Below are 144,179 nucleotides of genomic sequence, written 5' to 3'. Positions count from 1 at the left end.
CTCAAAGAACCAAACTTTGGTCTCATTGGATGTCTTTATTTTTCTTCTCTTTTCTATTTAACTTATCTATATCTTATTCTTTGCTTTCTTCCATTTTACCTTTTGTATTTTACTGATTTTATTTTATTTTTTGAGGCAGAGTTTGTCCATGCTGGCCTCAAACTCATGATCATCCTGACTCGGCCTCATGCCTTCCAAATGCTAATAATATGGGCATGAGCCATAGGTTGTGTGCCACCACACCCCATGATTCATGCTTAATTTTTTTTAATTTTTAAATAATGTTATTTAATTTTTAAATATATAGGAAATTTGCTGATAGATTATAATGACTTCTAATTTAATTTATGATTAAAAACAATTCTAGAACTTAAGTCTTAAAAATTTTGAGACTTCTTTTCTGAATCAAAAAGGTCATGGATGAGGCAACTTAGAGGCCAGAAATTTACTTTCCTACAATTCAGATAGCCTGAAGTCTGAGATCAGTGCATCATTAGGCTTGCTTCTTCTAAGGCTTGTAGATGCAAGTCTTCCTCTTTGTCTTCACAAGGTCATCCACTGTGCATGCCTATGTCCTGCTTGCCACTTATTAGTACTATGCTTATGGCAATATTGTTACTTTTGAAAGACCTTCATCTCCAATATAGTCACATTCCAAAGCAAGGGAGTCTTGCATATGAACCTGTTGGTGGAGAGGAATGACAAATTTCCCATAGCACAGTGAGTCAACTCATTAAATTTTGGTATACATTTGAGAAGAATATGTCATCATAGTTTGTTTTGGTTGCTGTAATAAACACCTTGATCAAAGCAACTTGGACAAGAAAGGATTTATTTCAGCTGATACCTCACAGTTTACAATTCACAACTTGTGAAACTCAGGCATAAACTCAAAGCAAGAACCTGGAAGCCCTAACTGAGGCAGAAATGTGAAGGAATATTATTTACTATCTAGTTCCCCATGGTTTTCTCAGCCTGTTTTTTCATACAGTTCAGGAACACCTACCCAGGCATGGCACCACCTCCAGTGAACTGGGCCCTCTTGCATCAATGTTAGCCAAGAAAATGCCCTATAGACAGGTTAATTTTATGGAGAAACCTTACCAGTTGATATTCTTCCCAGATAACTCTAGCTTGTGTCAAGAAATAAACAGCCAGAACATACATACTCACACACACACACACACACACACACACACACACACACATACACACACACACACTTGTCAAATCAAACATTCTTTAGATGTTCATTAATTAGCAAATATTATTCAAGTGTCCTTTATTCTTAAGCATTTCCTTTCTAGTTGTTTTTCTCAATTCTTGCAAGAAAGTAACTAAAATATCTTATGCAACCCTGACTTTGTCAGTTATGTTTTAGTTTTGTGAATATTGAACCTCAGATACTTATGTATTAATCTGTAACAATGATATACCTTTTTGGTGGGATGTTCACAATTTTACAATTTTGAAATGACCATTAATGTTTCTGGTCATATTTGTCCTGAGACTTACTGTTTCCTGCTTCCTTTTATTACTGTTAGCATGGCATTTATCTATTTTCTTTTAATCTATTTGTAGTGTATGAGAGTGAGTGAGTGTGAGTACTCACATGAGTGTTTGAGCATGTGATGGCTAATCTCGGTTGTTAACTTGATGAAAACATTTTAAATCAACTAAAACCAAAGCAGCTGGCAACCTTGTGAGGGATTTTTCTAGACTGGGTCATTTAAAGTGAGAATATCCACCCTAAATGTGGACCACACCCACTGACGGCAGCACACATAAAAGGACATGGAAAAAGGAAGCTTTACCCTTTTTTCTGCTTGCCCTTGCTCTCACTAGAAAGTTGCTCTATTCTGCTGCTCAGGCATTCCTTCACTGGTATTAAAATACACTTCTCTAGGATTCCAATGTAGACTTAAGACAGGCTGTTCCTTAGACATTCTCCGGGACTCCAGCACTAGATTGGGGCTGCTGAGACCTCTAGTTTCATAGACTGAACAACTGTTGGATTCTTGGCCTTTCTGTCCACAGACAGCCACTGTTGGGTTACCCAGCCTGTAACCTACTCTAAACATCCATATTACTTTTCACTGTACCTATTCTGTTCCTTTAGTGAATCCTGATTAATACAGATTGTGGTACCAGGAGTATTTCTACAGAAACAGAATGCTATGGGTGAAAGGTCTAAGTATCTGAAACACAATTTGAAATTTGGCAATACCAACAGATTGAAGATTGCCCTAATAACCTGGAACACTGAAAGTCCATGGTTAAAAAATACCTGAAGGGTTTACTGTAAGGAACAAGGAACTAACTGCAAAACAAAAAGTATAACTCCATAGTAAAACAAAATCAACTGGCTCTGGATCAGCATTACAGTCTAACAGTTTCTAAGTATGCCCTGGAAGACAGTCTTCTCCCCAGCAGCCATAGTAATCAAGTTCCAGAAAATGAAATCTAGGCCCTCATTATAAGACTGGCCACAGCCTCTCCCCTGGGCTCCATATTCTAGCCTATAACCTCAGCAGAAGATTTCTACTTTATAAGAGGGTAGGCTAGATCTAGAGACCCCCAGGTAAGACAGTGTTCATCGCCCATTATCACTTCTTAAAGCACACCCAACAGCTCCAGACTGCATACCCCCTCCCCTGTGCTCCATATTTCTACAACTTTGGCAGAAGACTTCTACCTTACTCAAGGCCAGGATGATTCAAGGTACCCAATATAAGACACTACCAACTGCCAGCTAACATTCCCTAAAGATGGTCCAACAGCCCCCAACTTCTCTCCTCCCAGGAGATCCATATCCCAGTCCACACCTTCAGAAAAAAAACAAACAAACAAAACAACAAAAAAAAATTCCACTTACATGAAACCATGCCATACTAGGAATCCCAGAGACCAAGCAGGTACCCAGAACCCCCAGAGACCACTTGGAATCACAGAGGCAAAGTTGGCATCCAAAACCCCAGAGGTCTTAAAGGCCACAAACACCCCAGCTGAAACACCCTACAAGACATAAAGACTCGCTAGTCACCAGAACCCCTGCCTACTTAGGCCAGAAGACCAGAGAGGAAAGAGAAATCAAGAAACAAAACACACATCCAACAAAGACAGACTCATAAATAAAGACCTAGACCTTTAGTCATCCCAAATCCAGGTGCCTACAGGTCAGTCTAAGAACAGAATCAACAACAGAAAGGGCAATATGGCATGACCAGAGTCCAACTATCTTAAGACAGCAGCACCTGAACATTCCAGTACAGCAGAAGCATAAGAAAAATGGTCTTTAAAACAACTTTATGAAAAAGATAGAGATCCTTAAAGAGGAATTCTTTAAGTCCCTTAAAGAAATTGACGGAACGGCAATAAAAAAATCTTGGAGGAAGTCAATAAACCCCTTAAAGAAAGCCAAGAAAAAAAAACAAATGAACAAGTGAAGGAAACTGTTTAGGACCTGAAAATGGAAATAGAAGCAATAAGGAAAACATAAAAAAGGACTTCTGGAAATGGAAAATCTGGGTAAGTGAACAGGAACTACAGAGGCAAGCATCAGCAACAGAATACAAGAAATGGACAAGAGAATCTCAGGCATTGAAGGTACCATAGAAGAAAGTGATTCACCTGTCAAAGAAAATGTTAAATGTAAAAAATTCCTAACACAAAACATCAAGGAAATCAGGGACACTATGGGGGAACAGGAAGTTGAGGGGGTGGGGGTAGAATAGGGGGAAGAGGGAATCATAGGATCGAAGACAGATCAGGCACCAGAGTGACCTCGAGTGATCTAAACATCAATTGGCAAGCTAAGCAATAGTGGAGGGACCACCTCGAATGCCCATTCCTGATAATGAACTTGATGTCTATAACCATCCGGGAGCCTTCATCCTGTGACTGATGGAAGCAGAGGCAAACACACAACTAATCACTGAACTGAACCCAAGGAACCCAGTGACAGAGAGGAGTGATGAGCAAATTGGCAAAGAATGGGCTGGCAAAACCAGCAGAGACAGCTGATCTGAACAGGGGAGTGCTCTTGGACCCCAGACCAACAGTGGGGAGGCCAGCATGGGACTGATCTGGACCCCCCAAATGTGAGTGTCAGCGAGAATGCCTGGGCAACCTATGGGGCCCTGAGCTGTGGATCAGTGTCTATCCCTGGTATACAAACTGTCTTCATGTGCCTATAGCACAAAGAGAGATGCTCTCTCAGCCTGGACTCTTAGGGGAGTGCCTTGACCCTACCAAGAGTAAAATGACAGACTCTAGATAACCCCTATGTGGATGGATTTGGCAATAGGGTGGGAGGGAGGGGGGGAAGGGGAGTGCGGGAAGAGGGGAGGGAGAGGGAACTGGGATTGACATGTAAAACAAGCTATTTAAAATTAAAATAAAAAATGAAAAAAAAATCTAAAAAAAAAAAAAAAGACCAAACACAAGAAGAATAGGAATAGAAGAAGGAGAAGAGTCTCACCAGCTCAAAGATCCAGGAAATATATTCAACAAAATCATGAAGAAAACTTTCCTAACAGAAAAGGACATAGTAGCTCTAAAGGTACAAGACCAGAAAAAAGTTCCCATGCCACATAGTAATCAAAATATTGAACATACAGAACAAAGAATATTAAAGGGCAAAAAGGAAAAATGCCAAGTAACATACAAAGGTAGACCTATCAAAATTACACCTGACTTCTCAATGGGGACTTTGAAAGCCAGAAAGGGCCTGGGCAGATGTCTTTCAGACTCTAATAGACCATGGATGCAGCCCAGACTACTAAATCTAGCAAAACTTTCAATCACTATAAATGGAGAAAACAAGGTATTTCAAAACAATGTCAAATTTAAAAGTATCTATTCACAGATAGAAGGAAAACTCCAACCTGTGGTTAACTACACCCACTAAAACACAGGTACAATAATCACACTGCAGCAAAACAAAAGAAGGTAAACACATACACACTACCAACAGCAACATAATAACAGGAATTAATATTCATTGGTCATTAATATCTCTCAATATTAATGGACTCAATTCCCAGTTTAAAAAAAAACACAGGCTAACAGAATGGATATGAAAACAGGATCCATCCTTCTGATGAATAAAAGAAACACACCTCAATACCAAAAGTGATGTTACGTCAGAGTAAAGTGTTGGGAAAAGATTTTCCAAGCAAATGGTGTTAAGAGAAGCTTTCCTTAAGAGGAGCCTTCCCGCCCGCCTGGTTCCAGATCCGCATCAGTCCCAAATAAACACACAGGAGGCTATATTCATTATGAAGCTGTTGGCCTTGCTTGTCTCTTACTGGCTAGCTCTGCTTTAAGTAATTACCCCATAATTGTTAATCTAAGTATGTCTCTTACCGGAGAATAGTTCTGGGCTCCTACCCCCATGGCGGTTACATGTTGACTCTCTTGTGTTTTTCCTTCCCAGAGTCCTCCTGGACTCCTAGTCCCTCCTATCTAGATTCTCTATTGGCCAGACAGTACTTTATTGGCATAAGACTTCCCCAACATCTCCTCTTTTCTGTTTAAACAAAAAGAAAGGTCTTAACTTTAACATAGTCAAATTGTATATAACAGAACAGTTATCAAGTAAGAACACAGTTACAACATTTTGTCTATTAACATTTAGCAAGATCTAAAGAAAATATCATCCATCCCATCCTTGTGAGTCCAAAGTCCTATATGTAGCTTATCTTTTATCATAACTAAGGAAAACTATAATTATAACTATCTGTCTTCAACTCCATCAAAGACCACAGAAGGATAATATATAAACACTAGGATTGACAGAGGTATCTTACTGCCTGGACAGTCACCCAAAGTTCCTCTGTAACGTTGGGGCATCCATCTTCAGCCCATAGGCCACAATGTGTCTGGAACACTTCTCAGCAAAGCAGGAAATTTCAAACTGTCTATCTGCGTTGGCAGTCTGTCAGTCATTTTTCTTTGTCCTGTAGAAAGTCTCGTAGACTCTTTCATGAAGCAGGAACCCTGTAAGACTGAGTTCAGCAGTCACTTTCCTGTGGGTCCTGCTTGTCCAGTTTATACAACAACAGTCAAGCAGTACAGGCAAGAGCAGTTCTTGCCCAAATGGCTAATCTTGCCATGTTGAAAGCAAACTCCATAACAAGTTTCTTCGACGCCCATCTTCCTCTCAGACGTAATTAGTGCTGCCAGGAGCAGACATTTCTCATTGTCAAGAAAAACCCTAAACCATTTTTAAATGCCAATTTCTGAAGGTCTTTGAAAGGTTTGAAGACTGCCTATCTATCTCAAATATATTTCTGTATATCTAGAAAACCTAACTTACCTAATTATAAATTCTATTATAAGTAAAGTCTGTATTCAATTATGCATTATGTTTTAAAAGATCAGTATAAGCACAATACTTAATCAAGAGGAGAAATATACATGTCACAAAATTGACCTTGACTTTGTATCAATAAATGAAAAACAATACCCATACCATAATTCCCTTTTTTTACCATTAAAAAAGACTGGCTGTGATCACTAGCCAATTATAAATAACCCCATTTAAATGAGAACAAAGATTTATAAACAAGATGGGAATTAGGACGTCGCTCATTTCAAACTGCTTCCTGCTGGAAGGGGGCGCTGTTCATACCATGGGGATCATGACAAAACTCAGAAACCTGTATAAGTCCGTATTTTCGGGGTCTATAAAGCTCCATCATCTTAGCTGTCTCAATTGTTGGAACATCTGGTCCACTGCTTTTGGGGGTCTTGGTTCGTCAAACCACAGAAGCCTGGAAAAAATCTTTAGCTTTTTATGTTCTGTGGAAACATAAATTAAAACTCCTTTTTCGAGTAACATATCCTTATACTTAAATTTTGAAGTCAAGGCATTTTCAAAAGATATAAGTTGAATTAATCCAGCAGCATTTATAATCAAGTGTACTTTAGCATTTGTTCCTTCCTTAGCAATGAAAAAACTGAAAAACACAATAGCGTACAGTATCCAGACTCTTTGTGTATTTTTCATCTTTACGTGGCTTATTTATTTATCTATTATTACTTTATTTATTTTACTTGTATTTATTTTTCTCTGAGACAGGGTTTTTCTTTGGAAATCTGTCTGCCTCTGCCTCTGCCTCTGGAGTAAATCCTACCGGGTGCGCCACCACAACACCGGCTTTTGTATTTATTTACCACTTTGTCGTTTCATTTTCTCTCTCAATCTCACGTATATTTTTAAACACACTGTAACCTTTAGAGATTTTCTTCATCCAAGTCTGACTTTACTGTAAATCTTTATTTTTTTTGGCCACGTGTCTTAACTGTAAAACCGCGGCTGTTTTAAACTGCCGTTTCAAGATGGCGGGCGTAAGCGTGATTTCAGCTTACCGCCTCAGTCCATGTTGACATCCAGCAAAAGCTGTCACTTCCAGTTGTACGTACACACCTTTTAATCGTTAGCAGAGTCTCTTAAAACAACCTTGGTGGGTTTTTTTTTGGTTTTTTTTTTTGTTTTTTTTTATGCCGAGTCAGGAAGACTCCAGTAAGCGAGCCACGTGAATCTCGGCTTGTCGCTAGCAAAACAGAGCACACCTGAGAAAAATGCTGCTACCAAAAATCTGTGCTTCTCTCCGTTCTTTTGTTTCTAAAAATTCCTTTAAAGCTTTTGTCATTCTGCGTGGAAATTCATGATCCCACTCCTGATCACCATTTTGTTAAGAGAAGCTTTCCTTAAGAGGAGCCTTCCCGCCCGCCTGGTTCCAGATCCGCATCAGTCCCAAATAAACACACAGGAGGCTATATTCATTATGAAGCTGTTGGCCTTGCTTGTCTCTTACTGGCTAGCTCTGCTTTAAGTAATTACCCCATAATTGTTAATCTAAGTATGTCTCTTACCGGAGAATAGTTCTGGGCTCCTACCCCCATGGCGGTTACATGTTGACTCTCTTGTGTTTTTCCTTCCCAGAGTCCTCCTGGACTCCTAGTCCCTCCTATCTAGATTCCCTATTGGCCAGACAGTACTTTATTGGCATAAGACTTCCCCAACAAATGGAACTAATAAGCAAGCTGGCATAGCTATTCTAATATCTAACAAATTAGACTTCCAACAAAAATTAATCAAAGGAGATGGAGAAGGACATTTCATACTCATTAAAGAAAAGATTCACCAAGAGGACATTGCGATTCTTAACATCTACACCCCAAATACATTGTCATCAACATTTGTAAAAGAAACATTGCTAAAGCTTAAATCACACATCATACCTCACACATTAATTGTGGGAGACTTCAATAAGCCACTCTCACCAATGGACAGACCATACAGACAAAAAAGATAATATAAAACAGAGAAATAATGTAGCTAACAGATGTTATGACTCAAATGGACTTGCTCAGCTAGGTTCATAGAAGCTTTATTCATAATAGCCAGAAACTGGTAACAACCTAGATGTCCATCAAGTGAAGAATGAATAAAGAAAATGTTGTACATTTACATAATGGACTATTATTCAGTTGTTAAAAAAACAATGACATTAGGAAATTTCCTGGCAAATTGTGGAACTAGAAAAGATCATCCTGAGTGTGGTAACCCAGACCCAAAGAGGCAAACATGGTACATACTCACTTTTAAGTGGATATTAGCTGTAAAGTAAAGGATAACCATACTACAATCCACAGACCCAAAGAGGCTAAGTAACAAGGAGGACTCAGGGGGAGACACATGGATCTCACCATGAAGGTAAAATAGAATAGACATCACAAGTGGACTAGGGGAGGGGTCTGGATGGGGGAAAGGGGATAGGAATCAGATGGGGGAAGATGGAGAAAGACAGTACTGGGAGAGACAGCTGGAATCAGGGGGCATTTCTGGAATGAACAAGAAACCTAGTGCAGTGGAAACTCTCAGGAGCCTATGAGAGTGACCCTAGCTAAAATTCCTAGCAATGGGGAATATGGAACCAGCCATCTCCTGTAACCAGGCAAGACTTCAGTGGAGATTAGGACTCAGCTACATAACCTTTAACCTACAGTTTGCCCTGCCTACAAGATGTACTGGGATAAAGGCAGCGCAAAAATTATGGGAGTAACCAACCAGTGATTGGGCCAGTTTGAGACTATACCATGAAGGGGAGCCCACCCCTGAAACTGCCTGGAGGGCTAGGACCCAGAGGCTGGGTAGCCCAGAGACCTAGGATAGAACCAAACACAACTAGAAAGACAAAAAGCCAATGAAATGATTCCTAATGATATTCTGCTATGCTCATAGATTTATACCTAGCCTAATTATCATCAGAGAGTCTTCATCCAGCAACTGATGAAAACAGATGCAGAGACCCACAGCCAAATATTACTTGAAGCTGGGAGAAACCTGTGGAAGAAGGGGAGAAAGCCTTGTAGGAGCCAGAGAGGTCAAGGACACCGCAAGAAAACCCACAAAATCAACTGGGCTAGTGGGGGCTCACAAAGATTGAACTGCCAACCAGCGAACTTGCATGGGATTGACCTAGGCCCTCTGTAATATGTTATAGTTGTGTAGGTTGGTCTTCTTGTGGGATTCGTAACAGTGGGAGCAGGGCCTATCTCTGATTCTGTTGCCTGTGTTGGGACCCTTTCTTCCTACTGAGTTGCCTCATCCAAGTTTAATAGGAGAGGAGGTGCCTAGTCTCATGCCTTGCTGGCTGACATATACGGGAGACCTATGTTTTCTAAAGAGAAAGAAGCATGAGGGGATGGGGAGATATCAGAGGTTAGGGTGAGAACTGAGAGGACAGGAGAGGGAGGGGGAAACTGTGATTGGCTGGAAAAAAGAAATTAACTGTTTTAATTTATAAAAAAAGATTGGCTGTGAAAATTCAACTCCCAGCCTCAGAAAGTGTATGGCATCAAAGAGCATGGATTGGTAAGGACTAAGATCCTCAAACTTCAGATGGAGTTGTGTGGTGGGACCTTAGCAGAAGACTTTGAACCCCCCAGTTCTGAATGGCTTATCTCATCTGAGGACCCTTCCCACCCTTAACAGATCATGCATCCTCAATCCCACCTCCTACAATACCCCTCTTCCCACGATTACCCTCCCCCAGAAATTACTTTCTTTGTCTACTGAACCGGCAGAGACTTTCTCTGGGGAGATGTCAGGCATCACAATCTAATGTCCCTTGGTGCCCACCAGCAGTTGCTTCTAGACCCTTAACAAGATACAAGATTATGCAGGCTCCTAGAGATGAGACAGAAAGTGTAGTCCATTATGAGGTGTGCTATACCACTAAAGAGCTCAGTGAATTCAAGCAGAAGTTGGAGGAATATGTGTGAGAATGGATTTTAAGCATGTGAGATAATGAAAGAAACATAAAACTGGATAAGGTTGAGTATCAATATGGGCCCACTGAGTGGAGATCCTAAATTTCATCTGGAAGCTCATGCAGTAAAAGGGAGGTAACAAAAGTTGGATTGCTTGATTGAAGCATTTCTAAGGAATTGGAAATGCCTGATGTCTCTTGGCTTTGTGTTGATGAGGGAATTTTAAGAGTCAGGAAATTGCAATGCTAGGGATATTGTTCTGTGTAAAACCTAATCTTCCTGTGCTGTTTTTAATAAGAATGGTGCCCATGGGCTCATATATTTGAATATTTAGTCACCAAAGAGTGGTACTACTTGAATATGGTTATGACTTTGTTGGAGGAAGTAGGTCAGTGGGGGTGGACTTCAAGGTTTCAAAAGCCCATGCCAGACCCAGTCTCTCTCTTTCTCTCTCTCTCTCTGTCTCTCTCTCTCTGTCTCTCTCTCTCTCTCTCTCTCTCTCTCTATATATATATATATATATATATATATCTGTGTGTGTGTGTCTGTCTCTCTCTGTCTCTCTCTCTGTCTGTCTCTCTCTGTCTGTCTCTCTCTCTCTCTCCCTCCCTCCCACCCTCTGTCCTTCCCTCTCTCTCTGCCTGGGGATCTGGTTATAATTCTCAGCTACTACTCATGAACCATGAGTGCCACCATGACGCCCCCGCCCCCTGAAACTGTAAGCAAACTCCCAATTAAATGGTTTCTCTTATATGAATTGCCTCGGTCATTGTGTCGCTTCATGGAAATAGAAAGAATGGTGATGAAGAAACCTCCACAACAGGAAGGCTCAGGAAATATGACCTTCCTAATGCTATAAGACAGAAAATGGGGAGAAGGGAACCAGCACATTTGAAGAATATTGTAGTCACTGTTTTCCTCATGCCAGACCTTAAAAGTCATAGATACTGCTGCCTAATCAAATAAATTAAACACAATGGGTTTAACTGGACCCCATAGTATCAGAGTCCAGGTGGTAGCATTAAATCACCAAAGGCAAAGTGAACATAGTTATGCCAATGAGAAGCACAAAAAAAGCAATATCATTAATAGTTTGACCCATACTAGGCAAGCACAGGTAATGTGTTTTTATGATGGCATGACTTAAATGGACCTTTGGTACTGACTGATGAATCATGGTGTTTCCAGGAATGACATACTTAAGAAATTGTGTTGGCTGTTCTTGGTTATCAACCTGAATACTTCTGAACTTAACTAAAACCTAAATTCTGGGTACACTCATGAAGGATTTTTCTTGATTGGATCATTTGAAATAGAAAGATCCGATGGGTGGTGGTGGCTCAAGCATTTAATCCCAGCACTTGGGAGGCAGAGGCAGGCAGATCTCTATGAGTTTGAGACCAGCCTGGTCTACAAGAGCTAGTTCCAGGACAGCCTCCAAAAGCCACAGAGAAACCCTGTCTCAAAAAACAAAAAGAAAGGAAGAAAGAAAGAATGAAATAGAAAGATCAATCCTAAATCTGGATCTTTTGAAGCAGAAAACTCCATCTTAAATCTGGGTCACACCTTCTGGTGGTAGTCTAAATAAAAAACAGGGAAGGAGGAAGTGTTTCTTTTTCCTTCTTTCCCTCATTCTCACTGGCAAATTCATTCCTTCACTGTCATTAGAGCCCACTTCTTCAGGATTCCAGTGTATACTGAAGACCAGCTGATCCACCCAGCTTCATGGATTTTCATTGAGAGATACCCATTATTGGAATAGTCAAACCATAATCTCTGAGCTGCTCTAATAAATCCCATGTTTGTATCAATAGATTGACTGATTCTACCAGTCAGTTCTGTTTCTCTAGAGAATCCTAATTAATACATATTTTGGTACCAGAAGTGTTTCTACGGCTGTTTAAGGATGTAATTTTTAAGTATCTGGAACAGAATTTTCAACTTGCTAACACCTATAGTTTTCTCCCCTAGAAACTTGGAGATCACTAAAATCCCATGGTGCAAACTATTTAACAGACATACCAAGACAAATACATTTGAATATCCTGATTCACCTATTCTGAGAAGCAAGGAATATGGTGAATCTATGTATAAAACTTTTGAAAAATTATGAGAAATTGTTGAAAATTGTGAGATTATGGTTAGTTTCTCCTAGCATCTTGGAATAAATTTGCAAAGGAAAATAATGAGCTTCGTGATAAAGTTAACCAATTTCTAGCATCTCAGGAATGGTAACAAAGGACAATGATGAACTTAGTGATAAAATTGACCAACTCCAGATGTGCAGAAAAAGAAGTCTAAAGCTTTCTAAGAGTGTGCTGAAAGGAAACCTTCTTTCCAGCAGCCACAGAGCAGCCTCATCTGCACGATTAGTTGCCTGAGAGAAAGAAGACCAGGACCTGTTTCGCCAATGGCTTTGCATGTTATACAAGTACCACCCAAAAGTCAACAGCTGCAGCCTTACAACTTCTTTCTGGGACAACACCGAGATATACTGAAGTAAAATAGGTGAAAAGGCCAATTATTGGATACCGATGTATTGGTTTATTTGGTGTTTTATTTACAGCACTGAATTTACTGCCTATTTACTAAACATGACATTACTTGTTATCTGACTCAGAATGACCTGGAAACATAGTTGGAACAATGAGCCACAGTCCTTAACAATCTCCTGACTGTCATGTAGGCTCCTGTGAGATCTTGCTTGCCTGCTCCACCTTGTGGATTTAACGTATAAAATGAGAATTTAACATTCAAGCCTTTAGGAACTGTCCTGTCTTCAGCACACTGAGGACATCTCTCTTCTACTCTCACTGTTATTGCAGTGCTTACTCCAGAAAGATTCCCACAACGTTTCTGGAGAACCCAGATAGATCTACCTCACTAAGATCCCAGTTGGTCCAGAGAGACTGATACTCCCAGGCCTCTGCCCACCAAAGGTCAATAGCACTGGGAAGCACATGTTCCTGTCAGGGTTTCAAGGCCCTGCTTCGAGGGGACAAGGGGATTGTGAGCCCCAGAACCAGAGTGTTGGAGTGGAAGAGCTGGAGGACAGACTAGGTAAGAGCCATCTTGGGTTTGATCACCCTGAAGGAGGTTGCATCCAAAGCCTCAATGAGTCTTTGGCACTGGTCTACAGAGAAATAGACAAGCTACTTAATTATAATAGGATTGCATAAATTCTGACTTTGTGGTGAATGAGCATGCACATACTTTTAATGATCCCACAGCTCTCTGACTGTGGATTCCACTGAGGTCATTTCACCTGAGCAGGCACTCACCTCTCATAGTAAGAAATGATCAAGAATAGTGATATGTGTATGGCCCTCAGGTAAGACTTCTTAACTTGCCACAAGGTAGCAAGCCAAACAGACACCTGCTTGAAGAAGCTGGTCTTTGCCTCACCCTATGCACTACATGGGACAAGGCACATATAAACTCCCCCAGACCCTAGTTAGGGAACTTTTCTCACAAAAGGCTCTTCATAGACCCAATGTGAGACCCACACAGTCCTGCAAAGACTGTTAAGCTTGAAGAAACAAAAAAATCCAGTGACCGAGAGGGAGGACTGATGACCAAAGGGGTTAAGACTGGGCTGGTTTAACCCCCAGAAACAGCTGATGTGACAAGGGTTAGCTCTTGAATCCCAGACTGATGCCTGGGAATCCAGCATGGGACTGATCAAGACCCCCTGAATGTGGGTGTCAGTGAGGAGGCCTGGGTAATCTATTGAGCCTTGAGTAGTAGATCAGTATTTATCCCGTGTATACAAATGGACTTTGGACTCCCATCCAACAATGAGAGATGCACTCCCACCCTGGACTCTTAGGGGAGGGTCTAGGCCCTGCCCTGGATGAAATGACAGACTATGGGCACCCCCATGGAGGGCCTCACCCTCCCTAGGGAAATGAGGGGATATTGGGGGGGGAGGGAACAGGAGGAGGGGAGGGAAAGGGAGAGGGACCTGGAATAATTGACATGTGAAGCAACCTTGTTTCTAATTTAAATTTAAAAATAAAAAATAAAATATATTTAAAATATCCCCATTAGCAAGCCAACTCCAGTCCACTGCATTCTAGGGTAAGCCAATTCCAGTGTGTCAACTATAGCAAATGCCAGGCGGTCTCCTCATCCAAGATGATGTTAGCTACGTTATCTGGCCACATACTCATCTGAAGACAAGGGAGAGCCCCTCTATTATTGCAGAGGAATTATAAAGGAGAATTACCTCCTCATGACCAAACTTAAAGGATGAGCTACTCCCCAATTCAGATATAGAGCCTTTTACTGATGGGGGGTAAAGAATAAAACAGGGAATGGCCCCTCACATCAAGAGACTCAAAGTAACAATGCAGGGAGAAAGGGGAATGCTTACCTCACTGTGGTGGTTTGAATAAGAATGGCCCCCAGAGGCTAACATATTTTAATGCTTAATCATCAAGGAGTGTCACTACTTAGGATTAGGAAGTGTGGCCTTATTGGGATAGATGTGGCCTTGTTGAAGAAATTATGTGACTGGAATGGGCTTTGGTATTTCAGAAGCCCAAGACAATCCCAGTAGTTCCTCCTTCCTGCTGCCTGCTGACCCAGATGTAGCACTCTCAGCTCCTCCAATACCATGTCTGCCTGCAGGCCACCATTCTCCCCATCATGACGATAATGGACTAAACCCCTGAAACAGTAAGCAAGCCCCAATTCAGTGTTTTCCTTTGTAAGCACTGTGTGGTCATGGTGTCTCTTCACAGCAATAGAACATTCAATAAGACACTCAGGGGGCAAAAAACTTAAAACAAAGACCAAATCCTCCAGCTCCTGGAAGCTGTCTGGGGTCCCATCTGTGGCATCACTGCCAGATAAACACAAAGAACCAACGTAGAGTAAGATGGGGAAATTGAGAGACCAGGCAAACAGGCTGCTCTCCATAAGACAGCCATTAGCCCCAGAAGGTATGTTTACCTACCCAGTGTCCCCAGATATCCCTCATATATGTCAGGAAAAAAGTGATAAAGGGTTACTAAATATTCAGAGAGGCTGACTGATTACCTCAGATTTAAAAAATTGTTATAAAGATATTTGGTGCTCCTGAGGTTGACAACAGTGACCCAACAGGCTAGCAATGTACTTGGAACAGTCTCAAGCAGGGACACAAGGCCCCACTCTGACACAGAAACAGAGGCTACCATCTAACATCTTGAAGTGAACTTCACTGGCATTCATCCCAGCAGAGGGCTTCTATGCTTGCTGGGTATGATGTCTACCTTCTCAGGCTAGGTAGAAGCTTTCCTACCTGCACAGAGAATTGACTTGAAACTGTGCACATGGTCCTACCTTCAGTCTTCACACCAGGTTGAGAGAATGGATGAATGGATAGGACTTTTAAAATGACACTGGCCAAACATTGCCAAGAAACAGGCCTCCCTTGGCCAGAAATACTGCCATGTGTACTGTTTAGGGTGCATTGCACACCCTGTAAATGTGGTTACTCTCCTTTTGAGATCATGTTTGGTCACCCACCTCCAATGCTCCCAAAGGATTCAAAGGACCTCTGGGAGTGTGGACACACCCACCTCCAGTGGTTCCTGAAAGATTTAGCTGACACCACACAAAAATTACTCACCCTTCAGCTCTTAAAGTTGTAGGTGTTAAACCATGGATACACCACACCCATACCAAGGCAGCTATGAACCTGAGAGGACAGCACAGCTCCTGATCTCATGGATTTTCATCTGAGATGGTTTCCCATTCACCCTCTCTGACCCTGTCACATAAATTAGTCTGGAGAACAACTTTGTCCCAGAGAAATTCCAATTCCTGAACACCCATCAATATAACTAACTAACCCTGGAAGGGTCCTTCTTTATTCCTTCAGGTAGTGTTTCTAAGAAAGCAGGCCAGCCATGGATCAGGGAAGAAACTCTCCACAGTGTATTATAGTAAAGACACTGAATATACAGATCAAAGAAGGGTACTAAAAACTGCAAGAGAAAGAGGCAAAGGCACATGTAAAAGCAAGGCAATCAGGAAAACATTTGATCATTTAAAAGCCAGAAGATCTTAGAAAGGCATCTTTCTTTTTTTTTTTTTTTGAGACAGGGTTTCTCTGTAGCTTTGGAGCCTGTCCTGTAACTCACTTTGTAGACCAGGCTGGCCTCGAACTCACAGAGATCCGCCTGCCTCTGACTCCCGAGTGCTGGGATTAAAGGCGTGCGCCACCAATGCCCAGCGAAAGGCATCTTTCTAATGCTGAAATACCACAACATCCAGACAGTGTATTATAATCAACTAAACTATCTGTCATAATCGAAGGAGAAAAAAGTCTTTCAGTGATAAAAAACAAACTAAACTTGTTTATGGTCACCAAATTAGCTTCACAGAGTACACTGGAAAGAATACTTAAAATTGGAGAGAATTATAAACACAACAAAGAGGCCCTAGGGAAAAGTAAATAATGTTAGGACAGCTAGTCCAGGGAAGGAGAAGATAACATCACAAAAGAAAAATTATAATGTGAATCAATATGTATCTTTTCATAATTCTGTATATTGTTTGGATTACTTTTCAATAAAAAAATAACACAGACTAGCAGGTTAGAGAATAGGATCACTTATTTTTCCTGCCTCCAGAAAACTTATCACCAAAGATAGATACCATCTTAGTGTAAATAATAAATGGAAAAAAGTATTCCAAGCAAATAGATGTAGAAAAAAGAGGATATTTCAATTCTAGGAGCTGGAGAGATGGCTGTCTTTGAGAACACTTGTTGTTCTTCCAAAATATCTATGAGTGATTAAGCACATACAAGTGTCTCGGAATTATTCATAGCTCCAGTTCCAGGATATGTGACATCTTTTGTCTTCTACAGATACCAGGCACAGACATACATGCAAAAATGCAGATACACATAAAATAAATAGAAATGCATAAATAATTAAATAAATAAATAATTTTAAATTAAGAAAACATTACAATTAGAGAAATATACATACCAAATACAAAACAAATGCATACCAAAAACATATAATCGCCAACTTAAGAGAATAAACTCTACTAGATGTAAAGCTACAGATTAAGATCAAACAACAGTGAGTGATTTTAATACCCTACTTTCACTGATAGACAGGCAATCTTTAAAAAAAGCAAAGATTAATGGGGTAAATGACACAATGGAGTAAATCAGGCTAACAGGCATCTACAGCACATTTAATTCAGGCTCTAAAGAACACTTGCTTTTCAGAGTCCCACATGTTCCCCTAACAGATCATGTTGGGACCAGAGCACATCTCAACAAATACAAGAAAATTTAAATAAATTATTACACCCTCTCGGGCCATGTTTTTCTCATGTGTTTGCTATGTGTGTATAGGACAGCTATTGATTTTCATACGTCAATTTTGTATCTGCTACTTTGCTGAAAATGTTTATCAGCTGGAGAAGTTTTCTGGTGGAGTGTTTCAGCTTTTTTTATGAAGTCATATCCTCTTCAAATAAAGATACTTATTCCTTCCCTATATATATGATCTTTCAATTGCTTTATTTCTCTAGTGAAGACTTCAAGTACTATATTGAGTATATATGGAGGGAGTAGACATCCTTGTCTTGTTTCAGATTTTGAGAGATATGTCTCAGGTTCTTCTCCATGATGTTTGGCATGGGCATGTCTATATTGCCTTTATTCTGTTGATATATGGAGATATGTCCTGTGCATACATGGATTCTTCAGGACTTTTATCATGTATTTGATTTTGTCAAAGGCCTTTTCTGAATCTGATAACCTGATCATCTTAAAATTCGTATGAAGGCACAAAAAAGTGTGGCATAGCCAAAACAATTCTTGCCAGGATTCGGGGGGGGGGCAGGCACTACTGGAGGAATCCCCAAAGCTGATTTCAAGTTACACTATAGAACCATAGTAGGAAAACCAGCATGGTACCAGCACAAACGCAGACACATGTATCAATGCAATAGAACTGAGGACCCATATATAAGCTCACCTACCTATATCCACCTAATTTTGTACAAAAATGCCAAAAACATACATTGATAAAAGGCAGCATATTTTGGGAAAACTGAATGTATAGATGCCTAAGAATGACACTTGATTTTTCATTCTTGTTTTGTACACATATCAGTTCCAAATAGATTAAAGATCTCAATGTTAGGGCTGAAACTTCTAAAGGAAAAAGTGGGAGTACATTTCAGGATATAGACTCAGGCAAGGACTTTCTGAATAGTACAGTGGTCCTCCAGGAAATAAGACCAACAATAAATAAATGGGACTCGATGAAATTAAAAAGCTTTTCTTTTGTACTTCAAAGTAAATAGCTAATCAACTGAAGAGATAGCCTACAGAATGGGAAAAATACCAGCTTTATATCTGGCAAATAATTAGTGTCTGCAAGTGTGGTGGTTTGAATGATAATGTCCCTGCATAGAGTGTATGTTTGGATGCTTGCACCTCAGTTAATAGTGCGGTTTAGGAATGTTTAAGAAATATGGCCTTGTTGGAGGAGGTATGTTACTCTGGGGAGGAGTTGAAGTTTCAAAACCCACTAGAAGCCTAATCTCTCTCTCTCTCTCCCTCCCTCCCTCTCTCTCTCTCTCTCTCTCTCTCTCTCTCTCTCTCTCTCTCTCTCTCTCTCTCTCTCTCCCCCTCTCTCTGTGTGTATGTGTGTGTGTGTCTGTGTGTCTGTGTGTGTGTGCGTGTGTCTGTGTGCGTGCATGCATGCGTGTATGTTACTAGCATATCAGGATTTAAAGCTCTCAGATACCACTCTAATGCCACACCTATCTGCTTCCTGCCATACTGATCATAGAGTAACTCTATAAAATTGTAAGCAAATCCCCAAACAAATGCTTTCTTTTATAGGAGTTGCCTTGGTAATTGTGTGGCTTCACAGAAGTAACTACAGTAAGATCATTCAAAGAAGTAAAACACTAAACGCCAAGAAAATAAATGAGCCAATTAAAATTTAACTTGTGGAACTGATCAGAGAGTTCATAACAGAAACATGAATGACCAAAGAGTATTTTTTAAAGTGTCCACCATTCTTAGCCTTGAGATTTCATTGTCCTTAGTCATTAACAGCTGAGATGTTAAACCACAAAAGATGGCACACCACACTCTGTGGTCCAACCTGGTGAATCTTCTTGATCTTAACCCACCTGTATCTTTCTGAAGCCTCAGATCTAGCCCAGGTCCTACATTTACTGTCTGGTGAGCCCTGCCTGGTCTGTCTACAACCTCCAACATTCTGCATGTTAGCCCCATCACTCTGAGTTCATTTGACTTGGTTCTACTTGTGTCACACCCAAACTCCAAGCCCAGCCCATCAATCACATCCTGTGCTCTGGCCCACCCTGTTATGCCAACATCAGATAAAGAACCAACAAAATAAGCCCACATGCTTGGGATCATTGCAGAAATACAAATAATATGAAAGACCAAGACAAAATGGAAAAACCTAGTAAGGGGCCATGGGTACTTGATTTCAAGGGAAGAGAAATAGAACATGAGAGGTATAAAGAGAGATGGGAGAATAATGGAACTGGAAACATTAAATGGAATAGTGTATGAATTGGCAGGTGTCTTAGTTACTTTTCTATTGTCATAACAAAACACTATTACCAAGGCAACTTCTAAAAGAAAGTGTTTAGTTTAGGGATTATAGTTTCAGGGGATTAGGGACCATGATGGAAGAGCACAGGCATGGTGACGGGAACATCTGAGAGCTTATATCTTGATCCACAAGTTACAAGGCAGAGACAGAAAGAAACTAGGAATGATACTAGACTTCTGAAACTTCAAAACCCACTCCAAGTGACACACCTCCTCCAACAAGGCCATACCTACTAATCCTTCCCAAACAGTCCCAGCAATTGGGGATCAAGAGTTAAACATATGAGCCTATGAGGACCATTCTCACTAAAAATACCATGGCAGAGTATAGAGTATGAAGAAGGATAACTAACATGAAAGACCTTGGAAAATTACCATACAAAACCCTACTACTGTAAAAGCTTCCTAAGATATATATACATATACAAATAGGGTTTAAATGGAGTTACCCTATAATGGAGGGTGGAGCAATGCCCTCTTAAAAACACTGCAGTATATCAAATAAAAAGCCCAGTAACAGGTATGGATTACCTTTTTCCAAATCGTTTGTCAGCGGATTCCATATACACCCCAAAAAACACATTGCAGGCTATTGCCATTGCTTTTGGTTGCTCCCTAGAACTTGATGTTGTCATTGCTAAAGACACCACATAGTTGAATAAAGCAACAAAGGGTGAGAAGAAATTACACTGGTACCCAAAACCTAGAAACTTCACTCCTAACAGCTAGATTTCAGTGTTAGAAGATTCTGTGAACTCTACTGGGTGAAAAAAGTCATCGATGGTCTTACCCACTGTGAACTGCCTGCCATAATAAGAGCTTCCCTGGAAAGTTATGCACACCAGTGTGGTAGTGGAACAAATATTATGGGAGTAACCAGCCACCTTTCAGTTGAATTTCAAGCCAACTATACAAGATAGAAGTCATGCCTGGAACAATTAACTTAACTAAAAGTCTTTTGTCAGCTAGATCATAGACTGTAGGGAATAACCTAGTATTATCATTTCACTAAATTGATATAGTAATAAACTGCCCCATGGGCTTTCTTCCTTATACCCAGAGATCAATGCATCTCCCTACCCATGAGAGAAACTTATTTTTGTGGTATATGGTGATTATTACCTAGGTCCATAACAAGTCAAAGTGTAGTAAAGAAAAAACTGTGGAGTGTTCAGCTCTAAATGGGACATCTATGTTGCACGTACACACACATCCAAGGTTCAGGGGTCATCATGGAAGAGGGTAAAAAGGTTGAAAGAATCAGGGAGACGAGACACCTGCAGTGAATCAGTACTTACCAGAACTGACAGCACCATTGCCCACATGAACTCACAGAGACTATAATTACATACACATGGCCTGCATAAGATCAATCATGTCGAATTTTCAGCATGAATGGGGGAGTGTTAACTGATTTCCATCACATCCCAGAGGAATTTGGCAGTATATAAAGGTATTTTTCCTTGTCATAATTTGTAAGCAGATGGAAAATGGGAAGACGTGTTATGGGGGACTAATGGAGAGGGGAGAACACTGCTGCTAAACATTCTATATTGCCCAGCCCAGATACAGCAATGATTTATCTGGCTCCCGTGCAATGAAACCCACAGTCAAGGAGTTCCTTTCTGGACATTCCAGCAGTGTGCTGTGCTCTGGGTGACTCAATAACCTCAGTCTCTATTCTCAGGGCAGAACACAGAGCCTGTTGTGCACCTTTGGTGACCGTGGCCAAGTCCACATTGCTGCCTCCCTCTCCTGAGTACAACCTGTAGCCAGGCATGGATGCCAGCCATCTGCCATGGAAGTCAGGGGCAGGGTCTCAAGCATCCTGTCCTCACCCGTAACACCTGCTCCAGAACACCAGTCTTCACGCCCTCCATAAGAGCAGGAAAGCCATACAACACCTTGAAGTGCTCCTCCATGATGCTGGTGACTCTGAAACACCAAGAAGAAAGTCAGAGATGCACTGGGCAACAGATGGACTTTTCTCTCCTCTTCTACCCTCACCTTTCCTACACCTAACCTTCTTTGTTTCCCTTAGTGCTTAATGATTAGAAGCTACTAGTTTCACATCTAGCATCCAACTGGAAAAGCCCCACAAGATGGAGATGTGGGTACAAGGATGAGGCCTCATAGTAGCAACAGAGGAATGTCTTGGCCCAGACAAGAAGGCCCCTGGGAGATTCCCTACATTCATCACTGGGGTTCCCAGTAGGAGCCCTTAGTTGTAACCAGAACCCAGCACTAACAAGAAGGTGTCATGCAGAACTCAGCTTCCTGATAGGGTCAGTTATTAATGACAGAGGATCCTGAAAGGGAGGGAAAGTGAGCTGAGAGGACAGGGGCAATGAGGAAAGGCATAAGAGAAGCAAGAAGAAAGTCACTCCAATAGTGTTCTTCCTCTTTTCCATAGCATCTGCTTCTTTACCACCTCCACAGATTTCCATGGAGACACCAGGAGAAGCAGCCTCGGGGAGCCAAGTAATGGATTTGGACACCTATAACGAGATTGGATGGTCCCTCTACCAGTAACAGTGTGTAGCATACAGTGCCTGCTCACAGAATACAGTCTCCTTATCTCTAACTTCTGTCATGAAGGCACTACATCAGTGAGATGGCATTTCCTAAAGTTTGATCTGAGAATAAAGGGCTCCCAGAGTCAGATACTGTCCTAAAGAAAAATCAAAAGTGTTCAGACACAAAGCCCAGAGACCCCTGAACCGGAACCAATTAGAAAGCCTCCTCCATGAGGACTCGTGGCACCAGAAACAACCAACAGTCTACCCAGTTCAGATGCCTATGAACCCCAACATCCAGCATGGCACAATGACTTAAGGGTGCAACAGTGGTATGAATGCCTTAGCAGAGAGAACAAGGATGGGTGTATGGGAGGGTTTGGAAGGAAGAAGGGGAAGGGGGAATGATTAGATTATAATCTCATAAAATGAAAGAAATAATCTTAAGGAAGGAAACTCTGAAGTGCTTTCTGCACCCAGGTTGGGTAGGAGCTGAGGTAACCCAGAAGCTGAAAGACAAGTTCCAGAACTCTGCGGGATGAACTGCACCTCAACATAAATGAAGACATGGACTTCCAGAGACATGCAATGCTTGCTAGCAGCTTTCTTGGACCCTGGTAAGACACCCATGTTGTAATTAAAGAAAATTGGCACACCAGAGGAAGATGCCATGCAACAAGGTTTAAGCAGAGGTTTTTTGGGGGTGGGATCACAAAAAGGGGAAAGGGAAGGGGGAGACCAGCCTCTGGAGACAGGAGCAGCAGAAGAGAGAAAAGAGGGGGAGAGAGGAGAGAAAGAAAGAGAGGAGGATGGGAGGTGGGCAGTGCGCTTTTAAAGGGAATACAGTGAATATTCACAGGTGATGCTCTTAGTGGCTGCAGCTGAGAGCGCATCCTGCCAGAACCGCAAGAGCAGGCCAGCATCTACATGAATACTAACAACCCATACTACTTAGCTGGCCACAGAAAACTGTGATCATCTGTTGTAGCCTGAAGTTACTCAGGTTTGGAAACTTGTTATATCTGTAATTAACCAATCCATATGTGGGAAATGGGTGAGGGAAGAGGGCCAAGGAAGCTGGCTCAGGGATATTCACCACTTGTATGAAATGCCATGTGAGATGTTTTATAGGTTGCTTGTCGTACAATGGAGTCTACTGACACCGGGAGCATCAGTGAGGATGGAGAATGAGTTTTCCCAAAGGTCTGCAAGGGACCTTGTCCTCTGTCATCACATTCTGTGATTCAGAAAGACTTCATCTCCCAGACAATACTGAGCTGCCAAAGACTACACAGCCACCCCCTACCAGTCAGGACGGAAGTTCATCTCTGTGACTTTCACCCCAGGGAGAGAAGGGTGGAGGGCAATACAGAAATGCAGACCTGAGGAGTCTCAGCTGCTTAGAAGGCTGAACCCTAGAAGCAGGGATGCCAAGGAGCTGCAGTGCTGTCCTGCTCTCTTACAGAATCCCTGCAAGGGAGAGCTAGGAGGACTGCCCAGGGCCCAGCAGAGGGGCTTAAAGGCACTTAGTTCAACTATTCACAAAACCTGAGCATAGAGAGAAGACAGACCCTCTGAACTCTCCCAAGACCGGCGTCCACCTCCCTGAAGTGGTCTATCTGCGCCACCTGTGACAGGAGACTGCAAAAGGAGCTGCCTCAGGCAGTAAGGGAGGCCAGTGGGTTCCACTACTCCTCCACTTACAGTACCTCAGTGAATGTACGGATAAATGGGACACCACAGGGCACCAAGCTAGTCTAGGGAGGTGCACATTTTATATCCCAACATAGTGTACACACATAAAAAAGGTCTACAAAATTAAAATGAAAACTTATGGAGCAGTATCTCCTCTTAGGCTCAGTGATGTCCTTGTTGATCTCATCCTGCTCTAGCCTGCTCACAATGTGTCCTGTTCTACTACAGAATAGAGATGGAGACATGCTACAGGAGGTGGGGATAGGGAGGTCACAACATGGCCTCAGTCTCCCCCATGGGCCCATGCTTTTGGTACAGAGACAATACTCTGGTCACCTAGTCTCCCTGTGGCTCCTGGAAGATCTAGAATTCTTGGAATCTGTAAATATTGAAGAGCACCCTGCTGCCAAGGTGCCGGAAGACAGGGAGAGAAGTGCAGCTCATGGGCACCTATGCAGAAGCAGTTACTGGTCATCAGCCTGGGCATCCTAAGTTGGTCAAGACCTGGCTGCCCCGACCCCTGCACAATGCGCCCTCCCTCGCCCCACTCCTGTGAGTTCCTGGACTGCACTTGCTGTCCTGTCACCTGCATGTTTATTCCTCTCCGGGCTTCACTACCGTGAGTTCTACGGCCCTGAGTCTTGGGCACGAAGGAGTCAGCGTCACTGAAGGCACACAGTCTCAGATCTGTCCAGTCACTGGAATGCGTGCAGGTGATCAGAGGGGCGACTGCCATCCAGTGCTGGGGGTTATGGTATATTCCTTTACACTGTGTGAAGATGTGTCTCTGTGATTGGTTTAATAAAGAGTCAAGCGGCCATTAGCTAGGCAGGTGGGACTTCTGTGGGCAGAGAGGACTAAGAAAGGAAGAAAGGTGGAGTCGCCAGCCAGACGGGGAGGAAGCAGCATGGGCAGAACAGAGCAAAGATAACTGAGCCACGTTAAAAAAATATTGTTTTTAATTTAAGTATTAAGAACTAGTTAGAAACAAGCCTAATTTAAGGCAAAGATTTCATAATTAATAATAAGTCCATGTCATTATTTGTGTGCTGGGGACCCAAAGAAAAATCCATCTATAACTGGGCATCAGCAGACTTGGATTTGATTCTCTCTCCCACTCACTGTGTGATCATGGAGAAGTCATTTGCTTTCTCTGAGCATCCATTTTCTTTAAAAAAAATTAAAAACTCCCTAAAATCTAAATTATTCCTATTTTACAATGTCACTAAATTCAGAAAATGAGGTTCCTGTTCATTGTAGGAATTCCCTAAATCATATTTGTGGTGATTGTTGCTAGTAACAACTACAGTAAAACTGAAGCAAGGCTCTTTGGGTGAGCTCTGGGCATCCCACTATACTAGCAATACTTTTTTTTCGGTTTTTAGAGACAGGGTTTCTCTGTATTGTTTTGGAGCCTGTCCTGGAACTCCCTCAGTAGATCAGGCTTGGTCTCGAACTCACAGAGATCCACCTGCCTCTGCCTCCTGAGTGCTGGGATTAAAGGCGTGCACCACCAACACCCGGCAGCAATATTTATTTTTGAGTGGGATTTATTTGCTATGCCACATCCTTATAAACACTCAGGATGATAATCGGGTTATAAGAATCACAAATAGTTTTAAGATAAAGGAAGCGCGCACACGCGTGCGTGCACACACACACACACACTACATGGGGGGAGCTTGACAGATGTTTACTTTGATAACAGCAAACTTGTAAATGATAGATACATTCTTGTAAAATATGGAGGATGGCTGATCCTAGCAGCCAATGCCTGGCAGAGAAGATGTTGTCTGAGTCTTGGGGACATTTCTAGGCTGTGTGGCAGCATAAGCAGACTGTTGGCTGGAGGCGGGATGAGAGGAGAGAGAAAAGTTCACCAGACCTTCAGGAATGGTTTCTATAGACCACGGTCATAAACCCTGTAAATCCTGCATGGCTTAGGGAATCCAGTTTCGATAGCTTCATAATTCCAAATTGCCATTCTGATTAAACAAACTGAGTCAAATTTGCCAAATAAACCTATTATTAGACTTAAAGTACCTTTAGCAAACATTTTTTGAGATTTTTACAAAGATTTTATTTAAATTAGAAACTATCTTACTTTACATGTCAATCCCAGTTCCCTCTCTCTCCATCCTCTCATGTACCCTACCAAACCTCCCCCACCCAGTCTCAGAAAGACAACCATGAGCCTGCATCCAGTAGCTGATGGAAGCAGAAGCAGAGCTAAGCTAAGCACTGAGCCGACCTCCTAGAATCCAGTTGTAGCAAACATTTTTGATACAGTGTATTTTGAAGATAAAGTGGTGGCTTTTCTCTGTTTGTCCACTGGGTGGCACAACGTCACAACTGTAGATCTTGCTGGTTCTGTTACACCTCTTTCTTTTGGCAAAGATTAAATGAACGAACTGTTTTCTTTTAAATCCAGTATTTTTCTCTCTCTCTCTCTTTCTTTCTATTATTAAAATTAAACACAATTTCTAAAGCTCAGCTTCAGAACATAGACTAAGATTCACCATTTTACCTGGTGTCACTAACATTTGTCCAAAGCAATACTTAAGCCCTTCCTGTCTTCCAGAGGTCAGATGATCAGATGCTACAGCGAGCTTGGCACCAGCCTAAGAGTTTCACCACGTTTATCCTCACAGGGCTGTGCACTACTAACTCCATTTTGTAAAATAAATGATTAGAGACTTGAAGCACAGAGAGGCTAACATGCTTGTCTAAATAGATGAAATTGGACTTCAGTTAAGCCTTTAATTATGTTCTGAGAAAAAAGGAGGTAGCAGAAGGGGTGGGGGACAAGCCATGGGACTGGACAGATGGCTCAGCAGTTAAGAGCAGAGGACCCGTATTCAGTTCTCATCATTCACATGGTGGTTCAAAACTGCCAGTTCCAGGGATCGATGCACTATTCTGGCATCCTCGGGCACTGCATGCAGGCACTCACGCATACACATGAAATATAAATAAATAAATAAATCTAAAAACAAAATCCAGAGACCCAGTTGCTCTCTAGAACTAATTCCCACAGGACAAAGCACTAGGATGCCCCCAGAAGAGCGTCTGAATTTTATTCAGTTCTATTTCGCTTGGTGGCCCCGAGTGGTTACTGAAGCTAGTCCACGGTGCAAGTGTCTGTTTTGCTGCTGCATCTGTCTTTAGCCCACATCACTCCTCGTCATTCATTAGCTTCTTTCAGATCCCACACAGTCCCCCCTTCCCCCTTCCTTTCTTTCCTTTTCTTTTCTTCGTGTCTTTTCTTTCCTTTTCTCATGGCAGTCTGAACCAGCTGCCTTGGACTTTGAGAGCTGGTGCGAGCTCAGGTAGAGCAAACTTCTCAACTAGGACTTCACTCCTGGCTCAGCAGCCTCTTCCCTCAAATGTTCTGGGCTGGAGCAGGCCAAAAGCGAGGAGTTGTGGTGAAGAACAACCTGATTCATTCTGTCTGCTCCTATTTTAAGTCTCTGTTTGGGGGGGTTCTCTGTGGCTTTGGAGGTTGCCCTAGGCTGGTGTTGAACTCACAGAGATCCACCTGCCTCTGCCTCCCAAGTGCTGGGATCAAAGGAATGCACCACCACTGCCAAGCTCCTGCTTTAAATCTTACCACTGCCCAGCTCCTGCTTTAAGTCTTACTCACATCATCAGATTTAAGCATACTTTCCCAATTAGACTTAAATGCAGATCACCTGCACTGCACGATGATTGCATTTATCCTACAGGTCAGAGCATCTTAACATGCAAGGTTATGTGGCCTCTACAGTGTAGAGTCTATAGTATCATCACCAGTCTATAATATCACAACTTCACTGTTCTAAAATTTCTGCTGCTTCACTTATTTATCTCCCTTCCTTGAACTCCTGCAAATCTTTTCTACTAGCCACAGTTCTTTCCACACTACGGTATGTAGCCTTTCAGACTGGCCCTTTACACTTACCCTCCATTTAAGGCGTCTCAGTGTCTTTGTGACTCAGTAACTCATTTTTACATCACTGAATAATGCTAGATGTTACACAGTTTGCAATCATTTGGGGTAAATACCAAGAAGTATGATTGTTAGGTTGCCTGGTAAGACTACCTTAGCTTTATAAGAAACTGTCAAATCATCTGTTAAAGTGATCATACCATTTTACACTCCCACCAGCAAGAATGAAAACACTTGTTACTACACTTCCCCACCACCGTGTGCGTGTGTGTGTGTGTGTGTGTGTGTGTGTGTGTGTGTTCTTTTACTTTATAGTATCCAGTAATCTTCTCAAACGATGACTGATTTGCACGTGTCCACAAAGGCCCTCAACTAGGCACTATTGGAAGGTGGTAGAAACTTTAAAGAGTTGAAGCCCAGTGAGAGGTCTACTGGGAGCATATGCACATATGTATTATATGTATTTTTAGTAAATATAAAATGATATGCATTCTTAGTGCTATTCATCTGCCATCCCCCTCTCTCTGTATTATAATCCCTTCCTCCTCCTTTGCTAAAGTCTCCCCCTACCTTTTCCACGTTCACTTCCATAGAACCTATGTCCTACTATGGCCCTCTTTAGACACCTCTCCACTTTTACTTGCCTGGTTTCTGTGGTTTACTCAGGCTTAGAAAGTCATGTCTAAAGACTTGGGGCTAAGAACCATAAATAAGAGAGAAGACACAATGCCTGTCTTTCTGAATCCCAATTACTAATTCAGTATAAAACATTCTAATTCCATCCATTACCTGATTAGAACCATTTTGCTGTTTCCCTTTTCTTTATAGCTGAATAGCATTCTATTGTGTATATGTCACATTTTCATTAGCCACTCATCAGTCGGAGGACATTGAGGTTGTTTTCATGTCCCACCTATTGTGCAAACAGAATAGAAATGAACATGACTGAGCAAGTATCTGTGGAGTAAGATGTTCTTTTGAGCACATGCCATGCAGTGGTATACTTGGGTTGTGTGGTACATCTATTTTTAGATTCTTTAAGACTTCTCCATGCTGATTTCCAGACTGATTTAACCAGCTTTCAACCCCACCAACAGTGGATGAGGTCAGATGGCCAGATACATTTTTGTCGGTTGTTTTCATGATCTTAGTCATTCTGACTGGGGCGAGAAGAAATCTCAAAGTTGTTTTAATCTGCATTTCATTAATTGATAAGGATGTCGAATACTTTCTGAAATATTTCTTAGCCACAATTTTTTTTCTTTTGAGGACTCTCTGTTCAGATCCATAGCCTATTTTTAAGTTGGGTCCCTTTTTTTCTTGATTCTTTGTGTCTTTTTTTATTATTATTTGATTGTTTTTAGTTCTTTGCATATTCTGGATATTAATCCTCTGTCAAATGACTAAACGATAAAACATCCCACCCTGTGCCTTCTTTTTCAGTAAGTTGATTGTTTCTTTGCTGTACAGCTTTTCAGTTATTGTGAGTTCCCACATATTTCAGTTGTTAGCTGTAATACCTGAGCAAATGGAGTCCTATTCAGAAAGTCATTTATATACCTTTGTCTTCTAGGGGACTGCCTGTGTTTTCTTCTAGCAGGTTCGGTGTTTCAGGATTCAAGTTTAAGACTTTGATCCATCTGGAGTTGCTTTTTGTACAGATAGATGAAAGTGTCTAATTTCATTCTTCTACATGTGGACATCCAACAGCATATGTTAAAGGGACTCTCGGCTCTGATATGTGTTCTTGGCATCTATGTCAAATATCAGTTGGCAACAGTTGTGTGCACTCATGTTTGAGTCTTCTATTTCATTTCTTGGTCTACATGTCTGTTTTTGTGACAAACGTGCTTTTTATTACTGCAGATCTACAATGTATATTGAGTTCTGGTGATATGGGATAGTGTTCTTGTTCACTGTAAAGATTTGTCACTCATATTAGTTTAATAGAATGCTGATTGGTCAGTAGCCAGGCAGGAAGTATAGGTGAGGCTATAGGACTAGGAGAATTCTGGGAAAAGGAAGACAGAGAATGGGTTGCCAGCCAAAGACAAAGAAAAAAGGTACCAAGTCACATGGCTAAGCATAGATAAGAATTATGGGTTAATTCAAGCTATAAGAGTTTGTTAGTAAGAAGACTGAGCAATAGGCCAAACAGTTTGTAGTTAATATAAGCCATTGTGTGTTTATTTGGGACTGAACAGCTGAGGGTGAGGTAGGACAGAAACTCCAGCCTACAGTCTGGAATGGCTGTCTCTCCATCTCTGTTCTTTTTTTGCTCAGGGTTGCTTGGTATCATTGTTCTTTTGTGGTTCCATATTAATTTTAGGGGTTTTTGTGAAGAATATTCAGGAGATTTTGGTTGGAATAGCATTGATTATATAAATTGCTTTTGGCAAATTGGTCATTTTCATAGTATTAATTCTGCCAGTCCATGAATATGGAAGCTTTTTCCATTTTCAGAGATGTAGTTTTCGGTTTTTCAATTCCTAAATATTTTTGAGGATATTGTGAATGGGAGTATGTGCATTATCTCTTTCCCAGTGCATTTGTTGTTGATATATGGAAAGGCTACTGACTTTCACAAGCTGATTTTTGACCTGCCACCTTGCTCTACTCGTTGATAATTTCTAGAAACTTTCTGCTGGAATTTTCAGGATCTCTTTTGTATATTATATCATCTATAAATAGGAGTATTTTGACTTCTTTTACTATTTGCATTCCTTTAATTTACTTCTCTTATTAGTCTAGATGGTGCTTCAAACATTATATTAAAAAGTATAAGGGATAATGGAAATCTCTGTCTAGTTCCTGATTTTATTGGGATTTCTTTGAGTTTTCTGTTGGCTGTAATACAATACATTGCTTTTATTGTGTTTAGGTGTGTTCCCCCAGTCTTACTCTCTCTAGGACTTTTACAGTGAAGGTGTGCTTGATTTTTGTCAAAGGCCTTTTTTCATCTATTGCAATGGCCATGCCATTTTTTACTTATGTCCATAGTTATAATTTATCCCATGTAATGACTTACATAGTGAACCATCTCTGCTTCTTTAGGATAAAGCCAAATTGATTGTGATGAGTGACCTTTTTGATGTGTGCCTGTATTTGGTCTGAAAGTCTTTTATTAAGGATTTTTGCATCTATATTCAATAGAGATATTGGTCTGTAGTTTTTGTTTCTGCTTGTTGATGTTTTCATAGGTAACCATTTGGCATTTGTTGCTATTCTCATTTTCTCTCTCTCTCTATCTCTCTCACTCTTTTTTTCTCTCTCACTGGTTTCTTGAGACAGCGTTTCTCTGTGTACAGCTTTGTAGACCAGGCTGGCCTTGAACTCACAGAGATCCGCCTGCCTCTGCCTCCCAAGTGCTGGGATTAAAGGTGTGCGCCACCACTGCCCAGCATTGCTATTCTCTTAAAGTCTGTTGAATTGTTTTCTTGTTCGTAGTGGTAGTGATGGTAGTGATGGTAGGATGTGAGTGGGCCTCTTTGTGTGTGTGTGTGTGTGTGTGTGTGTGTGTGTGTGTGTGTGTGTGTGTGTTCCTTAAAGTCCGTGAAACCTTTGATGAAGTTTATAAATACTCTTTTAAGCTTTTGGGATTTTGACCTGGGATTCATCCAGGCAATTCTCACTAGAGAAAATAAAATGTCTATAGGACCGACTGATAGGTTTGTGACAGACTATTTTTGTTTTTATGAGACCTGGGCATATAGATCTCTTTCATTGGTTGAATAATTGATGTCAAATTTTAGGCAGCCTTAGGCCAGGCCAGCATACAGGCCTGAGGGTTGAGGTTGGCACAATTAGGCACAAGTTCTAGGGTCTTTCCAGTTTAGATTCTTCCACGGATGTGCAAACTGGAGTGAAGCTAGAGGTTGGAAATGGTGCAGATGGGCTAGGGATGAGGAAGGGAGATGTAGTGATTTGAATGAAAATGTCCCCCATAGGTTCATAGGGTGTGTTGGTTGTTGGAGTGGGTGTGGCCTTGTTGGAGGAAATATGTCACTGGGGGTGTGCTTTGAGGTTTCAAATGCTCAAACAGGCCCAATCGCCCTCTTCCTGCTGCTACTTCTCCAGTATCATGTCTGTCAGTGTGCCATCTTGCTTCCTGTCATGATGATAATGGACTAAACCACTAATCTGTAAGCAGTTCAATTAGATGTTTCCTTCATAAGAGCTGCCAGGATCATGATGTCTCTTCACAGCAATAAAACACAAACTAAGAGGGATGTTTATACCAGGGACTGGGGTATTGCTATGATAGGACTTACCATGATTTTGTTGGAGGAATATGGAACATTTTGGGACTTCAGACTAGAAAAGCAGTTGAACACTTTAAATGGGACTTGATGAATCATACTAGTAGGAATATAGAAGACAGTGGTGCTAAGAGTAACTTGAACTGTGGGGGCCCGGCTCAAGAGTTTTCAGAGGAAAAGAATATCAGTATGTGGCCTAGATACTGATCTTGTTACATTTTGGCAAAGAATATAGCTTCTTTTTACCCTTAAAAATCTGCCAAGACTAAATTGAAGAGTTGTGAATCACTTGCATTTGCAGAGAATTCAAAACAGCCTAGTGTTGACTATGCCCTGTATTTATTAATGGCCAGTCTTATACAAATATATAATGAAAAGGAGCAAACTGAGAAAGGAAAAATGCAAAATATACAGTTTGAGGAGAAAGGGGTACTAGGAAGTATAAAGGAGCTGAGTTCTGTGTTCAAGGAGATAAAAAGTTAAAAGAAAAGCTTGATACTAAATGGAATAAAGGGAGTGATGATCTCAGAGCAAGATCCCACCCAGCTAAGTTTCTAACTTTTGAAAATGAATTAAAGAAAAGCTTATGGCCAGGCAGTTGGTACACTTTTTTAATCCCAGCACTCAAGAGACAGAGTCAAACAGATCTCTGAGTTCAAAGCCAGCTCAGTCTACAGATCAAGTTTCAGGACAGCTAAGCTTAGACAGTGAAGGAAACTGTCAAAAACAGAAAGCTTGGGCAGTGAAAGAAACCATGAAAAACAGAATGCCAGTAAAGATGTAGTTGAATGAGGGGCCATGTTCCAGGCACAGAAAGCAGCAAAACTTGGCAGTTTTGACCACATGAGTCTGGCTTTAGAGTCAAGGACACAAAAAAAGGGTTATGGAACGTCCCTCGGTGACTAAGGAAAGCCATGGAGACCAGTACTGTGTCAGGAGTGTCCCTGCATAGAGACCTAGAGAGGCCATTATGTGAAGCTGTGAAGATGAAGCCTGTTTTACCTTGGAGCCCCATGCTGTTTGAGATGTCAGAGCTGCGGGATACCTGCCAAGGAAAGCTGCTAACAGGGAGTGGAACCATGCCAAGAAAAAGAAATTGTTGCAGTCAACAAAGCTGGAAAGAATTGGACAAAACTGGCAAACACTTTGACATCAGCCATGGATATGTGGAGTTTGAAATTTGCTCAGATGGTTTTTGGTCTTGCTTTGGTCCAGTTATCTCCTCCTTATGCTCTTTTTTTCTCCCTTTTGCAATGGTAATGTATATCCTGTACCATTGTGGGTTGGAAGCATGTGATCTGCTTTTATATTTTTATTTTACAGCTGAGAGTCTGGTCCTCAGTGGTTACTTGGGATTTGGGAGGAACCTGTCATGTCCTGAAAGTCAGTTTGTTTTCCAAGCAATAAGGACTTTTTAGATCACTTGCAGGATCAGAGTACAAACAATGATTAACCAAGTAACATCTTGACTAAGACTATTTAACTATTTACCCCTATCTTTTAGTTATACTATAAACTGGAAAGGATTTGGGTTAACTTGGAAGTTTCAATTAACATGTTTGCTTATGCATAGGCAATAAAAACAATAAAAAGATGAACACATGTAAACACACAGCCATGTATATCTTGGTTTGGTTCTTTGCTGCTGTAACAAGTTAACCCAAATCCTTTCCAGGGTACAGTCTCACCTGCATGGACTATTGCTCTCATCTGAGGGTGATCCTCTAGGCTCTGCTATTCCTAGAATCTTCAGTGGGGATGGTAACATAGTCCTGTACTTTCAGCTTTTCTTATGTAATTAATATGCTTAAAGAATGAAGGTTTTATGTTTTGTCAAAATAATTGCTTATACTTTCTACTAAATGTATCAGGTTTCTAATTAAGAAACAAAATCTCACATTAGGTTTGTTTAAAAACATTTTTGTCAAGCTTCATCTAAGATTCATTTTTAAAGCAAAATTTCTCTTCAGTGGTGATGTAATTGACCTTCTGGGTATTCAATAACTATACATAGAGGGCTATGCTGGTGCATGCATAGACATCAAGAGGACTGATATTTTGGCTCATACCTCTAAGTCAACTAGACCTGAGAGGCCTACAATCTCTCAGAGGATCCCACAGCTGTGGTTAGCCATCCCTTTGATCAAAGAAGCTATAGAGATCTCAGAGGTCAGATTCTGAACAGTGTGAAACCTAAAGAAAGAGGTAGTCAGCATGGGCATGTTCCCTATACTTTTTAAGGAAATGTCATGGTCAAAAAGACTTTGACTCATCCCTAGCATATGACACAATCTTAAAGACTTAAGGAGCCAAAGGTTCCTCCCAAATCCCAAGTCACCACTGAGGACCAGACTCTCAGCTAGTCTTGACATTAAAAGGGAAACTGGCCAAAGTGATCCTGTTCCGCAGCCTTCCTTCCTCACCCCATCCATTTGTCTCACCCACCAACACTCTTGGCAGTCTCTCTGGAAACCCACTAGCCATGCTGGCCAGGGAAATGGGAAGGTGATCTCAACTCCCCAGTTTTATCTCCAGCTCTGTAACAGACTACCTGCTGTGGACCCTCCTTCCCCCCTACCCCCATTCCTAGGGAACTAAACAGAGCTTCTCCCACAGCCTTCCTTTCTAACCCCATGCCCCAGTTTCAGTCACCAACAACCTGGCCCCTCTCTCCATGGACACCACTGACCACCAGCCATGGAATCAGGTAGCTGATGTTCATTCACCTTCCCAACCTCCAATTCCAATTCCCCAGTCTCAAGCCCAGTCCTATAGCAGACCACCTGAATGGGACCTGCCTTCCTTCTCTTCTCTCATTCCCTGTGAATGCCACAGATCCTCCTGGCAGACCCAGCTTTCATACCTCCTGTGGATCCTGTTATTTTCCACCCCTCTAACACATTTCATTCCTGCTTCTTAGCTCCCAATACCTAGAAACAAGTTCTATTTGTGACAGAGTGATCAATCCTGGCAGAGACTCAGAATCACATCCCACAACCACAACAAACCCCTAAGATTCAGAGAAGTCAGAGAAAAATAAAAAAATAAAAAACACCAAAGACAAGACCAGACTTACAATCATCCAAAACCCAGATGCCTAGACACCAGTACAAAAACACAATCAAAAGCAGCGAGGGTAATATGTCTCCATTAAAGACCAGCAACCCTGCCACAGCAGGCCCTGTGAAACGCAATACAGCTGAAGCATGAACAAGGACTTCAAAACAGCTATTATGAATATGTCTAGGCCCTTAATGAGGATACAAATAAATCAATTAATGAAAATACGAACAAGGGAAATGAATGATGAAAACAGTTTATAACTTTAAAGTGAAAATAGAATTAGTAAAGTAAACCAAAACTGAGAGAAAACTGGAAAGGAAAATTTTAGGAACTTGAACAGGAACCTCAGAGGCAGGTCTCACCAATAGACTATAAAAGATGGAAGACAAAATCTCAGGCATCGAAGATAGGAAAGAAAATGGATAACTCTAAGAAAATGTTAAATACAAAAAAACCTAAGCACAGAACAGCCAGGAAGTCTGGGACAATAGGAAAAGACCAAGTCTATGAATAATAGGAATACAAGAAGAGAAAGAGGAGACCATACAGATGGAAGGCACAGAAAATATTTTCAGCAAAATCATAGAAGAAAAACTTGCTAACCTAAAGAAGAGGTGCCTAGATAGCTGAAAAGCTGTCTCACTTCTGCTTGCCCTTCTCAAATCTGATGGTGTTTGATGACTAGGGTACTGAGAGTCTTACCAGTTTAACAGCTCTCCCTTGACCTGCCCCCCTAAAGCTACAACCAGCTTGGTAGCTCATTGGTTCATTGGCTAAGTTTCTTATTAAAAATAGAGACAAGTGTGTTTCATCAGACTAAAACCAGACCCTAGGAAAAAATGCTTATGCCTTTTAACCCAAAGCCATAGCCTTTTGCTATGACACCAAGATGTAAATCTGTTCCAGTTGTTTTACAGACACCTCCAGTTCCTGAAAAAATAGTTCTGTGTTGTTATATTAAGGAATCTGACATGGTGGATCAGATCCTAGACAGGACCACCCCTCCTGCCAGACTTGTGACAAGGCCAACCCTTAAGGAGCCTTCCAGATATGCCAGTCTCGACACCAATAGTGAGTACTGACAGTTTGATTTCACCCACATGTTCACTCATAAAAACCTCTGTTATCTCTTAACTCTTATTGATGCCTTTACAGGATGAATGCGCTCACTCTCCACCTCCAGGGGAAAAGCAGATGTGAAGGATCTGGTACTCCTGGAACACTTTATCCCCCCAAGCTCCTGGAACATCAGTGCTGGTACCACCTCTCCGGACTGAAGGGCATATCTGCTCTTTTGTCTGGCTCGTTTACCCTTGCCTCTTCTATACAACCAGGGCACATCTCGGTTCCATTCTTTTCCCCATGGCTAGACCTCATGGTCAGGGCTGGTGTTAATGATCTATTTTTTCTCTTAACAACCTGCCTTCTCCTGAAGAAACACGTTCCTGAGGTTTCCAGGAAGGCAGCTAACCAAAGGCTTCTTCACCCCTACTTCCCACTGAGTGTGACCACCCCCACAACTCCCAACTTCCCCTCCCCACTTCGTCCAACAGGAAGTAGTCACACTTGAACCCACATCCACTTATACCCAAAAAGGTTGTTGGGGATCTCTCCAAAACTTGCCCTCAGTGTACCAAGTGGCAGCCCCTCTCCTAGAGCTGCAGCTACACACCCCCAAAGAATATTTAAGGTCTGACTCGTGGTTTCCCCTTGTGGTTTCTCCTCGTGGTTTCCCCTATTAGTTTCTCCTCTTGTATGAATGCTTTGCTCAGGTTAAAATTCAGCTTAATTGGTTTATTGTATTAGCAGAGTTACCCACTACTGGTGTAAGGATTCAGGCATTATGCTGACCTGACCTTTCACCTGGCAGAATGCACTCAGGCAGTACTCTGATCAGCCCAGGGTTCTGTGAATACTACTGAGTACTAGTCTGCACACAGGTGCAAAGGACACCTTTAAAAGACAGGACCCCCCCCTCCCGCTGTGCCCACTTATGCTCTCTTATCTCTGTTCTCTTCTCTTTTTGCTCTTTTCCAGCTCTCTTCCTGCTGTTCCCCTGGTTCCTGACTCCCTCTTCTCTCCTGTCCTCTCTCTCTGTCTCTGTATCTCTTTACCTCTTTTATTTTCCTTTCCTCTCCCTCCCCTTTCTAATAAGACTTCTCACTTAAGCTCTGTCTGCCTGGTGTGTTTGTCCCTCCACCTCAGTCACCCTTGCCTGCCATAGATCTGCCATGGATTCCCACCCAAGGATACCCTCGAACTTTATCCTAACAACTGGGGGATATTTTTACTTATCAAGAGGTGCCTATTAAGGTACAAGAAGCATATAGAACACCAAATAGACTAGATCAGAAAAAAATTCTCCAGGACACATAATAATCAAAATACTAAACTTACACAACAAAGAAAGAATATTAAAAGCTGCAAGGGGGAAAGACCACTTAGCATATAAAGGCAGACTGCATTAGAATAACACTTGACTTTTTAAAGGAGACACTAAAAGCCAGAAGAGCCTGGTGGATGTTCTGCAAACTCTGAAAAATCACAGATGCTAGTACAGACTGCTATACCACACAAAACTTTCAAACACAATAAATGGAGAAAGACATTCCATGACAAAAAAACAAATTTAAGTTATATCTATCTACAAAGCAGCTCTACAGAAGGCACAAGAAGGAAGACTCCAATTTGAAGAGCTTTACTACACCTAAGAAAACACAAAGAATAAATAATCCCAGGCCAGCAAATCAAGAGGCAGAAAAAGAAACACATTTCAACAGCAACAGCTCTTTGATAATTCACAAGATCAATTATCTCAATAGCCCAAAAAAAGATATATACTAACAAATTGCATGTGAAAACAGGACCAGTTCTTCTGATGAATCCAAGAAATTCACCTCACTAGCAAACCAAATCCAAAAACACATCAAAAAGATCATCCATCCACAGAGATGCAGGGATGGTTCAACACATATAAATTGATAAATGTAACCCACCATATAAACCAACTGAAAGACAAACCACATGATCACCTCATTAGATGAAAAATAGGCCTTTGAAAAAAATCCAACATCCTTTCATAATAAAAGTCCTGAAGAAATACAAGGGACATACCTAAACATAATAGAGGTAATTAACAGAAATTGTAAAGCCAACATCAACCTAAATGGAAGGAAACTCAAAGCATTTCTAGTAAAAGCAGGAACAAGATAAGGTTGTCCACACTCTCCATACCTATCCCTATCCCATGTAGTACCCGGAGTGTTAGTTATAGCAATAATAACTGAAGAAGATCACATATTCAGACACAAAGCAGGTATGAACAGACACAAGAAAATTGAAATAACTCCCTGCATCCTATCAGACCACCATGGATTAGTAACAACAGAAAAAACAAGAAGCTTACAAACTCATGGAAACTTAACAACTCTCTACTAAGTGAAAAATGGGTCAAGATAAAGAAAATAAAGACTCTGTAAAAGTCAATGAAAATGATTACACAACATACCCTAACTTCTGGGACACAATTAAAGCAGTTCTAAGAGGAAAGTTCATAGTACTGAGTGTTTATATAAGGAAAAAATTGGAGAGATCTCATATTAGTGACTTAACAGCATGTCTGAAAGCTCGAGAACAAAAAGAAATAATCATACCCAAGAGGATTACATGGCAATAAATAATCAAACTCGGGGCTGAAATAGAAAAATAGAAACAAAGAGAAGAATACAAAGAATCAATGAAACACAGAGTAGGTTCTTCGAGAAAAATCAACAAGATAGACAAACCCTTATCCAAACTAATTAAAAGGCAGAGTGAGATTATCAAAATTAACAAAGCCAGAAATGAAAAGAGAAACATAACAAGAGGTGGTTCAATACACAAAATCAGTAAATGTAGCCCATCATATGACAAACTGAAAGACAAAAAAATAAAAACACATGATCATCTCATTAGATTAAAAAAAAAGACAGTTGACAAAATCCAACACTCCATGATAAAAATTCTGGAGAGATTAGTGATACAATAGACATACCTCAACATAATGAAGGCAATTTTCAGCAGCCTACAGTTAATGTCAAATTAATGGAGAGAAACTCAAAGTAATTTCACTAAAATCAGGAACAAGAAAAGGTTGTCCACTTTTTCCATACCTGTTCCACATAGTACTTGAAATTTTAGTTAGAGCAATAAAACAACTGAAGTAGAACAAAGGGATACAAATTGAAAATGAAGAAGTCAAAGTATCATTATTTGATATGATAGTATATATAAATGACCCTAAAATTTCCACTAGGGAACTCCTCAGCCATAAACATTTTCACCAAAGTATCTGGATAGATCAACAACAACAACAACAAAAATAGCATCCCTCCTATACACAAATGACAAAAGACTGAGAAAAAGATCAGGGAAACAGAACCTTCACAACCATCTTAAATAATATAAAATATCTTGGGGTAATTGTAACCTAGCAATGGAATGACTCATATGACAAAAACTTCAAATCTTTGAAGAAGGAAATTAAAGAAGTTATCAGAAGTTGGAAATATCTCCCATGCTCATGGATTAACATAAGAAAAATCAATGCACACATTCAGTGCAATCCCTATATCAAAATTCCTACACAATTCTTTACAGATCTGGGAAGAGTAATTCTCAACCTCATATGGAAAAACCAGATTGCTAAAATATTCCTGTACAATAAAAAAAAAGCTGCCAGAGGTCTCACCATTCCTGATTTTATGTTGTATTACAGAGCTATAATTTTAAAAAGCATGGCATTGGCATAAAAATAAACACATTCATCAATGGAATAGATTTGGAGAACCAGACATAAATCCACACACCTATGGACTTGTTTTTAATAAAGAAGCCAGAAATACACACGGGGAAAAAAAGCATTTTCAACAAGCAGTGCTGACCAAACTGGATGTCTACATATAGAAGAATGAAAATATATCCATACTAATCACACTGTACAAAATTAAAGTCTAAGTGGATCAAAGACATCAATAAAAAGCCAGATACATTGAACCTGACAGAAAAGAAAGTAAGGGATAGTCTTGAATGAACTAGCACAAGAAAAGACATTCTGAACAGAACATGGACAGTACAATCACCAAGATCAACAATTGAAAAATGGGGTTTCATGAAACTGAAAATCTTCTGTAAGGCAAAGGGCACCATCAATAGGACAAAACAGCAACCTACAAAATGGGAAAAGATTTTTGCCAACTCTACATCTGATAGATGTAACATGCATTCTTCCCACCAGCCTGGTCCTAGAGCAGCATCAGTTCCAAATGAACATGCAGGACACTATATTAATTATGAAGCTTCTGGCCATTTTCTATACTTTCTTAATAGCTAGCTCTGGCTTAATTATTAACTCATAATTACTAATATATATTTTTATAAGATCTTGTCTTACTGAGGACGCAGCCTCATGCATCCTCTCTTCCCAGGATCACATGGCGACTCTCCACTTTTGAATACATTTCCCAGAACCCTCCTCGACTCCTAGTCTCACCTGTCTTGCTTCCCTATTGGCCAACAGTGCTTTATTTATCAACCAATAGGGCAACATATACACAGAAGGACTTACCCCATTATATAGAGGACTATTATCTAGAACATATTAAAGAACTCAAGAAACTAGATATCAAAAAAACAAATAAACAAATTTTGAAATGGGGTACAAATCTAAACAGAATTCTCAATAGAAGAATCTCAAATGACTAAGACACACTTAAAGAGATGTTTGATATCCTTAGCTACCAGGGAAATGAAAATCAAAGCTACTTTTAGATTCCATCTTATACTTGACAGAATGGTTAAGATCGATAACACAAGTGATTTCTCATGCTGGTAAGGATGTGGAACAAAGGGAACACTCTTCCATTGCTGATGGGAGAGCAAATTTGTACAGCCACTATAGGAATCAATATGGTGGTTCCCAGAAAGTTGGAAAATTATCTACCTGAGGACCCAACTATACCACTCTTGGGAATATATCTAAAGGATGCTTCATACCACCATAAAAACATTTGCTCAATCATGTTAATTTCAGCTTCATTCATAATAGCCATAACTGTAAACAATATAGATGTACCACAACAGAAAAATGAATAAAGAAAAGTGGTAAATTTACATAATGAAGTATTACTCAGTTGTTTAAAAAAATGATATCATAAAATTTGCAGGCAAATGGATGGAACTAGGAAAAAATTCATCCTGAGTGAGGTAACCCAGACCCAGAAAGACAGATATGGTATATATTCACTTATGAGTGGATATTAGCCATTAAGTAAATGATTGCCAAGCTATAATCCGTAGACTCAGAGAGGTTAGAAAAAGAAGAAGGAATGGGAGGGGGGACATGAATTTCCCTGGGAAAGGTAATAGAGTAGATTTTGCAGGTGGATTGGGAGCAGGTAGGAATAGGAGGGGGGATAGAGAGATGTGGGGTACAGGAAGAGAGTGCCAAGAGAGATGACTGGAACTAGGTAGCTCTTGGAGGGTATGTAAACTAGTGCAGTGGAAAATTCCTGGAATCTATAAAGGTTATTCTAATGAGGACTCCTAGTAACAGAAGATATAATAGTTCAACTATTCATCTTTTGTAGCCAGGTGAGTCTTCCAGTGACAGAACTGATTTACATCCAATTGAGTTCTTGGCCAACAGGGTCCCATGGACATTCACACACAACTCAGGCTGTTGATAAGACAAAGGGTTGCTGTGTGCAAACTGACAGGAGAGCTCCATTGCCAAGGATGACACCCACACATGGTGGTACCTATGTGGAACCTTCACCCCTACATTCTAGTCCCAGGAATCTGCCTGTCTCTGTCTCCTAGTGCTGGAATTACAGACTTGTGCTAATGTGCCTGTCTTTTACCTGTGATCTGAAGTTCCAACTCAGTTTTTCACAAATGCACCACAAACACCATTCAGCAATCTCTCCAACCCACAGCTTTACTACTCAAATATAGACCCTTAAGGACTCACAGTCATTATACTACAGAAATACAGATTTAAGTCCATATCTGCACTAGTCACGACAGCTAGAAATAAAATAAGCCTCGATATCATCAAGAGTTGAATGGGTAAAGAAAATTGGGAACATATAAACAATGAAATTTTATGTAGCCATAAAGAATGATAAACATGACATATGCAGGAAAACTAATGTAACCAGAAAGCATGATGTTAGGTAGAATAAAAGTCAGTTTCATCAATCCCGGAGGACCAAGAAACCAGGAGACTGCTGAGAGTGCTAGTCTACTCCTGCCCCCACTGAGTCCATGACTCTGGCCTACTTCCTTCCACTTGCCGACTCTGGGATCTCCTGGCCTGGGGACTACAGCCAGGTTGACTCAACTCCCTCCCCCCCACCAAGCAACCTCGAGTCTGCTGATAGCACTGTGCTAATTCAGCTCCCACCCACCTGGAAAGGAAGTGCCTGCCTCAGACCCGCCTACACAAACAGTGAGACCCATCAGAGTACTGGACCTGCTTGCACTCACAAGAAACACACACACCAGGAAAGGAAGAGACCCCACCTGTACCAACTAGAAGAAGGGATGGGAAGACAACAATATAAGAACACATTCAACAACAGAAAAACCAATATGACACCACCATAGTCTAGGGACTGTACACCAGCAAGACCTGAACATCCCAACACAGATGAAGCAGAAGAGAATGACCTTAAAAAAAAACTTCATGAAGATGATAGAGACTCTAAAAAAGGAAATGAGAAAATCCTTTAAAGAAATGGAAGAAGCCGGCAGTGGTGGCGCATGCCTTTAATCCCAGCACTCGGGAGGCAGAGACAGGCAGATCTCTGTGAGTTCGAGGCTAGGCTGGACCGACAGCCTCCAAACTAATACAGAGAAACCCTGTCTCGTAAAACCAAAAAAGAAAAAAGAAAAGAAAAGAAATGGAAGAAAAGACAAACCAAAAATTGCAAGAAACAATTCAAACAGTACAAGATTTGAAAGCTAAAATAAAGACAATAAAAAATACACCATCTGAAGAAATGATGGAATTACAAAATGTGAGTAAATGATCAAGAACTACAGATGCAAGCATAACCAACAGAATATAAGAGTTAGAAGAGAGAATCTCAGGTGTTGAAGATTCACTAGAAGAAATAGATTCATCGACCAAAGAAAATCTTAAGTCCACAAATCCCTAACACAAAATAACCAAGAAATATGGGACACTGTGAAAAGGCCAAATCTAAGAATAATGGGAATAGAAGAAGATGAAGAAACCCAATTCAAAACATTTTCAACAAAATCATAAAAGAAAACTTTCCCAACCTAAAGAAAGACATGCCAATGAAAGTACAAGAAGCTTATAGAACACCAAATAGAGTGGACCACAAAACAAAATTCCCTTGGCACGTAATAAATAAACACCAAACATACAGAATAAAGAAAGAATATTAAGAGCAGCAAAGGAAAAAGGCCAAGTAACACATAAGGTAAACCTATCAGAATTACATCTGACTTCTCCATGGAAACTCTGAAAGCCAGAAGGGTCTGGATAGATATTCTACAAACACTAAGAGACCATGGATGCCAGCCCAGACTACTATACCCAGCAAAGCTTTCAATCACTATACATGGAAAAAATAAGATATTCCACAACAAAACCAGATTTAAACAATACATATCCACTAATCCAGCCCTACAGAAAGTACTGTAAGGAAAACTTCAACATAAGGAAGGTAACTACTCTCACAAATAGTCAATAGATAATGCAACTTTACCAAAAGCCAAAAGAAAAAACAGGGTAAATCCACAAACAGTAACACCAACAACAACAAATCAAAAGCAAAAAACAATTAACACTCAATGGTCCTTAATCTCCCTCAATATTAATGGTCTTAATTTGCCTATTAAAAGACACAAGCTAACAGAATGGATATGAAGACAGAATCCATCCTTCTGCTGCATACAAGAAACACACCTCAACTTCAAAGACAGATGTTACCTCAGAGTAAAAGGTTGGGACAAGATTTTCCAATCAAATAGACCCAAGAAACAAACTGGTGTAGCTATCCTAGTATCGAACAAATTAGACTTCAAAGTAGAATCAAACAAAGGAGATGAAGAAGGTCATTTCATATTCATCACAGGAAAAATCCATCATAAAGAAATCTCAATTCAGAACATCTATGGCCCAAATACAAAGGCAACCACGTTCATAAAATAAACATTACTAAAACTCAAATCACACATAAGACCTCACACAATTATAGTGGGAGAGTTCAATACCCCACTCTCACCACTAGACAGGAATTTCAAACAGAAACTTAATAAAGAAACAAAGGAATTTAACAGAAGTTATGACCCAATTGGGTTTAACAGACATCTATAGAACATTCCATCCAAACACAAAAGAATATATCTTCTATGGCTAGAGAGGTTATAACCCTTCCCCCACAAAAGAAATTTTTTAAATGAAGGGAGAAAGTGAGGGGAGAAGGAAGGAAGTCAATAGAGAAAAAAGAAAACCAAAGGAAGCCTGGAAGTCTACCCACAATCCAACTCGAGCTTAAAGATATCAAAGGATCAACAATGTTGGGAGGAAGCATTATGCTGTCTGTCCTATGCTACTTTGTGCAAATATATATCCTATTACTCTACTGAATCCTTCTTTTCCCTGAGACAGTTGACTCACTTGTTTTATGTGATACAAACATTTCTCAAAAGATTTTTCTCTCTTTCTAGGACTTTATAGCTCTAAACCCACACTATCTGCTTACTTTAAGTAGCTAACTATGGCTTCTTTAAAAGTGGGTTTCCATGCCACAAGGGATCACATGACTAACTGTGAGGGTCAAAAAAATTGGCAAACATAAAAGGCTTCTGAACAAATAACAGCCAAAAGTTAATTTAAAATCATAATGTGTCCAAGATGTTCTTCACAGCCATGTGACTTCACAGAAGCCTGGGTTCTGAACACACAACTGAATGAATGCTGCCTAAACATCTTGGCTAAGATTTTAGATTGTTGTGTAGTATAGAGTGTAATATTTTGCTGTTTGTACAGTTTTCTGTTCTTACAGGAACACAGGGGCTCAATTTTGGAAAACAAACTTGGTATTTTCTTATCTTATTTTCAGCATGTTACTATCAAATTAGAATATCTTCGGATTACATCATGTTCAAATGTTCTATTTTTAAAACTGATGTTTGGTGCTGGTGCTGTTACTCAGTTGGCAGGGTACTTACCTAGCACTGCACAATTTGGTTCAGTTCCCAGCACTTGCATAAAACAGGTGCCTCAACATAGACCTATGTCACCCATACTCAGGAGAAAGAGAGGATGGACAATCTGAGTTTCAAGGTCATTTCCATCTATAAAGTGAGTTTGAAATCAGTCTGAGCTACATGAGATCTTGTCTCAAAATTAGATAAATAAAAGTAAATAAATAAAATGAACTCATTGGTTATTTAAAATTGCTGTTTGGTTTCTAACTTGAGTTTCGTTAAACAGCATTCAATGAACTTTGGATTGAAATTAAGACAGTATTTCCAACAATTTCTGAAACAACCCTAAAACATACTTTGGCCATTTTGTACTACACATTTATTCAAAACAGTTTCTCAACACTAATGATTATAAAATCAAAATATCAATCAACTCTGGAAAATGCCAAAGGTGCTCTATGTCTTTCACTTTCAAATATTTAGTCAATATTTATTTCTTAAAAATAAAAAGCATATCCATATCATTAATATGCAAATTTGTTTTAACCTATATTAAATAGTAAACATATATAGAGACCAAAGAATTGCTTTCAGGATTTATTTACAGGAAGCATTTGTTTTATGCATCTATTTATATAAAATATAATATACTTGGGTTAATATAAACATTTATCTGATGAAAGAAGTCTCAAGTAGAAAATGTTTAGGTGTCTTTTGTTAGATCATGCAGGAAATGTATATGGTTTTGTGTAGCTCAGTGTGGCCTTGAACTAACAGAGATCCATCTGCCTGTCTCTTAAATCCAGGAATTTAGGGTGAGTGCCACTACCACCTAGCTCTGTGACTAGCTAATATGGCTGCAGGGATTAAAGATGTGTATCACCACTGCCTGACCTCTATGACTTGTGGCTAGCTTTGCATTCTGAATACTCAGGCAAGCCTTATTAAATCATAAATAATATATCACCACACCACTGTCTTGGCATTGAGGAGGGATATCCATCTTGCCAAACCACAGGAGTGATAGGGAGAGCTGCAGGAAGCACTCAGCTTTGGGGTCCCTATACTTTGCCAGGAGCTCCTTGCAATGAAAATGTAACATTTGGTTTATGTGGAGGCACTTAGCCAAAGTTCAAGTCATCCAGTGATTAATATGGCATACATCTACTCTATGAAAGGCATTGTGGGTATCGCTCTTCACCTTCTCAGGATGTGAAGATTCTCAACTTAGACAAGAAAAGGGATCATGCTTCAATGGCAAATGTCATACATTGTTATAGACAGACAGTGATAGTGAAGGGAAAGGTAGATTCTCACTTTGCAACATCGAAATCCCACGTACTTTCTGCTTCTCAAAACACCTTTTTTTGACATTTCTGTTTATACATGCTATTCTGAAGCCTGAAATCAAGGATAGAAATATAGATGGTGAGGGGGGGCAGGGGGTGAATGGCAATGGAAGAGGCCACCAAGAAGCAAGTATGGGAGAAACAACCACCCCAGAAAGGTACAGGAGTGAGAGGGACTGGTGGGAAGTATAACAGGAGGCAAGCTATAATAGGAGTGATGCTGTTTTAATTACTGGAATTCCCACAAATGCGAAACACCACCCATCCTCTCCTGACAGTGATGCTGGTGAACAGCCTGAAGACATCTCTGCCTTTTCTCAAGGTGCAAAAACTTTATATAGCCTGCAGTGAGGATGAGGATGGCAACCATTCACCCACCATCATGATGGCCCTGGTCACCGTGTTCTGCTCATCACCAAGCAGACAGGTAAGACTCGGGATGAGAGAAGTTGGGTAGCTTGCTTGAAATCTCACAAAGACTCTGGTTCAGGGTTTCATCTTGCATGAATACTGGTTGCTTTCAGAACACCAAGTGTAGAGAAAAGGGACCAGTCAAAGAAACACACCCTGAGCAGAGCCAAAGAAACACATTTTGGCCCTGCAACCACAACCAAAGAAATGTACCCTGACCCTAAAACCAGTGCCAAAGGAACACACTTTGTCCCTGGAATCAGAGTCAGTGAAAGAAATGTACCCTGGCCCTAAAATTGGAGGCAAAAGGCTAAAAAGGACCAGAGAAAGAAACACACTTTGGCCCTGAAACCAGAGCCAAATCTGACCCTAATCCTGTGTAAAAAGGAACCAACCCCAGAGCAGAGCTCTAGCCAATCTGAGCTCAGCACTGAAATCGGACCAATCCCTACTCTGGAAAAACTTCCCCAATCCCTATATAAACCCTGTGTATGTTCAGCTTGGCTGGTCCAGCTGTCTTCCAATAAACCCCTTTGGATGAGCTTCGGGTGAAGATCTTCTTTTGCGGCGGTGACAGAGCAGAAGCGACCCTGGGCAGAGGAGAGCAGAGCAGAGCCAGCAGCGCTGTAACACTTGCCCGGGAAACCTTCCTTGGCAGAGCAGAGTTGTTACATTCTGCTCCCGGCTCCCTGCTCTCAGGAGCAGAGCTGAACTGTAGCAACTTCGCCCGAGAAACCTCCTGCAGAGCAAAACTGCTACACTAGGCGAACATCCCCAGCTGGAAGACCCTGTCCTGCCGGAGCGGAACTGATACACCGGAGAAGCCTTTCTCTGAGGCAAGGCTGTAAACTGCCAAGCTTACTGCAACCTGTGGTGGTCCTTGGCTCCCAAGCTCCAGGATACCTTTCTACCTGAGCTGTGTAACACTCAGTATCCTTGGCTCCCGAGCTCCAGGATATCTTTCCACCTGAGCTGTGTAACACTGAGTATTCTGTGACTCCCGAGTGCCAGAATACCTGACCCACTCCTGTTCCATCCTGTCCTGACCCATCCCGACGAAACGCTTACACCAAGTCTGGAATATGAATATTTTTGGATTCATAACAGTGACTGTAGAGGGATACATCTGATGGCTCAGAAAGCAAATTAAGCTGGACAAGTCAGACCTGACTGTAAAGATTCAGGCATTATGCTGGCCTGCCCCTGTCACCTGGCAGAATGCACTCAGGCAGTACCCTGGTCAGCCCCAGGGTTCCATGGAGGTACAAAGGACCTCTTTAAGAGAAAGATCCCGCCCACTTAACTGTCTTTCTGCCTGCTCCTCTCTTTCCACTCTTTCTTTCCTGCTGTTCCCCAGGACCAGGCTGGACTTCTCTCTTTCCCTCTTCTCTCCTGTCCTCCCTCTCTCTCTCTCTCTCTCTCTCTCTCTCTCTCTCTCTCTCTCTCTCTCTCTCTCTCTCTCTCTCTCTCTCTCTCTCTCTCTCTCTCTCTCTCTCTGTGACTCTACTGCTTTTCTCTTCCCTTCCCCCTTCCTTCTCTGTTCTTGATTGACCAACACCTACCGCTCCCTTCACTCCCTTTCCCAATAAAGTCCATGTGGGTTTGTTGAGTTTTGTGGTTAATGGTTCATCGCCTGACTCAGCTGCAGCAAATCAACAACACTGACAGCGTAATGACATAATTCAACTGTATCAGGCAGAATTTCAGCATCACTAGCCTCTTCTCTGCTGAGCAGTGCGGTAAGTTCTGTTACACTTAGGGTTTAATATTCCTTCCACTCACTGGTCCATTCATATCTTCCTGCCCCACCCCCAACATCTTACCTGCCCTTTCTAATTCTAACATGCAACCCCTCTTACTTTTCAGTTTACTACATTAATGTTAGTTTTTTTTCCGATATGTTCTACAGTTCTCTGGTGCTCTGCGAAGCATATTCCTAACAGTATGATCCAAAGTCTTTTGTATTAGGGCCCTGTGCTTACAGGCAACTACTGTGATCAGGAACACTGACCTCTTCCCTCCTAGTGCTACTATCGAATTTTATTCCCAAGTCATCTCAAAAGCGTCATGCAATCTCTGCCAGCGGAACCGTGTGTTCTTCTGAGTACTGTGAATGAGGAGAAGCTGCTCTAGAAACTCTTTCTAGATGGAGGAAAGGACCTCCTTTCCCTATCCCCTGGTGGGGGTGGGGGTAGGGGTGCGATCAGGTGAGCATGTGTATGTTTGTGTATAAAACATTAAACTGACACATGGAACTAGTTCCAAATGACTGGAAAGGAACAGAGTTCCAACTGAATATTTGTATATGAATGCAGCATACATGTATGTGTGTTTTAAGGGAGGACTGTATAGGGATTACAGTCAGGATTTGAGGAGATAATTAACCCTGTAGGAGCAATGACTAATCCTCTTTATAGATCATTGTCAGACTGCATCAGGAATCCTACCATATAAAAAGTTGTTTGTGGTCTTCTGGGCAGGTTGAGACTAACAGTGAACCATGCCTTGTGTGAGTAATGCAGGAATACATGAATTTCATGATTGGAAATATGCTGAAGAACTTTTTTTAATTTTTAAATTTAAATTTAAATTAGAAACAAGGTTGCTTCACATGTCAATTCCAGGCCCCTCTCCCTTTCCCTTTCCTCCTCCCACGCCCTCCCTCCAACCCCCCCCCCAATACCTCCTCATTTCCCATGGAGGGCGAGGCCCTCCATGGGATGTCCATAGTCTGTCATTTCATCCAGGGCAGGGCCTAGACCCTCCCCCAAGAGTTCAGGGTGAGAGTACGTCTCTCATTGTGGGATGGGCACCCAAAGTCCATTTGTATGCTAGGGATAAATACTGATCTACTACTCAAGGCCCAATAGATTGCCTAGGCCTTCTTACTGACACCCACATTCAGGGGGTCTTGATCAGTCCCATGCTGGATTCCCAGGCATCAGTCTGGGATTCAAGAGCTAACCCTTGTCAGGTCAGCTGTTTCTGGGGGTTAAACCAGCCCAGTCGTAACCCCTTTGCTCAGCAGTCCTCCCTCTCTGTCACTGGGTTCCTTGAGTTCCTGCTGAAGGACTTTTAAAATGCAACTATAGAATGTTCTGAAATTGGAGTTTGAACAAGTAGAGTATATTGAATGTATACTTTTAAACTGATTCAGCAACTTTTTGAACTTGTTACCTTTTACAATAACAAGCCCATATTTGGACTTGAAAATGCTGGATTAATTATATTCTGTTCTGTTTTGCAGTATGCTTAATTTCAAAACCGCTCAAAATAGGACCTCCGTTGGATGCTTTTATAAGGAAAGATCTGGAATGCCATTTGTCAAACAAGCAACTAGTCACGTTTGCCTATGTCTACACTCTTCTGATGATCTCTGGCTGCAGGCTGTGCAATTATGTTCGTGTGCCCTCGGGTGTACATTTGGTCCTCTAAATTCATGAAGTGACACTTCCTGGAGTCCACCACAGAGAGCACTTTAGGACGGGACACATCACCTTCACAAACCGGGTTAGTAGGGGAGGACTAGCCTGACAGGGTTGAGCATTGGAAATGATGCCTGCAGTGGAATGACACAGTAACGAGCTGCAGGCTCCTGCGGCGGCGCCCCTGCCTGCGTCTGGACCCCTGATCAGGCCCGCCCAACAAGGCTGGCTCCAACCGGCTCCAGCGGAGTCTCCAGCGGAGCCCCGCCCCAGCTGCCTGGCTTACACCGAAATTTAGTCTGCAAGTTTTGTTCTTGAGACTTTTTTTCAGCTTCTGGAAGGAGAGCCGACCTCCGATGGGATGTTTAAGGACTTGGATTTGTACTTGATGAATTTTGCTATGTGCTCCGCTTGAAATTACCTGGGTTCGGAGGTAAAGATCAGTGGGAAAGCTGGGAAGAGGGGAAGGGTTTGCTTTTAAAAAACCAATTGTTTCTGTGCTGCAGTCGCTTAATGTAAATTCGAGTTTCCTTCCTTTGTTATTTAGGCTCCCAGAAGCTCAAGTCCTAAGTGTCCTGACAAAAGACCCACCAGCCATTAAGATTTCTTGCTGGGAAACTAGGACGATCTGAAAACTGCTGCCCATTCAAACCTACAGCTCGTAAATGTCTGAGGGATGCGTGTCCTGGGTGCGTGCATTGAGAGTCTTAACTAACGCGGCTTCTAGATTAAAGTATCCCAGGTCAGTCATTGCCCACGCAGAGTGCGTGCGTTCCCAGCCTGCCACATCCTACTGTGTGAGCCAAGGCCCCGCTGTGTGGCGGGGAGGGGGATATGTGGCCTTGCCCTCTGCTTTAGACTGGGACACTCGCCCACTCGCTGCTGGTCCCGGAGTGGGCTTGCTTTGTGCGGGCTCTGAGATCCTCCCCGAGGGCTGCTATCTCCAGAGTGTAGCTCTCCGGGACCCGCCCCGCCCCGCCGCGCCGCGCCTCCAGCTGCCCCACCCCCGCCCCACGCCAACCCGGATCCGACTAGCCTCTGCGAGGCGGGAAGCGGAGGACCGCCTAGTTCACACGGACAGTGTGGGGCATCAGGGCGGAAAGCGTCGGGAAGATGGACGGCTGGCTCTTCTGTGCGGGCGGAGGCTGCCAGGTCCCGAGGTGCGGAGAGGGAGGGAGCGGGCAGCCGAGCGCCTTTGTTCACTGCGGCCTGTGGGCGCGAGCACCGGGCAGCGACCGCCCCGGCCCAGCTGCGGCCTTTGTGTGGCAGGTCCGATCAGTCGGACGAAGTCCAGTACAGCCGGTTTCCCGGGTCTGCTGATGGGGAGAGGCGGTTGAGGCGTCGCGGGAGCCCAACCCAGCCTCCGCAGGGCTTCATGCTGGGTCGGGAGCTTTACCGATGCCGAAGTGAATTCCTGCCAAACTCCTGGGGCAGTTTGCACATGGGGAAGCTGACCCGTGCTTTGCACTAGTTACTACTGCCCGAAGAAATGGAAACAGGAAAGCAGGCGGGTAGAGAAAACTGGAGAAAGTTCTTCCTAATGAGAAACCCCTGGCTACTCCTGTTACCATTTAACAATACCAAATTTTATTTTGCACGCTAGTGAATTGATTACTCAGATACCCATAAGTAAAAGTAACAGCTTTTGATTCAAATTCTTTGCTGCATTAATGGTTTTCCTAGGTTATGGGTCATTTTACAGGGGCACAGATGCCACCGAATGGGCGGTTGGTGGTGGTAGAGCTAATATTTAGGGTAACTTTCTGGTGAAAGTACATCCATTAGAATTGCATTTGTTCCTCTGTGCCTTTATTTTGGGACACAGCCCGGCCCCAGAGGGCAGGGATGCCAGAGAGGGATATGAGAAATCTGAAACTGACCCAGAAAGGGATGATTGAAGGCAGTGGTGCAGAAATGAGCCCTCTCTGAATGTAGAGGGTGATTAGTGAGCAGTTGATAAAGGCTTGAACTTTATCCAAAGAGGGGTGGGGTACAGGCTCGAAAGTGGAAGATTCTGGGTTCAATCTCCAGCACAAGGGAAAGATGTGTCAAAAGAAACATGTGCAAGATGGGGTGTATTTTTAATGCAAGATAAATTCAGAACCTGAAGGGCACCCATCAAATACTTAAAACACTTTTTCTCTCTCTCTCTCTCTCTCTCTCTCTCTCTCTCTCTCTCTCTCTCTCTCTCTCTCTCTCTCTCTCTCTCTCTCCTTCCCGCCCATCCTCCCTCCCTCCCTTTCCCCCTTCCCTTGCCCTCCCACTCTGCCTCTCCCTATCAGTCATCCAAGGGTTCACTTTTGACACATAAGATTCCACGAGTGTTATGAGCAGTAAGCTGTCTAACTCACGGCAAGCAGCCTTGGAGCCCTTCCTGAGAAACTGGGAGATGAAAGATGAGTAAGCCACAAAGATGCTTGTAATTATATAATTGCTTTGCTCACAAAGAAATTTCAGAAGATGGGAAAGGACTTTCAAAATGAAATCTAGGCCCTCCCGAGTTAAAAAAAAATAGTACTCACATATTTCATTAAAATCTGAATCAAACATCACTTTATAAAAAACAAAATATATCCAAACAAGTATTTGTAATGAAAGTCCATAGGTTTTAGTTTTCAGCTATAGAACAGCTTGGATAATAACTCATGGGTTTCTAAATGGGTCGTTTTTAAATGGGTCAATTTGGATAGAATGATTGCACTTGCAGACTTACAAACTATAAAGAGTTCTGTCTGCAGCCCAAGTACATTCAAATTTACATTTCAGAACCTATATTGGTAGAGCCTGGGAAAAAGCCAGAAGATGGTCTTTCCCAAAGTTACAAAGTGGCAGGAATGTGCTAGGGATTTTATATATGTGCTCAGTTGAGCAGATCCAAGCAAATTATCCAAAGAGTTCCTCCACCGAGCGTCGAATATCTGCCAACAAAGATGTAAAGTAGTATAAATCTAGAATTATAGTACATAGTACACATCAAGTACTCAGTATATATTACTTTTAATATTTCCATATATGTGGATATAGATATATATCTCCCCACACACACTCCAAGTTTAGGAATCCTTACATTTAAAGATAAGAAGCTTGGTCAGATACGATATGAACTTTGAATAAATAAAATGACTTTTTTACATTTAAAGCTATGAATATGAAGGCTGCCTTGGACTGGTCTTGTACCAAGATTTATCTTCTACAGTGAATTATTTAACACCAGAAAACCAGTTTATACAAAACCAGCTTGCTACCAATAAAATTCCAAAAGGTAAAGTTCAAGATCTTGTGATACGGCATAAAATCCACCTAAATTTTCCTTATTTTTATCTCTTTTCCTACTTTCTCATAACTCTTTCTATAACTGTCTGGTAGTATGCTAAGCAAAATAAGCTAACGGGTTGACTCCACTCAGGTTTCAAGTCTCCCTGACTGACGAGCTTTATCTGGCCTGTGCATCACCATCACTGAAAGACATCTTCAGTACAGGACAGTCCTTAGCATTCTTTCTGGCGGAGGATAGTGGACACCACACTTGGTCAGTTATGATCTGTTAGTTGGCTGTTAGCAGTTAATATTTTAATAAATTGCTACCTGACTAATTGTTTTAGAAGAAGCACATTGGAATATAAGCAGTTTTGAAAGGTTGATACTGGCCTGGAAACATCATCCACCTACCAGCTGGTGGTAAAGATCCCTGAATGGTTTCTAGGGAAGGAAAGTTAATGTGTATAAAGTAGCTGATGTGGCCCACATTTTTAAGTTTTGTCAGATGATCCTCACAATACACTGGTACCTAATTCAAAAGCAAGTCAAGTGTAAATGATGAGTAAAATAGAGACACCAAATAAATGTACTTTTTTCATTTTAAAACTATGCAACCTTCTGTTCTCTCTTGCATCTCCCAGGTCCATATTTCAGGTTGCAGCAGCGTACCTCCTGATTCTTTGGTGGATTATCAGACTATGAAACTTCTCTGAAGTCACCCTCAGCATCCTGACTGTGACCTTTTAAGGTATTGACTAGTTACTATCTGTTAAATTCATTAAATGTAGCCATGGCTTACTCTTCAGGGCTGCCCAGAGCAAGGCATGTGTTTCATAAAAGGTATTGTATGATAATGCATTAGCTCAGTGAAGATAATTGTACACTCATTGTTTATACTGTCATTTTGGTTTTTGTCCTCTGTATGGCAAACTCTCAATCAAACGGTGCCTCTAGGTGCCCATAAGCAAATGAGCACCTGGCATAAGACACTGGACATCACTGTATTCCTGAACTTACCATGGTTAAACCCAAGCTCTCCTTTCTAATCTCCTTTTGACATCTCCTATGTAGCTGCTGGTAACCTATTTGGCATTCTTCCCTCTATCTACATTGTTTCCTTTTGTGTGTTTAAAATTGCTATACTTCTGGTTGAGAGCCTTGCTTCCTGCTCCCCAACCCCACCCCAAAAAGTAGCTTCGGGCACTCACTCCACGCAGGTTTTCTCAGATCTGGGACTGCTTCTCTGCTGCTCCCAGTGTATGAACTCCAGCTGTTACTCCAAGTCTTGCTCATTGGCAACCTGTCCTCTTCCTCTACCTTCCCCCCACTTCTCATCTCAGAAGGGAGTCACTCCCTAAAGGACTCTTGATTTAGCAAATGTTAGATGACATCAGATTCATGACTTTCCACTGCCTTTCCCAACTGAATTCAACATTTCAGATGTACCTTGGTGAATATTTTTTTTCTGGATCCTAAGAAATCTCGAGAATGTTTGAAAAAAAAAAATCTTGTTTTTTTTTTCAAGTCCTGGGTTCAGATAAAGCAGTCACTGTGTGTGAAACATCCTGGTGAAGTTGGGAGTGGTGGCAGGTTTTACTGTGTTTTGTATCACACTGGCATGTGAACTTATGGTTTTGATTCATATTCTAGCTATAAGCCTTATGATAGGTAACTGGTTTATATCTCTCAACTATGCTCATTCTTTGCCTATTATTTTATGAGCCAACTTTGAATATACTTTTAAGTTTTGCTTGCCCTTACTCAGGATGCAAATTTTGATACATCTTTTTAAAAAAAGAAATTATTTATGAGGCTAGGGTGTGACTCCCTGTGTGGTATGACTGCTTAATTTTCTGTGTATCCAGTATTTGTTGATCAAATTCTTGCTTCGAATACCCTCTGAATTTCCTCTCCTCTTCTTACCTCCTCCTCACTTCTTTCCTCAACCCTCCCCCTCCACTTTGGGTGGCTTTCCTTAGACCCTCTGGTATTCTTCAGAGAAAGGACTATACACCTTTGCTCATTGTTTACTGATATTGGAACCAAGTTGGAGGGCAGTCTGTGCCCTTAAAGAGTGTAGAAAAGGTTTCTTAGTAAAGAAAAAGTGTTAAAAAACAAACAAACAACAACAAAAACCACAGATGGTAGAAAGTCATGAATGACTTCAAATTCCACATGGTGTAACACCTTTCTTTCTCATTGCTTCTCTGAGCCTTGCTGTGGGAACTCTGGCAAGAGCCATGGCAGGGAGAAAGGCAATTATGAACAGTTGGGACGTTGATCTGGAAATTTTGAAGGTTGAATGGTGTCTCAGTGCCTCAGTTTGTTCTTGGGCAAACATGAAGAGATCTTTTCTCTCCCATAGGTTGTTGCTAGGCTCAAAGAGTGAGCAGTCACATGAAGCACTTAGACGAACACCTGTTATGTAACATACCCATGTTAGTAGCTGTTTATAGAGGCATAAGAAGTTTGTTTCAGCCAGAAAACAAAACATCTGGTGGCAGTGGAGGATTTTATTTAGAGTAGCCAAGCATCCCTGTCAACCCAAAAAACAATGAGTTTAGAAGGCCAAGTTTAAGAAGTAGATATCCAATCTGAAACTTTCTTCATATTTTCTATCTCAAATTCCACATACTCAAACTAGTTACAAGAAAATTGTAGTGATAAGACCATGCTTCTCTCTAACTCCATGCTACCAGTTCCTAGCAAAGCCTTAGGACCCATTTTTACTCATTTTTAATCGGTATTTCTGTATTTACTTCTACCATGCCCAGCACACAGATCTAGCCCATGTTTAACAAAAAGAAACATAATTTAATTTACCTAGGTGGAGATCTTACAACTAGATCACCAAATAGATTGTATAATGCAAACCCCTGTGTCCTTCACAACCATTCTTGCAAAATTGGAACTTAAAATCTTTGGGCTAACATTGAAGAGGTAACTATGAATGCTGTCTTTATAGAAGGTTAATAACTTCAAATGGCTTCTAAATTTTGCCAATGGCTTGAGCTAAAGTTCTGTGACCAAAGACAAATGTTGGATTTTTTTCCATTTTTTATAGTACTTACATTAGAAATATTCAAACCTGAATTAAACAATAATATAATTATAACTGTATATAATAACATAAATATGACTGAAAAGATATCTGATGTTTCACAATGTGTAAACTGAATTACCATGTTGTTTCCTTCTTTGGGGAGCAGAGTAGACACTACCAGCTGGTAATCACTTGCATCACTACAGAAAACTTTATATTTCTTTCTTCTGAGTGATGGCCTGAACAAGATCCAAAAGTTATCTCTTCCATGGGTCTTCATGTAATTCAAGTTTAAATGAAATGATACAATGTATTGAAGCTTAAAAATATTGACTTATTGGAGGAGTCTTTACTGTTTATATTTAATTTTTCATAAACATTTTCTTTAAAGGGACTATTAATATATGCATGACTCACATGGGTATTCTGTATCTTATACTGATTTCAAAATTGTAGGTAGACATCAATTTTTGTCCCATTTTCTATAAAACTATTCTGAAGCAAGTTTTTTTTTAAGAAAACAAAACTTGTTTAGGTTTATTTCTTTTATTTGGCATGTATGAGTGCTTTGCCTGCATGTTTATGTCTGTTTTTTCACCACATGTGTGTCTGATGTCCACAGACATAAGAAGAGGGTGTCAGATCTTCTGGAACTGGAGTTATATGTGGTTGTGAGCCACCACGTGGGTTCTGGGAACCAGACCCTGGTCCTCTGTGGGAGCAAGTGCTCTTAACCTCTAATCATGTTTCAAGCCCCTCTGAGGCAAGTTTCACTACAATGTTTTATTTCTCTCAGAAAGAAAAAAACTAAAACTAGGATATAATGGCTAAATTGCTTAATTGTCTTCTTCTAATCTGTTAGTCTAACCCATTTCCTTCAAGTAACACTGACAACTTAAATAGAATTTCAGGATTTCTTTTTGTTTTGTGAAAGCTCCAGGACAAGAGCTTGTTTTGCCATTTATCCACTACACACACGTTAATCCTATCTTAGTTGTCGAATAAGGTACCTGTTAGAATACCTCCATTATTCATCACTTTGTCCTTGCTCTTCTCCTGTCCCAGCATGCACTGCCCTCCCCGCACCCCCTGCTTTCCTTGCCCTGTGAAGAAATCACCCACATTTATAAAATCGGCATCTTCCTGTTGTGTATGCCCACTGGTGCAATTTTTTGGGGGGAGGGGACATTTCAGAGGAAGGGACATTTCAAAACAGGGTTTCTCTGTGTAGCTTTGTAGACCAGGCCGGCCTCGAACTCACAAAAATCCGCCTGCCTCTGCCTCCTGAGTGCTGGGATTAAAGGCGTACATCACCAATGCCCGGCTCCACTGTTGTAATAAAAAAGGGGGGAGCTGCTTGAGAGAGAAAGATGCCTAGATGCCTTGTGACAGAATTCAAATATAGGGGTTTTTATTAGGGGAAAGGAGTGAGGGAGGGGGGAAGACCAGCCTCCTGGGACAGAGGCTGTGGGAAAGAGGAAAGAGAGGCAAGGGCAGAGGCAGAGAGAAAGAAAGAGAAAGAGAAAAACAGAGAGAGGGGAGAGAGAGAGAGGTGGGAGGTGGGCAGGATCCTTTCAGAAGGGGAAAAAGTGATTAGGCACAGGTGATGCTCTTAGTGGCAGAACTCCAAAGGCAGGCCAGTACAAATGCCTAAATACTAACATGTCAGTACCTTGTTATCTAGTAAATGTGAACCTGCCTCACCCCTACCTCAGTGAGCCAGTGGTCCTCCAGCTAGTGATACTTGAAATCATATTTCACTCCTTCCTCTTTCTTCCCCATCCCAAGCATTTATCAGGCTCTATGGGGATTTTGCTTTTGATAACAAGCTCTTCTATTCTTTTTTTATCAAAGGTCTGTGTGTTATAGGTTCGGTCTCCAGTTGGCTGTAGTGAGAAGTGATGGAGCTTTGAAAGGGTGAGGTCTAGTCCAGGGAGATTGGGTCATTGGAAGTTGACCTTCCAAATGATTATTGCTGATCTGGTAGAGTTAGTTCTCTGGAGAGTCTTGTTACAAGGTAAGGCCACACCACTTGTGTGGCCCCTTCTGAATGTAACTGTTCCCCTCTTTTCTTCATGTTGTGGCATGGCCAAAAGATCCATTGCCAAGGCCAAACACAGGGCTGTTTGATGTTGAATTTTCAGCTTCTCAAACTGGGAACTAAGGCAGTATCTTTTCTTCATAAGTACCCAGCTTCAAGTACTTTTGTTTTGGCAACAGAAAATAAACAGATACATTCCTCCCGTCCGCGCAGCCTTCACGCTAGGTTATACCATCCCTACTGCATTGTACATTAGTATAAGACCCAGATAAACTGGTCTCCAACTAAACTAATAGTGATGGTCTCTAGGGATTGTGTGTTCTGCAACAGATTAATCCTATTTGCTCAAAGTTAACACATACTGAACAAGAGAGCTATGTTACAAAAGAGAGGGAAAGGGAAGAAGAGAGGGGAAAAAGAAAAGGGAAGAAAGAGAGAGAAGGAAGGAAGGAAGGAAGGAAGGAAGGAAGGAGACAAAATCCATGCCTATGCACTGATCATGTTCTATTGTCAACTTGACATGACCTGGAGCTACCTGGGAAGAAGGAACTTCAGCTGCAGAACTGCCTGTATCAGACTGGCCTATGACCAGATCTGAGAACAACTGTCTTAATTGATTGTTGATGTGGGAAGGCCCAGTTACTGTAGGGGCACCATCCATAAGTGTTTTATACAGTCTGGACTATGAACAGCAACAACAATTAAAATAATAATCTATCAAATGTTTTGGTCATGATATTTATGATAACAGAAAGAACTTGCTCTCTGTACCCATTTAACTTCTGTCCTTGATTTTCAAGGTTTTTCATAAGCAGTCACCCACTTCCCTGTAGTTTTTTTTTAATACTCTTTGGGCTCTTTTGGGGGGTTGGCCACCCAACTCCCAAATAAATCATACATGGAGGCTTATTTTTAATTATAAATGCCCAGCCTTGGCTTGTTCCTCAACAGTTTTTCTTAACTTACATTATCCCATCTACCTTTTGCCTCTGGGCTCTTATCTTTCTCTTACTTCTGTAAATCTTACTCTCACTCTTACTCCCTAGCTGGATGGCTGGCCCCCATCATCCTCCTCTCCTTGTTCTCTTGCTCATCCTCCTCTTCCTAGATTTCTCTTGCTATTTATTCTCTGCCTGCCAGCCCTACCTATCATTTTTCCTGCCTTGCTATTGACCGTTCAGCTCTTTATTAGACCAATCAGGTGTTTTAAACAGGCAAAGTAACACAGCTTCACAGAATTAAACAAATGTAGCATAAACAAAAGTAATACATCTTTACATCATTAAACAAATGTTCCACAACATAAATAAATGCAACACACCTTAAAATAATATTCCACAATACTTCCCTCACAAGCTGAGTCTCCTAAGCTTAGGCATGTAAATGAGTGTGGTAAGAATGCACAAGATAAGCTGGTATTGAAGCTGGCTAAGCACAGGTCAAAGATAGGAAGTTGATTGTGCCTGTATTTTGAGTGTGTGTGTGTGTGTGTGTGTGTGTGTGTGTGTGTGTGTGTGTGTGTGTGTTGCCTGCATTCATTTCTGTGAGGGCATTGGGTCTTCTGGAACTGGGGTTAAAGGCAGTTGTGAGCTACAATGTGGGTGCTGGGACTCTAAAAGTGCTCTTAAGTCTCCATCCCAGTGTCTGCAATTCCTTACATTTCAAAGGTCAGTGTACTGTTACTTCCTTTGTTGCTATGATACAAATCTGACAAAATCAACTTAAGGATGGAAAGCTGTGTTTTGGTTCACAGTTTGAGGGTACTATCCATCATGATGGAGAAGTCATGACAGCAGAAGAAAGAGGAATGGGTCACAGTACAGAGTATCCACAAAAGCAAATGCTGGTCTTCTGCTTGCTTCCTCCTTGTTTATTCAGTGGAAGATTCCATCCATTGGACAGGCCTAAAGGTTTGCCTCCAGGTGTTTCTAGATCCTGAAGATCTGACAAGTCAGAATTAATGATCACATTTAAGAACCTTTGTTCTCCTAGGTCTGTTGGAGTTGAAACTATAGATCTGTCCCCAGTGAGAGTGTTGCTAGATTTCTTAAATGTTGATTGATGTTGCTTTAAAGGACTCACCCATCAAGGATCATCTATTGCTTCAATTTAAGTCTCCAGATCCTTCATGATATGTTGTGAAGAAGGCAAAACGCCCTTGCTTTTGGTCTTCACAGGCACCCTTACCTGAACGATCACAAGGAAAAAAACATGTTAGTTAATGAAAGTTATTTTGCAAGCTTGAGGAAGAACCCAGCATCAGAAACTAGTATTTCTTGTTTTTCTCGCCTTCTTCAAAGCATTAAATCCAGACATGGGAAGTATATGAAGGGATAGGAAGGGATTGCCATACTGATCTATTCTTTGGAGCAGGGCATTCAGCCTTTTCGAAATCAAGCCCACTAATAAGTTACCATCAACAATGCATCCTTGAATGCATACAACATAAGACTCACATCTACTGCTTTCTGTGTACTCTATTTTTTTTCTTTTCCAGTTGTGGCTTCCTAAGCAGATTTTGCAATTTTAAAATCTGTATCCTACCATGTTGTACTACCCATGTTGATTAGTTATGAACAAGGTCTCAGTGGGGCTTGCTTTAATTGCCTTTTTTGGACATTTCTCATGACTAGCACTTATAGTTACTACCCTGACTAGGAGTAATAGTTGGTAATGGGAAATAGAGCAAGATCTGAAAACCCAGAGGTGTGGAAGGTGGTGTCACTACTGGAGTTAGGCTACTTTTTCATGGTTCTCACTGTGTGCAATTGTTTTTATATCAATGTCAAGGACAGAGGTACATGATTACAAACTAGTCTCTGCACAAAGCAGGATTTTGCCCTGGGGTTTATGCTGTGGGTTTGCAATCACTCTGCTTTTATTCTCCTTCCTAATCCTAACCAGTGTCCAGAAACCATATCTACCTTCCCTGGGCAGGAGCAAGCATATTTCTAGATACAAATGAAGAACATCTTTGACAGAGTGGGTGAACTATAGTTCAAGCTTCTGGCTGAAGGATGCCTGTAGAACTGGGACTGTGTACATGCCATGCTATGAGAGTGTACATGCCAGTCCACTGTACAGCTGATACAAAGAGCAGGCAGGGTACAAGAAATAGCCAGTGATTTGATATTGTCCAATAGTGTGATAGCATAGCTGGAGAGGTAGATTCAAAAGGATCTTAGATACCATGCTAACTCTTAACCTAGCTCTGTCTTGTCAGTTGCTGCTGGGAAGGTCTAGGGGGCTATGATGAGCTCATTTGAGCTCATGGTTATGTCAGAGTTTTGGAAAGCTCACTCTGACTAACATAGCTGAGTCTGTGTCCAAGTCTGGATGAGAAGTGATAATTACCTGAAGGGTGAAAAGACATTCAGAGGAAGTGTCTCATAGGATTAAACAATTGGAGATGGGGTTAAAAGGAAAGGAAGACATTTGAGTTTCTGGTATAGGTGGATAAAGTGCATTTACACACACACACACACACACACACACACACACACACACGTATGGAAACAACAGTTGTTAAGGAAGAGGACCAGATATGTTCTAATTAGAAGATCCCTATGTAGTTGGGTAAATTATCTGACTTCTTCTTTTTCCCTACACATTTTGCATACTCATATTTGCTCTGATGAAGACTGAGTTTACTGGCACTTTCCTAGTTTCTCTTAGTTCGTGGTAAGATGAATGATACAGTACCAGACAGTAAGTGATTAACAGTCCATTAGTGGTCACAGTCCCTGGCCACAAAGATAGACTTGGTAGTTCCAACTTCCCCATTTACAACATGTTAAATATGAAGTGCCTGTTGAGTTTCCAAATAGTAAAGAACATGTAAGGAGACTGCCTGCACAGATTTGGAGCTTACAAAGTAATTTGGAAATTTGCTTTTGAAAAGCAAATCTTGACTCCTTGACTGTGAACCTTGATATTTTTAAAAGAAAGTTTATTTTTATCCTTTCTCTTATTCCTAGTGTTGGGGAGTTTCGATGGAACTTTACTGATGAAGTTAATTTTCAGTGTCTGCTTTGCCTTTATCTATGACTTAGAGCCTGACTGTATATGCACATGAGTAGCATTTAAATTGCAAATATGTGAGATGATAGCTATTGGTGGGAACTCCTTCTTCAAGAGTAGGAAAAGACAAAGTTGTCAGGATTCTGAATAGGAAGACTGTGTCAAATATATCCCTTGTTCAATCTTTTTAAATTTCTCTTATTAAATTCTAATGCCACAAATACAAAAGTATTTTTTTTATTTTGTGATAACCAGTCAGGTAACATTTGGCTTAAGGAACAAGGAGTAATCTTTTTCTTTTTGGTAACTCAGTGACCCATTCGCATGTTGTTCTTTTGTTAGGGTCACAGTACACGTAGGCAGAACCACATGGAGCAACTGCAAGAGGCTATACATGGAATTTTGTGAGGAATGCCAGGGTGGACGGACTTGGATATGTCGGTGTCGTCATTCTATAGAGCTCCATTCTTCTGCAGTCCAAGAGAAATGTTGCTAGAAGAGAATATTCTGTGGAATGAAACCTTTTTCCATATTATGACCAATATTTATTAAGAAACACATCTATTCTACAAATACCAAGTGTTATAGTCTTGAAGAAGCAGCCATTTACAACAGACCGGAGAACATGAAAATGTTTGTTAGTGGCAGAAGAGCCAAAAGATGGAAATTTTTTCAGCTGTTTGCCACTTGTTTTATATTAAGCTTCATGGCTTTCTGGGGCCCAACCAGTAAAAACATTGTGAACCATATGAAGTCCTACTCCTACAGATACCTCATAAATAGCTATGACTTTGTGAATAACTCCCTGTCTGTCAAGCACAGCTCCAAGCAACCTCACTACCGATACTTGATCAACCACAAAGAGAAGTGTCAGGCTCAAGATGTCCTCCTCTTACTGTTTATAAAGACTGCCCCTGCAAACTATGACCGACGTTCTGCAATCAGAAAAACGTGGGGCAATGAGAATTATGTTCAGTCCCAACTTAATGCCAACATCAAAATTCTGTTTGCCTTAGGAACTCCTGCTCCACCGAAGGGAGAAGAACTGCAAAAGAAACTGAATTGGGAAGATGAAGTATACAAGGATATAATTCAGCAAGATTTTGTTGATTCTTTCTACAATCTTACTTTAAAATTGCTCCTTCAGTTCAGCTGGACGAATACCTTTTGCCCACATGCCAAATTCCTGATGACTGCTGATGATGATATATTTATTCACATGCCAAACCTCATTGAATACCTTCAAGGGCTAGAGCAGATTGGTGTTCAAGACTTTTGGATTGGTCATGTTCATCGTGGTAGCCCTCCTATTAGGAATAAAAGAAGCAAGTACTATGTTCCCTATGAAATGTACCAATGGCCAGCTTACCCTGACTATACAGCTGGTGCTGCCTATGTCATCTCCAGTGATGTAGCTGCCAAAGTCTATGAGGCATCACAGATGCTGAATTCCAGCCTGTACATAGATGATGTGTTCATGGGCCTCTGTGCCAATAAAATGGGGATAGTGCCACAGAACCATGTATTTTTTTCTGGAGGAGGTAAGGTTCCCTACCATCCTTGCATCTATGAGAAGATGATGACATCTCATGGACACTTACATGATCTGCAGGCCCTCTGGATGGAGGCTACAGATCCTAAAGTAAAGAACATCTCAGAAGGTTTTTTGGGTCAAATATACTGTAGGTTAATTAAGATATTTCTCTTCTGCAGATTGACTTGCACAAGTGCATATACTTGCAGGGCTGCATTTGCTTAATAACACTTGAATGCTGCATGCACTATGTTCACTGTAACTGAGCCAAACAGAAGGAAAAGAAATCTTTAAGCGTTTCTCCATAACCTAAGTGAAATGAACTGAAAGCAAAGAGGTCATTTCAAATTCCAGAGGATTACAACATGTCCTATTACAGAAACTAGTCAATGTAATGCCTAATCCAAGGGTTTCAAATTTTAGTAGACTTAGCTCATGAGCAAAAGCAAAAGTAAAACATAATTCAAGTTCTTACTCGGTGCCACATGTCTTTGAGGTATGGAGAGCAATTGAGATGCCTTGATATCAAAGTAATGGTCCGGGGAAGTACCTAACAAATGGATAATGAACATTTCTAAGAAATTAGTATACCTTTAGAAACAAGCATTCCAATTTATTTTTATTAGAGAGTACTTGGCGGGGGTGAGCAGGGGGTATAGAAGAAAAGTATACCAACCTGAAGAAAGTTTCAATCTAATGGAGACATAAAGGAGAATGTCTACAGTCTTGTTATGATTGAATCATTTAACATTGACATTCCTGTAGCTATTTATCTAAACCGTTCTAGAACCATCTAAAAAATATATTTTCTCAAATTTAATTTTTAATATAAAATTTGAGAAAATAATCAGCTCTGTCCTCATTAGGACTTTCTGAAGATTTTCCCTAAAATTATCAAACTCTATAAAGAGAAATTACTGTCAACTCCAATAAACTGATTTTAACTTAATGAATTATTCGATGGGTTTTAAAGCACTAAATATTGGCCTTTGCTTAAGGTAGTTGTTTGAATAGTGCTTTTATAGAGGAATACAATATTGGAAGAAACTTAAAGGAGAGGCGGGGCTGGGGTGTAACTACACACCCAGAAAGAAAAGGCGAGGATGCAATAATGGCCCCTTTTCCTTGTAACTTGTAATATGTTAGCTTGGAGTCCAAATCACAGCAGTAATAACTAAGATCAGCCCACGACTTGTCAACAAGGTCTCGTAGGCCACAGATTTTGTTCTAAGTACAGACTTTTAACTTAAAGTCTTTAATGTGCTACCATGTCTAAATAATCCATTATTTAGCTAAATAACTATCAGCCATTATCTTCTCAGTATTTCAAACATTGAAGCAGAGCAAGAGTCATTGAGAAACTAACCAAGTGAGGCTGAAAGTTTCAGTAAAACTGCATTCTTTGTAACCAGAGATTTGGCAGATCGAATAAATACTGACTTTACAAAGTAAGATAAAAAATGTGGCTGTAATGCCAATGGTGCACCAGCATGGTAAGGACTAAGTGACGTCCATTGATGGAGACATGCAATGCAGACCAAAATAATGACCTCATAAAAAGCAGACGGGCTAATTAACAAACCTCGGACAGAGGCATATGTTAGGAAAGCCCAGCTACCATTATCATGGTGTTGGGGGAAAAACTAAGAATTTCTCAGAGTAACTAAATGATACCTGTGTTTTTACAGGTAGTTTGTTTTAATGTTTACAGAAATCTTTGTGAATTTTTCTACTATGAGATTTGAGGCTTCTTTACACTGCTTGGGTAATTTCTTACTAACCTCAAGATTTGGTGTTAAATATTCTTAGATACTTTTATGGTAGATTCAGGGTTTTAGATTATTACAGTTCAGATTTTTCTGATGATTTTTTTGTTTTAAGAAACTAGAAAACAAAAGCTTCATTTGAAAAGCAGCCTCATAGTTAATCCTCACCAGTTGGCTCTTTGATAACTGCTGGCTTTGGGCTCTATGTGCCCCAGTCTCAACTTTGAGCTGATGAAAGTTGCCACCAGCTGCAAAACATCATCTCTCTGTGGCTATTGGGGTGATCTTGTTTACATCCAGTCGTTATGAAGCTGTTATTTATTTGCTTCATTGAGCTCTCTTGAACTGCGTTCATCTTTCTTATTTTTGCTTAGAATAGAATGGAACCAGTTTAGGTACTTTTTGTCTTTTGGAGTTGTTAGATGATTCCAGCATCAGACCCAAAGGCTTGAGAAGTGTAAACAGAACTGTTCTAACTTTTTTTTAAAAGGAGAAAAACCTTGGTGCTGAAATGCAGGGCTGTTTTCAAAATGGAAAGCAAAACAGAAAAGGAAAATCAACTATTGGCCCAGATGGTCAAAATGTCTATGCACACAGTAATAGTGCTAAAAAAAACCTCTTACTTCTTGATTGGTTTGAGTCTTTTATTCAGCTATTAATTTTATATCAAAAGGTTAAATATTTTTATTGCTTGAGTTTCAATCTTGTGTGGCAAAATAATTAGAATGTCTAAAAAGCCTATGCTTACCAATAAATAACTTAAAAACCATCAGTAATGTGTATTTAGACTCCTGTGTGAGTATTATTTTGTATATAATCACCTTCTTTTTGATATTGCCCTATTTGTGTTCACATTGCTGCTCTGCTCAGTTCAGAGCATTGCCAGGTCTTTATTACAAAGCTATCTGACGAGGTCTGTTTCTGTGCTTGTGGGGAAATGCCGTTTCATAATCACTTATTCATAATGGCATGAAATAAAGAACATGCAACCTAGTCATGCCAGTTAAAGAGGTTAGACTCCATTCATTAGCTGAGTCAAAAAGGAATTTGGAAGTATCTGCATCATTCAGGTGTAGCAGAATTTTGTACTTGGAAGACATGCCTGGATTTATCTGTAGTTTGGACCAAAGATATTTTATCACTTGGAAGGACTCATTACTTAAAGTGAATTTTTGCGGTTTACCTGGACATCATAGCTACATTGAGAATGGGCCCTATGATCTCTGAATGTGCCCTTCTTCCATGATAATAAGAGAGCTTTAGATGTCTCCCTCACTGTTTTTTACTGATTGGAAAGGACATGTGTCTGAATTATGTATCTGTTCCAGAACAAGATTTAGTTAGCTTTCCTCACACTGTCCCTTTGCTCTACACCTCCAATGCTGCCTCTAATGCGGAACCTAAACTCTCGCACCTGGCTTTAGAGCCTCATCTCTTTATCCCCTGTAAAGTTTACTCTGCCCACTGCTGATGCCATCACAGATTCCTTTACTTTCGGTCCCTGGTGGTGCTGCGTTCCTTTGTCAAGAGCACTGCCTCTGTCTCATGCAGACAAAGGTGAATGTTCCATAAAGCCCTAGTTGTAAGAATCTGGAAGAAGCAGGTCTGTGCTGACGACCCTTACAAGGTCACTGCAGATCTCAGGTGGGCACCTCTCTCCCTGCCAGGCCCCACGGGAGGCATGACACACTTCCAGTCCTCTCTGCATTGCCCCTCTTGACCGCCCCCATTTCCTCTAATTATCTACGTGTCTCTCTCTGTGCAGAGACACAGCCTGAAACCTTCCACATCTGCCTTCTAGAGCCACAGCCACACCTGTGGCAAGGCCTACTAATTGTTCACTATTTTCCCCCTTGGCTAGTGTAAATTCTGGTAGTAGAGATTCCATATCCAATTGCCTAGAATGTTCTGGCAAAATATCACCTATGAAAATATTATTCAGAGCCCTTCATAGGTATTTTCTGATGTCAACATTTGCTTACAGTACCTGAAACTTTGCAATTTATGAAATAAAATCTGAATATTTCAGCGTCCGACATACTGTGTCTATAACTTAAGCGTGTGTCTATAACTTAAGCACCAATAACTTTTTATCAGTTACTTGTCAATCTAGACTATCAAGAGTCAATAAGGAAATTCATATTAAATAATATAGCTAACACTGGTGATCTAACATGTAAGATGGTAAAGCACAACAGCCTTGTAGATTCTTTAATCTCCTGATGAATTTGGCGAATTTTTCTGTAAGTTTTCACAAGAGCATACATTTTTCATTAACTGCTTCATGTTTTTCATGATTTAATGGTCTACTATAAATCAACACAATAATTCAACTAACTAAACATGTGTGTCTTAGTCAGGGTTACTATTGCTGTGATGAAACACAATGACCAAAACAACTGGGGAGAAGAGGCTTTGTTTGGCTTACACTTCCACAACACTGTTCATCATTAAAGGAAATCAGGACAGACACTCAAACTGAGAAGGAACCTGGAGGCTGCTGCTTACTGGCTTGGTGATTATGATTTTCTCAGCCTGCTTTCTTATAGAACCTAGAATCTTATAGAACCTACAATAGGTGGGCCCTCCCCCATTAGTCACTAATTAAGAAAATACTCTACAGGCTAGCCTACAGCCCAATGTTTATGGGGGCATCTTCTCAATTGAGGTTCCCTCCTCTCAGGTGACTATTGCTTATGTCAAGTTGATATAAAACTATCCAGCATAACATTTAACTAAGACTTTTACAATTATAAAAGGTATATGTTTCAAGGTAGAAAAATCCCAAAAGATAAATTCGTTTGTGGAAAACAACAGACCATATCACTGCCAAGTAGTGCTTCTTGGAGGACCTGCCACTCACATATTACGTTCAGAAATTCTCAAATTGGGCTGTTCACTCTAACTCAAGGGATATGTTTTGTTGTTTTAATTTACTAGTTTATATGTGCATGTATGATGTCTATAGTGTGTGTGTGTGTGTGTGTGTGTGTGTGTGTGTGTGTGTGTGAATGTGAGTGTTCATGTCTGTGAGTGCTGGCATGCAGCACACATGGAGCTCAGAGACTGTCTTCAGTGCTAGTATTCCTGCCTTGCTCAAAACTTGAGAGAGGACCTTTTGTTCATTACTGTATACTGTATACTGTATACTACAGTGCTAGCTCACAAGTTTCTTGAATGCTCCGTTATCTGTCTCCGACATTTTGCCTTAGGCATGATGAGAATTACAGGTGCCCACTACAGCATCCAGCATTACATGGGATGTAACTCCTGTCCTCCTCATAGGTGCACAGCAAGAGCTCTGTTTACTCTGCCCCCTCTGCAGCGCCAGGGATACATCTTAGTTAAAAAACAGCACTCTGTTTTTACTTGAAATAACTTAAAAGTGAATGAATATAAGGTAAGAAGTCATTTCGGGGAAACTTGTTAAGATCCGATCATAAACCCTTGGGATAAAAGTAATTCAAAAGTTATATTAGTCAGGGTTCTCTAAAGGAAGATAACTGATAGAATGAATATATATAGTAAAGGAATTTATTAGGCTGGCTTACAGAACATGGTCCAGGTAGTCCAACAATGGCTGTCTCACAGCAGAAAGCTGAGAATCCAGTGCCTGCTGGTCACAGTCTCAGCAATTCCAATCTCTCACTGAAGTCCTAGAGAATTCCTAAGAGCTCCTGAGCTTCAGTCCATGCAGGACTCCTGAAGATGTTGATACTTCAGAGGCAAAGGAAAGCCTCTGAAACAAGATAGACAAACTTGCTAGCGAGAGTGAGGGCAAGGAGACAGAGAGGCACAGTTATATCCATCCATGTCCTTTTATGTGGACTGCCACCATGTCTTATACAGTGTTCTGTTACTGTGAACAGACGCCGTGACCACAACCACTCTTAGAAAGGAAAAGCATTTAGTTGGGGATAGTTTACAGTCTCAGAGGTTCAGTCCATTGTCCTCATGGTGGGAAACATGGCAGCTGCAGGTAGACATGATAGCTGAGAATTCTACATTCAAGTCCACAGTCAGTGGGAACAGAAAGACTCTGAGCCTGGCATTGGCTCTTCAAACCTCAAAGCCCACCCTTGATGACACACTTCCTCCAACAAGGCCACACCTCCTAATTCTTTCAAATAGTGCCACTCCCCCATGACCAAGCATTCAAATCTATGAGCTTATGGGGGCCATTCTCATTCAAATCCCACACACCAGATTTAGGGTAGATATTCCTGGTTCAGATAATCTGAAAATTAAGAAAATAGTCCACAGTTATGCCTAACAGTTTAGGTTTTAGCTGAATCCAGATGTAGTTAATTTGACAACCAAGATTAGCCATCACAAGTCTACTCTTTATCAGTTTGATACACAATCACATCGTCTTATGTCATGCTTTATTTCCAAAGGAAAGCAATAACCAGGTCATAATTTCACCTAATAGGATATAACTATTCTACATCCTACTACAAATGTTTTATATATTTTAGAATAGGTGGCAAAATCCCTTGCTTAGTTTTTTAATGTCTTCTGATTTGAATGTAAACATATAGATAGATTTACATTTAATGACTGATTTTATCTCAATTGATGTTAAATAGAGAAAAGAAAATATAGATATTATAGTAAGATATGTGTATATGCATGTACAAACAGCTCCTTAACAAAAAACAGGGAAGAAATACTCCTGTCAACTATAATCATTGTTTCTTAAAAAAAATTTCTAGTGTGTCACTTGGCGATAAATAGTACCAATTGATTCTTGGATCCTGTCTATGGGAGAAACTGTGTCATATATTGGACACTGATTCAAAGAATATACCACATTTGGAGAACCCAGCCCCAGATTTCCACGTTCCTGCCCCATAGCTGGCACTGTAACCATTCCACCATTGTGTCAAGCCAGCTGCTTAACGATGGTGGGGAACATGATAAGACTATAGAATCCATAAACATGGGCCTAATGTCTTCTTCTCTGGCTGCGAACTGAGTTCCTTGGTCAGAAACAATATATGTGGAATACCATGATGATGGCTAAGTCCACTGATGACAGTTTTGCCAGAATCGTTATGTGCAGGAAAGACAAATCAATAACCGAATGTAATATCTATTCTAATAAGGACAAAGTGTTGCTCATTCTATGAAGGGAGCAGTCCGATATAGTCAATCTTACTAGGTTGATGACTGTTCACCCCCAGGGAATTGTGCTATATAGGGGGCTCAATGTTGGTCTCTGCTGCTAGCGGGTCTGGCACTCAGTAGCTCTAGCTAGGTCAGCTGTAGTGAGTGAAAGTTCATGTAACTGAACTCATGAATAATCTTCATCTCTGCCACCATGGCTATGCTGTTCTAATCAGTGAGAGGGAAAGATGTCGACCATCTGTGGATCAGGTCATCCTCTTTGATTCTTCAACCCCTCCTCTGATGAAGTCTCCTTGTGATGAGCATTACTAAAGCTGCACCAGGAGTGGGAGCTGCTGTGACTGGCCTGATCATGCCATTTCTAGAGGATTGGAGAGGGCTTGGGACCCTGATACTAGAGAAAAGGGGTTGAATTCTGGAAGCAGGGTTTAACTGGCTGTCTTAGTAGAAAACTGCAAGACAGTGCTGAGAGCAATGTAGACTGCGCAAACCCCCACTGAATAAGTTTGAGAAGGAACTATATATTAGCCACTCCTTATGCTAAGAATTTGTCTAAGGCTAACTTTTAAAGTAATGGACTGAATTCTTTGGCTTAGGGGGACTCAAGACAGCCCAATATTGGCTTTGTTACATGTTTATAGGTTACCACTTCTAAGCAGGTCTGCAACAACCAAAAAGAAAAAATGTGATGGAAAAAATCCTTGTGGCCAAGGTTTGTAAAGAGATAAAGAGATTAAGGGAGGCCTGACCTGTGGTGAAATGCTGGGAAGAGCACCCTCAGGCAAGACCCAGCCAGTTGGCATTCCAACTTTCTCTTTCTGAGAAAAGAACAACAAACAACAGCTGGTGCAAACATAACTCAGGGGCCAGGGGCCATCCCAAGGTAGCCCGCAAACTTGGCAGTGTCATCTACAAAGTGCTAGCTTCAGAGTCACAAAGGATTTATGAGTAAAGGGGTTGTGGAATCTTTGCCCGTGGTTTCAGAGATCTGCTGAGGCCACATGTGTGGCAGGGGCATCCTTGCCTGGAGTCCCCGAGAGGTCACATCTGTAGGAGTGAAGTCTGGTTTGAATTTGAGACCCCGAGATGTAGGAGATGCCAAAACTGTGGGTTATCTGCCAAGGAGTGGTACACACAGAACCAGGCCAAGAGAAAAATATATGTTGCAGGCAGCAAAGTCAAAAGGGCATAGTCATCTAACCCCCCTCACTTCTGCACGGAGCCACACACACAATTTGGCATTTGCTCTGCTGGGTTTTGGTCTTGCTTTGGTTCAGTATTTCCTTACTGTACTCTCGTTTTCCCCACTGGAATGGTACTGTATAGTCTAATCTATGATGTGTTAGAAATGTGTGATTTGGTTTTTGATTTTACAGTGGGTTACAGCTAAGATATTGCCTGAATTCTCAGAAAAGATTTTGGGTTTTTAAGCAGTTATGAAATGGCTAACAGCTTATGGGGGACAGAACGTAGAATGTGGCAGTTTGAATGAAAATGACCCATTGGTACAGATGTTAAATACTTAGACCTCAGTTGGTGACGTTGTTTGGGAGACATCCTTATTGGAGGAAGTACAGCACTGGAGATAAACTTTGAAAGTTTAAAGAAATGGCAGAAGTCGTTTGAGTTCACTTTCTGTTTCCTGCCTGAAGTTAAAGATGTTGCAGCCATCATGTGGGCCTGCCTGTTGCCATATTTTCCCACTGCAATTGATGGTGATGGGCTCTTAGTCTTCTGGAACCAGAGCACAAATGGATCCTTTCTCCCATTAGTCACCTTGGTAATGTTATCACAGCAGTAGAAAAGCAAGCTAACACAGAAGTCACACAACTAACTTGCCACTAGAATAGACTCATGATTTTGTGTATAAGGAAGTTTTGTTTGGGGTTTTTACCTTCCCTGCACAGGTTTTCTGAGCTACCTACAATTCACATACCATTCACCAGAAATAGTATTAAATAAATATAAATTAAATATCTTGGGAACTAAGAACCTTTTAAAATATTAAAAAGCAATAATTCATGTAATACTAACAGTTCTGGGATTTGATTTTTTTTTGCCTTGAGCAACATAGCAAGTTCTTCATCTTGTTTTAGCTTTATGTATATTTATATTTATGTTTTTTTTACTTCTTTGAAAATTTTATACATGTATGAAGTGTATTTTGATCATACCCACCCCTGCTACTCTCACCCAGATACCTCAGCACCAACTCCATGTCTACTTTTAGTTTTATAACTAATAATCCTTTGAGTTCAATCAGTGCTGTCCATGTGCTTATGGATATAGGGTCATTCAGTGGGGCATGGGCAACCTATCAGCAGCCACCCCCAAAGTAACATGACTTTCTATTCCTCAACAGCTGTCAACCTCCCAGTAGCTGCTCAGCTATGGTGGGCTCTTAGGACCCAGTTCCTCATCCATGCTGAAATTTCTATTGGTGTGTGTTCACGTGTGATACGAGTTCATGTATGCTCAAGAAGACAGAATTTCACGGGTTTTTACACTGATGTACAGGCTTCATCATTCAGCAGATGCCCTCTTAGGCTTGCAGAAAAACTTGGCACAGTTGTGTCATCCTGTGTTGCTACTACTGCTGCTGCTCCATGCCAGACAGGTGAGATGGGGACCAGGAGGAAACTTCTCTCCCAATCAAGCTTAATGTACTAAGACACATAATAAGAGGCTCTTGTGTGATGTGTGGGACCGTTTTCAAAGGAGCCTGCAGAAAGAACAAGCTAATACAGCAACTTTCACAATAGCCCACAAGGCACACAGATAGCCATTCCACAACTTCCCTCTCCACCCAGATCTGACTCTCTTGAACTCACAATACTGTAGCTGAGGTAGATCTTATATTTTTGCTGTTTTTAGTCCTCCTGCCTCAGACTCCCAAATTTCAGATTTTAGATTCCAGACCTATCACCAGGCCCTATTTAATTTTAAATTCCAGTCAACATACCAAATTAGTTTGCAATCACTGTTGGGAACTGCTATTGGAAGCATTCCTACCAAATGGAAATAGCACAAACTTGGATGAGAGAGACCCTTTGTGGAAAATCTTGGATAACTTCTAAATTAAAAGTAATTGGGGGCAAGAGTTCTATAGCTTAGTTATCTCATCTATCACTGGACTAGTACAGAGGGTTAGAGGTAATCTATTAAAATTCTTAGTACAAGAAAAGATTCAAAAGTGGACATCTGGCTGCCCTTGAATACCTACTTTTCGAGGATAAAGTGAAATACCGCCAAGCCCTTAGCAATCACGAGACAGTAGCTACCTGCTGTGTGACAGCATGGACTCATATTTCTCAGGAGCCATGAGATATTTTTCAAGTCACTCTTCTAGGCATCTGCTTTCAAGATGGGATGAAAGATGTATGATAATGGCTATGAAGCACCTATCTGCTTATGATCTAAAACACCATGATAGGTACCACTATCTGCTTATGATCTAAAACACCATGATGGGTACCACTATCTGCTTATGATCTAAAACACCATGATGGGTACCACTAGTTTTGAGATTAAGACTGAACTGTAGCTGTTGGGGGAAACTTGAACTATACTTCCTGAAAGCTCTGAGGAAGAGAGCTTAGTTAAGTCAAAGCTCTCTTGTTAAGTAGTAGACCATGAATACTGACTCTAGACAAGGCACTGATGATGCTTGCTTGCTTGCTCTGGTAGCTACTCTTGAGCCTCATTGAACTGTGAAGTATTACTGCCTCAAAGCACAGCAGCCATGCTTACTTGTGGAATGCTATGTGTGCCTCTGAAGCCATCTGACTTAGAACTGCCTCCAGAGGACACTTGTGGCAATATACTATTTATGATTTATTAAAACTCACCTAAGGGTGCAGAAAGCAAAGCTAGCCATGAGCCTTAGAGCTAGGCAATGGTGATACACAGCTTTAATCCCAGCAGCCATACTAGCTAGTCACAGAGCCAGGTGGTGGTGGCACACATCTTTAATCCAGGACTCAAGAGACAAGCTACATGAAACTGATCCAGTCCTAAAGAGAAACAGCTCACATGAAGGTGAACTCGGCACTTGGGAACCCATACCCTTAATGCCAGGATTTCAGAAGTATAAAAGGAAAAAGCAAAGAGCCTCCGGTGAAGATTGATTATCCAGCCATGTTGAGGAGAGGCAGCAGCCTAGGATTGCATTCTGAGGATTTGTGGAAGTAGCCAGATGGCCCTTTCAGTCTGAGGTAGAACTAGTGGCCGGGTGCTTTGTTTATCTGACCCTTGGCTAGAACCCCCATACCTGTCTCTGGGTTTTTATTATCCATGTTGCATACACTGAAGGACAGATTGTTTGATGAACTGCTGTTATAAGAGGGAAGCAGTTCATAATGACCTCATCAAGAAGTTCACCTAGGTAGATGGAAGCCTTTAGGATCACTTAGTCCTCAAGGGAAAGGATCTCGATGAAAGCAGCTGGGTCAGCTCTGGACAGACATTTCTCTCAACCCCAACTCCACAGCAGCCTCTCTCCTCTTTCACAGTGTCACTAGCCAAGGTACAATTTCAGCAGCACACCGAATATTGTTCCCCATGTCTTCTCAGCAAACTTATAAAATCTGAATGTTCTCTCTCCCAATATTTTGAATACATGATCTAAAGTTGAAAACAATTTTTTAAAAATAAGCAAGTTATTTCCTAGCCTGAAAGAATTTTATAAAATCTTTTTATTTTAATTTATCTGAAGAAATTATCAATCTTTAAAAAATAGGTTTATTTATGTATTTTATGACTATGAGTGCTCTGTCTGCATATAGGTCTGCATGTCAGGAAGTGGGGCATCAGATCCCATGATAGATGGCTGGGAGCCACCACGTGGTTGCTGGAAATTGAACTCAGGATTTCTGGAAGAGCAGCCAGTACTCTTAACCATTCAGCCATCTCTCCAGCTCCCCAGTTTTTTTAATGTATATTTTGAAAACTATCAATAACTAATTTTCAATTGATTATTAAAATTATTTTTCTTCCCTAAAAAATAAAGAATAATCTATGAATGAATAAAATTAGGTTCTTCCTCTTGCTCAGTAATTTTATGATGTTAAGAACATGTAGAAAACACTCTCAGCTATAGCTCAGTGGTACACAATAATTTAAGGAATAATTTCCTGTCCATATGACTTCTATTGAAAAGTTTTATACAATATCACCTAATCAAGCCTTCCCCCTACCCCTACTCCTCCCAGATCCTTTCCACCTCCCTACCCACCCAACTCTGTAACCTTTCTTTCTCTCTCTTAGGAAAGCAGACAAATGAGGAAAGACCTCCCAACCCTAACCAGGTAACTTTGTTTGGCTGACATTGGTTTGCAACAGAAAAATTAGTATTGTCCATGTTGTTAGCTTTCTTAAAGGCAGGAACTACTACAGCGAATGCTTCACCCACATACAGACAATAATAACAGAATGTTAAAGGCTAAGCATTTCCTTGCACTTGTAAATCAAATGATGAACTATATAAATTCACTGAAAATGAGAGATAAGATGAAATGGTGTGCTAAGGAAAAAGCATTGAATAGTTATTAGATTTTCCTCTTCCAAGTGGTGGATATGAGAGAATAGCGAGAAAGAAAAGGGATACCACTGCACGTGAGTCCTTGTCCACCACTGTGACAAAATGCCCAAGATAACCCTTTTTTTTATTTTTTTGGTTGTGAGCCTAGCCTTTAACGGCTGAGCCATCTCTCCAGCCCCAAGATAACCCTTTTAAAGGAGGACGAGGACTAAAGTGTGCTGGCACATGCCTATAGTCCAGAATGGGAGGATGAGGCCGTCTGAATTACATAATCAAATCCTGCCAAAGGAGGAGGGGAGGGAGGAGAGAAGGGTGAGGAAGGGAAGAGGAAGGAGGAGGAGGAGGAAGAGTGTGAGAAAGGGAGGAGCTGGGAGGAGGAGGATCCTCTTTACTGTTGGAATTGCTGGGGGGGGCATCATCTCTCCCTCTCCAACTACCTCTTCCTCTCCTTCTCCCTCCCTCTTGCTCTCCCTTTCTCTCTCCCTCTCCTCTTTAATTTCTGTCCCTTCTCTCAAAGTATTTTGTGTCTTATTCTTCCTCTTTCTCTCAGTGTAGAAGCTACTTCTGTGTCTATCTTGGGACCAGATTCCCTGCTGATCAGTCAGAGGAATTAATTAGTTCCTCTTAACCTTAACCCGTGCAACCTGGCCTGGCCTTCCTTTTCCCACTTTCTGTTCCCATTGTGTAGGCTATTGCTGAAGCACTCACTTAGAAACTGGGCAATGACTCCATGTTTCCACAAGCCAGTATTACTTTGTACAGCTGGGAGCTTGACACAGGGCCCTCTCCTGTCTCCAGTCCCAGTGAGCTTTAGCTGGGGAATGGGGCATACAGGGAGAAAATCAGAGGAAAGCAAGTCATGAAGATACTTAATAGATGAAGGGCAGATTTCAGGAGCAGGATCCTAAGGTTTTTTTTGAAAACAGGAAATGATTCAAGAAACAGAAGAGGAAATGGATATTAAATACATACTTTGCCTATTTCATATTTTCCCCCAGAGATTCTCATATTTAAGATCTTAATGTTTCTATTAATACTGTTAGCAAATACTTCAGTTTTTTTAGTGTTTAATTTTGATGACTTAGACTAATCCTCAATACTACTTGTGATTTTTGTCATCTTAAACAGCTGACTGCTTATTTTAACTATCCTCAATAAGTCTGTAGTTCTTCTGTTTGAAAATATCACAATGTGTGCTGGACAAATTATTCTACCACTTTTCTTATTCAGCTCCCTTGTGGAAAACATAGTCTCAAAACTGAATATAATCACTTCTTGTGACCCTCTCAGTCAAGCAGGCAGAGAGTCCATCTCACATAATCGCTTCTTCAGAAGTTTTGATTCTCCGTTATTCTAAGAGTTCCAAATCCAGTTAGCTGCATCTTCCTTTCCTCTACGTCCTTGAGCCTGAGGGCATGACCTCTGGGTCCATGTCACCTCAGTGTGGCCTTTGCATCCTATGCACTCTCGTCACCATGCATGAATGTTAACAGTTCAGATTCCTGAAATGCAACCAGCCCTCCTTCACTGGGAACTGGTAAAACCCAGGGGTTTGCAACTCAGGGCTGTGACATGTTCTGAGAACTCTTCAATGAGCTCGGTTGGGGCAGCTTCAGAGATTCACTGGCTGGACAGTTGGTTAGCTCTCATATGGAGCAGACATTGACACACACTATGGCTATGATTTCCACCTTTCTTATGTTGTGTTGAGTATTTTCACACAGCAGTAAAAATGTGCCAAACATACCAGAATCGAAAGCTAGCTTTCTAAAACAAGTGCATCTGATATTCTGACGTTCCTGTACCTCAGCACTTCAGGGCCTGCCCTCTTGTTAGGAGCATCAGTGAAAGAATTTTGTGTAATTTCAAAACCATCTTTTGTGACTTAGAATAATGCAATGCCTTGTAAGATAAGAGCTGGCCATCAGGCTGCTCAGGGAAGAGCTGAAAAGCTAGCACTGATATGCTAATAGATCCAGTCATGTGACTGCTCAGTTAGAGCCAATCCCAAACAAGTCTTGATAAGTTAATGAACTAACTCCCAAGTGCTACTGATAATGTCAGTAAACCAGCCCTAAGCTGTGAGCCCGGATAGTGAAAAGCTGCCACCCAATGAAATGATACATGATAAAAAATTGGAACTTTGTAAGCGGCCCCTGGGATTGTGCTGTACTGCCTTGCTTGAGTCTATGTGGGTAGCTCTGGTTTCAGTGACCACAGTACTTTCAGCACCACGGTTAAGCTCATACATGTCAGCCTGTCAGTGCTAACCACCAGCCAATGCTCTCAAGGGCCCTCTGGACCTCCACCAGTGCCATCCTCCTTGGCCTGCCACAGCTGAAGGACTTCACAGTGGATGTGGGTCAAGCCTGCAAGCTTTCCAAGTGTCCTCACTGGAGAAGATTCCCCAGTGGAGTTCTGCTGGCTCACCGTTCCCACTTGGTTAGATAAAGTATTGTAAGAGACAGGGCACCAATGTTATATTATGGTGTAAGGGTGACTGGGGGCGGTTTTTGGGGCGGGGGGCAGGGGGGCAACAAACACACCAGGCAGACAGAGCCTAAGGGAGAGGCTTTATTAGAAAGGGGTGGGGGGATGGACGGAAGAGGAAGACAGGGAGAGAGAGGGGGAGGAAGGGAGAAACAAGAAAAGTCCTAACTGCCCTTTCAGAGGAGCAGCAGGAAAGAGTGCAGAAGTGGGTGGGGTTTTTCTCTTAAAGGCCCTTTGTACCCTCATGCAGACTACATAGTGACATAGCAGCCATAGGAGCCTGGGCTAGCCGGGGTTCTTCCTGAGTGTATTCTGCCAGGTGACAGGTGATGGGAAAGGCTAGCATAATGCCTGGGTCCTTACAACAGTTACATTTTAAGTTCTAATTACTATCCCTAAGAGATCCATTAAACAAAAAGTTGCCTCTTGAGCAAGCCCCTTGCCCAAGGACAGATAATTCCTGAAACACTGGAGGCTATTGTTTATGGGAAATAACAAGTCACACGTTTTCACTCCACTAAACAAGTTTGTTTGATCCATCTGCACTGGTTGTGCATGTGGGGGAGGGGGAGGTTCACAGGCAGGAAATGTGTCAGGATGTATGCTTGCCCCTGACTGAATGTAGGTAGGAAACATGTCAGGATGTATACTTGGTCCTGATTAGACCAGATGGGAAACTTAAACCATTGCAAACTGTGACTGGGACCATATTTCTGGGGAACCAGAGATGGACCTGACCAGAGTCCATCCTCCTGGCCAGTATTTAATTAAAGCTTACTTCAAAATTGGCTTTAAACTGTGTTAGTGGTCATATTGTCGATTGGTGGGATTACAAGTATAGGGTATGTTTGTGTGAATACATCGAGCATATTAGAAAGACAAAACTTGTGTGGTCAATCCTAATTGCCACGTGCCTCACAAACTGTGGAGGCCAGGGCAGCTTCATACACACCACTTGGCTGCACTGCTGCCATGCCCAGGCTCAGTGGAGACCAGCCAGAAGTAGGCCTGAAGTTTCAGTTTACTTGGGGCAACACCTGACTCCAGGAGAGACCACAAACTGGGACCATCTGGGCACCACGCAGGAATGAACATCCAAGGAGAATGGTCCAAAGGAAATTCCTAACATTCTAATCATTATAGAGAGAATCACTGATGGCCTTTAACCTAAACACACACTCATCCCCTTTCACCGAGATACCCCTAGTATTACAATTATCCCTGAGCTAGTTTTCTGTAATTTTTTAAGACAAACATACAGCTTTTCTAAAAAAAAAACAAACTAATTTTCTTAGATGTCATAGCAGATTGCATGTTTTATGCAAGCTGATGTACTGGATTAAAAACTAGGACTGGTAAAATTTTAGGTACATGAAGAGAAATGAATGCCTGACATTTGGAACAGACCATGAAGGTCAGTTTATCACGGCATTTGGGCCAGGTGACTAAAAGCCCACCTGAGAACATATCGCTTCTTAGACTGTTTACTCTATCCTGGATGTGGTGGTTTGAGTAATAATGGCACCCACTGGCTCTTATATTTGAATGCTTAACCACCAGAAAGTCACACTATTTGAGAAGGATTAGAACAAAATAAAGAGGTATGGTCTTGTTGAAGTAGGTGTGGCCTTGTTGGAGGTAGTATATCACTCGGGACTGGTGGACTTTCAGGTTTCAAAAGCCCATGCAGGCCAAGGCTCTCTCCTTTCTCTCTCTACCTACAGATCAAGATGTAGAACTCTCAGCTCCTTCTCCAGCACTATGTCTGCCTGCATGCCACCATGCTTCCCTCCATGCTCTTTGCCATGAGAAAAAAATGGACTAAACCTCTAAAACTGTAAGCAAGTCCCAATTAAATGCTTTCTTTCCTAAGAGTTGTCAAGGTCATGGTGTCTCTTCATAGCAATAAAACAGTAACTAAACTGGTCAATAAACCCTATAGGTATCTTTCTAGGCAACAGGTCAAGTCCCTCTCCTTCATCCCTTTAGATCAACTCAAACTGGTTTCAGAATTCCTTGGTGGTGAGCAACGTGTACTCCTTGGCAGTGTCCAAGATTGTCACAGTGTCATTCAAGGCAATAGCAGGCTGTGCTTGAAACTGGTAGGAAGACAAGGAGTGATTCTTGCTTCATACCACATACTAACTTTTGAAAAGAAGCACAGTGCCTTATGCACTTAATGAGACAAGAGCTCAGGGCCCTCTGAGCTCAAAGATCCTATGGGGTCTATAAGCAGCCTGCACAGGAAGAAACTGTCTAGAGACAGAATGAAGTTTATAGTTGTGAGGGCTATTCTTCTTTGACATCTTGAATACATCTGGAATTTATGGTGATACATTATTAATGATTTATTAAAGCTTGCCTGAGAATTTAGAAAGCAAAACCAGCCTCAAACTATAGACATCAGGCAGTGGTGGTACACACCTTTAATCACAGGACTCAGGATTGAAAGGTAGACAGATCTCTGTTAGTTCAAGGCCACACTGAGCTACATGAAATATATCCAATCCTAAAGAGAAACAGCTCACACAAAGACGATCTCAGCACTTAGGACCACACACCTTTAATCCTAGGACTCATAGAAGTATTTAAGGCAGGAACAGGCTCTTAGAGCTGGCATTCTTTCTCCAGCCACACTGAGGATAGGAAGACATTGAAGTCTCAGAATTCTCCAGCCACACTAAGGAGAGGCAGCTGTCTGCAGCTTTGTGAGAGCTCATGGAGACAGGATCAGCCCCTTCAGCCTGAGGCAGCAGTAAGAGCTAGTGGCCAGCTGCTTTGCTTTTCTGATCTTCAGTCAAGCTTTAATAAATCATAAATATCACCACAAATCCCCTTTTATTGTCTAATACAAAATGAAGGCTATAACTAACACAAAAAAGACTTTATAGAATAAGTATAATAAGTATATACAATATATACAGGGAATAAACACATTAACAATGTCTAGTCATTTCCATTTGGCAAACTGAGAAAACATCTAGTCCATCTGCATTTGACAAATTCGGAAAAAAAAAAACACTTCAGGAATTCATTAAAACCCAAGCTGCTGGGTGCACCGGTGGGGTACTGTTCTTGATTGGATCATTTGAGGTAGAAAGACCCATCCTAAATCTGGACCATTTGAGATGTGATCATCCGCCTTAAACCTGGGACCCACCTTCTGGTGGCAGACTACATAAAGGTATGGGAGAAGGAAACCTTTACTCTTTGCCTGCTTGCCCTCACTCATGCTGGCAAGTCCATTCCTTTGCTGGGATTAAAGCAGTGATTCTCAACCTGTGAGTCATGACCCTTTTGGCAAGCCTCAATCTCCAAAATATTTACATTACAATTCATAACAGTAGCAAAATTACAGTTATGAAGTAGCTGCTAAAATAATTTTATGTTTGGGGGTGGGGGCAGTCTCTGAAAGTGTTTTGGAGATCCCGGGCCAAGGAATACCACAAAAATCACAACACAACAGACTTTTATTGGGGAGGAGGAGGATGTGAAATTGCTGCCTCTGAGTGGAGATGGAGATGGAGACGGAGTCAGCAGCAGACTGGGTGATGATGGCGGCCTTTATAGAGGGGATATGGAGCAGGTACATAGGGAAAATATGGTGATGGTGATAGTGGCAGTGATGGAAACTTGTCATATGAGGCAGGGGATCAGGGAGCACCAGGTTCTAGAATGTGGACATGAGGAACTGTACTAAAGGATTGAAAACCACTATATCAGAGCCTACTTACGGGGGATTCTGATGTATACCAAAGACGAGATGAGACATCTGGCTCTTGGACATTCCATCAGGAGATAGCCATTACTGGAACAGTCAGATCATAGCCTGTAAGCCACTCTAGGTAGATGTATTTTACCATACAAACACAGGGGTCACTGTCAATAAAGCTATGAGGTAGACAAACCCAAACCAATTCTACATGTGCTTTCTTCTCAGAGAAATCACTAAATTAGAAAAATTAGTCATGCATTATTACCTTTTCCACTGAATATAGTTGCTACATTTTCAGGAGGAGAAAAATACTTCTAAGACCTGGTCCATTATTAAGAAATGCAGTTGGTAGTTTTATAGGCTTGCCTGCTAGGTACCCAAATTGAACACAGGGTAGTTCATTAGTCAGATAAACCTGGTCCTTACTGTTAGGACAAAAGGTTAAGATGCCTATTTAACATATCAAATCAGACAATAACCACCAAGTTCTCCCTGCATCCCTCGGTCCCTTCCTGTTACTAGGGAGGGACTCCTGGATGCATACTTCCACCCCCTAACCTAAATTTCTCCAGTCCAGAGGCTGTTCCACTGCCCTTCCCTATAGAATCCAGCCTTTTATTAAATTTCCAAACTAATAGGGCATCATGCTTCAGTGCATACAATGAAAACACTCTCCTACCACATGATGTCTAGATCTGCAGAAAACAGTAAGCTGGAACCCTCTCGGTGACAATAGAGGAGAATGAAGTAGGAAGCAGCAGCTGACCCTCCAGCAAGCTCAGCACCAGCGCTGGCTGCCAGCTAATGCTGCTAATCCATTTGTTTCTAGAACAACGGTATTTCATTGACATTAAAATCCCTCTGACAATGGAATGATGTAAACAGCCAGGATGCATGCCCCAGGCTTGGGGCTGTGAGGAAGGAACATGCTGACTTCATGGCTCAGTCAGTGCTCCAGAAGCCAGCCACTGCACATCCTGAGTGGGAACTGTCCCTAGCACTTGTCTCCAAAGAACCCCAGGGAATCCCAGGGGCTCTCAGTGTCATCCCTGCACTGCCAACATCATTAGGTCCCCAATCCGAGACAGCTAACTAAAACACGGATTTCTCCATATCATCTGATAGCGTGAGCCATCTTTATGCATACTTTAACAGAGTTTTTTCTACCAGGCTTATAGGAACAGTTTTAACATTGGCTCCTATTTTTTTACTTCTAAGAAAAAACATCACAGTCACTATAAAAGCACCCATTGCCCCCCCTTTCTGTGTCCCCAAATACACTTTCCCACCCCCTTATTCTAGACAGAGAGTTCAGTATTTTTGCAGGTCTTAACTAAATATCGAGCCAGACACACCCTGTTCTTGTAGCACTTATGTCAGCTGGCAGCTGCTTGCAGTCACAAAGTTAAAAAGTAATAGACATTGCCATAATGCTTTAAGGACAACAATATTCTAGCCCAAACAATTTCTTCTTGTGTGTAAGATATGCTCTTATACAGTTCCCTTTTCTACAAGAGTGTCCCATGTCTCAATCTCTCTGTAAAAGACAGACTTTGATAAGGTACTCTTTTTCCCCGTAAGACCATACCTTACCTCTTCTACCAATATAAGTTCCTGAGTATGATAAAGATGGATCTTTGTAACATGATAAACAAAAGGACTCAGAGACTGATACTGGGGTTCAAATTTCAAGCTGAAAATCAGAAAAGCGAAACAGCTGGTCACTACCTCTTACCAATACCTCAGGCTGAATGGGCTGATCCTGCTGCCTCTCCTCAGCATGGCTGGAGAATCCTGAGAGTGAATGAAACTGACGACTGGAGACCCTGCTCCTATCTTTTATACTCCTCTAGTGCTGGGATTAAAGGTGTGTGATCCCAGGTGCTGAGATCATGTTTGTCTGAGATGTTTCTTGTTAGGACTGGATCAATCTTGTGTAGATCTGGGTGGTTTTGGACTCACAGAGATCCATCTGCCTCTTAATCCTGAGTCCTAGGATTAAAGGTGTTTACCACCTCCTCCTAGCTTCTGGCTGCTGGGATTAAAGGTGTGGGCCTACCTTGTATAGCTTGAGGCTGACTTTGCTTTCTGAATCCTCGGGCAAGCTTTAATAAATCATAAATAATACATTACCACAGATCTTTCCATACCATAATTTGCATTGCATCCCCCCCCCCCACTGGATCATATCAGATCCTACCACTGATTCTATATGCTTGGTATCCAGGGAACTTACTCTCAACAGTTGGCACTGTGAGTATTCCTGAGGTTTCTCACCTACCCTGTGTATGCATGCCCTTCTCTCCTTTCCAGAACTGTGAGGCATGGCTGATGTTCCAAGTGTTGTTCTGTCATATGTACCTATTTCTTCCTGCCACTACAATTCTGAGTCTCCTTCTCCACGAGGTGGTTCTATCTACCTTTTCCTTAGGACAATTATGAAAGCAAGACCCATTAATTTGAGTCAGGAAAGTTCCCAGGAGTAGGAGGTGTGGTCAGCAATTCCAGATAAGAAATTTCAGAAGCATTAGCTTCCTGCTGATTCTAAGAGGGATATATTTGAGAAAGAACAGAATTTCCAGGGAAAATTACAGTGTTACATGTGTGACTAACAAAGTGAAGCTAAAGTCCACCAAAAGAATCAACAACATGAAAGAGGAAAGAGCCTGCGAGCTGCATGAATTTTGCAAATTCCTAAGCTGTCCTGTGGTCTACTGGTCTTTGCCAAGAGAGAATCCATTTCCCTGGGTGCCTTGTCCCAAGGAAACCTGTTGGACAGGTAGTCATATGCTGATCTGAGACTAGGCTATGTAATTCCCAACATAAAGTTATATTCATAAGAGAGGGGCTGGCTGCAAGCCAGGTCCATGTGTTGACGCCCTAAGTTCATCAAGGCCCTGTCTATATTTTAGGACCCTTTGTCTCTACCTGTACTGCCCATAACAACCATTTAAGGCTTGTCTTTGAACACTCTCTTCATTAGGGTTTCTATTGCTGTGAAGAGGCATGGTGACCATGACAACTCTTATAAATGAAAACATTTAATCTGGGTGGCTTGCTTACAGTTTCAGGAGTTTAGTCCATTATAATCATGGACATGGTAGTGTGCGAGCAGACATGTGCTGGAGAAGGAGCTCGGAGTTCTACACCTTGATATGTAGGCAGCCGAAGGAGAGACTCTGTGTACCACACCAGGTGTAGCTTTAGCATATGAGACCACAAAGCCTGCCCCCACAGTGGCATACTTCTTCCAACAAGGCCACACCTCCTAAAAGTGCCACTCCCTATGGCCAAGCATTCAAACACAGGAGTCTATGGGGCCATCCATATTCAACCACCACAGATACTTATTCTGGTTCTGTGGTGGAGGCTGAGATGTTCTACTTCTAATGTGTTTGCACTTGTATGACATATGTGCTGCAGGCTAGAGAGTCACACATTAGTGAGCAAATCTCTCATCTAGGAAGCTGCGTCAGAATAGCTCACAAAGGAAGTCTAAAGGATACAAGAATGTTAGAGAAACTCATAGGAAAAAACAAGAAGGGACTGGTTTTTTGGAAAGAGATGACTTCATGTTTCTTAATTTGTAATAAACTAAATCTATAAGGACTTAGAATCAGATGCTGACTCATACCAGGAAGACAGACCAGGAATCTCCTTAATTCTGTTATACAAATTGTAAAAATTCATATTATTTTTACAAATTTTATACTTATAACTCTTGGGACATGAGAAAGGACAAAGCTTTTGTCAGTTCTGTATGGTAACAGATCTAACATTAGCCAATGGCCCCAGCCTAAAGTATTGCTGTAGTTACTGTTGGTTTTTCTGGTTTCCCCCAGTCCATGAATGTGATCCTCAGGGACAAGACCTAAGGTGATTGATGCCCCTTGATTTGGTGAATGAATCATCCATTATGACTTTTCCTACTTGGTAGCTGACCCCTTCAGAGCAGCCCAAGAGTCTTTGACACCCCTGCACCTTCTCTCTCACCTGCATGTTTTAGTGACTTCCACAGAACTCTATGCTTCTGGCATTATTCTTCTAGTAGTTATGCACACACCTCCTTGGGGATAGGACTGAAGTATTGCTGTGTCCAACAACAATAAGTGAATGATCTATGATTGTCTATAGGGACTTCCTCACCATACACGACAGCACCAAAATACAACCTGTCCTTTCTCCTACAGCTGCTTGTGTTTCTAATTTCTTCCACATGCTTCACACGGTCTCCAATTATCGTCACCTCTGCTTGCTCTTACAATAAACTAGGCAGGGAAAGCTTTACCCGTAGACAGATTAGAACACTACATGAGCAAAAAGAAGCAACTATCTAGAACAGTGGTCCCCAGCATTCCTAATTATGTGACCCTTTAATATAATTCCTCATGCTGTGGTGACCTCCAACCATAAAATTATTTTGTTGTTGCTTCATACATAACTGTAATTTTGCTACTGTTATGAACAGTATGTCAGATAGGCAACCCCTGTAAAAGGGTCACTTGACCCCCTCCAAAAGATTGAGAACTGCTGATTTAGAGTCATAACCTGTTATTCTCTAAGAGAACTAGGATGAAAACTTCTGTATATCTATTCTTTCTCTCTCTCTCTCTCTTTCTCTTTCTCTCTCTCTTTCTGTGTGTGTGTGGGGGGGTGAGAGACAGAGACATTAATCTGGGTTTCAGGGTACTTGTATATAGATTATTAGAATTGAGTGCAACAGATTATCTGTCAAAAACAAAGGCAAACAGCACTGAAATGCCATAGATACCAAGAGGAAACTGGGATTCTAAAATTCTGCTGCGTGGGGAGGGGTCAGTTGAGAAGAAGCAAGGACATCAAGAGGGAACTGGGTGAGGGAAAACAGGAGAACCCAACTACAAAGCTTCCATGAGGAAAGTGAAAACCAGAGACTTGAACCAAAAATGGAAGTTTATTAAAAAGTACCTTACAAAACTTGTTCTCAAATTGTCATAGTTATAGATACAGACTAAGCTTCAGGTGATTATGCGTGAAAACAAGTTGAAGGCCTTTTGTATTTCTTCCATTTGAGCTAATAATATTTCAAGAACAAAATGAAAACATGATTCCACATTAAGTATCACCTGCATGTGTGTTCACATAGGTCTGTGTTTCCTTCCTTTTCTTTCTTTTGAAACAGAGCCTTCCTTTGTAGCCTCAGCCTCAAGCTCAGTATGCAGCCTAGAAGTAAAAGCATAACTGCTAGTTGAGCATGAAAACATTCTCACAGTCATATCAATGGCTACCTTCCTCTATTTGCACTTGCCCTAACTCGCAACTGTGGCCGGGTCTAATTACTGAGATGGGTAGCAATTTGTTTGGCATGAAAACATTTATACCGCTGAAGCAACTCTATCCTCTCTTAACATGAAGACTTGGGCTCTGTAACAAAGGAAGGTTGCTTTCAAGTAAATCCAGCATTTGAGTCCTTTCCTTAGCTAGACTAAGTTAGATGTCGTTTCCCTGAGCCACAATACCCAGGATACAAAGTCAAATGAGCACAGCCTAGGCTAGATTTGTATTCTTGAGAACTTTGGATTTGGTTCCAAAGTCACAGATGGTAATTTGGCATACACTGAAAGTTAACAATAATCCCATGGTTCTGTGAACCAAGCCAAGTGGTCATCTTAGTGCACATGGACACTGAACATCTTTTTCTAGCCCTACACTTTGGCATTCACACTACCTACAGCTCATTTTCTGAGGAAGGAAGTCTGTACATCACAGTAAGACTTAGGAAATTCCTGATTCCTCTCAACCTCACATCTTTGATCTTTGTCCCCAATAGCCACATAGGCAGAGACTATATAGGCTATATACTCCCTAGCCTATATACTCTAGCGACTAGAGTCTATATCTCTTTCCAAGATCACCTGCAGCTAAGTCAAAGTTGCATACAACAGGGGGCAGAGAGCAGGTAGATACTCAGGTAATGGACCGTCAACAGACAACAAGATCTTTTGCAAACTGACATAGCTGAATGCCCCAAGATGCCATTTGTTTGGCTTAGAGAGTAATGCTGAACAGCACACATGCATTCCATTGCCTCCCTATCTCACACTTCCCTAACAATATCTCCCTTGTTTCATGACCCTCTTTCTAACACTATAGCAAACTATTACGAATACACACACACACACACACACACACACACACACACACACACACAGAGTTTCAAATCTAGGTTTCACATAAAAATAAAACACAGTATACATCTTTCTGAGTCCAGCTTATTTTGCTTACAATAATGTCCAGTTGCATCGACTTCCCTACAAAGACATTTCATTTTGCTTTATGGCTACGTGAAATCCAGTGAGTCTGTATACTACAGTTTCTCTACACTGGTCTGTGGTGGTCTGTGGCTTGCCTGTTGTGACAGGTACAGCAATACACATGCATGTGCAAGTATCTCTGTGCTGTGCCCAGGAGCCAGCAATCTGGATCATGTTAATTCAGTTCTCAGGTTTTTTAAGAACCTCCATACTGATTTCCATAACATCTGCAGAAGTTTACATTCTCACCAGCTGTTTCCCCACAACCTCACCATGTTCGCTATCATTATTTTCTGACTAGAGTGAGGTGGGATCTTTTCAAAATAACTTTTTCATGTTTTGAGATTTTGATTACATTTCCTCTTCCCTTTCTTCCCTCCAAATTCAGTGTACTCTCAAGCCCTTGTTCTCTTTCAAACCTTTTCTTTGTTGTCATATCTGTGTGTGTTCCTAAATACATAAATAAAATCTTCTCAGTCTCTATAGTGTTACTCATGTGTATGTTTGCATGACTGACTGACTGTTCAATATTGGACAACCTAGAGAATACTCCTTCCCCGTACTCCCAGAATTCTTTGGTTACCTAGAGTCCTTTGTGTAGACTCAAGGTCTCCTGAGCTTTCTTTGCATATCTATTGATGTTGTCTTTCTTCAGGTAATATTTAGGCACCCATGTTGGTGCAATTCATGCTGAGACTTCATAGGGCTCTATTCACTACTCCAAGAACTATTAAGTCTGACTCAGGATTTACACTGTGAGATGCCACAGATGATAGAACCTTCTTTCTGAGAAACACCACTGTATGACAAATCTCTAAAAAGCAACTTAAAGATGGAAGAGGGTTTTTTTTTTTGTCAACTTGATACAAACTGGTGTTTAGTAAAAGGGAACATCAGATGAGGGATTGTCTCCATCAGAGAGCCTGTGGCTATGTCCTTGGGGAATTTTCTTGATTAATTATTGATGTAGGAATGGAAAGCTGCTCCACCCCCGGGAAGGTGGTTCAGGGTTGTATAAGCGAATCAAGCCAGCCAACCACGGAGAGCCAGGAAGCAGCACTCCTCTGTGCTTCTGCTCCAGTTCCTGCCTTCAGGTCCCCACCTTGAGTTCCTGCCCTGACTTCCCTCAGTGATGAATAACAGCCTGTAAGGCAAAATAAACCCTTTCTTCTCCAAGTTGCTTTTGGCCATGGAATTTATTACAGCAACAGAGAAGTAACTAGAACAGAGGGTTTATTTTGGCTTAAAATTTGAAAATGATGTCTTCTGGGCCACTGAGGAAAATGGAGAAAACAATAGCCAGAGACTAGGGGAAGAATGTAGTGATAAAATGTAATAAGGAGAATAAAAGTCCCCAACCCCCAAGTGAGGGGGGTTACATGATCAGAAGCTCAGACCCAGGAGCAGCTGCAACAGCATCGGCAGCTGCTCCCTCAGCCCACAATCGTAGGATGTGCTCCGGCCGTGGAATCCCAGACCACAGATGTGCCAGTTAATTCTACCTAACCAAAGGCAGTTATTGTCTTCTCAAGGCCCTTTGTCTTATGATAACTTTGTATGAAAACTTAGTGTACTAAGTAATCTCTGTAACCATGGGAACCCTGTGGACTGGGACTTGCAGCCTCGGGACTTCTCTTCCCCTCTTTTTTCTTTAAAAGTGCCTTGCATTTTCAGCTTGGGGCTTCAACTCTCCCAATAGAGTTAAGCCCCAGCTAGCTGGTTTTCTGGAAATAAATGAACCTTCTTATACTTGCATTAAGTTCCTTAAAGCCTTGGGGTCCTCTCTGAGTGGGCACAACAAAAACATGGTGTATCAGGGTGAAAAAGTCAGAATTGCAGGACGCTGAGGCCACAGTTTTGAATATGAGGGGAAGAAGCAGAGAGCATTTGCATGCTCAATTCCAGTTTTATTTTTTGTTCCATCCAGAATTCAGGCCATGAAATGATGCTACCCACATATAGACCTCCTATCTCAACCTGATCAAAACAACCCTTTGCATGCACACCAAGAGGCTCTTCCCAGATTCTAGGTCCTATCATGTCAAGGATCAGTAAAAACTGTCACAGCTGCCTCTTGTTCTAAACCTCACTGTGTCCTCGATCCCCTGCCTCCTCTCTCTCACACACATACCCTGCTACCCCCATGAATTTAAGAATAGGCATATTACATGTTGCTGGAAGGTTCTAACAAGTGTGGGGAAAGATAAGTGTGGTGAATGAAGTCTCCTGTGGTGTTTAGAAAGTGATTTCTCACATTTGAGGGAAGGGATTAGGGACTTAGCTACAACAAAATGCTCTGAGATAGTTATGTGGAAAACTGCTGGCTGCCTCTTTTACATGCTAGTGAACAAGAGAGTCGGAATACGAAATAATCGACTATATCTCAAAGACAGAACTAGAGAAATGGCCTTGGCAATTCATGAAGGAAATGAAAGGACACTAGGAAAGAGCTTACACACAACAAAAGCTGTATGATACAGGGAAATAAGCTGAGCTATCCCCAGCTACACAATTCCCTGGAAGAGGGAATAGATAAGCCATTACCAAGCAGTAACCCAGACAAACAGCAAGCTGTCCTACATTCAGGACAAGCTGGGACACCTCACAAGCTTCAAATTCACATGCAAGTTTTGGTAAGACAGTGATACTTCTGGAAGATGGGTCAGTGTTGGAGAGAAATCCCATTATGACTCGGAAGGCAGAGGGCAGAACCTTCATCAGAGGGAATTGTTAAAAAGCTTAGCTACCCTAGGGCCTCAAGATCAGTGAACATCAACAGGTTGGGAAAACTCACTTTATTCTGCCATTGCCCTGGATGAGGGAAGGTACAGAGAGACATTGTGAAGAACGCACTGGGCATTGACAAACAAGGGCACAGAGAGCAGGAACCTGTTCCAGGACCTCCCTCAGTGGTCCAGAACAGAGCTCATCAACCAAGAATTTGATATCTGAGGTTTGATAACTCTGAGCCAGAGGACAGCAGACACATAAAATTCTGCAGCCGCTGTCTTCCATTAGAAATGCCTGGGATTTCTCTATAATTAGTAATATTTTTATTTTATCTTCTTGCCTTCTAATGCTGTTTTTATGTTTGCTATTCTGTTTTAAGTACATTGAACCTTGTTTTCAAACATTTACTAGGAAATCTTGGTTTGTTGTTCCTTTAGTTGTTTTTCCCATTGCTTCCAATTTTCCTTTTGCTATTTTTCCCATATTTTCTATTATTACATTTTTATCTCTTGCTGTTTTCTCCACTAAGGCATTCTCCTCTGTACTTTGTCACCCTTGTTTCTCCTCTGTTTCTCTCCTTTCAGTGACTGTCTTCCGTCTCATTCGTTCACTACTTCCGTAATTATTAACTTTAGAGCAAACTTCAGTTCTACATTCATTTGTGATAAGTTAGTCAGTTGTGATTGACTTAGGTGTGTTTCTGTATCTTGTATGTTTGACATCGCTGCTGAAACCTTGGTTTGTCCCTTCCTTGCTGAGTGGCTCTAGAGATATGAAATCTTCAAGAGTAGCTACTCAGCAAGAAGATCTTTCCCAAAACCTCAGAGGAGACATCCAAATCAACAAGTACATAAATTGCAACTCTTACATTCAATTTGAAAAAAAAACAAGGCAATATGATTTTTTAAAAAATGCATATGATCCCTTGCCTACTGAACTCAAGGGTACCAAAACAGGGTAAATGCCAAGATTTCAAAGTTTTTATAAAAATGATCAATGACCTGAAAGATAATACAAAGTAGAGGATGAATTCAATTCAGGACATAGAGAAGAAAGTCTGCAACATTCAGGATAAAGTCACCAACTCAGATGAGAAAATTGGTGTGATGTTTTGAATGAGCAATGTACCCAAAGGCTCAGGCATTTATTTACACTTTCTCTCCAGGTGCTGATGCTTCCTGGAGAATTTATAGGAAGGTGGAGAAATATATTACCAGGGAACAGGCTTTGAGATATTATAGCTTTATTCTGCTTCCAGACTGCTCTGTGTACTTTCTGTCTATATTTGAAGATGTGATCACTCAGGTTCCTGCTTCCTTTACCTGCTGTCATGCCATCACGGCCATTACAGACTTCTCCTCTGAAAATGTAATCCAAAACAAACTCTTTCTTCCATTTGGGGGAAAGCTATATGCTCTTTAGAATCCAGTGGCACACAAAGAAATAGTTTGAATATGCAGCTTTAAAAGGAATGGACATTGCTGGAAATCAATTGTTGTTTAATTTCTAAATTTCCTTATTTAAAAATAAGTCACAGAAATTATCATCTAAAATACTGTAAGGAGTGGGACAGATAGTTCAGAGATTAGTGTTTTCTCCTTAATGAGGACCAGAGTTCAGATCCCAGCACCCATGTGACAGCTGAGCATGGTCTTCCCTAGGACATTCGCCCAGCCCTGAACAAGGTAGAGACAGGAGGATTGATAGGGCTTGCTTGATAGCCAAAGAATAGGAACTCCATGCACAGTGAGAAACCACGCCTCAAAGAAACAAGGTAAGCAGCAATAGACAGGGACACATGATGCCCTCCTCCAGTCTCCAGGCACCACAGGTTCTCATCCACAGTGTGCATAACACACACACACAAACACACACACACACACACACACACACACACACACCTCTGTTTCCCCATATACACAGGCAAAATAAATAAATAGGTGAATTTTTATACCTAATTTAATGTGTCCAAGTGTTCATTACTGAATGCCAGGCAAATTTTTCCAAGAACACAAGGTACAGAGAAAAGCAATAGCAATACAAGATATCATCATGGAGATGGAGGGACCTGATTTTGCTAACAAAACCAAGGATGAGCTATCAAGAGTAAGATTAGGAGACTGGGGAAATAGATAGAACTTCATGTACAGCACTTATTATTTGGCATCTAAATCCACAAGACACTTTGGATGAAAAAAATTATAAATAACCAAAATTTATTTCTCATAGTTCTGGAGGCTGAGAAATCTAATAATCATAGTTTTTGAAGGTCGTCTGGTAAGGCATACTTGCAAACAGTTTCCTTTAGCCTCTTTTATGAGGGCACAAATTCCACTCCAGAGAGTAGAGTGTTCATTTACTCGAAGTCCCCATTTCTTATACTACTACATGGGCTGCATCACGGGGAGCTTTCAGACCCAACCCCAGACCACAGCACCGAGTTTCATTCTCACTTGGTCCTCAATATTACTGAATTTTGCAGTTTGCATAACAAACATTAAATAGGGAAACTTTATGTTCTATATGTCAAGAGCTGCCACAGATTATATATCACTTCCTTCTCACTCCAAACTTTCACAAAGCTTCTGTTACTCCTGGGTTTTCTGACACTGGTCCCATTACTACTTGGGCTGGAGCTGGTCTTGCTCTGGGATGAGTTAAGTTGTTAGATGTTTAGTAGATTTAGCAGATCCTTGTCTCTTGCCCATTAGATAACCCAAACAATCCCCTGCCAAGTCATGGGGGCAAAAAGAATGTCTAAAGACATTGGAAAGCTTCCCTCAGAGAAGTGAAGAAGACACATGCTCAGCAAGGCTAGTAACTCCCTCAAGGTTAGTATTACAGTAAGTAATGGTGACAATATCTAAAACAGCTTCTACTGACTTCCTGGATTTCAGTTTGTCTGTATACTGGAATGACCTGGTGAGTTTTATGAGTTGCTAATGTCTTCGGTCCTTTCAAGATCAAAGAATGTCCCTGAGGCACAGGGGAGATTTCTCACTAAGTCACCCACCCAGAAAATACAGAGTGGTTTAGTGGCCATCAGGAAGAATTCAAACTCTACCTACTCTGCCCCAGCCACCAAAACTTCACCACTGTCAATTCTGAACTCCCTTATCTTTTGGGAAATAAAGAAACACACACACACACACACACACACACACACACACACACACCACTCATAAAATGATACAGCATGATTTACTCCCCAAGTACAAAAATGTTCCAAAGTTTCTCCAATTCCTGTATCAGCTAGTATTCTTTCAATTATCCATTTCAATTATCCATGAAAGTCAGAAATAGAGTTTAATGTGACAATCTATGAGAGAAAGGAAACTTATCTAATATAAACTCCGTTATCAAACCATACTTTAACTTTTGCCTATCAAGCATTTATATTTTTAAAAACTGACTACTCTATCCAGCCAAGATTTTAAAGTCTTTTCCCATGTTTTTTTTTGTCATTTTGTATGTAGAATACCAGTATCCTACAGGCTGTGACAAATGGTGACTGGATTTGAAGAAAGCCCAGCTCCAGGATAGTTAGGGCCTGTTATAGGTCAATTTTTCCAGTGTTCCCAAACTAAGATACATACTTCATCCATAAAAAAACAAGTGTTGTGGTAAGGTCTAAAACTCTGCAAAAAGAATCTTAATAAAAAGTAGTCTGGAGAATATCAGAATAAAGTGATAATACCCAGAGACATATGGAATAGCTGTTGAGAAGATCTGCTGCACTGATGCAACCCTTCGAAGGATACTGAGGTATCCCAGACATGCTTTGCTTAGAGATGTGGAGGTGGGAGTGTGTCTCTCGGTTGAGCCCAGAATTTACCAATACAGCGAGTATAATTAGGCAGCTTACTCCCGGGATCCCTGGTCTCTACTCTCAATGCTGGAATTACAAGTGGCCGATAAGATCACTGTCATTTACATAGATATTATATATAAGTATACACACAATACATATAACAGTATGTAGTAGATACATAGCTCCAGTCTTCATGCACTAACAATCCTACTGATGAATCCCAAACTCACTTTGCATACAGATGTGGAGGTAATAGAAATAGGTTTTTATACACTAGCAATCCTGTTAATGAGCAGACACCCCCATGTCTAGAAAAACTCATATATTCCAAACTGCACTTTCTGTACTCTTCTATTGCAGTCCTGATCTGGGTACAATGTGCGTTTCCAAACTCAGAGACTCTCACACCTGTGCTCACTCCAGACCAGGGACAAGGAGTCCCCTTCTAATTCCAACCACTAATAGACTCAATATGCAAACACTGATAAAGAACAAAGATGCCCCTTGTGCCACTCCTTCACAGTCACCAGTTTCAGATCCCTGTAAAACACGAACCTGACTTTTGATGAAGGTGCAAAGTCAATGCAATTGGGAAATAATTTAATTTCTAACTACTAGTGCTGGAGCAACTGGCATTCGCATCCAGAAAACAGAACCTTGAAAAACATCTCCTACTTTGTACGAAGAGTAATTCAAATACATCACAGGCTAAATGAAAACTAGAAAACCCTTTGTCCAAAGCTCCTGCCTAGCAAAGAGCCTCCTAAATGGAGACTTTCTTTGAATGATGAGAATCTTTTGATATTCACTATCAACCCATTGTTGCCATACCAGAGCTTCTGCTGGTGGGGTAATTTCGATAAGGCCCCTAATAGCCTCAGGGTGGGTCTTAGAACCTCAGCCCCACCCCACAAGCTCTGAAAAGCTGGAGATTGAAACTCTTGCAAAATCTCTTGCGCAAAGAGACTGGAAGAACTTGTCAGTTAGTGAGGTATTCTGGGAGGTGGGTTGCCTGGGGAAGGCAGGGAAACACCACATCCCACCTCATTCCCTGCCTTTTACATCTCTCCCACCTGGAACAACTTGAGTTGTGTCCTTTATAAGAAACTAGAATATGCTAAGCATACTATCTCCTGGGGCTTTATGAGTTTTCTACCAAATTATAGAATCCAAAGCTGGAGGGTTAAGAACCCCACAATCTATAGCCTACAGTAGCTAAGAAATACAGGAGATGCTAGTCTGTAATTAACTCTCCAGTAGAATAGTTTACGTACTGGTGTTAGCACCAGGAAGATGGTATCAGAATTTAATTGAAGGGCATTTAGTTGCTATCCATATATCTGAAAAGTATCTTAAGGCAGGGAAAACTCTTATATTAGCTGTCAGAAGTGTTGGGTAATAGGGAAGCCTTGTGAAGTGAGAAAAAAGGTCTTGGGGCATCATCTCTGGGATAGATAATGTAGTTCTGAGGCATGCACATCCCACAAAATCAAAGCTGATGACCTAGGCACCATCTAAACTTAAAACATTTATTATATAAAAGCTGCAGCTAAGAGAATGTAAATAGGCACAACTGGGAAAACACCTGTGACTTATCTGTTGATGTCTTACATCTAGAACATATAAAGAGCTCTCCAAACTCAACAATAATAAAAGCAAACAGTGCAATCAATGAAGGAAAATATTTGAACAGAAACTTCACCAAAACAGATAGACAAATGGTTTAAGTATACAAATGAGATTCAACATCATTAGTTATTAGGGAACTTCTACTTGTGACAATAATACACCTAAGTCAAATTTATTGCTTTTATTTATTTATTATTTATTTATTTTGATATTTTCAGACAAGGTTTCTCTGTGTAGCCCTGGAACTTACCCTGTAGGCCACACTGGCCTCAAACTCACAGAGATCCACCTGCCTCTGCCTTCCAAGTGCTGGGATTAAAGGTAAGTGTCACCATTCCATGAATCTAAGTCACATTTGTAAAAAGAGAAATTACATTTTTTGGTGAAAGTATGCACATATAAAGCAGTCTGAATTCGCATATACCATAGTTTGAATGCAAAATAGTAGAACCATTTTGAAAAACTGTGTTACCATGTTCCCTGTAGGTATGGCCTGCTCAAATTCCTCATGTGAATATGTGCAGCAGCTTGGCTTCTAATTGCTAAAACCTAGAAGGTACTGAAATGGCCTCTGATGGCCACATAAACTAGAATCTCCATAATATGGCATAATATTCAGCAATCAAAGAAATATATATTAACACAGCAATGCAAGAACAAAAGCCAGGCTCTAAGGCTGTTTGATACACAGTCCAGGCACTGGGTCCCAAGAAGGCAAATCCTGGGGACCAGCCAGGATTAAAGTAGGGGAGAGAGGCTGACTACAAGGCTATGGTGTTGCAGACCCACTCTGTATCTTGATTTTAGTGGTGATTAAATCATCCCAGGCACTTACGCAGACCATGAACCAAAAAGAGTAAAAAAATGATTTTAACTTTGGGGTTATTGTGTAATAGGGAAGAGCCACGCTTTTAAGGAAGAGTAATTTTATTCCATATAAATTTAAAAACAAATTTCAAAAATGAAATCGGAGCAATCTCACCATGGCATTTTCCATCTTCTATTTTACATGAAGTCAAGGGGCTTTTTTGGTTCATTTTGTTTTTAAAGTTTTAGAATTCTGTAAAGGAGCTAGAAGAAGCAAAATAATTTTGCATTCAAAATTCATCAAATATGTAAATCTGGACTTAAAATGATTGTTTAGCTGGGCATAGACAGTGATTCACAATTGTAATCCTAACACTTATGGAATTGAAACAGGTGTTCGGTTGAGGTCATCCTGGATTACAAAAAGAGAGTCTGTCTCAAAAAATATACAGATGTTGTTCTACACGCCATAGACTGTATATTTATTTGCCATCTTTTTAATCACAAGATCAATTGTACAAAATAAGTTGTCTGTACTCTTGATACTCTGGCATTTGTAGCCTCAATGATTACCTTCCCTAGAGATAGGTAAGGACCCTGTTGGGAATATGACTTCCATATGCAAGCCAATAAATCATGACTATCTCCTTAACAATGTATACATATCACACACACACACACACACACACACATCCTAAGTCAACCTAAAGCAAAGTGTGAGATGTCTAGAGACCACTACTGTGCCCCCAAAGTCCAGAGGAATTATTCAGACTAGCCAGCCCTAAATTCCTTCTCATGACCTCACTCAAATTTTCTCGGAAATCCGAAGTCTCTGGTTCCTGCTCCTGCGGCTGTCTTCTGGTTCAAACTAGGATCTCCCCATGCAGTATGAAATAAGCTCTTTCTATAACTCATGAGTGAAATGAATTTCTGTCTGCTCTGAGGCACTAAGAACGCCCACACCATGGCCCACGTGCACATTCTCAGAAGAATTAGAATAGCCTTCCTTTTCTGTCTGAGTGCATGTAAACACAGGAAATGCATGCTTATTTTTCAGTTAGGATTTATGTTTGTTTTCTTTTTTTGTTTGTTTTTTACGAGACAGGGTTTCTCTTATCTTCTTTTGATATTAATTTTTTGAGATTTTTTTTCTTTTAGATAAGCCTAGACAGACTAGCACCTGGCCAACTTACATGCCTGTTCTCCCATTCATAAAAGAAATGTTTTGTATTTTCTGACATGAACTTGATTGATTGATTGACTGACTGACTGACTGATGCTTTAATTTGGCTTCACTAATTAGTTTTTGAAACAGGGGCTCATTCTTTGCTCAGGCTGGTCTCAAACTTGAAATCCTCTTGGTCCAGCCTCCCAAGTGTGCATCAATATGCCTGGTTACATGCTAGATTTCTTATTATTATTACTATGAAAGAAAATTATTTAAAAGTCCATGGACTTTGTAGAGATTTTTAAGAGTGCCTCACTGACTTCACAGAAGTTTTCTGAGGCAGCTATGAGTGGGCTTTTTTTCAAAGCGTCTGACCGACATCACGTACCACACAGCCATCACTGCATCTGTGAGTAGGTGACTGCTCCATGACTACCTGACTCATGTGATGTTGTATATAACAGAGGCCCCTTCCTTCAATCTAACAATAGAAAGGAATTCTCTAATGAGCAGGTTGTGTATGTAGGGAGGTGGGGAGGATCTGCCAGGAATTGGGAGAGGGGAAATGTGACCAAAATATAGTGTATGCAATTTTTCAATAGAAAAAAAATGAACTGGGCAGAGAACTGTTAGGATACGAGGGGAAAATGAGATGCCATGTTTTAGAACAAAATAAGGAAGACAACCTAATAACTGTAACTGTCATTTAAAAAACAAAATGCATTTTGACACCTGATTCAAACTCAGTAGCTCTAAATTCTGTGTTCCATATGTACCAGGGGAGTACAGTCTTGTTTATAGATAAAGCATAGTCTACAGGTCAGTTTATATTACAGAATGCCAAGGCTCAAAGTCCCATGCCATACTTCCTAACACTGAAATACTGGGTAGATCACCTAACTTTTCTAAAATGAAGTTTCATCTCTATAAATTTAGAATTCCACCAGTAGAGAAAGAGTTAAAAGGGTAAATTCTAGAAGCAACCTCACTAGATTTGAATATTGAATTCTTTCATTTATATATCAGATAGTGGGTTATAGTTGGCTTTGTAAGGAGAGAATTGCACAATCCCCACAGTTGTAAATCTCTTCATGTGTAAGTCAGGAATAATAAAATAGTACCTATCTAAAAAACTGATGGGAAAAGTGAATGTACATATATATGGACAAAATACAAAATACTGTGCTATTTCTTATGTACTTGTCACAGTGATTAAAGACACACAGTAAATGAAAAACAAACCTTACGTAGCTCTCTAATAACAGGTAAAACTGGCCTTTACCCTTACAAATTGTATGTGTATACGAATAGGACAGAAGATATAAGCAAAGCCCGAAGAAGACTGTAAACTGTGGATTTGAATAAATAGTATTAATCACCCCCAGTTCAAGACGTAGGAAAGAGTGACTAAGGGAATAAAAATAGTCCACAAATTTACATTTAGGTGTATTCCCACTGCTACCAAATAACAACTTTGAGACAAATTGAGTCGATATGCTAAAGAATGGAGGGAAAGTTCACAGAACACATTAAAAAATACATTATTTCAACAGAGCATTGGGGTCTATGATAAAGAATATTTTAAGAGTAGAAAATATGAATATCTGAAATTAAGAACTCACTGAATTTTTTAAACAGCAGATTAAACACAACAAAAGACAGGATCAGTGAACTGAAATAGAGACAGAGAAGCAAGGAATGGAAAAAGCAGAATGTGGGGTGATGTGGGGGTATGAGTGAAAGTCCCAGGAGGAGAAAAGAAGGAGCATGTTAGAGAAACCAAGTTTTTAAAACTGATTAAGAATTTTGGAAGCTCAGAAAGATGCTAACACACAAATTCAAACATGGAGAAAACTATCAAGCATATCAGAGCCAAACTAATGAAAATGAAGCATAAGAAGAAAATCTTAAAGGTAACCAGTTAACAAAGATGCAGTGACTTCAAATAAACTAAGAAATAATCACTGGTTTCAACAGAAAGCGCAAAAGCTGAATCCCATAGAATATCAGCAGAATACATGAAATGATATTCAGAATCCATTCTAAAAGTGAAGATAATGGCATTTCATGACAATTGTGTGAAGAGAAATTCTTATCAGTAGATACCCTTCAGGAAATACCCTTCAGGACATTAGAACCTAAGGTTGTAAGAGAAACCAAACAACTTGCAAATTATAAGCTAAAGGATAGAACTTAGCTAGGGAGCCCGCCTTTCACTTCTCTCAAGACAGACTAGTGGCCTGGCACGATGCTCAAGTGGTGAAGGTGGTTGCTGAGCAAGCCTGGCAACCCAAGTTCCATCCCTGGAGCCCACATATGGTTAGAAGAAGGAAAGCACCCCACAGCACTCCCCTCTGACCTATACACACACCATGGCATGCAAGCAGGAGCCAACACACAGGCATGCCCTGTGTTTGAGACCATGCACAGCAATAATAAGTTTAAATTTCCCTTTAAAACTCAACAGTGGTTATTAAAAGCTTATACTTTCCCAAATTCACTGAAATTTTACTGAACTGCCAGAAATTGTGAATCAGATATAGTAACAATTTTGTTGTCAACCCTGTCTGACTTTCCTAGAACACACACCTTAGATAACTAAGCATAGCAGACTCAGGGAAACAGCCATGACTGAGATCCTAAACGTTGTCCCTGGCACTTTGCCTATAAAGGCTTCATACTACAGGAACAAAACTACTCCTTAGGACTGTTTGTGTTTGCTGGCAATTACTCTGAAACCAGAAACAGATGTAGGAATTTCCTTTTGAATAGAAAAACTCTGGCTGTTACTGCATTCCTGTGGGTTTGTAAGTGTTATCATCCCCATTAGCAATTAAAGTATTTGGCTGAGTGATGGTGATGAACACCTTTAATCTCAGCACTCAGGAGGCAGAGGCAGACAGATCTCTGTAACTTTGTGGCCAGTCTGATCTACAGAGAGAGTTTCAGGGCTACGAGGAGAAACACTCTCACAAAAAAGCAAAAGAAAGGAAGTATTCCTAATGCTTCCCAGTCATGTGGCATTCTCCTTGCATCTTCATTTGGACAAAACTGGTACAGTAGCACATTCATCTCAAACATTCTTTTAGATCTTGGCATTCTACAACTCACTATTCTGTACAGCCCACAGAATGATCTATGGTAGTCATACTTTTGGCTTTGAATGAGTGATTTTCTGAATATACAGCAACCCAAAGCAAAAGAATAAGTGTCAAACAATAGCTAGATGATAAATAGATAGATAGACAGATATACAGATATATATACAGATACATACACACATACATACATAAATACACACACATAAATGATAGACACTAAAAACATCAAGTCAGACACTCAAAACATCCAGCAGAAACAGACTGGGAAGCCCCTATAAACATTCAACTGGAGTTCTGGATAGGTAGTGTCCCAGACAGAGAAATGGATTCCTTGGGTGAGGCATCCAAGTAAAAGAATAACAAGAGATAAGACCCCCAATTGAGAGCTACAAGCATCTAGCAGAAACAGACTCCAGAGGACAGGCAGAAGCAGCTAGCTGGAGTTTCCATTAAGAGCCTCAGGCAGAGCAGTTTCACTTCAGATGAGGCTTTGCAGAGAAAACACAGATAGTGACAGATAGAGATAATATCATCAAGTCAGGTGCTCACAAGACAAAAATGGGGAAGTCAGCTGGAGTTCCCTACTGAAATTTCTCCCCATGTACAAGCTCCCATGACTGAAAGTCCAGCTTTTTTACCCATTGTAGGTACTTTTTTTTAAATCATTTTTTATTTTAATTTTAAATAGCTTGTTTTACATGTCAATCCCAGTTCCCTCTCCCTCCCCTCCTCCCGCACTCCCCTTCCACCCTCCCTCCCACCCTATTGCCAAATCCTTCCACATAGGGGATGTCTAGAGTCTATCATTTTACTCTTGGTAGGGTCAAGGCACTCCCCTAAGAGTCCAGGCTGAGCGAGCATCTCTCTTTGTGCTATAGGCACATGAAGACAGATTGTATACCAGGGATAGACACTGATCCACAGCTCAGAGCCCCATAGGTTGCCCAGGCCTTCTCACTGACACTCACATTTGGGGGGGTCCAGATCAGTCCCTTTCTGGCCTCCTCACTGTCGGTCTGGGGTCCAAGAGCACTCCCCCTGTTCAGATCAGCTGTCTCTGCTGGTTTTGCCAGCCCATTCTTTGCCAATTTGCTCATCACTCCTCTCTCTCTGTCACTGGGTTCCTTGGGTTCAGTTCAGTGCTTAGTTGTGTGTTTGCCTCTGCTTCATTGTAGGTACTTTTATATCATGGTTTTAACAATAGGAACACCTGTTGGAAATGGTTCCATTTCTAGCCATTCCCAAAAACACAGTAGTTTTACTCATGGGATATATTTCTATTTTTCTCTTCCTTGTCACAGTTAGAAGGCAGTAGGCCATCCATAGACAGGGGACTTTAAAAGAAAACTTTAAGACAAGCATGCTTGTGTCTGAAATGTAAGGGGTGAATGACAGAGATTCTAGAACCAACTTCTCAGTGAATTCAAACAGCATATGACAATTTATCAATAAAATGTATTGTCTTAGTTAGGGTTTCTACTGCTGTGGTGAAACTCAATGATCAAAGCAACTCCAGAAGGAAAGGGCTTGTTTGGCTTACACTTCCACATCACTGTTCATCACTGAAGAAAGTCAGAACAGAAAAATCAAACAGGGCAGGAACCTGGAGGCGGGAGCTGAAGCAGAGGTTATGGAGGAGAGCTGCTTCCTGGCTTGCTTGCTCCCCTCGGCTTGTTCAGCCTGCTTTCTTATAGAAACTAGCACCAGCCCAGGGGTGGCACCGCCCACACTAGTCTGGGCTCTCCCGCATCAATCACTAATTAATAAAATGCCCTACAGCCTGCTCTTATGAAGTCATTTTCTCAGTTGAGGGTTCCTCCTTTGAAATGACACTAACCAGTACAAAGTCAACAACATAAAACTAGCCACCACAACTGACCCCTTGTCAACTTGACACAAAAACATTACCGTTAAGCAATATCTTGTCCTTCCTTATTCATCACCAAGATCACACGTTAATATCACCATTACAATATAAACATTCCAATTTTTAAAGCCCCAAAATCTTTAAAAATTCAGTCTCTTAAATCTAAGGTCTACAACTGTTGGCTCCTATAAAATAAAAAATATTAGACACTTTCTTACTTCAAGAGAGAAGAACCAGGACACAGCCACAATCAAATCAAAGAAAAACCAAACTTCAACTGTGTAAAACCCTCAATGTCTGGGACTCCTCTTGAGTCAAGTCTCGAGCTCTGCCCTCTGAAGCTCTTTGCGGCCCTGACTGGCTCCGCTCTGCAGCTGCTGCTGCTCTTGGCAGTCCTCCCACAGTACTGGCATCTCCAGAATGCTGGGTCTCCTCTACAACTGGGCTACACTCTCACTACTGGCTCCTTCTGGGCTCTTCAGGGACTCCAGCCCTGCCACACAGTGCCAAGGCTCAGCTGCTCCTTATAAGCCCTTCTTGACTTCAAAATCAGTACCGTCTGGGTAACTCTTCAGTTACCAAGTTCAGCTGCCAGCACAAGATGTCACCTTGGACACCTCTGGAGCACTGACAACTTCTATGTGCAAACTCTGAGGAAACACTTCCCAGAATATTTCACCTCGATGATGCTAGTCTCTTCTCAATCACAGCTGATTCTCCAGCTCCAGACACCCAGATACCACAGATTCTTCACATAAATGATTCAGTAAAATCTTTGCCTCCTGAAGCTTTACAAGCCAGCCCTCCGTCATCTGCATTCCCCTCAACACTCTTTTCTTCCAAGCTCACCAAGCTTTTCTCAATCAGCGTCCCAAAATCCTTTCATGATCCTCCCAAAAACAACATGGTCAGGTTGTCACAGCAATACTCCACAATCCTGATACCAATTTCTGTCTTATTAAGGGTTACTATGGGTGTGAAGAAACACCATGGCCAAAGCAACTTAGGGAGGAAAGGGTTTATTTGGCTTATGCTTCCACATCAGTGTTCATCAGTGAAGAAAGTCAGAACAGGAACTCAAACAGGGCAGGAGCCTGGAAACAGGAGCTGATGCAGGGGCCATAGAAGAGTGCTGCTTCATGGAGGGATGCTCTCTCAGCCTAGACACATGGGGGAGGGACCAGGCCCTGCCCCAGATGATATGACAGACTTTGGAGAACCCCCACGAAGGGCCTCACCCTCCCTGGAGAGTGGAGTGGGAATTGGGTGGGGAGTTAGAGGGATTGGTGGGGGGTGGGGGAGGAGGGGAGGGAGAGGGAGCTAGGATTGACATGTGAAGCAAGCTTGTTTCTAATTTAAGAAAGAAAGAAAGAAAGAAAGAAAGAAAGAAAGAAAGAAAGAAAGAGTGCTGTTTACTAGCTTGCTCCCCATGGTTTGCTCAACTTGTTTTCTTATAGAACCCAGGATCACCAGCCCAGGGATGACACTACTCACAATGGATTGAGCCCTGCCCCATCAATCACTAATTAAGAAAATGGCCTACACCTCAATCTTATGGAGACATCTTCTCAGTTGAGGTTCCCTCTTTTTAGATGTTTAGACTGTGTCAAATTGAGGTCAATCCAGCCAGCACGTGCATGTTGTACCCACTGACTATAAACAGTGACTTTGAATCTAAGGGACAATGGAGGCTCTTTTACAAATTCAGCTCATCATTTTCATGGACTTTGGAAGAAGGCATAAAATATAAACAAATTAAGTGTGATAGACTCATGTAACAGTTTAGCTTAATCTGTTGAATATCTTAGAATCTTCACTACACCCGGCCCCCATTCTCAACCTGCAGGTCTCACCTCACCTTATCTTTTGCTATCCTATCTGGTGCCTCATTATAATAGACCTGAGATCTTCATCTTGAATGGACTGAGACTCTTGCATTCTTCTTTTTGACTCCAAAGCTCCTTGCCCAAACCAAAGACAAGAAGCAGACATTCTCAGGATACCTCAGCAAGCCAGCACAGACCTGTGCCCTGAGGGACCGCAGATGCTCTTGAACTACAGGACAGAGAATCTGCACAGCAATCCATGGCATATGTACTTCCCTCACTCCAATTTTTTTTCTGGATCCCGATTCAAAGTTAAAAGCTAATTTAAAAAACTGGATAAGTAGAGAAATTAAAAGTATTTTTCATTCAAGAAAGCCAGTAACAGAGAGGGAGGACTGATGACCAAAGGGGTTAAGACTGAGCTGGTTTAACCCCAGAAACAGCTGACCGGACAAGGGTTAGCTCTTGAATCCCAGGCTAATGCCTGGGAATCCAGCATGGGACTAATCAAGACTCCTTGAATGTGGGTGTCAGTGAGGAGGCCTAGGAAATCTATTGAGCCTTGGGCAGTAGATCAGTATTTATCCCCGGTATACAAATGGACTTTGGACTCCCATCCAACAATGTGAGATGCACTCTCACCCTGAACTCTTGAGGAGGGATGAAATGACAGACTATGGACACCCCCATGGAGGGCCTCACCCCCCCTGGGGAAATGAGGAGATAATGGGGGGATTAGGGGGAGGGCACAGGAGGAGGGGAGGGAAACGGAGAGGGACCTGGAACTGACTTGTGAAGCAACCTTGTTTCTAATTTAAATTTAAATTTAAAAATAAATAATAATAATAAAGAAAAAAGTATTGTTCATGATATGATGATAAGATTATCTTGTTTTTAAAAGAATCTTATTTAGAAGAGTATGTTGAAATATTTGCCAACACGATGATATGTTATCTCCTTAAAGACAATGATAGGAGAGAATGTGGGTAGATATTCAGGTAAAATACACTTGACCTTGTTCACTGCTACATCTGAACATAGGAATTTGGGTGTTTATTCTACCCTCCTTTGTCTTTTGCACCTACCTAAGTTTGATCCCCAGAGAGACCCAATTCCTGAAAGGTGTTCTCTTACCTCCTCGTGAACACATTTATACACACACTACACACACACACACACCCCAAATATAAATAAGAGGCTTCTATAAGCATACAATATGACTAAGCATATCATCAATATACAGATAGAGAATAATATATGAGAACCTATTATCAGTATTTTTTTTCCTGCTGTTCAGAGTGATATAAGATAAGGCAGAATTAAAAGTCCTGGCATAAAAAAAAGCTTCTGTAAATTTGTACTGATCACCCTCCTTCATTCAAATGTCTACCATATCTTCCTTTAAATTATACTCATTTCAGTTACTATTAATATTCAGGCATCTGCACTGGCCTGTCATTGGAGTTCTAACAGGATTCGCCCTCAGCTGCAGGCACTAAGAGCACCTCCTGTGCACATTCACTGTGTTCCCTTTTAAAAGGGCTCAGCCCACCTCACATCCTTCTCTCTTTCTTTCTCTCCCTCTCTCTGCCTGCTACCCCTCTCTCCCTCTCTCTCCACCTCTTTCTTCTCTCTCTCCTTCTATCCTCTCTCCTGCTGCTCCTGTTCCCAGAAATTGGTCTCCCTACTTCTTTCCCCTTTTTATGATTCCCTTTCCTTATTTAAACAAACAAACAAAACCTCTGCTTGAACCCTATCATATAGAGTCTTTCTCTCGATCACTGATTTTCTTAAATTACAACAGTTACACTAAGTATTTTAAAATGAAAAATACTCGAAGCAAGATATAGTGAAAGACCCCTACCCAGGGCCCCCTAGGAAAAGAAAAACAAGGCCAGGCCGTTGCCTAATGAAAAAACCCAGACCAGGTGCCTCGACTAGCTGGCAGGATGTCAAACAGGATCTGTGGTCACCAGAGCAGTCATGGGACCCGGATAATAATTGCTGAAGCGTGCCGGGGTCTTTCATGAGGTAATACCAGGAAACTTAGTCCATGGGAACTACCCCTGCCCCCAAGATGAGCCAATAAAATGCCTGTTGCTATGCTGATACTTATACTCTATAAATATTGTGCTCCCTGAAAGCCCGGTATGCTCTGCACCCGAGTTGCAGTGGCATCCACAGGCGCCTGTGTACTCAATAAATCAACTCTTGCATTTGCAGCCAGTGGTCTGGCCCCGGTTCTTGGGCAGAGGGTTCGGTTCAGTGCCCGGCGCTTTGATGCCGAGGTCTTTCAATAGAAAAGTTTCAGATCTTTGGAAGTTGGGGATGCAGGTGATTTCCTCTTTATTGTGATGCTGTCATTTGAAAATGGAGGACAAAAGTCTTCAAGGTTTCATAGTATGCAAAGTAGTCTTACTCTTGAAGAAGACAAACAACAGGAGCAGAGTTAAGTATTTCAAACTCTTGACGAATCTCTAACACGCACATCAGTCACGTGGGGTGAGATATGAATCCTCACTATTCTACAAACACCATGGGCTGCCTACTCTGCAACTGTACTTGATAAAGCCTATGTGCATAGGTATGATTTGACTGAGCCTCTGACTTACACTGGTACTAGGGAAAAGAGAGGACATTTCAAGTGGGAAATTCAAAAACCAAAAGCAGATATTAACCTTGTAGCATACAAAAAAAGAAGAAAATATGAGTTAATTGAAAAGAGAAAAATAAAATGAAAAAATATGAGAAGTAGCGCCTAAATCACAAAATACCCAGCAACTGACATATTTAACACAACAACAGCAACAAAAGCCATAATAAAGTATACAAATGAGATGGATTCAACAATGACAGAAGCAACAGAAATCCTAAAAACACATGGAAATGGAACAACTCTTTACTAAATTACCACTGGGTTAAGGAAGAAACAAATAAACAAATAAAAAGCTTCCCAGAATTCAATGAAAAGGATGCACAGCACAACCAAACTTAAGAGACACAACGAAAGTGGTGCTGAGAAAAATATCCATAGCATGAAGAGCCCTCAAGTGTTTGGAGAGATCTCATCCTACTGACTTAAGAGCACAACTGAAACCTCTAGAACAAAAAGAGAAGTAAACACACCAAAGAGGAGTAGATGAAAGGAAACAATCAAATTCAGGGCTAAAATCAATAAAATAGAAACAAAGAGAACAATACAAACAAACAGTGAATGAGTATGCCGCGACTCAAAGTAAAAGAATAAATATCGAATAATAGACAGACAGACAGACAGACAGACAAATGTTAGATAGATAGATTGAGAAAATCAACAAGTTAGGCAAATCTATCTGATAGAACCATAACCCCCAAACAACTAGAAGCAGTCCTCAAAAATCTCCTGACCAAAAAAGCCCAGGGCCAGATGGTTTCAGCACAGAATTCTACCAGAACTTCAGAGAAAAGCTACTACCAATACTCCTCAAATTACTTCACAAAATAGGAACATATGAAACATTGCCAAATTCATTTTATGAGGCCACAGTAGTCCAATACCCAAATCACACAAAGACTCAACACAGAAAGAGAAGTACAGACCAATTTCACTCATGAATATAGATGTAAAAATACTCAAAAAATACTGACAAGCTTAATCTAATAACATTTCAAAAAGATCATCCACCATGGTCAGGTGGGCTTCATCCCAGAGATGAAGGGATGGTTCAACATGAAAGTCTGACAATGTAATCCACCATATAAACAAACTGAAAGAAAAAAACATTATTATCTCACTAAATGCTGAAAACTGTTTGACAAAATCCAGCATCCCTCATGATTAAAGTCTTTGAAAGATCAGAGATACAAGGGACATATCTAAACATAATAAAGGCAATGTATACAAGCTGATAGTCAACATCAAATTAAATGGAGAGAAACTTAAAGCAAGACAAGGTTGTCCACTCTCTACATATCTGTTCTATATAGTACTTGAAGTTTTAGCTACAGCAATAAGACAACTGAAGATCAAAGGGATATGAGTTGGAAAGGAAGAAGCCAAAGCATTTCTATTTGCAGATTATATGATAATATATAAGGGATCCCAAAAATTCTACAAGGGAACTCCTTCAGGTGATAAATACCTTCAGCAAAGTGGCTGGATACAAAATATACTAAAAAAAATAAAAATAGATAGGCCTCCTATATACCAATGATAAATAGACAGAGAAAGAAATCAGGGAAACAACATTCTCAGGGAAACAACATCCTTCACAATCACCACAAATAATATAAAATATCTTGGGAGTGACTCTAACCACAAAAAAAAAACCTGTATGACAAGGACTTCAAGTCTTTGAAGAAACAAATAGAAGAAACTATCAGAAGATGGGAAGATCTCCCATGCTCATGAATCAGCAGGACTAGGATAGTAAAAACAGCCATCTTACCAAAAGCAATCTACAGCTTTAACACAATTCCCATCAAAATTTCATCACAATTCTTTACCGACCTTGAAAGAACAATACTCAGCTTCATACGGAAAAACAAAAAACTCTGGATATCTAAAACAACCCTGTACAATAAAAGAACTCCCGGAGGTATCACCATCCCTGATTTCAAGCTATACTACAGAAATATATTGCTCAAAAACCTCATGGCATTGGCATAAAGAGACAGGTTGATCAATGTAATTTAACTGAATACCCAGAAATAAATCCATACACCTATGGACACTTGATTTTTGACAGAGAAGCTAAAATTATACAAGGGAATGTAGAAAAGATCTGTAACAGATGGTGCTGGTACAACTGGATGTCAATATATAGAATAACGCAAATAGGTCCACATCTATCACCCTGCACAAAACTCAAGTCCAAGTGGATCGAAGACCTCAACATAAAACCACATACACTGAACCTGATATAAGAGGAAGTGGGGAAGAACCTGCCATGCTTTGGCACAGGAAACAACTTCCTGAACAGAGCACCAATTGTGCAGGCACTAAGATCAATAATTAAAAAATGGGACTTCATGAAACTGAAAAACTTCTGTAAGGCAAAGGACACTGTCAAAAGGATAAAATGACAGCCCACAGAATGGGAAAATTATCTTCATCAAACTCACATCTGACAGAAGACTAATATCCAAAATATATACAAAGAGCTCAAGGAACTAGACATAAAAAATAAGCCAGTTAAAAATTGGATACAGATCTAAACAGAGAATTCTCAACAGAAGAATTGCAAATGGCTGAGAAACACTTAGAGAAATGTTCAACATCCTTAGCTATCAGGGAAATACAAGCCAAAGGACTCTGAGATTCCATCTTACACCTGTCTGAATGGCAAAGATCAAAAGCACTAAGGACAACTCATGCTGCAGAGGATTTGGAGCAAAAGAAACATACCCCTATTGCTGGTGGGAGTGCAAACTTGTACAAACACTTTGGAAATCAATATGGCAGTTTCTCAGAAAATTTGGAATCAATCTACCTCAAGACCCAGTTATACCACTTCTGGACATACATCCAAAGAATGCTCCACCCCCAGAAGGACACGTCCATAGCTATGTTCATAGCAGCATTGTTCATAAAAGCCAGAAACTGGAAACAACCTAAATGTCCCTCAAAAGAAGAATGGGTAAAGAAAATGTGGTACATTTAAACAATGGAGTGCTACTCAGCTGTTAAACACAATGACATTAGGAAATTTCCTGGCAAATTGATGGAACTAGAAAAGATCATCCTGAGTGAGGTAACCCAGACGCAGAAAGACATCTATGGTATCTACTCACTCATAAGTGAATATTAGATATAAAACAAAGGAGAACCATGTTACAACCCACAGATCCAGAGGAGCTAAGCAAAGGAGGCTCAAGGTGGGGGGGTTTCATGGAACTCACTATGAAGGGAAGCAGAATGGGCATTGCCAGCGGGAAGGGAACGGATCTGGGAGATGAATAGGGATGGCAACAGGGTGGATCATGTTTGGGGATGATGGAGGGAGAAAGTATTGGGAGAGACAACTGGAATCTGAGGACTTCTCTGGGACAAGCTAGAAATCCATAACAATGGGAAATCCCAGGAATCTGTGAGGGTGATCCTAGCTAAGACTCCTAGCAATAGGGGATAGGGAGCCTGAGTTGCCCATGTCCTGTAACCAGGCAAGACCCTTCAACCTTAAGAATTCCAATTTCCCTGAGCCTCTGCATTCCTTCATCAACACTAATCCAAGGGATATCCCATGTCTCCAGATCATAGACAGTTGGCTATCTTTCAGTCCATTCTTAAGCCAACCAGGCAAATAAATTCTTGGTACCTTTCGTTAACTGTATGAGCTGCAATATTAAACTCAGAATATCTGCTTAATGGGACCATATCAGAACCGCAGCCTGATACATATTCATATTCCCATACCCTTAAAATCTATTTGCACACATATTCCCAAGACTTTTGCTTGAGTGAATTAGAAAACTCATTAAGTCCTTTAGTGGTATGAAACACACCTCCTTGTAGACCACACTTCCTGCCTTACCTCTAGGGCTGTGGTCCTCAACTTTCCTAATGCTATAGCCCTTTAATACAGTTCTTCATGTTGTGGTGACCCCAAACCATAAAATTGTTTCATTCCTTCTTCATAACTGTAATTTTGCTACTGCTATGAATCACAATGTGAATATCTGATATGCAAGATATCTGATTGCAACCCCCCCCCAGGGGTCACGACCCACAGGTTGAGAACCACTGCTCTAGGGCCTTGCTTAGCCTGGAGTCTAAAGGCAAAGATGAATAGGCACTGAGGGCCACCAGCATTGTTGACTGTATTGTTCATGGAAAGTCACTGATTTACAGACAGTGTGGGTTTAATTCTCTCTGGAAAGGGCTGAGAGGGTGACGCTGAAGAGGGTTGGAGTGAGTATGCATTCTCTGCTAAGTTGGAGACAATACTTCTCTAGGCAAAATAAATCTATCAGAACTCAAGAGTTCAATGTCTTGAGCCTCACATAGGTCTTTTCACATATCTCAACCCCAAATTACAGGATCCCACTGTTTTCCAACCAGTATCCTCACTTTAGTTTCTCACATGTTTCAAGGCTGGGCCTTAACTCTCAGTTAGCCAAGCATATGATGAGGTCCTGGGTTTGGTTTTCAGCAACACTAACCCTATGGCTGAGAGAAGGAAGATTCTCTTCCAGGACACATTGTTTACACACATCTGGAGCTGAGTCATTTTATCCCAGAATTCATTATTTTCCTTTATTAATTTATTGAAAGATCCTAGAAGCAACCAACCTGCATCACTGTTTTCCTTCCTTTTCCATAAATAGTCAAAAGGCTTTTATATACAGTTCCCAAATTCCTTGCTCCTCACAGAGGTGACCAGGAGTGTCACAGCCACGTACATAGCATACTTCCTTAAGTAGTTCACACTATGGATTCCTGAAGGGGCTGTCCTTCTGTATATATGTTTCTCTTATTGGTTGATGAATAAAACACTGATTGTCCAGTAGCCAGGCAGGGAGTATAGGAGGGGCTACTAGACAAGGAGAATTCTGGGGAGAGGAAGGAAAAGAGGAACCGCTGAGAGATGCCATGTAGCTGCTGAAGAAATAATAGGACCAGACATTCTCTGGTAAGATAAGACCATGTAGAAATACATAGATTAATAGTTATGGGTTAATAATTAAGAGAGAGCTAGCCAGTAAGAAGCCCAAACCATTGGCCAAATAATATATATATACATACACACACACACACACACACACATATATATAGCTTCGGGACTTGGTGGGAGAGAAACCCCATCTACAGATTCCCATCACTTTCCATGTTACCAGAGGAGTCTTTAGAAACTGGGTTCAGGCAAGTAAGAGAGCCAGTCACAAGCCCACTAAAGATATAACTCTTGAAATCTGTTCCTCTAAAAGCACTCCCAGCAACACAGACTGAAGGGTGCTCTAGAGGAACACAAGTGATGGGATGAAGATATTTTGAAAGAGGATTTGTGAGATGGCCTTACAAGATATGGTCTGGGCTTTCCAACCTCTGATAATGGAGTGAACCATCTAAACTATAAGTGGGCCATAACAATTAAATGTTTTGTTGTTGTTGTTTTAATAAGAGTTGTCATGGTCATGATGTCTCTTCACAGCTATAGAAACCCTAACTAAGACACTCACTCAGCCTGCTTTCTTATAAAACCCAGCACAATCAGTCCAGGGATGGCATCACTACAATTCGCCAGGCCTTCCCGCATTAATCACTAAGTAAGAAAGTACTCTACAGGCTTGTCTACAGCCTGATCAACTGCAGGCATTGTCTTATTTCATGTTCCCTCCTCTCAGTGACTCTAGCTTGTGTCAAGCTGACATAAAACTAGCCAGCACAGACATCCTTTTTCCTGAGGCTGCCAGTCCCATCTAGGGTAGGACTTCCCACTTCAAATAGCCTATCAAGAAATTGCCTCCTAGGTGTGCCCAGCATCTTCTCAAATGAATCTAATCCAGTCAAACTGCTGTACAAGAATAACCATCACAGATTAGAGTAGTGGAATATATGTTATGAAAAGTAGAGCAATAACTTTAAATATGGAAAGACTTAGGCAAGGATGAGGGGAGGGGTTTGGGGAGAAAATGCAGTGTGGAATAGGGCTAACCAAAACTAAGGATATATTTTAAAAAGACAAATAGAAGCCCACTACTTCGTAATCTAATTTTAAAAAACAATTTTTAAAAAGGGAATTTGGCTAGAGGTACCCTGAATGTTATTCCCAGAAAATATTAAGTGAAAATTGTAATGCCAGGAGTGGGATACTTCCCCATGAATTGCTGGTCGTAGGGGACTAAAAGGCCCCCAAACAACATAGTCTATTGCCATTTGTCTTAGTTGTCTACCAGAACAGTATGGTGAGATCCTATTGGTGAAAACAACACACACTTTGGTTTCAGGACATAGAAAAATCAAACTAGAACAAAGCTGGAAGTTCCCTTCCTTCTAGCTAGCTTTCATAGTGACAGGAGATGCTATGCAGTCTGCAAGTAAAGAAAACACATCAGTGGTTGTATTCAGCTGTGAATTCTGTGTACATCATAACTGATCTGGCTTTCAAAGGTTCATTGAGAATTCAGGTTTTTTTTTCAATTTTTTTTTATTTTAAATAGCTTGTTTTACATGTCAATCCCAGTTCCCTCTCCCTCCCCTCCTCCCGCACTCCCCTTTCCCCCCACCCTCCCACCCTAATCAGGTTTTATTCTACCAGGTCAGCCTTTAAATGTTACTTGGTCTTTCCCCCTTGCTGCTTTTAATATTTTCTTTATTCTATAAACTTGATGTTTTGATTATTATGTGACAAGGGAACAGACTTTCTTTTCTGGCCCAATCTATGTGGTGTTCTGTATTCTTCTTGGGCCTTGATCCGCATCTCCTTCTTTAGGTTAGAGAAATTTTCTTCTATGATTTTGTTGAAAATATTTTCTGGGACTTTAATGTTTCTTCTCCTTAGTCTATTACTATTATTCCTAGGTGCAGGAAAAACTGTGGCCATCCTATTCAAGCTGCAGGTGCCCAGGCCAGCCTGCATGAACATGTGCGGCAGGCACTTTCTCCCTGAGTCAAGCCTGCCTTTATGCCCAGAGACTGCTGATGAAGAGACACCTGGCCCAGAGACACCAATGAGGAAAGGACAACACAGCATAGTCAGACACCTGCGCCAATAGGACCTTGGGAGTGGGTATAAAGGCAGATCTAACTTCCTTAATAAGTCTGCAGCATGCTCTGCTATTCACTGGCTCCCAGTACCCATGTCTTTGGTGCTGCATATTATCACCCCCTCCCACAAGGGGTATTAACAACACCTAGGTGTCCTGGATGTTTTGTACTTGGAGGTTTTTAGATTTACTGTTTTCTTTGACCAAGGTATTTATTTCTTCTGTTATGTCTTCCATGCCTGAGATGCTCTCTTCTAGTTCTTGTATTCAGTTGGTGAAGCTTGCCTCGGAGGTTCCTGTTTGAGTTCCTAAATTTCTCATTTCCAGGTTTCCTTAGGTTTGGATTTTCATTATGGATCCTATTTCCATTTTCAGGTTTTAAATGCTTTATTCATTTCCTTTCACTGGCGTGTGTGTGTGTGTGTGTGTGTGTGTGTGTGTATGTGTGTGTTTTCACAGATTTCTTTAAGGCATTTGTTCATTTCCTCTTTAAGAACCTCTAACATATTCATAAAGGCCGTTTTAGGGTCCTTTTCTTGTGCTCCAGTTATATTGCTACACTCAGGATCTGCTGCGGTGGGTTGCTGTGCTCTGGTGGAGACATAGTGTCCTGGATGTTATGTGTTGTTTTTATGCTGCCATCTGGGTTTGGGAAGATTGTAATTCCACGTACTGATATGTGGTCTTGTCTTTGTTGGGTGGGAATTTTGTTCCTTGACTTCTTTTGCCCTCTCTGATTCTTAGGAGAGTGTGGTGGCTCTGTGTTGCCTGGTAGGAAATTCTTCTGGAATCCTGAGAGGCGTGTCTACTGCGGGGGTTGGTGGGGTCTAGGGAAAATATGTTTCTAGGTATGGCGAACTAATGCATAGGAATACTGCATAGGAAGGGGCAGGAGAGGGAGGCTGAAAGGGTGTTCCAGCAGGAAGGAAGAAAAGAAAGCAGGTGTTCCAGCAGTATCTGCGTAGTCCCCTGGGAATGGGGACAGAGGAGGAGGAGGGGCCATAGCAGAAGGTCTATTACAGAGCTGCAGATGAAAAAGGGGGTCTTAGAGGGATGGAGGGACAGGTGAAGATCTGCAGATAGCCCAGCTGCTTCCATGGCTGGAGTGTCCTGTTGGAGTTGGAGGCTTGGATGAAGCAATGAATCGGGGAATTAGAAGATCTGCGTGATCTACTGCAGATGGTCTAGGGGATAACAAGAGGGTACAGCAGATAGCCTGCTGTGGAGCTAGGGAGGAGATGGGGTACTGGATGTGTAGGAGAGGAGTGAAAGGTGAAGTTCTGCAGTTAGCTCATTTGCTTCCATGGTCAGAGTGGCCTGTGGGTTCCCAGGGAGCCTGCTGGGGATGGGGCTGGAATGAAGCAATGCGTTTGGGGATGGAGGTTAGGAGGGGAAAACCTACATGATTTACTGGAGATGCTGGTGTAGAGAGATCATATGGTGTCTGCTGCAGGGCCAGCGATGAAACTGAGGGATGGGATTTGGAAGAGCAGAAAGAAAGAGGTGAAGATACGAAGTTAGCCTACCTGCTTTCCATGTTTTAATTCCTGAAGTTTTCCTTGTGTGTTGTCTGGTTTAGTTGGTGTTGTTTTGGTTTTGTTTTGTTTTGTTTTTTGCTTTGACTTCCTTTTGTTGTTTTTCTGACTAATGTAGTTTTGTGTCTTCAGAGCACCTACTACCTCATCACATATCTCACAAAACACCAGGATAATAGAGTCAAAGGAGGTGGTGAGTTTCCTAAGGTCTCAGTATTGTCTCACAGACATCTCAATAACAGCCCCACACAGAAAGTATTCCTAAACACCTAAGGAAGTGGAGACTTTCTGTTGTAACCCAAGGCAGCTATAGAGTGAGATCACTGTTGTTTCCAAGCACAGAGCCGTCTTTCTCCCAACCTGAACATCTTGCCATTTTCTAGCTATCAATTCTTTCTTGCTCTATACTATGTTACAAATCTTCTGCAAACTACTTAGGACACATATTGTAAACTTGGAAGTCTGTGGTGCCTATTGACCAGGTGATATTAAAAAATATGCAAATCAAGTTAAATAGGACTCACAGAAGCACAAGGCTGACTTTGGACCCTGTGGCCGGCCCTTTGTCTGTGCTTGATGTAGTAAGGAATAAAGGGGTAGGAGCTAGCCAAAGCTAGAAGGGGATGGAAGAAAGACTGGTCTGACCGTTACTCTTTCACAAGAAACAGTCTTCTTGTGGTGGAGGGATAATGCTTCCTACTACTTCACCAAAAATGAAGCAAGGAACAGAAAACAGACAAAGAACAGTAAATTCTCACATATCACAAGCAACACCACCTAGATGTAACGTGCATTCTTCCCACCAGCCTGGTCCCAGAGCTGCATCAGTCCCAAATGAACACGCAGGACACTATATTAATTGTGAAGCTATTGGCCGTTTGCTACGGCTTCTCATTGGCTAGCTCTGACTTAATTACTAACCCATAATTGCTAATCTGAGTGTTTCCACCTGGTCTTCTCTTACCAGAGAAAGGGCCCGGACCTCTTACTCCACTCACGTCCTACATGGTGATTGACTATGCCTCGTTTCCCAGAATCCTCCACCTCTCCTAGTCCCACCCATCTTGCTTCCCTACTTGCCAACAGTCCTTTATTCATCAACCAATAAGACAAACACATACACAGAAGGACTTTCCCCATCACCTAGATAGCCACATGAACCCTAAACTAGGACAATGAAGCAGGGATGCTGCACATCAGCAATCCAGGCAGCATCCCCTCACTCTGCACTGTTTATTAAGGAGTACTTACAAGAATAGTAATTGTACCTGCCCCAAAGGTACTATGAGTATTAAGAACAAACACATGGAAAGCATTTAAGTAGGATGCTCTCCGAAGATCAATGCTCAATGGATAATGACTATAATCATAATTTTTGTGACAAGGAGACCAAATTGCCTCACAGTGGTGTCTGAATAGGGTCTTATCACTCCATATTCTTCTTGACAGTTCTGCAACTACAGTAAGTTTCAGAGAGATGTGAACTTTGTACGTTAAGAAAGGTTAGACTTAGCTATGTTACACAGTGCTAATCGTATAACAAGTATTTGCTGAATGAAAGGCCAAAGCATTTTGAGGAAGCAAGCACCCTAAGTATTCACTAGAGTGTGATTATGCTGTATTATTTTGCCTATCTATTTATTTATTTATTTATTCTCAGAGTTGGACATAGACCTAGGACCTTACCCAAGGTAAGCAAGTACTCTACCATTGAGCTACATCCTCAGTCCTTTGGGTTTTATTTTAATTTTCATTTATATTTTTGAGAACTTCATGCATAAGTACAGTATTTACATAGTTTCCCATCCCTCTTCTCCCTATAGCTCTCATGTCACCCCTCACCACCACTCCCTCTTAAATTCATGGCCTCTTTTTCTTTATTATTGCTACAGATAATCATATGAATGTATAAATTCAACCTACTGAATGCATTTAGTGTTGCTTCACATATGTGTTTTTAGGGATAGCTGTTTGGTACTGAATAACCAATTGGGTGGTTTGTCCCTGGGGAAGACTGCTTCTCCTTTTCTCAGCAGTCATTAATTAGCTGCAGCTCTTCATCTAGGAGAGGACTCTTGTGAGATTTCTCCTATCCACACTGGCATGTCAGTGAGTATTGTTCGGGTCTTGTTTAGGCAGCCATACCGTTGAGATTTCATGGGTGCAGATTCTCTGTCATTTAGAGAGGACAAAATCTTGCGGCAGATATTCTGGTCCTCTGGCTATTACTATCCTCCACCCCCTCTTCCTCAGTGTCCTCTGAGCCTTTCATGAAGAGGGTATAGTATCAGTCGGGGCTGTGCACTCCATGACAGTTGTTCTCTGCCTGCCTTTTGACCAGTTGATGAGTATTTCAGTAATAGTCTTCATCAGCTGAGAAAAAAAGCTCCTTTGATGAGGGGTAAGAGCTACACTTATGTGTCGGTATGAGGATTTAGAACGTACTTAGAAATTATAATGGTTGTTGATACTGAAAGTAGTAGGTTCTCCTCTAGGCTCCATGGTCTCAATAGCCACAGGTAGTTGGTTCAGTTTATAGTCCAGGCATGAATTTCCTCATACTGAGCGGCCGTTAGTCCTGTTAGATGACCGGTGGTTACCCCCAAGACACAAGTGTTTCTATTGAAACTCTGAATCCTCTGACCAGTCTTGCCATGCTGGTCATTACTGCAGTTCACAGGGGTCACAGCCAGGGAGCAGTATTGATGGTTTGTCTCCCTTGTTTGTTTGCTTAGCATCTTCCAATACTATATGAGCTATTCCTGAGAGAGGAGGCTTCCGGGTTAGATCCAATTTAATTCTTCCAAATCCTTTATCAGAAGTTTGGAGTGTCTTTTGTTAAGAGGTACTTCCTTCAAATTCTAGGAAGCATCCAAGGGTGATAGCAATGGCCTATATTGTTTGGGGGATTTCCTGTATTCCCCTGACTAACAATTCAAAAAGATTTTTCAGATCTGGTATTGTAATTTCTGTTATGTCTCTTGGAGGGAGCACTGTAACCACAAGTGATGTAACTTTATTTAAAAAGAGTATACATGTGTATGTAGGTAATTTTAGGTAAGGACAAAATAATCGCATCTCTTATGGTTTTTTCAAATATCCTTAGTGCTATTTATCCTCCCTCATCCTCAGCACAAGTTTCCCTCTACTCAATTCACTTTAGTCTTTCTTTTTTATAGTTAACTGATGTAAAGTTTTACCTCCTAAATAGAGCAAGGCAGGTGGGATTTTCTTCTGCTGCTGTACCAGTATTAATCACACACAACAAGACATTCAGTGCCACCTTGTGATAAAACATAGAAACGCAAGAGAGAAAAAGGGGATTGTTCCAAAGTACCATTCAAGGAAGATAATGAATCCCTCTGGCACTAAGTAAATAGTATCTCAAATAAAATAAACCTTGCTCCTCCTTTTATGACTCTTCCCTTTGCATTAACTGAAAGAGATCCACATTACAGCAGAAACTAGGAACAAATGAAGTCAAAATCAGCAAATGAGAGAAACCTACAGCATCAGCCTACACACAAAACAAGTGCACCTTACAAAGGTCCTGGTCCCTACCTAGGGTTTGTGCCCTTGAGCACTAACCTTTCTGCATCTCTAGCCCATTCCTCTGATTTTTTTTGTTCCTGTCACTCATATCCTGTCCAATTTCTCCTTCCAAGATGCAAGAACCTAGAAATCCTGGTGTGTAGACTCTGACATTCACATAAGTGAACCCAGAAAGAGTGTGGGCATCAGCTGGCATGGAGGAACTGATCACAAGGAAGAGGATTTGGAATTCTGGGACGTTCATAGGAATATGTGTGGAGCAACTAAGGAGCGACAACTAATACCATTTGCCTCTTGATATCTGTTTCCTTGTTTTCCCCCCAAATAACTGCTTTTAGCTGGGGAAATGGTAAAATCCATTCCCTTGTTCCCTCTGGGAACCCAGAACCCAAGACACCAAATAACACATTCTACATCTTTTTTTTAAAAATTCACATTTTTTGATATATAAAAATCTAAATGATTTCACATAAATAATAATAATCCATCTGCAATGCCCTGAGCCTAACCTATAAACTCGGTTTTACATATAATCATAACAAAGCCTTTCTGGGAGTACTAGCTCTCCGTCACTTCTATTTAAGTACATGTTATTGAGGTATATATTATTTTGCTACAATTATGTTCCTTTGTTTCTCATTTACATTATTATGGGAACTACATAAGCCTACAAGTACTTTGCCTCTATTTTTAATTATTTTTCCAAAGGGTTAAAGCTATTGTGAGTGATGAAGCTTCAGAAAGCATTGTTTTGAGTAAGAAACAACCATGAAAAGAGAAAGAAAAGCGTGGTGGAGAGATGCCTCAGTGGTTAAGAGCATGTGCTGCTCTTACGGAGGAGTCTCAGTGCCCAACCTGCACCTCACATCTATGCCAGGTGACTCACAGCCATCTGTAACTGTAGCTCTAAAGGAATCCACCACCTCTGTCCTCTGTAGGCACCTGTACTCATGTGCACACACCTACAGACACACACATACACTCCAAGAAAGACAAAAAGATACTTCCTCATAATTAAACCAAACATTTAATGGGAGATGCTGATAAATGGCAAATGTATTCCCAGCCATCCTTTCCATAACCATTTTCCATGTAGCAGTTCAGAACCTAAATTCCTGCCTTCTTAGATCCCTTGCTGGTTGCTCCTAGCAAATGTTATATGACATATTTCTGAAGTAAGACATAAGTAGAGTTAGTAAACACTTTTTGGAAAAGTTTCTTGTTTAAGAAAAAAACGCAAGTTAAACCAACATTACATCTTTTCCTTCTACCTGCTTTAGTCACAGACTTGACATCATGGATCAAGACTTAACAAACAAGGAAACAGATATTCCAAAAGCATGCTAGCCTAACTGAACCTTGACTCAGTACCAACAATGTCTTATTATAAGGTTTTAAAGAAACAAGTAATATTGGCTAAGTTCTCTCACAGCCTGATGCTATACTCGATATAATATATAATACAACTACAAGCTGACATTCAAAACAACCTATTAGTTTTATGTTCATCCAAAAATACCTAAGTCTAAAGTCTAGAGTGATTTCGTGCACTGTGTGCTCATATTACCAAGAAAGCCTTGAACTTGTAAGTATCTTTTATCACTTACTTTTCTGCCAAAGTGATAAGATGCCATGCCAAAGGCAACTTAAGGAAGAAAGAACTGCCTCAGAGCTTCAGGGAGATAAGTGTCTATAATGGCTGGAACAGTGTCACAGCAGGCAACAGAAGCAGGAAGATGTGAGAACACATCTACAACCACAAGTAACAAAGCAAAGAGGGCAAACCGGAACTAGTGTGTGAGTGGGAACTCTCAAGGCTGACTCCAGGTGGCTCACATCCCCCAGCAAGGCTGAACCACTTCCTGAAACAACACCACCATCTGGGAATCAAGCATTCAGATACCTGAGCCTATGGGACCCATCTCATTTAAACACCACATATCCCTAGTTCACTAACAGCATGCAAGATGGATTGCAAGCAGTGATTATACAGGTACAGGGGTGAGGTAATTCTGATTATGGAAGGCACCCGGTAAGGCTGTCAAGGAAACTTCACTCAGATCAGTGGGTTAGGAGTTCTGAGGCTGATGAAATGTGATTTAGAAAAAGGAAGTAAATGTAACTTTTATTACGTTTTCTGTGATAGAGTAAATTGATACAAAGTATATTCTCTCTGTGGTGTAAGTATTAATAAGATGGCCTTGAAGCTTCTGTACAGCAATGGAAACAGTCAACCCAGTTACAAGGAAGTAGGAGAGAATCTTTGCCATCTATGCATCTGACAGAGGCTTGATATCCAGAATATATCATGCTTAACTGTTAAGGAAATGCAAATAAAACAGTTTTTAAATATCATCCCAATTGGGTTGACAAAGATCAAAAAACAACTGACAACAAAAGCTGGCAAGGATGTAGAAAAAAGGAAACCCTCACACAGACTCTCTGGAAATCAGTCTGGAGAATTGTTCAGAAATCTAAATATAGATCTATAATTTGATGCAGCTATACCACCCCCTGGCATAAATATGTGCAAAGGACTCATTGTCCTATTCCACAGATACTTGAGTGGCAATGAATGCTGCTGTTCTATTAACAGTAGTTAGGGACTAGAAACAAAATAAATGTCCTTCAGCTGACAATGGATGGTAAAAATGAGCTATACAAACACTGTGAGATACTATTCAGCTGTAAACAAAAAAAATGAAATTAGAGGTTAATAGATGGAACTGGGAAATATTATGTTGAGGTAACCCAGACCCAGAAATACAAACCATGCATGTTCTCTCTCATATATAGCTCCTTGCTCAAAATCTTCAGACATATAATCTGGGTATATAACCTGGAGCAACTACAGAAACCAGGAAAATAAAAAGGACCATGAAGGAGAGGGGAAGTTGTAGAAGGAGATTAATTAGCAGGATATGGGTGATATGAAGGAGAGATTAGAGAAAATGTTTTCCTCTGTTGGGGACAGAGAATAATGCAGAAGGAAGAGGAGGAAAGAGGGTGAAAAACAATAAAGATGATTCAAAAAGGCATAAGGAATCATTATTTTATATTTACCTAAATTAACATATATACTTGTGTGCGTGAGTGTGTGTGTGTGTGTGTATGTGTGTGTAATGAATAATAATACTCCCCACACAGGCTCAGTAATAGGCATGAGACATCTCCTTTTGAGCTGTCAGTCAGGAGAGTCTGAAAGATTCTCCCGAACAATATACCTACTGCTATTGCCCTTGATGTCTTCCAGAAATCAAAGGTAAATCTCTATTGCTAAAGACTTTACACACTTTGGACATAAGATTCAGAGGGTTTGAACTAGGACTATATTGTGGAGCATTTGTTTACACCATGAAGATATGTCTTTGCCAAGGCACCTTCTGAATGGTTTAATAAAGAGATGAATGGTCAATAGCTACGCAGGAAGAAGTTAGACAGGACTTCTGAAGACAGAGAGGACCCAGGGAAGAAAAAAGGCAGAATCACCACCCAGATACAGAAAGGAGACAAGAGGTGCATGATGGAAGAGAGGTAAAACCCCATGGCAGAACATAGATGAAAAACTATGGGTTAATTTAAGTTATAAGAGCTAGCTGAGACAAGCCTAATCTAAAGGCCAAGCTTTCATAATTAGTAATAAGTCTCCATATTGTTTTCTGTGAACTGGTGAGCCAGAGATAGTCCAACGAGAAAGCTTGCTGCAGGACTGACCCGTAAGCTTCCTCCCTGAGGACTATGCTGCTAATGTAGAAAGCAATTCTCTCCACCTGTGACATCTATGCATGAACCACCAGGACAATGGCCGGCATGACACGTTATCCCTAAAAGTGCAATAGTGGTACTTAGATCTTGGTAATAACCAACAGCTGTCTAATTGGACTCAAGACCCACTAAACAGGAGAGAAATCACATCTGATATTGTGAACCTTGCCAAGTACTCTAATGAGACCAGGGGTCTTGGAGGACCTATAACCAGCACTTTCTTAAACAAGTATAATTCCTAATGACATTGTAAAACTTATCTCTTACCCACAGATCAAAGGAACTTCTGTTATGAAGCAGGAGACCATTACAGAAAGCCACAACTAGTCAAAATGCAGAGAACAACAGACCACAGGAAGCCCAGTCTGAACTGATACACCTACAGCTGCCCCTGAGGATCATGGAAGAGGGACAAAAGATTTGAAGAGCCAGAGGACCAGGAAGTCTGTTGTGAATTTGTGCCTTCTAGCTATGATAGGGAAACTACACCCATGAAATCTCAACAACATGGCCACCTAAACAAGACCTGAACAATTCCAACAATAGGCAGCATCCCAAAGCAGGTGGGGAAAATTTCATGGAGCCCCTCTCCAGATGAAAAACTACAAGTATTGACAACTGCTAAGGTAGTGAATAACCCTGTCTTCCCCAATCAATGGGGGACGTCCTTCTACACATGTGTTGTCTTATTGGTTGATGAATAAAGCACTGTTGGCCAATATGGAAGCAAGATAGGTGGGAATAGAAGTCAAGGAGGATTCTGAGAAATGTTGTAAAGAGGGTTGCTATGTGATTCTGGGAAGAGAGGACGCATGAGGTTGTGTCCTCAGTAAGATAAGACCTTATAAAACTATATATTAATAATTATAGGTTAATAATTAAGTCAGAGCTAGCCTTTAAGAAACCATAGCAAAAGGCCAACAGCTTCATAATTAATATAGTGTCTCATGTGTTATTTGGAGGCTGAGACAGCCATGGGACCCAGGCAGCTGGAGGGAAGAATGCTCATTACACCCAAGAATAAGACTTCTGATTGTTTATTCAATACCAAGTGATAAGCCTAAGAAACATACATAGAGGCAATCCTGAATGGACTCAGCTGGTTGTGTTTTTAATTCATTTATATTTATATGTAACAACATCAAGGAGGCTATGATGGTGGGAAGGGGATATAGACATAGGAAATGTAAGAAGAAGGGAGTGTTAGGTAATTAAACTTTTAAAAAGGAAAAAATCCTCTCTTTCACCCATAAGTTCTATATGAAAAAATTTTATATGCAACAAATCAAACTGTAATGTTACTTTGAAGAGCAGAAATGGAAGTAATCACATATATTTACAGAGTCCATGTCCACATCAGTGACTTCAGGTTCGATGCCAAAGACAAAGTTTACTGTAGCCAGGTTTAAAAAGTTAAGCATTTAGTATATTTGTAAATGTGAGGCGGCATGTGAGAACACTACACGGTTGCATTAAAGTAATGGAAAGAGGACTGGGGTTTTTGTGGAACATTATTTTAACTATGCAAAGATGTGTTACATTTGTTTATGCTGCAGACTATTACTATAACTGTATAAAGGTGTGTTAATTTTGTTTATGCTGCAGTTGTTTAATTATTAAAAGATGTGTTTGCATTTGTTTCACCTTACCTGTCTAAGGCACCTGATTGGTCTAATAAAGAGCTGAACGGTCAATTGTGAGGCAGAGGAAGGATGGGTGGGGCTAGTAGGCAGAAAGAATAAATAGGAGAAATCTAGGCTAGAAAAGAGAACGAGAGAAGGAGGAGGAGGGAGATGCCCGGGGCAAGAAACCAAGCAGATGCCAGCTAGCCAGACATAGAGAAGAAGTGAAACTAAGATATACAGAAGAAATGTAATAATCCCTGAGGCAAAAGATAGACAAACAGGTTAATTTAAGTTAAAAGAGCCAGCCAGAAATGTGCCTAAGTTAGACCAAGCACTCAAAACTGGCACAAAGTCTGTTTCATGACTTGGAAGCTGGTTGGTGGCCTAAAAGAAAAGGTCTGGTCTATTGGGACGATTGCTCTGCTCAGTTGGCTGCTCAGTGAAGTGTTTGCCACACTCAGATTCCCAGCATTCACATCAAAGCTCAGCACAGTGGCCATGTGCCTATAACCCCAGTGAAGACTAGCGGATATCTTGGGCTCATTGGGCAGCTAATCTAGGCAAAACATTGAATTTTGGGTTCAGTGAGGGACATGTATTAAAAAATAAGATGTGATGGTTCAGCAGGTAAAGGCACTGTTCATAACTTGACAATCTAAGCTTAACCCCTGGATCCCACCAGGTAAAATGAGAGAACCAACTCCTGAGTACACAGTCATGCGCACTGTGCACACACACACACACACACACAGAGACACACACTACACAATACAACATACATATGCATGTACACAGCAATAAAAATTTTAATTAAAAAGCATAAGGTGTTGAAATGATTAAGAAAGATATCTTGATATCAATCTCTACCCTTCACACATGCCCACATGGATGAGTACACCTGTATACATTACATACACACACACACACACACACACACACACACTACTAATGGAAACAGGAAATCCCCTTAGTTATATAACAAAAGTGTTCTCTATAGCCTTTATTTTTATACTAACAAAACTTTGTTGAATACAAGCAGAATGCACCAATGTTGAGTGCACAATTATTAAGTTTGAACAAACAAATAACTGTCCTAGGTAGTGTACTTTTGAGCTCATCACAGATCAGCTTCCTCTTCATAAACATATATGTGGAATACCCAGGAGCCCAGCGCCTGGGCCCAGAACACAGCACTGGTGAAGTACATGGTAACCCTTCACGTTTTCTCTCTTTATGTTCATCAGGCCCAGGAGAAGACTCCACGTGGATCTTTTAAGATGGCAGAGAAGGACGGGGAAGCTGTCAGAACTCTATGATGGTTTACAGGCTGCACCAAGACAGACACCAGGGGCTTGTCCAGCTTCAGCGAGCAGGGAGGAATTGATTACTGGAAGCACTTAGGCAAGAGAAAAGACAAAATAATCAGCTTGTCAAAGCTTCTCACACAGTGCAAATCCTACATGTTCTTACATAATTATTATGTCCAGAATTACCAGGCATCAGCCATCTTCCTTTTTTTCTTCTGATTCATAATGCAAATATACTCAAACACTGACCTCATTTAAACACAACTGCATTCTACTTAAGTCATAGCTACTTTAGATCACTGCTACCACCAGAGATTAAATTATGTTGAAATTTCAGTTATAACTATATAGTGACTTTCTGCTGACCAGAAGGCAAGAAAAAATATTTCTTGGAATAACTAGTAACTTATGGGGTACATATATATCTACTATCCATTCAAGTATAACTGATCCAGCTACAGAACTCAGATATGGGTGTTCAATTTTGTTATTGTTAGTATTTTATGATTTTCAGTTCTAAAAAATGATAACCTTATTTTTTACTAACATTACATGTATTTATTTATTTGGGGTGTGGTACACATGCCATGCCCAAGTGTGGAGGTCAGGGAACAACTATCAGGAGTCAGTTCTCTCCTTCCACCATGTGGTCCAAGGACCCAAATTGAAATTGTTACCCTCAGCAGCAAGAGCCCTACTCACTGAACCATCTTTATGGCCCCCAGACCACAACTTTATACATTCTCAATTCTGTTACTATAGGAAAACTGTAATATACTAAAACATGCAAATAAGATGAATATATAAAATGAAATATACTATGTTATGTAACAGGGGAGTGGGGACCTTCCTTGGTGATTTTGCACTAGGTTTCCCAAATCATAAAGGAGACTATATTTTAAAAAAGTGATCTGAGAGCCAGAGAGATAGCCCAGTGTCGAAAGTGCTTCCTTCCCAAGTGTGCAAGAGAGCACAAAAAGCAGCCACAAAACAGCCCACCATGAAGGCACGCATACCTGTCTACAACCCTAGCACTTGGCCGCTGACAGATGCCTCAGAATTCTTTGGCTTTTCTACATTGTTGTATCTGGCCATGGGGTGAACAACTTACTCCACCGTGTGCTTCCTATAAACAGCTTATCTCCAGCACACTCTTTGTCACGGAGCTGACTAACATACTTTGCAGACTTCGCTTAGCAGCAGAAACTGGAAATGGCATTCTGACCATTTCTATAGTGTTCTATAACTCTAGTATTGGGGGCAGGGAGGCATCACTTGGGTAATTCCAAAAGAAAAATGTCAAAGACTTAGAGGCTATTAAGAAAATCCATGAAACATCTGATCTCTCCCAAAAGGCTTTTCTGTTTTAATAGTAGCTTTCAGGTGCTCCACCTGTATTTTTATAAATTCTCCCCAACAGCTAGAACTTTTTAAATTTTTTGAAAGATTTACTATGATAGAAAGAGAGAGAATATATGAATGCAGGTGTCCACAGAAGCCAGAGGAAGTTTGGCACATTAGTCACAGGAAGTTTGATGTAAGCCACTGGATATGGGTTCTGGAACCCAGCTCCCATCTCAGATCAGCATACACTCTTAACCATGAACTATTTCTTCAGCACAAAATCACCTGAAATTTACAATGAAGACTATAAAATGACTTCATTTAAGTTTCTTTCATGTATGTATATGTTTTAGGGAGCCTCTACAGTAGTAGGTTTCCATGTGGTTTTCAAAAGGCCTTTAGTGTTAGTCATCCCTCCCCATATTTCCCCCTGAACCCTGCTTTCCCATTGCCCTCCATATTTAGTCCTCCTGTTCTAGTTTCCCCTTTGCTTCTTCATAACATTACATTCTACTTCCCCTTCCTCGGGAGGTCCTCTTCTTTCTCCTTGTCCCTTACGTATCTGTCTGAGCAAGTTTTATGTCAACTTGACTCGAGCTAACGTCATCTAAGAGGAGGGAACCACAACTGAGAAACAAATGCTTCTTTAAGATTGGACTGTAGGCAAGCAAACTTGTAGGGCATTTTCTTAATTACTGATTTATGAGAGAGGCTCACCCCTGGGCTGGTGGTCCTAGGTTCTTCAGAAAGCAGGCTGAGCAAGCCAACATGCAGCATCCCCCATGGCTTCTGTATCAGCTTCTAGGTTCCTGTGTTGGCTTCCCTTGATGTATATGATTCAGGATACATGACCCAAAAAAACCCTTTCCTCTCCCAACTTGCTTTTGGTAATGGTGTTCATCACAGCAATGGTAACCCTAACTAAGATAGCACCTATCCTCTGTGGTTCTTCAGATGATAGCACACATATTGAACGCTTAAAAGTCAACACCCACATATAAGAGAAAACATGTATGAGTTGTTTCTGGGAGTCTGGGTTAGCTAACCAGAATGGTTTTGCTTTTGTTTTTTAGCTTCATCCATCTGCCTGCAATTTTCATATTTTTTAAAGCTGAAAAAAATTCATTGTGCAAATGTACCACATATCTAAAATGATTCCATTTTCTGGCTATTATGAATGGGGCAGCAATGAATATGGATAAGAAAGTATCTCTGCAGTAAAATGTAGAGTCTTTTGCACATGTGCCCAACTAGATATCTTATGCCACTAAGTAAAATCTCCAGTGCTAGGACTGGATTACATCTTGTTAAGCCATTGGCCTAAGGGGTCCCATGGAGCACCCCTTTCAAACATTACAGGCTATTGCCAAAGTTATTGGTTGCTCTCCACAACCTGATGGCAAGGCCCTATTGGTGAAAACAACATTGACTTGAAAACAAAGTCAATCTGTATCTTTACCCATACTGACTAGCATTTCATAGTCCTGGAAGATATTCTACAGAATGAGAAATGTAATCATTAATATCATCTAGCTACAAACCCTGAAAGCTACAACAATGACCTGCCTGCAATATATACTGATGTAATTGTGACACAAATGTTAGAGGATTAATCAGCCACTATTTGTTGGGATTTAAGGTCTACTCCATGAGATGGAAGCCATACCAGACAGTGCTAAAGTGGCCAAGAATCTCAGAATCTGAGATTAGGTAGATCATGGACCTAAGGGAAAACCTACTACTATTATTCTGTTAAGAGAGCATAGCAGTAAAATTATTCCTATTGATATACTGTTACACCTGTAGATCAGTATCTTGCTCAACCCTCATCAGAAAAACTAATTTCTGCCAGCCTCTGCTTGCTCTCTTTGTTCTATACAAGCTTATAAAGACCCACCAAAATCTTGCAGGCATTACATCTGAAGGTCACATATCATTTCTTAGGTAAATGATAAGAAACAGAGTCATTCCAAAAACTCACAGTGCTATAAATGCAGATAGTTAGAAAAGAACACTTACTCCCTAACTAGCAGGCTGCAAACTGCATCTGTAAAAGAAGTTTTTTGTTGTTGTTGATGTTATCTTATCAATTCACTTTCTGTTGCCTAAACACACAAAAATGGAGCCAAAAGTGACTTCCTAGTATCATGTCTCATATGCAAGTCTCGATACAGAGACATGACTCCCAGCCGCTGCCTGTGGGTTGGAGTTGCCAGAGTGAGCCCCACCAGCATGCCATGAGCTATATGGTGGGTTTAAATTTGCTCATGTAGACAACAAAGACTACAGGTACACAGCAAAGACAGATCCAGATGGAAAAAAAACTCTAAACAGTTTATAAGAAAGTGAAGTCCTTAAAAAAGGAATAAAGTAATATTTAAAACGCCACATAAAGATGTAAAATATATGGGGAGTCTGGATTCTGTGTGTTACTGTGTTGTCTTTAAAATTTTTGATTGCTGATAAATGAGCAATGGCTGCTAGGACACATTGGGTTGGTGGAGTTAAAGACTAAATAATTAGACTTAAAGTTTTTCTTAGTTATGATAAAAGGTTAATTAAGTATAAAATGTAATAGGTATAGCAGAGGCCCATAAATTGAGGCCCTCCTTCCAAACAAGAGGAGCCCTTAACTGAGGCCTTCCTTTGGAACCTCAGAGGCCCACATGTGAGACCCTCAATTACAACATGCCTGTAAGCTAATCCCTCCTTGGGAACAGTAGTGTCCTACAGAGATGCCCTCCATGAGAGCAGCAGAGGCTCAGCAGCAAGGCCCTCCACGGTAGAAGCAGCCTAAGAAACAAGCCAGTGCTTCAGTTAGGAAAGCTTGCATTGCTGGCTTCCAAGTCCACAGCAGACATACCAAGAGAAGAGCCTCCTCCAAGTCCACTCGGGGGATGGGCTACCTCTTCCATTCACCCAGTCAATCTATTAAGAGGTCATGTGTCTAACAAGAATCCTTCTAGACTCAATACTTTCCTTCAGCCATGAAGTTAATCATCTGCATTCCTAATTTCATTATACAAAGACAACATAATTCAATTCCTTTTAAAACAGAAAATACAGCAGAACAAAAGCTTTAAAATATCATTCCTTTACCTACGATGAACCCATTATCTATCACATTGGTAGGTGGTAGTTAAAACACAAATAGATACAGACACACCTGTCTAGGCTTTCACAGTCAGCCCTCATGAACCTTACAACCTGATTCTTTCAGCTGATCATCTATTTTTATTGTGAAACTAGCTCAGTTTACAGGAGTATAATAGCTAATCGGTGCTTCTTTAAAACTCCTTTGTAAACTCCCTAACAAGAATAACTCTTTTAATCTAAAATTTCTTATTTAAGCCATACTCTACTAGCAATGAGGATAAATGACAACAAATGCAAAGTCACTATTACCTTTTTTTGCCCTGTATTCCAGGCTGACGCAGCTTCCTAAGAAATGGTGATAAGCCCTCATCTCTGCCTCAGTTATCCGCACCATGGTGTAAGGTGAGTTTCTGGGGTCTGGCTCCTCATATTGCCTGCGCTGCACAGCCATGGAGTTCCAGGACACAAGGCCACCTCCCCTCCTGTCCATGCTTCTCTAGGCACTAGGTTCACAGACCAGTTAAACCTCCTCCGCTTAAGCTCTCTGAAGATCACACAAGGTCTTTTCCTTGCTGAGAGTTGAGCCTGAGGATTAGTGAATGCTGACGGGATTATTGCTTCAGCAGACTACCAGAAATCCTCACTCGGAAACAGAAGGGAAGCTGGGGGATAACGACATTAGAAACAAAGGAAATTGCCAGAGCTGCTGATAATAAGAATGTTTCCTGAAAAGTGCAACATCAGGAAATATCAGGCCATTGGTTAACTAATAAGTGAAATTACTAAATTAAGTTTTGAAACAGGGATAAAAACTTTGAGAAGCTATTCTTTGGAAGATTATTTCTGCCAGATCAGTTTCACTCTCCTTCTTTTCCAAACTCTCCAGGCTGCCACACATAACCCTGACACTTAGCATTGCTGCCAGGGAGTTTACCATCTAAGGAAGCACCAGGCTGACACAGCAAGTGATAAAAGTTCAAGAGCTATGGTATGCAAGAGCCCCCCTAGAACCACAAGAAAAAAAAATGACCTCATATTGCAGAACTAGGCTGTACAAAGGACAGGCTCATTTTCCTCATGCATTTTATCCTCTTGCTATGTGATTAATGTTGCTGCTGAATAACGTTGTGCTCTATAATCTAAAGAGTATGCCATGAAAACAGCCAATAGTCAAGTGAAAAGGATATGAATCTAAAGACTCTGTCTATGTGAACATCTGCAGTAGTGTCCAGGCTCTGTCTATGTGAGTGTCTGTGGTGGTGTCCAGACTGTCTATCTGGGTGTCTGTGGTGATCTCTAGGCTCTGTGATCTCCAAAGGAAAGTGTGTATTGTACCTTAAGCATATTTACAGACCCAGATATATGTAGTCATTAGGTCATTTTTCTTCAGTAACAATGGTGTTTTATAATTTACCTAAACCAGCCATTCCTTAAGATAGCTTTATAAATGTTTGCTTTTTCGAGAGAAGGGAACTGGATTCAGCTCCAATGGACAGGAGGAAACTCAATAAAACTTTAACCCATCCTGCCTCTGTCTCACACAGATATTGTGAAGCTGTAACAGTACAAGGCAGCAGCTAGATTATATCTGGCTCATATTAAAATAATGCACGATTTGTGGTGTTTTTATTTATTTACAAGTTTTTAATAAAAACATTTATAAAATAAGAAAACAAAAATATTAAATGTTGAAGGTACATTTTTCTTTTTTTTTTCTTTTTTTTTTTCTTTTCCAGTTTAAATTTAGATAAGAAACGAGGTTGCTTCACAAGTCAGTTCCAGGTCCCTCTCCCTTTCCCTCCCCTCCTCCCATGCCCTCCCCCACCCCCACCCCCGTTATCCCCTCATTCACCCAGAGAGGGTGAGGCCCTCCATGGGGGTGTCCATAGTCTGTCATTTCATATAGGGCAGGGCCTAGAACCTTCCCCAAGAGTTCAGGGTGAGAGTGCACCTCACATTGTTCCATGGGAGTCCAAAGTCCGTGTGTATACTTGGGATGGGTACTGATCTGCTGCCCAAGGCTCAATAGATTACCTAGGCCTCCTCACTGACACCCAGATTCCGGGGGTCTTCATCAGTCCCATGCTGGATTCCCAGGCTGATGCCTGGGATTCAAGAGTTAATCTTTGTCTGGTCACCTGTTTCTGGGGGTTAAACCAGCCCAGTCTTAATCCCATTGATCATCAGTCCTCCCTCTCTGTTACTGGCTTTCTTGAGTTCAGCTCAGTACTTAACCAAGGGAATCTGCCTCTTCTTCGATCAGCCACTACATGAAGGTTCTGTTTCCCAGACTCTCTGGCCATAGGGTTGTAGGCTGGCACTCCCCAGATCTATGTCTAATATCCATATATGAGAGAGTACATGCCATGTTTCTCTTTTTGTGACTGGGTTACCTCACTCAGGATGGTTTCTTCTAGTGTCATCCATCTGCCTGCGAATCTCATGATTCCATTATTTTTTTCTGCTGAATAGTACTCCATTGTGTAGATGTACCACATTTTCTCTATCCACTCTTCGGGTGAGGGACATCTAGGTTGCTAACAAGTTCTGGCTATTACAAATAATGCTGCTATGAACATAGTGGAACAGACATCTTTGTTGTATGAATGGGCATCTTTTGGATATATGCCTAAGAGTGGAGTTGCTGGGTCTTGTGGTATGTTTATTCCCAGTTTTCTGAGGGAACTCCATACTGATTTCCAAAGTGGCTGAACCAGTTGGCACTCCCACCAGCAATGGAGGAGTGTCCCCCTTTCACCACATCCTTTCCAGCATAAATTGTCATTGGTGTTTTTGATTTTAGCCATTCTGACAGGAGTGAGATGGTATCTCAGAGTTGTTTTGACTTGCATTTCCCGGATGGCTAAGGATGTTGAGCACTTTCTCAAGTGCCTCTCAGCCATTTTAGACTCCTCTATTGAAAACTCTCTATGCCAGCCTCCAGTTATGCCAGCACCATTTGTTGAAGATGCTTTCTTTATTCCATTGTATATTTTTAGCTTCTTTGTCAAAGATCAGATGTTCGTACGTGTGTGGGTTAATATCCGGGTTTTCAATTCGATTCCATTGGTCTACCTGTCTATTTTTGTGCCAATACCAAGCTGTTTTCAGGACTATAACTCTGTAATAGAGCTTGAGGTCAGGGATGGTGATGCCTCCGGACGTTGCCTTGTTGAACAGGGTTGTTTTGGCTATCCTGGGTCTTTTGTTTTTCCATACAAAATTGATTATTGTTCTTTCAAGGTCTGTGAAGAATTGTGCTGGGATTTTAATGGGGATTGCATTGAATCTGTAGATTGCTTTTGGCAGGATTGCCATTTTTACTACATTGATCCTACCTATCCAAGAGCATGGGGGATCTTTCCATTTTCTGAGGGCTTCTTTAATTTCTTTCTTTAAAGATTCAAAGTTCTTACGATACAGGTCTTTCACTTGTTTGGTTAGCGTTACCCCAAGGTATTTTATGTTGTTTGTGGCAATTGTAAAGGGTGATGTTTCTCTGATTTCTCTTTCAGCCCTTTTATCATCTGTATATAGTAGGGCTACTGATTTTCTTGAGTTGATCTTGTAGCCTGCCACTTTGCTGAAGGTGATAATCAGCTGTAAGTGTTCCCTGGTAGAGTTCTTTGGGTCATTGATGTAAACTATCATATCGTCTGCAAACAGTGAAAGTTTGACCTCTTCCTTCCCAATTTGTATCCCCTTGATCCCCCTTTGTTGTCGTATGGCAATAGCTAGAACTTCAAGTACCATGTTGAAAAGGTATGGAGAGAGTGGACAGCCTTGTTTTGTTCCTGATTTTAGAGGAATTGCGTTGAGTTTCTGTCCATTTAGTTTGATGTTGGCTGTTGGTTTACTGTATATAGCTTTCATTATGTTTAAGTATGTCCCTGGTATCCCAGATCTCTCCAAGACCTTTATCATGAAGGGGTGTTGGATTTTGTCAAAGGCTTTTTCAGCGTCTAGTGAGATGATCATGTGATTTTTGTTTTTCAGCTTGTTTATATGGTGGATTACGTTGATGGATTTTCGTATGTTGAAACATCCCTGCATCCCTGGGATGAAACCTACTTGATCGTGGTGAATGATTGCTTTGATGTGTTCTTGGATCCGATTTGCCAGTATTTTATTGAGTATTTTTGCATCAATGTTCATGAGGGATATTGGTCTGAAGTTCTCTTTCTTAGTTGTATCTTTGTGTGGCTTGGGGATCAAGGTTATTGAAGCCTGATAGAAAGAGTTTGGCACAAGACCCTTCTGTTTCTATTGTGTGGAACACTTTGAGAAGAATTGGTATAAGCTGTTCTTTGAATTTCTGGTAGAATTCTGCACTGAGGCCATCTGGACCTGGGCTTTTTTTGCTTGGGAGACTTTTGATGACTGCTTCTATTTCCATATGGGTTATAGGCGTATTTAAATTGCTTATCTGTTCTTGATTTAGTTTTGGCAACTAAGCTATCCAGGAAGTCGTCCATTTCCTTTAAATTTTCGAATTTTGTAGAGTATAGGTTTTCAAAGTATGACCTGATGATTCTCTGAATTTCCTCAGAGTCTGTTGTTATGTCTCCCTTTTCATTTCTGATTTTGTTAATTTGCATGTTCACTCTCTGCTGTTTGGTAAGTTTGGACAAAGGTTTGTCTATCTTGTTGATTTTCTCAAAGAACCAACTCTTCGTTGCATTGATTCTTTGTATTGTTTTCCTAGTTTCTACTTTATTGATTTCAGCCCTCAGTTTGATTATTTCCTGGTGTCTATTCCTCTTGGGGGAGTTTGCTTCTTTGTGTTCTAGAGCTTTCAGCTGTGCTGTTAATTCTCTAGTATAACTATTCTCCAGTTTCTTCATGTGGGCACTTAGTGCTATGAACTTCCCCCCGTAGCACTGCTTTCAAAGTGTCCCATAGGTTTGGGTATGTTGTGTCTTCATTCTCATTGAATTCTAGGAAGTCTTTAATTTCTTTTTTTATTTCTTCTTTGACCCAGGAATGGTGCAGTTGTGCATTATTCAATTTCCATGAGTTTGTAGGGTTTCTGCAATTTGTGTTGTTGTTGAATTCTAATTTTAACGCATGGTGGTCTGATAAGATGCATGTAGTTATTCCAAATTTTTTGTAGCTGCTGAGGTTTGATATGTTGCCAAGTATGAGGTCAATTTTTGAGACAGTTACATGTGGTGATGAAAAGAAAGTATATTCTTTTTTTTATGTGGATGGAATTTTCTATAGATGTCTTTTAATCCCAATTGGGTCATAACTTCTATTACACCCTTTGCTTCTTTGTTGATTTTCTGTCTGGTATTCCTGTCTAGTGGTGAGAATGGGGTGTTGAAGTCTCCCACTACGAGTGTGTGGGGCTTAATATGTGATTTAAGTTTTAGTAATGTTTCTTTTATGAACGTGGATGCCTTTGTATTTGGGGCATAGATGTTCAGGATAGACACTTCATCTTGGTGGATTTCACCTGTGATGAGTATGTAATGACCTCCTTCATCTCTTTTGATTGATTTTATTTTAAAGTCTAATTTTTTAGATATTAGGATTGCTACCCCACTTGTTTCTTGGGTCCATTTGATTGGAAAATCTTTTCCCAACCTTTAATGTCTGTCTTTGAGGCAGAGGTGTGTTTCTTGTATACCGCAGAAGGATGGGTTCTATCTTCAGATCCATTCTGTTAGCCTGTGTCTTCTTATGGGTGAGTTAAGGCCATTGATATTGAGGGATATTAATGACCATTGATTGCTCATTCTTCTTTGATTTGGAATGGTTGGTGATGGTGGAATTGCACCCCTTTTTTCTTTTGGCTGTTGGTAAGGTGGGATTATCTAATGCCTATGTTTTTCTGGTTGTAGTTAACTTCCTTGGGTTGGAGTTTTTGTTCCAGAACTTTCTATAGGGCTGGGTTAGTGGATATGTATTGCTTGAGTCTAGTTTTGCATTGCAATATCTTGTTTTCTCCATCTGTAGTGATTGAAAGCTTTGCTGGATATAGTAGTCTGGGCTGTCATCCATGGTCTCTTAGTGTTGGTAGAATCCAAGACCTTCTGGATTTCAGAGTTTCCATGGAGAAGTCAGGTGTAATTCTGATAGGTTTGCCTTTATATATTACTTGTCCTTTTTCCTCAGCTGCTCTTAATATTCTTTATTTATTCTGTGTATTTGGGGTCTTGATTATTATGTGGCAAGGGGACTTTTTTGTGAGCCACTTTATTTGGTGTTCTGTAAGCTTCTTGTACCTTCATTGGCATGTCTTTCTTTAGGTTCGGAAAGTTTTCTCCTATGATTTTGTTGAATATGTTTTCTGCCCCTTTGTAGTGGTTTTCTTCACCTTCTTCTATACCTATTACTCTTAGTTTTGGTCTTTTCATGGTGTCCCATATTTCCTGGATGTTTTGTGTTATGGATTTGTTGGACTTAAGATTTTCTTTGGTCAATGAATCCATTTCTCCTAGTGTATCTTCAACACCTGAGATTCTCTCTTCCATCTCTTATATTCTGTTGGTAATTCTTGTATCTGTAGTACCTGACTATTTGCCCCGCTTTTCTATTTCCAGCCTTTCTTCAGATTTTGTTTTTTTTTTTATTGTCTCTATTTCAGTTTTCAACCCTTGCACTGTTTGAATTGTTTCTTGCAATTTTCGGTTTATCTTTTCATCCATTTGTTGCATTTTATGAATTTTTTGGTTTGTTTTTTCTTCTATTTCTTGCATATTTGGTTTGCTTTTTCTTCCATTTCTTGCATTTTTTAGTTTGTTTTTTCTTCCATTTCTTGCATTTTTGGTTTTTTTTTCTTCCATTTTTTGGTTTGTTTTTTCTTCCATTTCTTGCATTTTTTGGTTTGTTTTTTCTTCCATTTCTTTGAGGGATTTTCCTGTATCCTCTTTTAGGGCCTCTATCATTTTCATGAAGTTGTTTTTAAGGTCATTTTCTTCTGCTTCATTTGCATTGGAATGTTGGAGTCTTGCTGGTGTGGAGTCTCTAGAACCTGGCGGTGTCATATTTGTTTTTCTGTTGCCGAGTGTGTTTTTGTATTGTCTCTTTTCCATCTCTTCTTCTACTGGGTGCAGAAAGAGCCCCTTACTGGTCTGGTGGTTAGGGGACCAGAGTTCCCTTTTGGTGGGTGCAAGCAAGTCCAATACTCTGGTAGTTCTTCTATTCCTCATCCTAGTTCTGGTCCCGTAGGTGGAGAAGAAGCCCAGGAACCTCGGGTGCACCTGGTCCCCTGGTCCCTGGTCCCACTGGACCCGCTGGTCCCTGGTTGAAGAGAAGACCTGGGATCTGGGGTGCTTGACTCCTGCTGGGATGGGAAGCTCTGTTGCAGTCCCCAGGCAATCCCTAGGCACTGAAATGTAGGCCTGGATGCAGGACCTGTTTTACCTGGTCCCACAGGACCTGCTGGTCCCCTAGTCTCATTGGTGGAAGAGAAGACCTATAATCTGGGGTGCTTGTCTCCTGCCAGGATGGGAGGCTCTGTGGGAGTTCCCAGGCACTGGAAGGCATGCCAGGATGCGGGGCCTTGTTTACCTGGATCCTCTGGTTTCCTGGTCTCGTTCACAGCAAGTCTTACAAAGGAAAACATTTAATTTTGGGATAGCTTACAGTTTCAGAGGCTTATTCCATTGTCATCATAGTGGAACATGGCAGTGTGCAGGCAGACATGGTGCCGGAGAAGGAGCTGAGAGTCCTACATCTTGATCTAAGGCAACAGGAAGTGGAGACCTCACAGCCTACTCCACAGTGACACACTTTTTCTGACAAGGCCTTAACCTACTCTAATACCTCCTAATAGTGCCACTTGCTGTGGGAGCCATCTCTTTCAAACCACCATAGGAGAGTCCCATGGGCAGCTTGAAAAGAATGGGTGTAATGTTCTGTAACTGTTTCTCTGTTTAGTTTTTGTTTGGATGACCTGTCTCCTGGTAAGAGTGGGGCACTGAAGTCACCAACTACCAGCGTTTGAGAGTCAGTGTGGCAGTAGGCAGCACTCCACCATTTAAAGTTCTCTAACCTATTTTCTATCTCTTTTCTAAACATGTGTTCCTTGATGTTTTGGGTTTCCCCAACATTTTAAGCTGTCTGGCTCTTTATGAAGCCTCCTTCCCAGACATGTGACTGTTTGCTGGCCATGTGTCTGACCACCAGACCCGATTACATGGCATCGTTCTTTCTTCTTCTCTTCAATACTCCTCTTTCAGGCAGCTCCTGAAGTTTACAACTTGCTGGCCCTGGGGTTTTTTTTTTCTTTTAATTCAAGAAATAAACAAATCTCTTAAAGAATCTAAAGAATGCCAAGAAAAAAACAACCAAACAAATGAAGGAAACAACTCAAACAGTTGAAGGATTGAAAGCTGAAATAGAAACAATAAAGAAAATACAGAATAAGGAGATGCTGGAAATAGAAAAGCTGGGTAAATGATCAGGAACTACAGATGCAAGTATCACCAATAGAATACAAGAGATAGAAGAGAGAATCTCAGGTGTTGAAGACTCATTAGAGGATATACAGTCATCAACCAAAGAAAATCTCAAAACCAACAAATCCCTAACACAAAATATCCAGGAAATATGGGACACCGTGAAGAAGCCAAACCTGAGAATAGTAGGTATAGAAGAAGGTGAAGGAATGCAGCTCAAATGTACAGAAAACATATTTAACAAAATCATAGAAGAAAACTTCCCTAACCTAAAGAAGGATATGCCTATGAAAATACAACACTCTTACAGAACACCAAATAGGCTGGACCAGAAAAAGAAGTCACCTCGCCATATAATAATCAGAACATCAAACTTACAGAATAAAGAGAAAATATTAAGAGCAGCTAAAGAAAAAGGCCAAGTAACATACAAAGGCAGACCTATCAGAATTACACCTGACTCTCAATGGAAACTATGAAAGCCATAAGATCCTGGACAGATGTCCTACAAACACTAAGGAAACAAGGATGTCAGCTCAGACTACTATATCTGGCAATGACTATATCTTTCAATTACCATAGATGGAGAAAACAAAATATTCCATGAAAAAGCCAGATTTAAACAATATGTATCCATGAATCCAGTTCTATAGAAAGTGCTGGAAGGAAAACCTAGACCCAACGAAGACTACACTCACAAACACATAGGCAATAGATAATCCCACTTTACCAAACACCAAAAGAAAAAGGGAGGAGAGCCTACACACAATAACACCACTACCAATAAATCAAGCACAAACAAGAACTATCAGTCAATGGTGATTAATATCCCTCAGCGTCAGTGGTCTCAATTTGCCTATAAAAAGACACAGACTAGCAGAATGGATACAAAGATAGAACCCATCCTTCTGCTGCATACAAGAAACACATCTCAATGTCAAAGACAGATGTTACCTCAGAGTAAAGAGTTGGGAAGAGATTTTCCAATCAAACGGACCCAAGAAACAAGCTGGTGTAACAATCCTAATATCTAACAAATTAGACTTCAAATTAAAATCAATCAAAAGAGATGAAGAAGGACATTTCATATTCATCAAAGGAAAAGTCCATCAAGATGAAGTCTCAATTTTGAACATCTATGCCCCAAATACAAAGGCACCCACATTCGTGAAAGAAACATTACTAAAGTTCAAATTGCACATAAAATCTCACACACTGGCAGTAGGAGACTTTAACACTCCACTCTCACCATTAGACAGGACCTCCAGACAGAAACTTAACAAAGAAACAAAAGAACTAATAGAAGTTATGACCCAGCTGGGTTTCACAGACATCTATTGAACATTCCACCCAGACACAAAGGGATATACCTTCTTCTCGGCACCACATGGAACCTTCTCTAAAATCGACCACATAATAAGAAACATAGCAAACCTCTACAGATAAAAAAATTGGAATAATGCCCTGTATCTTATCAGACCACCATGCATTAAAATTAGAATTCAACAATAACACAAATCCTGCAGAAACCCTACAAACTCATGGAAATTGAACAATTCACAATTGCACCATCCTCGAGTAAAGGAAGAAATAAAAAAAGAAATTAAAGATTTTCTGGAATTCAATGAAAATGAAGACACAACATATCCAAACTTATGGGACACTCTGAAAGCAGTGCTGAGAGGAAAGTTCATAGCACTAAGTGCCCACATGAAGAAACTGGAGAGCAGTCACACTAGAGAATTAATAGCACAACTGAATGCTCTAGAACAAAAAGAATCAAACTCACCCAGGGGGAGTAGACGCCAGGAAATAACCAAATTGAGGGTTGAAATCAATCAAGTAGAAATCAGGAAAACATTGCGAAAAATCAATGAAACAAAGAGTTGGTTCTTTGAGAAAGTCAACAAGATAGACAAACCTTTGTCCAACTAACCAATAGACAGAGAGAAACCATGCTAATTAACAAAATCAGAAATGAAAAGGGGGACATAATAACGGACACTGAGGAAATCCAGAGAATCATCAGGGCATACTTTGAAAACTTGTACTCCACAAAATTCAAAAATTTAAACGAAATGGACAATTTCCCGGATATATATCACTTGCCAAAACTAAATCAAGACATAGAAACAATCTAAACAGACCTGTAACCCTTAACAAAATAGAGGTAGTCATTAAAAGTCTCCCAACCAAAAAAAAAAGCCCAGGCCCAGATGGCTTCAGTGCAGAATTCTACCACAAATACAAAGAAGAGCTAATTCCAATACTCTTCAAAGTGTTCCACACAATAGAAGCAGGTGGCACACTGCCAAACTCTTTTTATGAGGCTAAAATTACCTTGGTACCCAAGCTACACAAAGACACAACTAAGAAAGAGAACTATAGACCAATTTCCCTTGTGAACATCAATGCAAAAATACTTAATAAAATACTAGCAAATCAGATTCAAGAACACATCAGAAAAATCATCCACCATGATCAAGTAGGCTTCATCCCAGGGATGCAGGGATGGTTCAACATTAGAAAATCTATCAATGTAATGTAGTAAAAATGGCAATCCTGCCAAAAGCAATCTACAGATTCAATGCAATCCCCATTAAAATCCCAGCACAATTCTTCACAGACCTTGAAAGAACAATAATCAATTTTGTATGGAAAAACAAAAGACCCAGGATAGCCAAAACAACCCTGTTCAACAAGGCAACGTCCGGAGGCATCACCATCCCTGACCTCAAGCTCTATTATAGAGCTATAGTCCTGGTATAGTTTGGTATTGGCACAAAAATAGACAGGTAGACCAATGGAATCGAATTGAAAACCCGGATATTAACCCACACACGTACGAACATCTGATCTTTGACAAAGAAGCTAAAAATATACAATGGAATAAAGAAAGCATCTTCAACAAATGGTGCTGTCATAACTGGAGGCTGGCATGTAGAAGAATGCGGATCGATCCAAGTTTATTGCCATGCACAAAACTTAAGTCCAAATGGATCAAAGACCTCAACATAAATCCAGCCACACTGAACCTCTTAGAAGAGAAAGTGGGTGGTACCCTTGAACTAATTGGTACAGGAGACAGCTTCCTGAACATAACACCATTAGCACAGACAGTGAGATCAACAATTAATAAATGGGACCTCCTGAAACTGAGAAGCTTCTGTAAGGCAAATGACACTGTCAGCAAGACAAAAAGGCAGCCCACAGAATGGGAAAAAAATTCACTAATCCCACATCTGACAGAGGGTTGATCTCCAAAACATCAATGGACCCAATTAAAAAGTGGGCTGCAGAACTAAATAGAGAGTTTTCAATA

At 40.9% G+C, this 144,179-nt stretch overlaps 1 protein-coding gene across 8 annotated transcripts; it reads left to right on the top strand.

The window, feature by feature from the left end:
* The first annotated feature begins 50,600 nt into the window (after nt 1-50,600).
* Nucleotides 50,601-125,993, top strand: B3gnt5 (UDP-GlcNAc:betaGal beta-1,3-N-acetylglucosaminyltransferase 5). 8 transcript variants are annotated; one of them, XM_013118760.2, is made up of 10 exons: nt 50,601-51,206; nt 51,321-51,515; nt 53,056-53,173; nt 53,914-54,035; nt 54,673-54,779; nt 63,478-64,676; nt 73,928-74,182; nt 76,831-76,871; nt 79,396-79,561; nt 81,319-81,466. In XM_013118760.2, the coding sequence occupies exons 6-9, from the start codon at nt 63,761-63,763 to the stop codon at nt 79,549-79,551; spliced, it is 1,368 nt and encodes a 455-aa protein (XP_012974214.1). In that variant the 5' UTR covers nt 50,601-51,206; nt 51,321-51,515; nt 53,056-53,173; nt 53,914-54,035; nt 54,673-54,779; nt 63,478-63,760; the 3' UTR covers nt 79,552-79,561; nt 81,319-81,466. The 8 variants fall into 8 exon arrangements, with proteins under 8 accessions (XP_012974214.1, XP_040607041.1, XP_021087176.1 ...); XM_040751107.1 differs by lacking the exon at nt 53,914-54,035; XM_013118766.2 differs by lacking the exons at nt 50,601-51,206; nt 51,321-51,515 and adding an exon at nt 51,795-51,933.
* The last annotated feature ends 18,186 nt before the right edge of the window (nt 125,994-144,179 follow it).

The sequence above is a fragment of the Mesocricetus auratus genome, unplaced genomic scaffold, assembly GCF_017639785.1.
Source record: "Mesocricetus auratus isolate SY011 unplaced genomic scaffold, BCM_Maur_2.0 Super-Scaffold_100008, whole genome shotgun sequence".
NCBI lineage: Eukaryota > Metazoa > Chordata > Mammalia > Rodentia > Cricetidae > Mesocricetus > Mesocricetus auratus.
Note: the sequence above shows the minus strand (reverse complement) of the source record. Positions and strands in the feature narration are given on the sequence as shown.

Coding starts and splice junctions, on each gene's coding strand:
- B3gnt5 (XM_021231517.2), top strand. CDS start 63,761: ATGAAAATGTTTGTTAGTGGCAGAAGAGCCAAAAGATGGAAATTTTTT. Junction 64,677..73,927: donor TGTATTTTTTTCTGGAGGAG/GTAAGGTTCCCT, acceptor ATTCCTCAACAG/CTGTCAACCTCCCAGTAGCT. Junction 76,872..79,395: donor GACCTCCCAACCCTAACCAG/GTAACTTTGTTT, acceptor AATGCTCTCAAG/GGCCCTCTGGACCTCCACCA.